Source organism: Lethenteron reissneri, chromosome 26 (assembly GCF_015708825.2).
Source record: "Lethenteron reissneri isolate LAM-NWPU_2019-01 chromosome 26, ASM1570882v1, whole genome shotgun sequence".
Taxonomy (NCBI): domain Eukaryota; kingdom Metazoa; phylum Chordata; class Hyperoartia; order Petromyzontiformes; family Petromyzontidae; genus Lethenteron; species Lethenteron reissneri.
The window spans coordinates 9,504,140-9,628,179 of NC_083804.1; the positions used below are offsets into that span (position 1 = coordinate 9,504,140).

General features: G+C 52.4%; 3 protein-coding genes across 10 annotated transcripts; all 3 read left to right on the top strand.

The window, feature by feature from the left end:
- Window positions 1-1,264: 1,264 nt before the first annotated feature.
- On the top strand, window positions 1,265-12,317 carry VPS37A (VPS37A subunit of ESCRT-I). Of its 4 annotated transcripts, none has more exons than XM_061560077.1 (12): window positions 1,265-1,366; window positions 2,213-2,338; window positions 3,804-3,878; window positions 5,043-5,157; window positions 5,902-5,978; window positions 6,488-6,626; window positions 7,166-7,212; window positions 7,490-7,617; window positions 8,224-8,282; window positions 9,440-9,508; window positions 9,834-9,977; window positions 10,526-12,316. In XM_061560077.1, exons 2-12 carry the CDS (start codon window positions 2,238-2,240, stop codon window positions 10,574-10,576), a joined length of 1,005 nt encoding a protein of 334 aa, XP_061416061.1. In that variant the 5' UTR covers window positions 1,265-1,366; window positions 2,213-2,237; the 3' UTR covers window positions 10,577-12,316. The 4 variants fall into 4 exon arrangements, with proteins under 4 accessions (XP_061416061.1, XP_061416060.1, XP_061416059.1 ...); XM_061560076.1 differs by having other exon boundaries at window positions 1,287-1,500; window positions 10,526-12,317; XM_061560075.1 differs by having other exon boundaries at window positions 1,287-1,510.
- An 864-nt stretch (window positions 12,318-13,181) lies between these two features.
- On the top strand, window positions 13,182-34,834 carry GEMIN5 (gem nuclear organelle associated protein 5). Of its 2 annotated transcripts, none has more exons than XM_061560078.1 (27): window positions 13,182-13,466; window positions 14,143-14,297; window positions 15,430-15,719; window positions 16,221-16,486; window positions 16,900-17,035; window positions 17,329-17,551; window positions 17,823-18,047; window positions 19,058-19,143; window positions 19,476-19,558; window positions 19,802-19,929; window positions 21,055-21,128; window positions 21,738-22,081; window positions 22,399-22,517; window positions 22,942-23,113; window positions 23,449-23,676; window positions 24,612-24,746; window positions 25,579-25,692; window positions 26,940-27,050; window positions 27,593-27,730; window positions 28,947-29,094; window positions 29,911-30,030; window positions 30,578-30,791; window positions 31,156-31,392; window positions 31,795-31,960; window positions 32,648-33,683; window positions 34,079-34,169; window positions 34,430-34,834. In XM_061560078.1, exons 1-27 carry the CDS (start codon window positions 13,325-13,327, stop codon window positions 34,622-34,624), a joined length of 5,376 nt encoding a protein of 1,791 aa, XP_061416062.1. In that variant the 5' UTR covers window positions 13,182-13,324; the 3' UTR covers window positions 34,625-34,834. The 2 variants fall into 2 exon arrangements, with proteins under 2 accessions (XP_061416062.1, XP_061416064.1); XM_061560080.1 differs by having other exon boundaries at window positions 24,615-24,746.
- A 15,962-nt stretch (window positions 34,835-50,796) lies between these two features.
- Window positions 50,797-113,223, top strand: LOC133347636 (protocadherin-16-like). Of its 4 annotated transcripts, none has more exons than XM_061560081.1 (36): window positions 50,797-50,941; window positions 51,275-51,564; window positions 52,292-52,540; window positions 53,303-53,414; window positions 53,978-54,498; window positions 54,996-55,312; window positions 67,787-68,005; window positions 76,625-76,862; window positions 79,046-79,373; window positions 79,630-79,800; window positions 80,188-80,993; window positions 81,546-81,722; window positions 82,364-82,539; window positions 82,872-82,971; window positions 83,639-83,793; window positions 84,290-84,701; window positions 86,074-86,755; window positions 87,440-87,588; window positions 88,064-88,299; window positions 88,795-88,951; window positions 89,738-89,866; window positions 92,520-92,846; window positions 93,071-93,652; window positions 93,976-94,290; window positions 94,844-95,062; window positions 95,450-95,563; window positions 96,113-96,249; window positions 97,202-97,351; window positions 98,150-98,301; window positions 98,714-98,844; window positions 98,986-99,332; window positions 100,002-100,161; window positions 101,127-103,670; window positions 104,438-104,647; window positions 106,287-106,876; window positions 107,247-113,223. In XM_061560081.1, the coding sequence occupies exons 1-36, from the start codon at window positions 50,934-50,936 to the stop codon at window positions 108,381-108,383; spliced, it is 12,747 nt and encodes a 4,248-aa protein (XP_061416065.1). In that variant the 5' UTR covers window positions 50,797-50,933; the 3' UTR covers window positions 108,384-113,223. The 4 variants fall into 4 exon arrangements, with proteins under 4 accessions (XP_061416065.1, XP_061416066.1, XP_061416067.1 ...); XM_061560082.1 differs by having other exon boundaries at window positions 104,438-104,641; XM_061560083.1 differs by having other exon boundaries at window positions 104,438-104,641; window positions 106,290-106,876.
- Window positions 113,224-124,040: the final 10,817 nt, after the last annotated feature.

Below are 124,040 nucleotides of genomic sequence, written 5' to 3' on the forward strand. Positions count from 1 at the left end.
CCTCTTGTACTACATCAGCCCACCTTGTCTCTAGCCTTTGCTGTCTCATTTACACCCCCTCGATCATTTGATTACCGTTCCTATACTTCACACTCATATCGTGTTTGTGTACTTGTAACTTCCTGACCCGCCCTTGCTGGACATCTGTGAAAAAAAGCTTAACAGCTCATCAGATTCCTCCAGTATTACTACAGATTCTGATGATTCTGATTCAAACAGACACTGCTTTGGCATGCGATGGCTCGGCATGCGGGCCATATGACCCAGTACAAAGCAGCCGTCGTCTGCGAAGTACTCAACTGATGAGACTGTGTCCAGATCGTTCAAATATTTGAAGCCTCTTCAGACAGCCCATCCTGGATGAACCCAGGGTGTATATATATATAATAGGTTAGTTTGACATTTCTAAAGGGGTCGATACTTTTGCAGGGATTGTCTCCAGTGGATGTCCTCTGCGCTCCTTCCTTGGGCTGGTACACATTCTTTAGTCTTTACACAAACTTGGCTTGCTGCAATATATTTTTTCCCACGATACAATACGATATTCATTTTCATGACACTATCGCGATGATCAGCTTCCCATAATTGTATCGCTCGCCTTTTATTGCAGTTGTTGCGCACTGCTAACCTCCCCTTACGAATATGATTACTTGTACACTTCACTCAGCATAAGCCTGCCATAATCAGTCGTCTCATCATTGAAACGTTGCAATCTATAAGGCAAATGCTGTCTATTACACTCGAAATTATTATTGAATTCCGCAAAGGATGACGTCATAATTGACATTCCGTCAATTAATCGGAAACACATTTTGCAAAGCATTAATTAGAAAAAAAAGAGTGTTCGTTTAGACCTTTAATTAAGGAGTTTGTTATTTTAGATGTGTTTCGGGAAATTCAATATGAAATAAAATGAAAAGATCAACGATAATCAGTATATTACGATATCTCGCAAGAACAGATGGTGCGATCGTCCGTCTTGATTCGTGCGATTATCGTGGATTTTATGTCCACGATAAGCTTATCGTGGATCCCATATCGTACAATCCGATTATCGTGGGTCTTGCATCGTACGATATGAGCATCGTGGATTTCACACCGTTCATCGCGGCTCTTATATCACCAATTATCGTGGATATCGTGGATATCGTCGATATCGTCGTATCGTCGTATCGCGACGGGCCCTCACGCGCGCGCACGTGCTCCCCCCACGCCGCGTCACGTGACACGAAACGGGATGGCGCCATTATTTATTTATTTAGTATGGCGCGGGCTGCATCACGTGACGCGGCCACGACCCGGAAGAGACCGTGGATGATACCTTTGGAGGCCGAGGGGCTTTACCCGCGTTACCGGCGTTACCCGGGTAACGTTACCCAGTTTCCACCACCGCGTTACCGGGGTTACCCGGGTAACGTTACCCAGTTCCCACCACCACGTTACCGGGGTGACCGCCGCCAGGGACCACGGTACCCGCGTCTCGCGAACAAAGTTGCCTGCGTGAGGCGGGGTAACGTCATCTTTTACACCACACAACCGGCGTGTTACCCGGTTACCCCATCCTGGTACCCACCCCTGTCGCCATGGTTACCCCGCTGATTATCCGGCCGAGTTACCCGGTGACGGCGGTTACCCAGTTAATCAATTGTTACTCGCCTCGTATCCATTTGCGCTCACGGCTACTCACTGTGCGACTTAATTTTGTCTAATCCGCAGTGTTGCACAGTTAACCCACAGATTACCCTCTCTGTTACTCGGCCACTCTGAGTTATCCGACTTTACCCGGTTATCCGCAGCGTAATCCGGCTACCCACGTTTACCCAGTTACCCTCAATTACCCGCATCGATCACCATTTACCTTTGAGGTTAATCTCCCAGTTACCAGGTTTCATCGGTGGGTTATCCAGTTACCCTTTTGTGCTACCAAGTTGCCCTATTACTAAGTTAGCCATTGTGTCACCAGGTTACTCGATGCCTTACCAGGACACCATCTGTGTAACCAAGTTACCGGATTAACATGTAACATTGTTGCCAGCTGTGTTATCAAGTTATAGTGTTATCAGTTTACCCGATGTGTAATTATGTTGTCAGACGTGTCACCAAGTCATTTGGGTTACCAGCTGTGTAACAAAGATACCCGTATTGCTATCACGTTAGCTTGTGTGTTACCAGATTATCAGCCGTGTTACTAACTTACCCGTGCTGTCACTAGGTTACCCTCTGGGTTACCCAGCGTCATGAGCTGGTGGGCACGACGCCAGGAGCCTCCGGCGGCGCCTTCTGTTCTCCAGTCGCACCGACAGTTGCAGATCCAGTCGCTGCAGGCAGCCATCCCGGGGTGCGGCGACACGGGCACAAAGGGGGAGACACATGGGAGACACCGGGGTTGGCACGGGGGAATGGGGAGACAGAGACTCGGAGGCCTCTGGCAACAGGCAAAGGGTGGGGGGTGGCACGAGTGGACAAGGGGAGGCAAAGAGAGACAAGACGAAGGCGATGGGGTCGGGGGCATCGAGACGAAAGAGATGCACGGGGTCATGTGGGGACAGGAGGAAATGCATACAGAGATGCACTGGGAAGCGGAGAGAGTGATAAGGGTGTTATACACAGGTTTTATTGGGGTGCAGAGAGACATTGGGAGACACGGTGATGGGGAGAATGGGACACACGGCGAGACACGGCGACGGGGTGAACATGAGATAGCGACCCTGGTAGGCAGAGGAACACATGGGCAGTTCGAAAAGGGGGAAAGGGGGACACAGAGGATATGAGATAAAGAGGGAAAGGGAGACTCAAGGAGACGGAGACACCAATGGACAGAAACATGTTATACACACGTGGTCATGGTGTGACGAGACGTCTGACCACAGGGTGGTTAGCGGTGTTGATGTGGATTTTGTGGTTTTTAGTGGTGGTGTTTATGGTGAAGGTGTTGTTGGTGATCATAATGAAGGTGGTGATACTGTTACATTGCTAATTAAGGTCGATAATGTGCACCATGGAACTAAAGTGTGTATCCATAATACAGGTTTTTGGGTTGGATCACGTAAAAATATAAATGTGTTGTTAAACCCACCACCACCCAACACAGCCATTTAGTATAGTTTGTCACGTAAACAGAACATGCCAATTCGTTAACTAGTACAGCTCACCGGTGTGTTGGAGAGCAAAGCCACAACATTTACAATCTGAGTACGACGTTTCGCCAGTAATTACAACTAGCTTCATCAGGCGACAACCATATTTGTGGAGAAATCCTCTGTTTCGTTCCGTAAATAGAGGGGAAGATGTGATGGCATCACTTGTGAGCACTTCTTGAGCGATTTGGGGGGTGATTAATGAATGCGTATAAATGACAATGGGTATCCATTGACGGTTGGGTTATTTATATGGTAATCAACGTACATTATGCATGCACATTATGCAAGTCCATTTCTCTTTATGCAAGCCAATTGTTGAAATAAAACGTTTTGAAATATTCTCTTGGAGAAACTTGGGGGTTTTTTCTTTCACCCTTTTAACAATTTTTTAAATTTTAAGACAGTATTTGTATAGTAGTTTGAAGTAACATTGCGGTTAAAAAGTAAGGCTCAAGTTTATGCATTCCCCATAAGTTAGCGTTAAAGATCGTAGAGTATTTTGCAATATTATTGATTTCTTGAGGGTAATTTTCACTTACCTCTTAAAAATACATTTTATTTAGTGTCAATAACGAATGGTAAATTACATCTGGTGTGCTGGTTGCACAGTGGAGGTCTGGATGTTGCAGTGATGGCTGTTTTGGTTGTTCGGTTGTTGTGTAGGACGGTGGAGGTGCAGAAGGACATTGTGTATAACGTGCCAGCAGTCATCGACAACCAGACACTCACCATCAACGTGTACGTGTGTGACATGCGCGTGTGTATACACCTGGACACATCACATGTATGCACCTGTGAGTCACCACAAAAGTATGCATTCATTAGCCATGTAATGATTTGCGTCCCTTGCAATTCGATTAATTGTCTTATTTCGGGGTCACTGATTGGGGTCACAATTCCATTCAAGATGCAATTGATTTTTTTTACTATTAAAAACACATTTTGCTAGTTTTCTCCTGGTTGTGCTGTTGGGTATCACATAATGAGATGCATAGTCCACTCGGATCTGTCGCAGCCCAGTGCAACCCGTTATGATTAGAGAATTGTACATGAAGCGAATATCGCAGGACGACTTCCAAGATCCCTCATAAGTGACCTCTGGTCCAAACATTAGGGAGCAGCACTTCACCACCTGACCTGCTTTAGAGAGTCATTAATGTGCATGGCATTACAGTCAAACTCAAACATTTAACCCCCAGGGCTGGGATTTAGTCAAATGATGTGCAATGCCAAATTTAATTCGATGTTTTTTTTGTGTGCGGCCATTGGTCTTCTTCGTCTTGTGTATGGCGATTCAAAGCAAAGGTTGATTACAGTTATGTGATGAGGTGATGTAGCCAGTTGATGGCTATCACAGTCATTGGTGACGGGGCCAATATCATCAAATTATTACACTTGAGAACCGGTTTCACCACTGGCAGTTGCCTGAATTCAAACCTAAGGCCTGATTCATGTCGGTGTTCTGACTTGGTGTATTTACATTGTGGTGTGTTGCTGTGCCTCTGGTGGCTGGAGGGGTCATGTGAACTAATTACGCAAAATAACATACAAATTCAAAATAATATATTCTCACATGCACAATTGTATTAATCTATCGTGATGATCTCGTGTTTATTGTAGATGTATGTTGATATGTGTATGCAATTATAGTGTCGTGGGGAGTGGTGGCGCAGTGGTTAATGAACTGCACTCCCAACTCAGTGACCTGAGTTTGCTTTCTAGCCACATCTAACATTAATGGCAATTGATATCAGAACCGGTCCTGGGCCCCCCTCGGTCAACTGGCCACACCACCTCCTTGTGCATTATCCTGGCCTAACAAGGTGCTCACTAATAGTACTTGCCTGAGCAGTCTGTAATGCTATAGAGGGGATCTTTGTGTACATGTGTGTGTGCCATCAGGTTTCTCCCACCACAGTTTCCCCAGGATCGCCCGGTCGTGCACGTTATGCCGTATGTTCGTCACCCTTGGCTCAACGAGAAATGCCAGGTCATCGGCTCCCCTGCCATCAATGGGGTGCGTGTGTGTGGATACATGTGGGGACACCTGGGGAAAGGCAGGGGCATGCTGGGATATATGCGGAGACGCAGGAACACCAGGGGCATGCAGGAATGCGTGGAGACACATGGAGTTGGAGGGTGACTCAGGGATACATGCTGAGATGTGCGGTGATGTGCGGTGACATGGGGACATGCGGGGGCACGCGTGTACACACCTCGAGACACTTGGCGACAGAAGCATCTGCAGGCACACGGAGATGTTGGGAAACACACACAAGTACGTGGGAGAACATGACAGGGACACAAGGCCACAGCAACATGTAGAGACATGAGAACATGGAGATACATGGTGATATAGGGAGATGTGAGGACATGGACACACAAGGACACAAGGACACAGACAGGGACATGGAGGAGACACATGAGAGAAAAATGGGGAGATGTGTAAGGATATGCAGTCGATACATGGGGAACCACCTAGGTGCATGAAGAGACATGTAGTGACATGATGCATGCACACCGATTAGTGAACCTCCAATTAGTACGGTTGGCTACATATGGCATGAAAGAAGTTCACCATACAAACATGCATGAGGACATGAAGAAAGTACAGACGAACATGGGTATGCACTGTGGACCAACACAGATGCGCATACAGGGACAAGCATCTTGACATCCAGGGACACGGAGCCTCGAACGGGGAGACACACGACTATTGTATGTGTACATCGTCTGCACGTGTGTGTGTGTGTGCGTGCAGTTTGTCATACAGTCTGACCTGGGAAAAGCGGTGGTCAGCGTCTTGGAGGAATTCAGGACAAACCCTCCTTGTTTTGGGTGTGAATTCCATCTCATGACACTCATTGGAACACTCGCAACACTCAACACCCTCGCACTTACACTCGCACACAGGCGTACACACATGCACACCGATAACAGCTTATGTTGGCAGGTCTTAATTATTACAGTTGTATTGTTTTGAATGCTAACCTTTAATTATTGATATGGCAGTATTGTTACGGTAATATCACTGTAATTAAAGTTACTGTTATTATTGCCCACTCTTCTCCATTGTATGCACACACACACGCACACACACACGCACACGCACACACGCACACACGCACACACACACACACTTACGAACGCTAACACTCAAATGCACATACATTAAAATGTACACACATGCACACACTTACATGCATACTATATCTTCATGCATGCACACACACTCATTTTCATGTACACGCATGCATGCTCATACATGCATACAAACATTTGCACTTGCCTACACTCATGTACGTGAATGCTTACATACATCTGCATGCACGGACACACACACACAGAGCCTCTCGTGCTCCCTATTCCACTCAGCCAATAGGCTTTGCTCCGCCTGCCGTGACCTCTCACCCTGCCGTGACCTCTCACCCTACCGTCACCTCGCACTCTGACACGACCCCCTTGGGCAAGGACACGAGAACACAGGTGAGCATGCGTGCACAAGGGTATTTGCGCACATGTGCACACACAGGCGCTTACAAACCTGCACACATATAGTCACAAGTGAACAAGTACAGATGTGTGCTCTCATATGCACATACAAAGGCAAAGAACATCCTTTAACTTACATAGATTGTTGGGGAAAGTTCTTAGTGAGCATCTAAGAACACCAGCATGCCCTATGAGGGGGTGGTGTGGCGAACACTATGCCATGTCTCCCCACTGCTGATGTGAAAGACTGCATCAGCGACTCATTTACAGCTGAATGCACCAAGGTGAAGCCCAGGACCAGTGCAATTAAGACTTTGGAATTGAATCCAGGTTTCTGGCTTCATATAGCAGTTCACTAACCACTACGCCATTGACACCCACATGTGTGCATATGGACATACAGGCACATGCCCATCACATGACAGCACAGTCCATCTACACACTCATACTAATATGTAATATTAATAGTTGCGTGTCTGTGTTTGCATCTGTGTGTGCTGTGCATGCATCTATGCAATGCTTTCTCTTTCTAGAAGGGCGTTGAAAGTTCAGACATTTTTGCACAAGTGGCGGAGATGAGGTGAGTGGATGGTTGGATCAGTGAGTGGTTTATGTTAGCCTGCGTGTCGGTGTGAGTGAATGTGTGGGTTTATGCCATTGTGTGTTTGCTGGTGGTAAGTTCAAGTGAGCGTGAAAGTGTGTATTGATTAGTGTGTGATTGAGTGGGTGAGTTCATGTGGTGTGTGCGTGTGGATTTTGTGGTGTGCATGTCCGTAGCGTGGCTTGTATGTGAAGAGCTCGAGGTATTAGCGTCCAGTGTCGCTTGTGTGAGTTGCGTGTTGTTCGCATGTGTTTAGCGTGTCGGAGCTGCGAGCACTCTCGGACTCTGATGAGCGACTCGGGGCGCTCGTGCTCACTCACTCGGCCGTCGCGACGTTTTGGGAGGAGACGGTGGTACAAGCGACGAGAAACGAGGCGCTGGCACGTGGGGCGTCACGCACGCACCGCACTGCACCACGTACACCGCTCTTACCGTATGCACTATACCATGTGTACCCCACCATATGCACCACACTGTACCAGCCTCACCCCACCATATGCACACCATGTTGCAAGCCCTGCACCAAATGTTCCACACCACACTCAATGCAGGCACACACTTTATGCACTTCATCCAAGGGCATCCCATTGCCTGCAGGTATCACAATATATGCACTGCACCCAACATACCACATGCGCTCCCAGTACTACACTGGTAAAGGTTGTTGTGACATGATGGTGATGATGTTAATATGTATAATATATAGCGTGGAGTGTTTAGTGTGACTGGGCTATGAACCTGGCCACCTGGGTTCGATTCTCGGCCACGGCTAACATCAGCGGCAAGTAATATCTGAATTCTCCCTGGGCCTTCCATTTCAGCAACCTGCACTACCGTGTTGAAATATGGACAAACAACCCCCATGACTGATATGGGATGAGGAGGCCTTCGCCTAGAAGTAGATTGACAAAGGGATAAATATATTGTAGGTGATATTAGTGATGGGGTGATGGTGGTTGTAATGCTTGATGGTGGGGGTGTCTATTCCAGATGAAAACTTGTCCATGAAACCTCAGCTGGATTGCAGACGCAATGAGTTTCTGCAAAAGGTGAGTGTGGCATGTGCATGCACTTTTGCACACATACAGAAGCACAGCAAACACAGCTGTTGGAGCAAGCACTGTTAGTGAGCGCTTTTGAATGCTGGCATTAGGGAGCAGCTTGACCGGCCTTAGGCCCAGCTACCTTTGTCTTTTCAGTGTTGATGTTTACACACTGCACCAGGTACTGATTAATTCTCAATCGAAAAAGAGGAGGCCCAGAATCTGTTCAGATATCGCCAATGTTATCGGTGACCAGGATATCTTGCTTGGATGGCCAAGTTCATAGTGTAGTGTGCTACCCACTGCCACCACACTACCACTTAACATACACACATGCACACAATGCATACCTACATGCATGTACTGTGTGAAATTTGAGCATTGATGTGTGGTGATGTGATCATGTGATATAATAAGTTGTTACTCTATATGAGTGGTCACGTGTCAGGGTGGACCGGACCACAGCTTGGGTCCAGGTCCACATGTTGGAGACTCTGCAGGATGTAGAACGTAGAACGTAGGTTTCTTCAGGATGAACAACAGCGCCGGTCCCTCTGGGGGAACCGGCTTATATCCTCTGTGGCGTGGCCGGCTCCGCCCTTGGCCACGACCACCTTCCAGAAGCCTCGAGCAGGATCTCGACCCTGACACGTGACCACCCCTAGCCCCCACTTGGGGCCCCTGTGTAGACTTAACCGGTCACGTGTCCTCTCGGGTCAACCAGAGTGCCACGGCCTTTAGTAGTCGGCACTCCCACACCCTATCCTGTAGGGGCCGGCACTGCACGCCAAGCGTGGTGCGATCCAGCGCTATCGATCAGTGCTCACCAAGCCCCTCTTAGGCCGGTACTGCAACCACATCCTAGTGGTATGTGCGATGTCAATACACCGCACGCCGTGCCTCTCTCGGGCCAGCATCACAGTCACATACCGCGATGTCACTACATATGTAGCCAACTGTGCTAATCGGAGGTGCCGGACCCAGATGAGGTCTCTTTAGGATCCCTTTGGCCCTTTATGTTGCCCCCCGGGTAAAATGGGACCCCATGGCTCTGGACACTGGATTCAATTCTGTGATGACATTGATGGGCGATGACTTGTGATGTTGGCCAATGACGAGTGATGGAATGTGAAAGGTGAGTGACTGAGTGATCTCTCCGACAGTGTGAGGAGTTGAATCGCTTCAAGTCGGCGTTTGACAAGAAGGTTGAAAAACAGCATGAGATGAATGAGGTGAGGTGGGGGCACCTCACAACACACACCCCTTGCTGCCTCTGTGTTTCCCACTTGGAGGCATGTGTCCCCATGCTTCTGTGTTCCCTTGTCCTTGTGTCTGTGTGTTATAATGTCCCTGCGTCTCAGCTCCAAGGAATGAGTCTACTGGAGGCTCCTCTCAATGCAAATGTCTCGTCTGTGTCTCTGTATCCTAGGAATGAGTATACTAGAAGTTCATGTCGATGTGAATGTCTCTGTGTCTCTGTATCTCAACTTCTAGGAGTGAGCGTACACTGGAGGCTCGCATCGATGTGATGAATGTCTCTATGCCTCTGCATCTCAGCTCCTAGGAGTGAGTGTACTGGAGGCTCGTCTCAAAGTGGCCGCCCTCCAGGCGGAGGAAGAGTCCGAGGCGTCTGCCGAGCGCTTCCTGGATGGGAGTTGCAGTCTTGAAGACTTCCTGCCCGCGTTCATGGAGTCACGAACGGTGCGGTGATGTCCTTGTATATCCTGTGTCTCCCCTGTGTGCCGCCTGCTTTCCGAGTTCCTGATCATCCGCTCACAATTGTTAGGAACTTGACCATGTACAGTTGTTTTGCATTGTTTTGGTCATGTTTTGTTGTTGCTGGAACCAAGTTTCTATGGTGCAGAGGTCGCAAACGGGTTTTGATTCCTTACCCGTACCCGGCCGCACCAGGGTCGCAAACGGGTACCCGTACCCGATACCCGGCCGGGTACAGGTAGCCGGGTATTGGGTAGGGTACGGGTATCGGGTACCCGATTGCGACCTCTGCTATGGTGTAACCAGGTCCCCATCGAAAATTTTTATTTATTGCCCAATGGGTTTTGCCTGTGCCAAAAATAAACCTTAACCATTACGATGGTGGGCAAGCTCAGGTAAAGCTGTATGACTTGGAGTTTGAGAAACCTTTCATGGTTGGTATAGCGTCCACGCTGATGTGCTTCTATGGCTCTGCTTGAGTTCACGAGTATGTGTTTCATTATATTTGTATGTGCGCATGTGTGTGAATGCAGCTCTACCACATGAGGAAAGCAAAGGAGGAGAAACTTCTTCAGCTACTGTGAAGACCGCCCTCCCTCGGCATCCCAGACCTCACAAACTGGACTCTCTCAACCGTGGGGGGGGGGGGGGGGGGGGGGCGGGAGCGACCGACACCTACGGGCCCCCATCAGCCACAATCGGATAAAAGTGCGCGATGGAGGGGTGTGGCCCTCGTCATAGAAACGTGGAATTGTCACCAATGGCTCGGAGCGGCCAGCGGACATGAGTGCTGCCTCATGCCTCACTTGAGCACGGAGACACTTTGCCTTGTATGTTTAAAAAAAATCAAAATAAAATGTGCTGCCTTGGCAGATTGCGGGTTGTATATAAACAGAAGGCGTCTGTTAAATCGTATTTGTGAAATCGGAATCGATATTCTCAAGTCGTGAGCCTGTAACGAAATTACCTAGAATGCACTAAACTCATCAGGTCTTGAGGGTTAGGCAGGTTTGACCATGCATAGTGCTTGGATGGGTGACCACCATGCATGACGCAGGTGTGATGGGCTGCTGCAGAGGCATGTGGTTAATGAACAGCAATGGAAATAGATTTTTGTGCTGCGCTTCCATACTCCCCTCCTTAAACCCATGCTGCGGAGTGTTGAGGTATGGCCAAGTAAGCCCCATGATCCGCAAGACATTCAGCAGTAGATTGACACGAGGCCTGCACATGTGCATTCACATTTTATAGTGGCGTTAGATTTTACTGGTTCCTCATCGGCAGTGTGGCCTCTCAAATTCAAGGCTATGGATCGAGCAGTTGCAGAGAAAAAAATAAACCGATCATCTGAGGTGTGACGTCATTGCTTTATCATGAGATGGCATCCCCCAGTGGGAAAGAGCTTATCCTGTTAAATTGACAATTAGTGGCGTCATCGGATGGGATGTTATACAGTCCTGCTTTAGTGACGTCACTTTGAGGTGAGGCAGACAATCTTATTCTTATGTGATTCCAGACCTGCTGTTGTGCGATGATGTCATTCTATTCGTATTCACAGCGAGTTGTGCTTTAATGCTGTCATTTTATAAGCCACTTGTGTGGAAGCTTTAAATGTTGCGTGACGTCATCGTAAGAGGGTCCGATGATCATTGTGACGTCATGCATCATGTTACGTCATCGTCTCAACTGAACGTTAACGCCCTTTCTGCATAAGCACCATTGCCTAAAAGGCCGCTTTTACATATTTTTATTTAACGATATTTTCCCTTATCGTTTATTTTCATAACGATTGGGATCTGACCCCGCTCCTCCCGGTGAGCTACGTACATGCCATTCCTTACCGACGTCGAGCAGATGACGTCATCTTGGCTTGCGGCGTCAGTGGCGTCAACCGACCCACACGACGTCACCCGGATCGAGATTACTCACCGTCACGTCGCCTCCGTTGAGACGCGTTGAGTGACGTCATCGCATTTTGATTTATGGCAAATGGGACTGATGACGTAATATGCGCGGGGGAGGGGGTGCGAGGGTTTCTGTTGGTGACGTCGCACCCGTTGTGAGTGACGTCATCGCATTTTTCCGGGGAACCCCCCCCCCCCGAGCAACACGCGCGGGCTTTGCCGTAAAGCTAATAAAAACCTGTTTTTACGACGGCGGCGTAAAGCGATTCACCTGTCAATCTTTTTGCAACCGCGTCGTAAAGCGAGTACCCCCACCCACAATTTCTCTGCAGTGGGACCCCATCACAAATAAGCTGCCCCCCCCAAAAACAAATAAAACATGCTTCAAGTCGCTTTAACTATTGTCATTGTAATGCGTATTTAAAGTGGCGCTGCACTCTGATATTGTAGGAGAAAACATTTATTAAAAAGTCTATTGAATTAAGTAGAACGTGCTGTGTATATTTATTTAAAGTTGCGCATTTTGATGTGACGTCACATTTCTCACCCCCCCCCCTCGTCACAAATGTCTGACCCCCCCCCCTAGGTGCGTGACGTCATTTATGGCCGGCCCCATATGGATTCTTTTTTTTTTAATGGAATCCAAATCTCATTTTCACTTCATTCTAATCCGCTCCACTAAATACAATTATCTTTGCACCCCCCCCCCCCTTTGCTCAATTTAATACTCCACCTTTCTCTATACAATTCTCATTGTAACGTTATTTTCGTGTAGCCGACGTCTCGAGCAATGGCCCTTCGTCATGGCACACACATACTGACGGTAAATAATAGCATTACTCAAGGGCCATTGGCCGAAACGTTGCTTTAGTTTACGACGGTGTTATTGACGAGTGTGTTGTGGTTTTGTTGTTGTTAAATATTAAAAACTCAATACATTTATCATTCTTATTGGTTCGCCAAAATTATATTAGTGTCTACTATACACGCACTCTTATGCAAGCTATAGAATCCAATCTTTATTCCTGCTCCGCTCTTATACGCTTTATGAAATCCAATTAATATTCTCCAAATCTCTCTTATCCACGCTAACAAATACAACCAACCCCTCTCTTATCCGCTCTACACATTTTAACAGCACACCCCTTATCCGCTCTACAGATTTCAACCACCTCCCTATCCGCGCTACAGATTTCAACGCTCTATTCCCATCCGCGCTACAGATTTCAGCTGCGACCTCCTAACCGCTCTACAAATTCCAATCCGCCGCTCCTATCCGCTCTACGCTATCGCGGGCCACGTGCGTCAGCTCCGGCGCGGGAGTTGAAGCCGGCCCCGTTCCACCTCCCCCAGCGACTCCTCCACTGCGCTCTTCGTGGTGGTGGCTGTTGTTGCTGCTGCTGTTGTTTATTTCAGGCTGAGTGGACCATGGAGAGCGCCATGCCGCCCTCGCCGAACTGGTTCTGCAGCGGCGCCGTGAGCGCGGGGCCCGCGGGAGGCGTAGTGGGCTTCGCGGCGCGCAGCGCGGTGGTGTTGGTGGAGGCCGGCAGCCAGGGGCCCGTGGTCAGGGGTGGGTGGACACGTGCCCTGCACCTCGTACACACCTCGAGTTGCTTCGCCTGTGGTGGGGGGGTCTGGCCTCGGGAGAGCGGTTGGTGAAGTTCTCCCTGTCACCTCCCCCACTGAAGATCTCCCTGTCACCTCCCCACTGCATCTCCCTTAAAGTTCTAGATGTGAATGGGGTATCTCGCGGACTCTAAACCTGTGCGATCAGGTCAGGCATCTCGACTGCATCTGAATGGCCTGTCCCTGTGCAGCGTCTGGTCTGGGGTAGTGCTTGTACAGGATTACGGGCGGGAATACATCTCAACGACAGCTCTCCAACACCCATACAACATGTCAGATTCGAAATCTCAATTTATACGAGCAGGAATCCGATGAGCTGTAAAGCTCTTTGATTGTACAGGTGTCCAGTAGGGGCGGGGTCACAACGTTACAACAAAGATGTCATGGGCATCTCACGGACACTTGCAGTTCCTCACTCGTGTCGTGTCTGGTATGGAGTGGTGCTCGAGCAGGTGACGGGTGGGTGTCATCGCTTCGTGATCCCGTATGAGTCGTCCCCTCACCCTCCAGCCCGCCAACATGTTCCCTTCTCCACATGTCCCCCTTATTAATGCGTGTCCACCTTTACTCCTCCCGTGTCTCCTCTCCCCCTCCGCGTCTCCCCCCCCCCCACATCTCAGACCTGCTGGAGGGCCACACGGAGCGAGTGACCGGCGTCGCGTTTTCGCCGCACGTGGCGCACGCGTGCGCCAGCTGCTCTGACGACCGCACGGTGCGGCTGTGGGACACGCGCGGCGGCGCGCGCTGCACGCACGTGCTGCAAGGCGCGCACGCCGTGAGTGAACCGCACACGGAGAGATCATCACCACCTCCTCCTCCACCACCCCCCATTCCCACCTCCTCCACCACCCCCCATTCCCCTCTTAAACAGGCTGTTGGGGCAAGCGATGTTAGCGAGCACGCGCACACGTTCACGGACGCACACGTGCCCGCTCGGGTCAGCCCACCAACTGTCTCGGTTTTTCGCAGAATTTTATCCGCGATCATGTGTCCACGCGTAGGGATGCAAATCACTTTACCGCACCCCCCCCCCCCCCCGTAGAAAGATCTCCCATATAGCCGTGAACATGTTGACTGTTGGGACAAGTGCTCTTCGAGAGAACCTATTAAGACCGGTGTATGGTACACGACGAGGCGGTGGGGTGGATAAGCACCACGCCCGACCACCTTTGTCTCCTTGGTGCTGATGTTTACACACCACACCAGCTGAGTCAACCTAGGGGAGGCCGAGGACTGGTTCAGGTATTCGTCACTGATTTTGGCTGTTAGTGGGAATAAAATTCCTCTCGCTGGGCTCGTAGTGCAGTGCGTGATCCACTACACTACCACTTCCCACTATGTGTACACCACAAGTGCACACAACTCACTACACCGCGTGTAGCATACATACCACACGCATCTACACGTACTCCACACCATGGGTTCGACACCAGTGTATCGGGCAAATTATTTCCACTTGAAGACGAAAGTCACTCGTTTTGGGAAACGTAAGTGACTGCATGTAAATCACGTATTCATGATATAATATTACGTCGTCTTCCAAGATGTTTGGCCAGCATGGAAGAGTAGGCCAAATACCCTCTAGAGAAGCTATTTAGAGTGTCTTCTCGTAAAGGCCCTTTCGCCGGTGGTGATTTCAAGTAATTGCAGGGCTTCACCTCTGTCTTATATTGAATGCATATAAAATTTTAATCGAATCACAAATTATTATATTTCTGCGTGTCTCTATGTGTTTCCTTGTCCAAATGTGCCCCAGCGTGTCTCCGCGTGTCCCCGTGTACCTTCTCATGTGTCTGCGTGCCTCCGCATGTCCCTGTGTCTCTTGTGTGTCTCCAAATGTCTCCGTGAGTCTTCTCATGTCCCCAAGTGTCAACGCGTGTCTCCCCGTGTCTCGGGCGTGCGAGCAGGCGGGCGTGACGTGCGTGCAATTCTCCCCGCACGAGCGGGACCTTCTGGTGTCCGCCGACGAACGTGGCGCCGTCTGCTGCTGGCGCCTCCCCACGGCGGCGCCCTCTCCGCCGGTGGGGGATGCGGGGGACCCAGTGTCAAGGGGGGTGACGGGGGTGGAGGAGGAGGTGGCGGCAGAGGAGGTGGCGCCCCCGGTGACCGTGGGAGATGCGCGCACGCACATGCCGGCGCCGCGCCACGTCACCTGCCTGGCGCTGTCTCCGCACCACGCACACCTGCTCGCGCTGGGGTGGGGGCTGCCGCATGCGCACACGTGCACACGTGCACACGCACACACGTGCACACGTGCACACGCACGTACACACGTGCACACGCATGTACACACAGACGCAGAAACATGTACAGACACGTATACAATCAAATATCACGAGCGTACACGCACGCACGTCGTACAGGCACGTGTCGTAATCGCACTCGCTCGTGTACCCACCCCTGCACAAACGCGCACACGTATACACGCGTGTGCACACGCTCGAGCGAATGTCCGCACGCACATGTACGCACGCCCACTAATGGTCACGTACACATCCAGGCAGCACACGGTGGCACGCACACAGTCGCACTACATATGTAGACAAAGCTGACACAAAGAGATAATACGTGCATATCTCTTTCCCCCCCCCACCTCCCCACTTATACCTCCATCTCTAACTCCATCTCCCTTCTCTCTCCACCTCCGCCACCCCGCCACCATCTCCCTTCCTCTGCTCGCCACTCCCCTGTCCCCCAGCTATAAGGATGGGCTGATTCTCGTCGTGGACCTGCGGCGCCGCTTGGAGCCGCTGCTGCGCCTGCGTGGCCACGAGGATGAGGTCCACGCACTCGGCTGGTGCCCCGACTCCGCGTACGACCCCAGCGGGACCCCCAAGGACCACCCGACCCCCGGCACCGGCGATGACCTGACGGCCGCCACCATCGCCGGTTCCCTTTGGGGGGCCCTGGCATCCGGCAGCAAAGACCGAACCGTGCGAGTGTGGAGCCTCGCCCGGGCCAAGTGTAATGCTCGCACACATGCGCACACACAACAACAACAACAGCCGCCATTTGCCACTAAAGTGGCGGTGATGTCACCACGGAGCTTGTGCCAGGCCAGGTACAGTCCGAGGCCACGTGAAGTGTTAAAGGCTCGCTGACAGGAGGGCATGGGACAGACCCAGGAGCCATGGGTAAACTGACAGATGACTGGTAGATGCAGCAGCAGCTGTGTCCTTTACTCTGCGAACATACACACGTGCACGTATACACGAAGACAAAGATCCTGCTTATAGCCTTAACTCACCACTACACTACCGCTGCTCCCCTCACCTATTTAACATATACACTCAGCACTCGCACTGTCCCCATGAATTCTCACACAGACCTCACTGTCTGTCGCTCTCCACCCTGTGTCCCCCCTGCTTCTCCCCCAGGCTCCCTGACCCTGCGTCTCCCCCCTCCAAAGCGGCGTGGGGGAGAGATGGACACGGCGGCCCCCCGTGAGCGACTCTGGGTAACGGTGTGCTGGAGCCACAGCCGCCCCCTCCACCTCATCTCTAGCGCCTACGGGTACGACTTCCAGCTCATCTTCCACCCAGCTCTTCCTTCTCTTCGCTGAGGTCTTCCTTACCCTCCTTTCCCTCATCAGGACCTTCTCTCACTTCAGTCTTCCTCGAGATTCTCCTCTCTCAACTCTCACATGGGTCGATCTCCAGGTCCTCGTCACTTACCCAGGTCTCCTTCCACTTCCTCACCTCGAATCCTCACCTCCCCATCCTCCATCCCCTCATCTATCACCCTTAGCTTCGACGCTCCTCGCCTCCTCGCCCCTCACCTCTCACATTACCGCCCCTCCTCTGCAGTGGGGAGCTCCTGCTGTGGGATGTGGGCGCTGGAGTGAGGAGCGGCGGTCGCATTAAGGGAACCCCGCTTGGCGCGGGGTCCGACTCCCCCGGCCATTCCCGCGTCGTCTTCAACATCGTCGCGTTCACAGCTCGTCGGGATGGGAGCGTTGCTCCTAATGAGGAGGAGGACGAGGGAGAGGAAGATGAAGAATTCTTCATTTCCTCGTCCATGGACCGTGATGTGAGTTTCACACGTGGGGACAGCGGGTATGAGCGTGCGAAAGCGTAAATGTGTGTGCGAGAGCGGGAGTGTGCAGTAAGTAAATGTCAGCATTTGGTGAGACAAAGCCGACCGGGCGTGTTTTTCCAGCCACCGACCCCTTATTGTGTTATGCCAACCTTAATCGATGCTCGCTAAGAGCACACGACCCAGCATTGCTCTAAAGGCCACACGGGGGATCCCTGTCTTCGTCCCCACGCGTCCCCCCTGCCCATGCCCCCCCAACCTCCAGGTTTGCTGCTGGCATGCGCGGGACCTGACTTTGTGCTGGCGCCTGCCAACGCTGGGCGGTTTCGCCTACTGCCTCGCGTTCCCCCCCGTGGAGTCGGGCTCTGACCCCGGGGCGCTGGCGGTGGGCGGGGGCGATGGCGTGCTGCGCGTGTGGCGCACGCTCTCGCCGCGTGCCGCGTACGACGTCTCGTCGTACTGGCAGGGCGTGCACGCCAAGCTCACCGCCGTGAGTGGCCCCCACCGCTGCCGCCAACACGGCCGCTCACCACGTGCCACCATCGCCGCGTACACAACGGCACACACCGCCACTGCGCACGAAACACAGTGCTACCACACACCGCCACTACAGCGATACACACACCGCCACTACACCGAAACACACACCACACTGTATGGCACTAAACACTGCTACCATACACCGCACATGCTGCACAACTACACCACATCGCACAGACTGCACTGCACACTGATAAATATGATACACCACGTTGTACACTGCACCACCATACAGGCACTGCACTTTTACACACCACACAACCACGCTGTACACCATATCACCATACATGACACAGCGTATACTGTCCCGCTACCACTGCCATACACCGCAGTGCTACACGTCACAACGCTATGTGCTACACCACACTTCACATCGCTCGACCGCACTACACCACACACATTACTACACCACACACTACGACACCACCCACTACTACTCCACAATACACAGCATCACTACACACTTACACCACTGCACTGCACCCTGCGCTATGTGAATCATTGTGTTGGTGGCGGTGGTCATGTTGATGCTGGTAATATTGGTTGTGGTACTGATGGTGATTATGTTTATGGTAGTGTAGCAGTTAGTGCGCTGTGCTACGAACCCTGGTGACCCGAGTTAAATTCCCGCTGACGGCCAACACCAGTGACGATTATCTGAATCGGTCCTGGGCGTCCCCTAGGTCAACTCGGTCTCAAATGAGTACCTAATGCAGTGTGTAAACATCGCCACTGGGGAGACAAAGGCGGCCAGGTGTGGTGCTGGCCACCCACCCTCTTGTCTTCCGTGCCAGCCTTCATAGGTGCTCGCTAACAGCACTTGTATGTATGTTAAACCTCTTTTGCACTTTACGTAGCCAACCGTGCTAATTGGAGGTGCCCCAACATTCTATTACAGGCTATACGGGGGATCTTTGATGTTGATGGTGGTGATATTGATGTTGGGGGTGATGTCCACAGCTGGCGTGGCACCCCAGCAGGGAAGGTCGCCTGGCGTTTGGCACCGACGAGGGGAAAGTTGGGATCTACGATCTCTACAACAACAAGTGGGGTCCTCATCACACCGCACCCCCCTCCAGACCTCGTAACCACTTCCCGTCACAACACTCCTCACCCCTCAACATGTCACTACTGCTCACAGCACCTCATGGACTGCTACTCATCACACCTCATCACTCCACACTTCTTTAAAATACTCCTCATCATACCTTGGCATGGTGTGTAAACAGCACTGGGGAGACAAAGGTGGCTGCCTATAGTTCTGGATACCCACCCCCTCGTGTACCGGGTTGGCCTTCGTTGGTGCTTACAAACAGCACTTGCCCCAACAATCTATTAAAGGCTATACGAGGGATCTTTGGTGTGTGTGTGTGTACAGGCCACCACAAATCTCCAGCTCATACCACAAGAAGACAGTCTACTCGTTGTCATGGGGACCACCTGTACCACCCTCACCAGAAGGTAAGACTGTGTGTGTGTGATTGTATACCTTGGTACGTTGTGTAATCATCAACACCGGGGAGGTGGGCGGGCGTGGTGTTGGCCACCCACCCCTCGTTTGTCATGCCGGCCTTCGTACGTTCTCGCTAACAGCACTTGCCCCACCAATCTTTGTGGCTATATGGGAGAGAGACACACTTGGTTAGATGTGCACCCACCTGTATATGTGTGTGTGTGTGTATACACGCGTGTCTGTGTGTGTAGGTCAGGCTAGCGGCTACGCGCTGTACAGCTGTGGGGGCGAGGGCTCTGTGCTGCAGCACAACCCCAGGAAACTTTCGGACGACGCAGTCGACATCAACACCCTCATCCACGCGGCCAACCTCACCCAGGTGCCTCCTCACTCACGCTCATACGCACAGCAACAGTAGAACCTCGCCCAGGTGCCTCCTCACTCACGCTCATACGCACAGCAAGAGTAGAATCTCGCCCAGGTGCCTCCTCACTCACGCTCATACGCACAGCAAGAGTAGAATCTCGCCCAGGTGCCTCCTCACTCACGCTCATACGCACAGCAACAGTAAAACCTCGCCCAGGTGCCTCCTCACTCACGCTCATACGCACAGCAACAGTAGAACCTCGCCCAGGTGCCTCCTCACTCACGCTCATACGCACAGCAAGAGTAGAACCTCGCCCAGGTGCCTCCTCACTCACGCTCATACGCACAGCAAGAGTAGAATCTCGCCCAGGTGCCTCCTCACTCACGCTCATACGCACAGCAAGAGTAGAATCTCGCCCAGGTGCCTCCTCACTCACGCTCATACGCACAGCAACAGCAGAACCTCGCCCAGGTGCCTCCTCACTCACGCTCATACGCACAGCAACAGTAGAACCTCGCCCAGGTGCCTCTTCACTCACGCTCATACGCACAGCAACAGTAGAACCTCGCCCAGGTGCCTCCTCACTCACGCTCATACGCACAGCAAGAGTAGAACCTCGCATAGGTGCCCCCACGCGCACGGCAACAACAGCCGCCATTCAGGGTTGGCGCAGAAGTGGTAACACCTGTGCGTCGCAGCAAGAAGGACCTCCGTGCTGAAACATTACCTTCATAGATTACTCGGTTGGGATTAAACATGGCAACGTCGCCCCCTACTCCGAAAAACCTCGGCAGTACCCTCCTGAAAAACAAGCGTATTAATAAGTGGCGGTGACAACACCACAGTGCTTGTACCAGGCTAAGTGCACTTTGAGGCCGGCTCGCTGCTGGCAGGAGGTCACGGGAGAGACCCAGGTGTTAAGGGTTGACTGACTTGAGATGAATGACAGATGCACCACCTGTGCCTCACTGTGTCAACTTGCTGCCCTTTAGTATACAGGCACACATACCTATGCAAAGACTGTTTGGGCAATTGCTGTTAGTGAGCACCTATGAAGGCCGGCACGGCACACGAGAGGTTAGGTGGCCAACGCTGCGCCGACATCCACACTTACGTATGTGTGTTCCCTTATTTTAGCACAAGTTCCCTGCAAGGAGTGAGTTGTCGTGGAGGTGCGATGGCTCCCTGCTGGCTCTGGGAAATGATGACGGGTACGGAGACGCACAGGGACACTTGGGAACAGGTGGAGATGTACAGAGACACGGGGACACACCGGGATATATTGGGACACAGATATACAAAGAGATATATGCGGAGACACACACGGACTAATGAGCACAAGCAGGGATACACATATATACACGGGGAGACTCGGAGACACTTGAGATATATGGAGGCACACGGGGACACAAGGCGGCCCATACAAATGCACAGCGATATACTGTGTCACAACGTAGACACATGGGGAGACTCGGACATGTGGACAAAACGAAACGTAGAAGGACAGATTTGGGTTAAGGTTATGGTGGTGATATTTTTGGTCGTGATTCCATGGACATGATTTTGTTGATGATGTTGGCGTTAATGTTGATGATGCTGCTGGTGACACTGAGCGATGACGCTGCCAGTAATGTCGTTGGTAAATGGTGCTAATAGTGATGATGTTATTGATGACACTGCTGGTGGTTTGTGATGGTGCTGCTAGTGATGCTCATGACAGTGTTCAGCTCATTGCTGGTGGTGGTTCTACTCTTGACACTGACACTAGTGCCTGTGCTTGCGTGCATGTGCTTGCGTGCATGTGTGCGTGTGCCCATCAGGTCGATGGAAATCTACTCTTCCCCACTCCTGCATCACGTGTGCACCCTCAATTCACACCACAAGACCGTGAACTGCCTGCGCTGGCTGCCCCCCTACCACAACCAATCACATGTCCCCAGTGCTGCCGTTGGCCAATCGGAGGCGGTCGTTTCGAATGGTCAGACAGCGGTGGGGATGGTGGAGGTGGCGGGCAGCCAATCGGGCGCTCTGACTGGGGAATTGGGCCCTTCCCCTAACCAACCGGGAAGGCTGGAGCCGAGCAACCAATCGGCGCTGGGTTTGCTGCTGGCGTCCGGGTCCAACAATGCACCCATCTTTGTGCACGACCTGCAAGGAGTCCAGGGTGGGCAAACGCAGGGATACGGGGACACGGTGACATGTGACAGAGATACAGGGAAAGGAACACGGAGACACCTGGAGACAGAGTCGTGGGGACATGACGACAGAGACAAGGGGACAGGGACGCAGGAACAAGCAAATGGAGACATAAATGGGGAAATAGGAACAGGGGGAACATGAGGACATGGAGACACAGCATCTGTGTGCCCGGTGTGTACTTCCTAGCACGGTTGGCTACGTACGGTGCAAAAGACGTTCAGCATACATACATACATGTGTGTACCCATGCATTTACCCGTGTGTCATCGTGCTTGCACGCAGATGGCGGGGCGGTGCACACACGCACACTGGCCGGACACACGGCGCGCGTGACGGCGCTGGACTGGAGCCCGCACCGCCCGGGGCTCCTCGTGTCCGCCTCGTATGACGGCACCGTGCAGGTGGTGCCCAGCGCTCGCCCCCACGTACACACGCACACACGCGCGCGCACACGTGTACTCACGCGTACATGTAGACATGTGCTCACAAACATGTTTACGAATACACCGACTCCCTCTTGCACACATCTGGAAACATATCACGACGCAATACCTGATCCAAAAATACGATGGAGATATCACAGTGATACGCTCCGCTGCTGCTGACGCGGTTATCTGGCTTGACCACCTGATTGTGAAATTGTCGTTGTTGCTCTGCATCGACATCAGCTGCCATAAGAAGACATCTGGAAACATGGACGGTCAATGTAATGTCTCCCACTGCCTCCCCAATTCTCCCTGTGTCTGCCACTGTTTTCCAATGTCTCCTGTTGTCCCACAATCCCCTGTTGTCTCCCCGCACCTCCCCGCCCCCCAACTCTGGCAGGTGTGGCGCGCCGACACGGGGGAGCCGCTGAGTAACTATCGTGGCCACGGGGGCCGCGCGCTCAGCGTGGCGTGGTGCCCCAGCGACGCCGACGTCGTGTGGTCGGGTGGGGATGACTCGAGCGTCCACAAGTGGAGGCCGTCGCAGCAGCCTCAAAAGCAGCCGCCTCGCGGTGAGCCAAGCGTGTTTGTGGACACACACTCGGGATGAGTTACGTGACTGAAACATTTCTGATTTAAAAAATCGTGATATATTGTAAGAAAATGCAAGCCCAATACAGCACGCCGCGCGGCACGCACAACCGGGTGTCAATTCACGGAGGACAGTCCCGACGCAACTACCATATAAAGGAGGGTAGGTAAAAGGTGGGGAAAGGGGCCCACTCCCTCAACCAAGTTAGGGGAAGGGCCCACGTTGGGAAGAAGATGGAAATTTCAATGAGGAGGGAGTAACCTTTTGGATTGTAAAGAAAATGCATCTGTCCCCACCTCCCCACCCACCAACCAGGCAAGAAGAGCGTGGAGCTGGAGCGGAAGCGTCTTTCGCAATCAAAGGGCAAAGCCAAGAAATCCAAGAAGGCGGCTGACGAGCCAACCCAGAATGCAACGCGACCCGTGGAGGCGAGCTCTTGGAGGTCACGTGACCAGGCCTCGGCGCGGGATTCGCCGCCGATCGGCCAACCGCGCACAGAGGTGGCGACCACCGGCGAGATTCCGAACGCTGCGCAAAACAAAGGTGAGACAAATAAGATGGGGTGGCGGTTGCGATCCACACAATCGGGTGCTTATGTATGTTGAACTTCTTTCGCACCGTACATAGCCAACTGTGCTAATCGGAGGTATGGGGGAAGGACAACAAACTAAACACAAAAAGCGGCTTCGCTGACTGATTGCTAGGTTCTTGCCTATACACCATCTACAGTTGCAGGGCCAAGCGGGAGGACTTTTGCTGCTTCTTGTTGCAGAGGTTTTCTGTTCAAGCTCCATGGCCACCCTGGGTAATAATGTGAGTGTAGGGACCATAAAAAAATACCCGCCATATACTTTACAGTGGACGATAAAGATCCATTGATGTTGTTCAAATTGAGTTGGTCATTGTGTGCCGGCATCATGATCCAAATTTTGATCATTTAAAAAATAACGCTGCAAATTACTCAATTTGGAGACGCATAGCAAATCGACCCCAACTGCAAAACTTAGCAGGAGACCTCCAGATAAAAGACGAGGCTTTCCTTGGTAAATAAATACATTCAAAATGTTTATGCTGGAAAGCCTCACTGAGACTTCAGGCACTTTTTCAAGAGGGTCCTGCATTGAGATATTTGGATAATTCAATACATGAGTTTATGGCTTTATGTTCAAATAAACTAGTGAATCGGGGAGAAAACCACACCAAGGATATGAGGGGACAATACTCAACAATGCATTTCTGTTACTGCCACATCCCGGCTACCTCGCAGCCCAAGACTACAACACCTCGTATTCGCAGGCAGTCTCCCACCAAGTACCAACCAAGGTTTAGCTCTGCTTAAGCTTCCAAGATCGGATGAGATGGGCGCATTCAGGGTGATTTGGTTGTCGGAAAAATGTGATCCCGGGGTGGTGAGGGTGGAGCCTGCGGTGAGAGTGGTGGCGTGAGCCTGCTCCCACGCTCATCCGTGTAATCCCCAGCAGCGCGAACCATGGCCGTCGCAGCACCGGGAGCTGCCTCTGAGCTTGGGGAGGAGCGAGTGACACAACTGCAGGTGGCGCAACCACACGCGGCGCAGGACACGGACCGACCGGAGAAACGGAAGCTGGAGCTGGGTAGGAGAAGTTGTGCGAACGCACGGTGCCGTGCGTACATCTCTGTGTGTGTGTGAGCATGGGGAGCTGTAGTGTAGCGGTTAGCGCGCTGCGCTACGAACCCGGCGACCCCGAGTTTGATTTCCGTGGCCAACACCGGTGACGATTATCTGAACCGGTCTTGGGCCTCTCCTGGGTCGACTTAACCTCAGATGAGTACCTTGTACGGTGTGTGAACATTGTCCCTAGGGAGACAAAGGCGGTCTGGTGTGGTGCTGGCCACCCACCCCCTTGTGTACTGTGCCGGCGAATAGGTTTTCGCGAACAGCACTTGCCCCAAAAGTATGTTAAGGCTATACGGGGGATCTTTGTCCTTATAGCATTGATCATCAAGCCTTCGACACTTCATGTGGCCTCAGTGTGCGCCTAACCTAACACGTCACCGCTACGAATAGCGGTGGTTGTTATTATCGCTGTTGTGTGGCATTAGTTGCCATCACTTGCTACCAACAGCCTAAAGGCTAAACAAGTGATCTTTAAGTGTTAGTGTGAGTCCGTGTATACATGTATATGTGTAAACTGTATATGCAAATGTTACGTAGAAGAGGACGATGGGCATGAGTGGTCTAGACTAACGACGTAGAGGCAGCCAAAGGAGGGAACGCCTCCGAGAGGTCACACATTGTGGAGATGGAGCCATGAGATCAGCTCGTGTGCAGAAACTAGATGGATTGTTGCATTACAAGTCCGTGAGAGGTTGGCGATGGCCTGGTGAGACCTGGATCCAGCAGTGGATGGTTGATGGCTGATGATGACGATGATGATGATGATGATGTCGACGATGTGTGTGCAGATGCGCGGCGTCGCAGGAAGGCTCGCTCCCTCTTCCCCCTTTCCGTCTCGCGCGACCACCGACCTCGCGAGGATCTGCAAAACGACTGCCTCTTACTGGCGGCGCGCCTGCATGGTACAGCACAAACGTACACACGCGTACAAGACAAAGATCCCCCGTATAGCCTTAACAGACTGTTGGGGCAAGTGATGTTAGTGAGCACCTATGAAGGCCGAAACGGCACACGAAGGGGTGGGTGGCCAATACTACGCTGGGCCGCCTTTGTCTCCCGAGTGGCGATGTTTACACATTGTACTAGACACTCATTTGAGGCTGAGTCGACCTAGGGGGAGGCCCAAGAGCGGTTCAGATTATCGTCACTGGTGTTGCCGTGAGCGGGAATTGAACTTGGGTTGCTGGATTCGTAGCGCAGTGCGCTAACCACTACATATGCATGTACTCCGTGCCTTCGATGAGCACGGTTGGCTATGTACAGTGCGACAATAGATGCATACTCGCACACACACTCATCTGTCTTCTTGGTTCTTTCGGTAAAGTCACGTAGAAGGGAAGTAATAAAATAATAAAAATAAAACATAATAAAACAATTCTCACGACGTTTCGGCCACAACGCAAGCAGCCGTCCTCAGGTGAAAACCAGGTCCGTCGAGGCGACAGAGTCTGAATGAAACAGCACACGAGCTTGGAGCATATATATAAGCTGGGCGCATTGACAAAGGAATTTGCATATCAAAAGGAATTTAGCATATTTATGGGAAATGCAGGAATGTGATTAGTACTGCATATGCATGTGCATTATGCAGGATTAACAGCATCAAAGGGAGCTGCAGTTACTGCTGCTGCAGCAGTTGCTGCTGCTGCTGCTGCAGTTTCTGCTGCTGCTGCAGTTGCTGCAGTTGCAGCAGCAGCAGAAACTGCAGCAGCAGCAGCAGCAACTGCTGCAGCAGCAGTAACTGCAGCTCCCTTTGATGCTGTTAATCCTGCATAATGCACATGCATATGCAGTACTAATCACATTCCTGCATTTCCATAAATATGCTAAATTCCTTTTGATATGCAAATTCCTTTGTCAATGCGCCCAGCTTATATATATGCTCCAAGCTCGTGTGCTGTTTCATTCAGACTCTGTCGCCTCGACGGACCTGGTTTTCACCTGAGGACGGCTGCTTGCGTTGTGGCCGAAACGTCGTGAGAATTGTTTTATTATGTTTTATTTTTATTATTTTATTACTTCCCTTCTACGTGACTTTACCGAAAGAACCAAGAAGATGAATCCCTGCAGTCACGAAAGCTTTAAATCGAAACACACTCATCTGCTTCCATGTCTATTCTCCCCTCCCCTCCCCCAACTTCCTGGACAGACCCTGTCGGACAGGGCGCCCCCCAATCCGTGAGTCAACACGATGACGAGCAGCTTCACCTGGGGCTCTACCTGGGCCGCGAAGAGGCGACGCGGTGGCTGGAGGAGGAGGGTCGGTCTCCCGCGCTGACCTCACGACCCATGACCCCTGATTCCAGACCCACAACTTCTGACACTTAATCTTGACCCTTGTTACACCGAACCTCTGACAATTGCATCACGTCATCTCAAACCTGCTATAATCTCGTGTACGAGTGAGCACGTGCATGCGGTGATGCGTGCTTGCGCGTGTGTGCGTTCAAGATCTCATGTATCTGTTTCACGAGGTGTCAAGATCATTTACAGGCACGTGCACATGTGCACGTGCCTGTGTTTACATGCGTGCCCGCGTGGGTGTCAGTGCGTGCACACATACACACGTACATACTACCCAATGGCACCGATGTGTACATGTGTGTGCACGTTTTCCCTTGAGTGAATGTGCTTGTGTATACACGATTGTAAATATGTATGTACGCATGATAAGGCACCATCATGTACACATACACGCCTGTGTGCATATACACGTCGTTGGGCTTCAGCTTGTACACGTGCGTGTGTGTGTGCTCGCGGTGTGTGTGTGCGCGTGTGTGTGTGTGTGTGCGCCTGTTGCAGAGCGCCAGCAGCTGTCCACCGGTCACGCTGAGAGTGCGTTCCAGCTGCTGCTGTGGCGCGGAGAGGTGGCGACCGCGCTGCTAAATGCGGCGCGCACCGGCGAGATGACGGAGAGCCTGCTGGCCCTCGCGCCCATGGGTACGGGGACACGGAAGGGGGCACACACTGCGGAAACACAGGGGAGACACGGGACACTGAAACACGCAGACCATATGATGGATGAGTGGAACACGTCATGAAGGAAATGGAGACACAGCGGAGATACACATGGAGACAAGGCACACTGAAAGACGCAGGCAATATGGCAGATCGGTGGAATGTGGACCACGGGGGCAATGGATGCATGTGGGGTGGACACACAGGAGACACGAGAGGATACACCAAGAGATGCAGACATGAGTTCAAGGTTCAAGTTTATTTTCTTTTAACCAGGTGACAACTCAAGAGACCAGGATGGTCGACAAGAGTGATCTGGGGCATTAGTCTGCCATTCGGGGACAATGATTGCTGCCGTGTGTATAATCCCAATTGAGTAATTTGCGGTGACATTTTCAATTTCTTTACAAATTTGGACCCAGACGCTTGCACAAAATGGCCTGCTCTTGCGAATGACCTCAGAGGGATCTCAAACGTCCACTTTGAGTGAAGCAGACAGCACGTAGTATCATAACGGTTATTACACCCGCAGTATTAATCAGGGCGACTGCTGGATTCGAACAGTAAACCTCTGCAACAAGCGGCTAGCGCTCTAGCACTGGACTGCGTCACTGCCCATCGACACATGAGAGCCCAGTGGCACACATCACAGCAGGGGCACAGGGAAGACATGGGGCAGGGGGTGGCTACATTGGAGACACAGGAATCACTGGGGGGGGGGGGGGACACGGGGGATATGGGTGACACTGAGAGATACGGAGGATATGAGAGATTGGTGGAACACAGGGAATACGGCGGCACGGAGAGCCGTGTGAGGACACCAGGGCACACGGGTAGAGACCAGATGCAGATACTAAAGAGATGTGGGAAACAAGAGGTACTGGAGACCTACACGTCATCCTGCTTGTAGCCGCGTGTTTGACTACACGACCCCTTGTAACACCCCACCCTGTGAACCACTGACCCTCGCGTAACTTCTGTGACCTCGCTTGAAACTTCGCTGTTGACGCCATCACCAATTGCATGACCTTGTGACCCTCGTTTAACTCCGCGACCTCGGGTGTGATTTTATGCGTGACCCTCTTGGCCTGCTGTGTAAAACCATGAACTCTTGTGCGACTTCGCCGTGGATCTCCGTAACCTATTGCGTGACCCTATGACCCCTCATACTACCCCGTGACCCTTCATGTGATCCCAGCGGGCATACGCGTGTGGACGGCGTGCATCGAGTCGTATGTGCAGCAACTTCTGCGGGCGGAGCAGCCCGTGCGGGCGGCGACGTTCCTGCTGGCGCTACACCGCACGGGTGACGCGCTCGCCCTGCTGCGCACGCACGGCCTCTACCGGTATGGATGTACACACACACACGTACACATGTACACACACACGTACACACACACGTACACACACAAGTATGCAACATTAAGAAACGCTGTTTTACACTAAATGCCGTTGATGTCACCACGGCGCTTGTGCCAAGCTAGGTGCACCTTGAGGCCACGTGAATTGTCGAAGGCTCGCTGATAGGAGGTCACCGGACTGCCCGAGGTGCCTTGGGTTGACTGACTGAGATGACTGGCAGATGCACCAGCTGTGCTACCTTCTGTGCCAACTTGCTCCATTTTAGCTGCCCGGCACTCCACTCATTGTTGCGAGTATTGCTCCTCTGCGCTCCGTTGTTGCTGGAGGCGACTGCCTCCAACTCCCTAGTAGCGTCCTTCACGAGCCTCCTCCACAGAATCCGATCTTGACGCCGCTGGTACCAGTCATTGGCAAGTCTAATCAGCTCCACATCCTTCTGTACTGCATCGGTCCGTCTGATCTAAAAAAAAAACATCTCCCCTGTTAGTGAGCACCTCTGAAGGGCCGACACGGCGTACAATGCAGTGGGTCGCCAGCATCACACCCGGCCGCCATTGTCTTCCCAGTGCTGATGTTTACACATGACACCATTTTAGGCTGAGTCGACGTAGGGGAGGCCCAAGACCAGTTCAGATTTTAATTACCGATGTTGGCCATGAGCAGGAATGGAACTCGTAGTGCAGTGCACTGACCACCCACCCCCTCATGGGTCGTGCCGGCCTTCCTAGGTCCTCCCTAATGGCGCTTGCCCCAGCAGTCTGTTAACGCTACACGGGGGATCTTGGCCCTTGTGTGTGCAGAGAGGCGGTGGCCCTGGCTAAGCTGCGCCTGCCGCCCTCTGACCCCATGCTGGGGGAGCTCTACCAAGAGTGGGCGGCTGTGCTCGAGGCGTCTGGCCACTACGCTGCTGCTGCCAAGTGGTACGTGTGCCCGCACATGTGTACGTGTGGGCACACGTACACACGTGTGCCCGCACATGTGTACGTGTGCTTGTGTGTGTTTGTATGTTTGCATGAGATTAGCTATACATGTGTATTTGGTAAAGTTATTCTATGTGTGTGCGTGTCGTGTGCGAGCCTCGAGATGTGTGTACATAAATGTGTGTGTACCTAGGTGTGTCTGTGATTATTTTGTCTGTTGGAATTTGTGTGTACATGTGAGTCTGGGTGTTGCCGTGTCCGTGATGACTTTGTGCCTCGTGACCTTGTGTGCCTTGTCTTGTGTGTCTCTATCCCTGCCGTCACATGTTTCCCATATCTCACATCTCCAAGTAATCATGCCCTTCTGGTGTCTCATTTCTCCACGTTTCTTTTCCTGTGTCCCGTGTCCCTGGATATCCGTTTCCCATGTCCTGCGTCCTTCCGTGTGATGTCTCCTGTCCCATAAACCCACGTCGTGTTCCCCGTGTCTCATCTCCCCTCCCCCGTGTGTCATGTCCCCGCGCGTCCCCGTGTTGTCTCGTCGCAGCCAGCTGGCGGCGGGCCGCGCGCGCGACGCCATCACGGCGCTGTCCCGGCGGGCTGACTTGTCGGCGTTGAGCGCGGCGCTGGCGGTGGCGGAGAGGGCTCGCCTCCCCCACGAGGACGCGGCGCCGCTCGCCCTGCGCCTCGCACGTGCCCTCGCTGGCGACACGCAGTGGGAACGCGCTCTCAGCACCGTCAAACCATACCCCAGCCTCCTGGTGAGTGGGTGATTGAAGGAGGAGTGAAAATTACTGGACATGTGAAAAAGAGCTTTGCAGCTCATCGGATTCCTCCAGTAAAAATAAAGATTCTGATTTTGAGTGGAATAGTGGGTGGGTGGGTGAAGGAGTGAGTGTATAAATGAAGGAATGGGTGGGTGGGTGAGTGGGTGAGTGAGCAAGAAAAGGAGTGAATGGGTGAGTTTGTGAGTAAAGGAGTGAGAGAGTGGGTAATGGAGGGACTTAGTAACTGAAGGAGTGACAGAGTGACCAGGTACATGTACGTATTTGTTTATGTGCCTGTGTACACGTAGTGTGTGCATGCTGCATGTGTTCGTGTTGTGTGTGTCTCCGTGCTCCACAGGGCCGCGCCCTCGTCTGCTGTGTCCAGCGCCGTGTGAGCGAGCGCTTGCGCGACCCCGTGACCTCCGCGCTAGCGCCCGCACTGCTCCGCGATTGGCAGACAGAGCTGGGGGTCGCGGCGATTTTGCCGGGGACGGAGGGGTCAGAAGATCAGCAGGCTCGGCTCGAAGAAGCTGAGCGACAGATCTCTGCTCTGCTCGGGGGGCCCACGGCCACGCCGCACACGGCACAGGATGAGGTGAGAGGGACCCGGGGAGGAGGGGGGGGGTGGTGGTGGGGCTGGGGGTGAGGGAACGGTGTAAAGGAGAGAGATGGAGAGACATGAACACATTGAAAGAGATACTACAGAAGTGTGAACGCTTGTTGTGTGTACGCGTATATACGTTGAGGCTCGTGGAGCACGTGGAACATTATTAAAATTAGACAACAGAAACGAATAATAAATCATGAGATGGACATTTTGAACTGGACAAAATATACGAAACTGATCATATGAATGAGCCGGAACATACAAGAGAGAGAGAGAGACGTTACAAATGAGACCGGGTGGCATCACGAGATTGTGGGGGGAAGGCCTGCACCCAGCATTGGATAGAACACGCCCGACGGTGCGTGTTTGTGTGTGCATGCGGGCATGTAGGTGGTGGAGGAGGCGTGCGTGCGTGTCACAGCCGCCCTGCTGGCGTGTCTCCGTGGTGATGGACTACGTTTCTCGGAGCGCTCCATTTCCGCCCTGGTGCACGCGCTCGGCTCCTCGCAGCACGCGATCGTGCTCACCACCTGCACTGCCCTGCTCCTGCCTGCCGGTGAGGGCAACAGCACCTGACACGGCCATTATGAAGCTGACAGTTGAGCCGGTTATGATGAACCTGCTGCCCGAGCCGGCCATTATGAACCCGAGACCCGACACGGCCATTATGAACCTGACACCTGACAGGGTCATTTTGATTCTGACATGCCCATGATGAACCTGACAGGTGAGCCTTAAATAATGAACCTGACCCAGCCACCATGAACCTGCCATCCAACCCAGCCATTGTGAACCTGACACCCGACCCATCCATAATGAACCTGACAGCCGACCTCGCTTGCCATCCTTCACAGTCCTCTTGTCAGTCCACCTGGTTGATGGGGGCCTCCCCACACCATACAGCAATGTGGGGGGAGTTATTTGACCATACTTCACCACACTGGTCAGTGCTGATTGGTAAAGGTGGAAAGCATAGATGTGGGAGCATGGAAGTACAATAAAACAATGGGTGTTTGCTGTCCACAACGCAGCCACAGTCGATAGCCTAACCAACCTGTGCTGCATGATGGTCGCCCATCCAAGCATTATTCAGTCACACACTTGCTGAGCTTCACAGATTTGACGAGACCTGCCACTTTTTGGACGAATCGCTCATAGGCGTGTTAATTGGTCGATGTTGATTGCTGTTCATTGCTGTACGTTAATCGCATCATGTTTATCGGTAACTCTTGTTTATTGCCAGATGTGCGGCCAGTTGCTGGGAGCGACGGTGACGTTGTTTGCTCGTTAGCGGCCTACCACAGCTACTACCGCCTGTACCAGGCGTGGTGGAAGCATGGCGGCGCAGTACAGGCGGACACGGCGGCACTGCACCCAGACACAAAGGCGCTACATGCGTCGACAGCAGAAGTACAGGCGGACGCAGCAGCAGTACACCCAGGCACACCGGCGCTACAGACAGATACAGCAGCAGTACAGGCAGATACAGCAGCACCACACTCGGACACAAACACGTTGCAGGGGGACACAGAAGAAGTACAAGAAGATGCAGCGACACTACATGCAGACGCACAAGCACTCCAGGCAGATGCAGCAGAAGTCCAGGTAGACACCGAAAAACTACAACCGGGCACAGAGGGAGTGATGTCGTCAGCAGTGACCGACGCAATGCCTGTCACGCCAGATCCAACTGCAACAGGTGACACAACAACGGCGATAATTGCGACGTCAATACCCGGACTGTCAACAGCCGAATCGGCAGGAGTAGCCTCAGAAGCAATAGCTGAAACAGCAACAATTGACGCTGCAACTACTACAACTACTACAACAACAACAATAGATACAGCGGGTACAACACACCCAACAGCAACGCCAGAAACAACTGTGATGGCCACGTCAACAGCAACGGCCAACTTGCCAACAGTTGCAGCAGCAGTAGCCACTGAAGCAGCAGCCACTGAAGCAGCAGCAGTTGATGATGATTCAACATCAGCAGCAGTGACATCAAACCTGATGGAAACAATAACAAAATCGACAGCTGCACCGGTAACAACCACGCCGACGGGCTCAGCAGCGGTGCTCGTATGCGAGGAGGAGGAGGAGGACGAGCAGGAGGAAGAGTGTGATTATGAGCGTGAGGAGGGTGGATTGTTGAGGCTGGCCGCACGTGCAGCACGTGCCTGTGTGAATGAGCAGCGAGCAGCCGTGCAGGATGCACAACGGAGACTGGTGGAGGTCAAGGAGGCGGTGGCGAAGCTCATCAGCGCACATACACGCGGGTGAGAGCACACGTGCACCCGCGCACATCGGTATAGGTGTGTAACGTGTACATGTGCCCGTGTATGTAGACGCACATGCATAACCGCGGTAATCATTGCGTTGGCAGTCATAACAGTTATGATGATAGCTATGCTTGTGTTGCTCATCGTGATGATATTGGTGGTGCTGTTGCTGCTGATGATGACAATGGTAATGGTGATGAAAGTGATGGTGGTTAGAATGTTGATAATGGTATAATGACGATTGTGGTGGTGATGATAATGTTAATGACTGATGATGAAATAATGAAGACAGTGGTAATGCTGCTAGTAGGTATGCTCACAGTCATAATGCTGGTGATGATGATGTCGATGGCTGTAACGATGATGATTGTGTTGTGTCTGTGTGCGCCCAGGGAGTTGGAGTCTGGCCCAGGTTTGCACGATCTCACAGCAGAGGCTGCCCGCATCACGGCTGCCTTTCCCACAGCTGCCCCGGGTGTGAAGGTGGGACGGGGTGATGGGTTCACGGGGTCATGTGGTCTGGGTTCATCGGGAACAGAGGGCAGCACTCGGGTTCACATGATAGGGGGCAGCAATTACAATTTGTCTTCCTGTTTCATCGTATCTCTCCCTCTACTTTCCCTCTGTCTCCCTCTTCCTCTGTCTCCCTATTGTCCCCCCCCCTTCACCCTCTGTCCCTATATCTCCCTCTTATGTTTCTCAATTACCTCTGTCTCTGCCCCCTCACCCCTACCCCACCCTAGGCCGCCCCGTTCCCGGACGTGTGCGAGTGCTGTCTGCTGCTGGTGAGCATGGACCACAACCTCGGCGTGAAGCTCCCTACCCGCAGCGTGGCCACCGTCGTCCGAATCCTTGACCGCTATGGACAGCAGCCGCCCTATGCCTCGGCCTGGAACCGCCTGAGGCCAGGCTTTCAGCGTTTCACCCTGGAGCAATGAGCCTAGCTCCACTGAGGGCAGCTCTATGCTGGGGCAGTGGGGGTAGTGAGGGCAGCTCCACAATGATGGTAGTGAGTAGTGCGTACACACACTGGTGTGCGTGTATACATGCACAATTGATGTGTACATGGACCCGTGCACAAATGTCCCGCATACCTCATCTTGCGAGCTCGGTTTTGAACGTGAAAATAAAGCAGTGCTTTGGCAATGCCCCTTTTGTCATCGTTTTCATGTGTGGTGGGAGCCAGTGAGCCTTAAGAGTGCCTTCATCTGGTTCCATGAGCCTCGGTTATTAATGGTGAACTCTTACGAGCACCTTCATGTGGTTCTATGAGCGTTGGACATTAACACGGCACCCCAAAGGAAGTTTTTAATGTCGCTCCGTAAGCCTCGGTCATTGAGCCCTTAGGTTACGACCAAGGATTTTGGTTCTTTGAGATGTAAGTCTGAAGGCTGACATAGTCTGGCTCTATGAACTTCAGGTGTTAACGGTCTATGTGTTGGAGCCTTTGATTGGCTCTGAGTTGGATGCCTTCAAAATGAAGCCTCATTCAGGAAGCCTTCATACGATCCTTTGAGTCTTGGTAATTAACAATGAACCTTAACATTTCTAGCTAGATTTTAACATTTCTATAGTCGCCTTGGTCTGTATGAGCGTCGGTCATCAACAGTGAACCATATCTTCAGGATGTCTGATTACTGTATGTATGTTGAACTTGTTTCGCACCGTACATAAAACCAACCATGCTAATCGGAGGTGTGGGGGTAGGATAACAACACTCTGAGCCTCGGGTGTTATTACTAAACCATAATGCTAAATTATTCTGGCCCTATGAGCCTTCATAATCACTGAACCCTAATACACACAGTACTGATGGAGCTTTAGCCTGGTTTTATGAGCCACGGGCATTCGCAACGGACCCGAAATAATCGTAAGCGATCCTAAGCCTGGATTAAGCTGTTCAGAAGTTCACCACGAGGTGGCGATCGAAACGCACGCCTCAAACTAAACGTTTATGAAACCGCGGCTTTGATAAAAAAAAAAGATATTATTGGTAATGATGCAACAATAACGATGACGTGAGATCAATAACGCGCCTCCCATGGCCGTGGTGTTTGTGTAAGAATATTTAGTGACCCAGCGCCTTGGGGGCAAGGGTTGATGGATCACGGCATTGATTGAGACCTCCCGAAACCCAGCTGGGCTGCCGCGAGGTGGCCATGCAAAGCAGGAACTCGCAACAAGCGGGTTCATGGACCCACCCTGTGCGGACCTTTCAGGAGTACAATCGCCTCGCGCTTCGTGGTGGGTTTTCTCGGGGTGCTCTGGTATTCCTGCCAAAAAAAGCAAAACTATAAATTGTAGAAGAAATTGACCAAACATCCCAATGTATAGCAGGACCCTCCTGAAACAAAAGTCGTAAGAGTCGGTGAGACTTTGCTGGTTGAATAATTTAACCTGATGGCGGGACCCCGGGGTCCCGAATAAACGAAAGTCAAAATCGTAATTAATTTCTTTATTTTTGGCGACTCCGTCCCACCGCGCACATTAACGCCGCGATCCACGTGGCGCGGATCATTCTGTTGTCATGTCGTCCAAGCACAGCAGCAGCGAGGACGAATGCGCAAGAAGAGCTGAACAGGCGAATGCACTCCATGCTCGGGTATGGGCAGGATCTTAAGTCTTATCCAAAGTTGCTCAAACTGCCTACACGACTTAAGTCCTTTATTTGTCATCACGGTATGCATAATACAGTGAAACTGCTCTATCTTCGTTATTTGTGACCTACCAATGTCTGCAGCCAGGATCAATCGATTTCAATCCTGCAGATATTTAACAGATGAGATGCATTGCACCGTTAATTCTTCCTGTTTGATAATACTTCTCTTGTCCGTATGCATCTGTGCAGATAGGTTTTTTTTGCAGTTAAGCCATAGTCCACACATACCGACCCACTACTCTGTAGAGTAACATTGATATTAACGTTTATTAAAATATGAACAGCGCATTGAAATATCTCAGAAAAATGCAGATATGTATCCACTTAGGCAGCTGGAACTAAACTGAACTGGTGGGCTTAAGGCCCCTGTATTTATATTACTATTTATATTACTGGAAAGTTCTGGAATGTTCTAGAAGTTACTCCAAGTTTACTCAGCACTGAATCTATCTGGAATGTTCTGGAAAATACGTAAATTTCAAAATATCATTGTCCTGATCACAATAGCAAAGTTTGTGGCGAATAATAGTCATTTATGTACTGTTGATGCATAAGCAATTAAGAAATAAGACTTACTAGCCAGGAACAAAAAAAATAGTTCCACAGAGTTATCTAACGTGTAAATGCAGTTTTTAAATGCATCTTTGTGCACAGCAGATGGCAGTGCAGCAAAGTCGTGCTCTCGGCTCCCACGTGCTCACGCACTTCACCTACTCACACAGACCAGCGTGAGTATGGACAAAAAACCTTCACGATCCTCACGGCGTGTGGAAGTCCTCATCCAGCAGTGGATTGTACATTCAATGTCCAGTGAGAACCGAATGACACAATTATACTCGGCAACTGGACCCAGATCTTTGTGTCCTGCTGTATTATTCTGGGTGAAGGATTATATCTACTGCGGTAAAGAGATATTGAAAGACAATGTCGGATGGGGACATTTGAGGGATAATGCAAGTTCGTGTGTGTTATCGTATTTTACGGAATATGAGATGCTTTAGAAAGTCAGACGCACCCCAAACGTGTGCCCAGTGTCAAAGGTATACAAAGACAAAGACCCCCCATATAGCCTTAACAGACTGTTCTGGCAAGTACTGTTAGCGAGCACCTATGAAGGCCGGAACGGCGCACAAGGTGGTGTGTTGCCAGCACCACGCCCAACCGCCTTTGTCTCCCCAGTGGTGATGTTTACACACCGCACAAGGTACTCATTTGAGGCTGAGTCGACCTAGGGGAGGCCCAGGACCGGTTCAAATGATCGTCACTGGGTGTTGGCCGTGAGCGGGAATCGAACTCGGATCGCCGGGTTCGTAGCGCACCGCGCTAATCACGACACGACTGTTCCCGACAAAGGTGGGGTGTCGAAGGTAGACGAAGATGGTCTCACGTGTGCACATACATATACCGCACCCCAGCTTTGCTTTTAAAAATAAATAAATAAATAAAATGCGTCTTATAATCCAAAGATTACATTTTCCGATTTCAAATTGTATTCATTACAGCGGGAATACGGTGATAGGCGCTTGCAAACAGCACTTGCAGCAATGTGTGTAGGCTACACGGTGACTCTTTGTCTATGGATGGAGCTGTGGAGCCGTGGAGTTTCTATTCCTGGCTGCGGCCCAACATCTGTAGCGAGTGATACCTGAACCGGTCCAAGGTCTCCCCTAGGTCGACTCAGCCTTAATTGAGTACCTGCTGTGATGTGTAAACATTAGCACTGGGGGAAACAAAGGGGGCTGGGCGTGGTAGCGGCTTTACCACCCCCACCTCATTGTGCCAAATCTGCCCTTTAATGTCGGTGCTCACTCAGGGCACTTGCCCCAGCAGTTTGTTAAGGCTATATGGGGGATCTTTGTCTTTGGTAACGCAGTGTATTACACTTCGGAGTGTGCGTGCGTGTGCACGTGTATGCACACGCATAGGCGCACACAACTTGGCCTCCTGGAAGGTTTAAATTGTTGCTGTGGAGGAGGGAGAGATGATGGAGGTTGGGAGAGTCGGAGGGGATGGAGAGGAGGAGGGGGGAGGGAGAGGAGGAGGAGGAGGGGGTGCAAGAAGGGAGGGAGAGTAGGGGAGGAGGAGGAGGGGATGAATGATGGGAGGGATGATGGGAGGGAGAATAGGAGAGGAGGGGGGATCGATGAAGGTAGAGGAGAGGATGGAGGGAGAGAAGGGGTTGAAAAGAGGGGATGGATGAAGGGAGAGGCGTGATAGAGGGCGGGATAGAGGGGTGTGTGAGAAGGATGGTGTGGGTTGTGTATGTGTGTATATCTACGTCTTCGCGTGTATGTGTGTCTGTGTATAGGTAGAGTGGTGGCGCAGTGGTTAGCGCACTGCTCTACAAAGTTTTGCAACGTGAATTCCATTCCCAGCCACGGCTATCACCAGTGGCAAGTGATATCTTTGGAACATGTCCTGACCCTCTAGGTCGGTTCGGCCTTAAATGAATTCCTGGTGCAGCGTATAAACATCGGCACCGGGGAGACAGTGTATGTGTATTCAGGGAGAGTGCGTGTGGAGTGTGCTAAATGTATGTTAATGTCCGCCTAAGTGTGTGTGTGTGTAGGAACGTGTGTGTTATAACGGTGGCGCAGTGTGCTGCGAACCCGGTATCCTGAGTTCGATTCCCGGCCACGGCGAACATCACTTGTGAGTGATCTCATCTCCTCTAGATCGACTCAGCCTTCAATGAGTACCTGGTACGGTGTGTAAACATCTACTTTTGGGGAGATAAAGGCGGTTGGGCGAGGTTCTGGCCACATCACCCCCTTGTGGGTATCAGTGTGTGTTAAAAAAACAACAACGTGTTTTGTTTTTAGAGTGTGTTTAAGTGTGTGTGTAAATAGTGTGTCACAGTGTATGTGTGCGTAAGGGAAATTATGTACGTGAATCAAGTCACCCACCCCCTCGTGTGCCGTTCCGGCCTTTCATAAGCGCTCGCTAATAGCACTTGGCCCAAAAGTCTGTTAAAATCTATACGGGGGGATAATTTGTCTTTGTGTTCAAAATAAAGTCGGTATGTGTCCATGTGTGTGTGAGAGAGTTTGTGTGTATGTGTCAGAGTGAGTGATAAAATATTATGTCAGAGAGTGTGTGTGTGTGTGTAAGTATTTATGTTTAAAAAAATGTGCCGGAGTGTATGTGAGTGTGTGTGTGTGTGAAAGAGAGTTGTGTGTGTGAAAGTCAGTATAAAAACTTCGTGTCAGAGAATTGTGTGTGTGAGAGAGAGAGTGATGGAGTGTGTGCGTGTGAGCGAAAGTTTTCGCACACGTGAAAGAGTGGGAGAAGAGAAAGTTCGTGTGAAAGTGTGTGTGTGTGTATGTGTGGGACCCGAGTTCGATTCCCACTCAAGGCCAACACCAGTGACGATTATCTGAACCGGCCCTGGACCTCCCCCCCAGGTCGATTCAGACTCAAATGAGTAACCTGGTGCGATGTGTAAACATCGCCACGAGGAAGACAAAGGCGGTCGGGCGTGAAGCTGGGCACACCCCCCACGTGCACATTCACGGGTTGCTCGATAACAGCACATGTCCCGAACGTCTGTTCAGGCCATACGGGTGATCTTTGTCTTGTATCAAAGTGTAAGAACGCGCGCGTGCGTGTGTATGATAGAGAGCGAGAGGAGAGCTTGTGTAAGAAAGTGTGTGCGAGAGAGAGAGCCAGAGAGCGAGAGTGACCGTGAATTTATGTCTGTGCATGCGTGTGTGTGTGTACGTTTTCTTTGTCTAGAGCTGTGTGCGAGTCACCGCGCGAGTGTGCGCGTGTGCGTGCAAGTGCAGCGCTACGAACTCCGGCCACCCGAGTTCGATTCCCGCTCACGGCCAACACCGGTGACGATTGTCTGAATTGATGCTGGGCCTCCCCTAGGTCGACTCAGCCCTAAACGAGTACCTGGTGCGGTGTGTAAAACATCGCCACCGGGGAGTCAAAGGCGGCCGGGCGTGGTACTGGCCACCCACTCCCTCGTGTGCCGTGCCGGCCTTCATAGGTGATCGCTAACAGCACTAGCCCCTAACGGTCTGTTAAGGCTATACGGGGGATCTTTGTCTTTGTGTGAGCGTGTGTGTGATTGGGAGTATGTGTATGTGTGCGTGTATGTGATTGGGAGTATTGTGAGCGTGTGTGTGATTGGGAGTGTGTGTGTAGTGTGTATGTGATTGGGAGTATGTTTGTGCGTGTGTGTGATTGGGAGTGTGTCGTGTGTGTGAGTGTGAGCGTGTGTGTGATTTGGAGTGTGTGTGAGCGTGTGTGTGATTGGGAGTGTGTCGTGTGTGTGAGCGTGAGCGCTTAACTAATGCCTGCACGCGTGTGTCGAGGAAGGAATGCATGAGCACACGTGTTCCGCCATGTACGTGCATGCACAATATGTTACTGCACATCCTTAGTCATGACTGCATAAACATGCGATTAATAACTCGCAGCCCTTCGTCAATCGACTGTTGGATGAAGGCTTCTCTACACCGTGTGGGTCACGGTCGTTGTGTATTGACCATACTTCACCACGCGCGTTCAGACATCACTCGGGAATCGAACCGGGGTGGCCGAGTTCATTGCGCAGTGCGCTGATCACTTCGCGACCGCTCCGCATGTAGATCTTTACGCCTGTACACGACATCAAGGAATGCAAATAGGCGACATTTCGAGCCCTGAAAGTGCGTGCTCACGCCCCTGCTGGCGGAAGGGCCTTCACGAGAGGAAGCTCGAGAAGAGAGGAGGTTATTTGGCCTACTCTTCCACGCTGTCGAGACGTCTTGGAAGAAATAGGTGGGAGGGAGCAGAGAGCGTGTTTGTTGGGAGGGTGGGGGGCAGCGTTGGCGACCTGGGTTCGATTCCTGGCCACGGCTCCCATCAGCGGCATCGATCTGAACCCGTCCTGGTCTTGCCCTTGATCGGCTCAGCCTTAAATGAGTACCTGGTGAGATAAATGCGGACGGGTTTTGACTCTCTCATGGTGTGCCGAGATCGCCTTAATAGGTGCTCGCTAACAGCACTTTGACTCAAAAGCCGAAAGAGTCTACAAGGATAGAGAGATGTGTTGTGGGTGTGTGTGTATATATATTTTGTGCACCAGTGCAATTATATATATTTACACATGTACGTACTGGGTCTTCCCGAGGTCGACTTAGCCTTCAATGAGCACCTCGTTGTGGTGCGTAAACATCAACACTGTGGTGGAGACAAAGGCGGTCAGGCGTGGCCTTTTGGCCAGACCATCCATCCCTTGCTGCGCCGTGCTTGCCTTAATAGGTGCTCGCAAACAGTACTCGCCCCCGCCACGCCACCACAATCCCCGGCACTCGCTATGGGATCATCTCTGTCTCCGTGTGTCACCGCATGTGTTGTGTTAAACACGCGCGTGTCTGCGTGTGTGCGCCTGCACGCGCGTGTGTGAGTGTGTGTGGGTGCCCCTTGTATTTGCATGGCGATTTGCATTTGTATGGTATTCAATGTTTCACGCGATTTGATATTCATTGCATGTGTATATATGTTTTTAAGATTTATTTGCACACGCTGCCGTGGTACGCGTGTGCATTCTATGTGTATATGGTATTCCGTACGCGTGTGTATGTTGCGGTTGTGTGTGTGTGTGTGTTATTCTGTCCGCTCTGCGATTTGGGATGTGGCGTTGAGACGGCGAGGGGGTGGAGGCGAGGCGGGGGGATAAAGGTGGTGGTGGTTGTGGTTATTGTTGTGGAGGGGGGGGGTGATGTGGGTGGGGTGGGTGGAGTGGGGGCGGCGGTGGGGGGGATCAGTAGGAGGGGGCAGAAGGAAGGGGGTGAAGGGTGAGGGGGGTAAGGGAGGTGGGGGGAGGTGGGGGGCAGGACAGACCCCCCCCCCCCCACAACCGTCACGTGACCGCCCTAGTTAGTGGCAGAGCGAGATGTGACGGAGGAGAGAGGCAGGGGAGGAGGGGGAGAGAGAAAAGGAGAGAGGCAGGGGAGGAGGGGGAGGGAGAAGAGAGAGAAAGGGGGAGAGAGGCAGGGGAGGAGGGGGGGGGGGAGAGAAGGGAGAGCGCCGTGCGATAGAGCATACAGCACACACGGACAGACACGCGCTTGCTTACTGAGAGACACAAGCAGTGTGCAGAGACATAGCCAGCGCGAGAGCTGTGTATAGACATCGCTACAGACACAGCGAGACAGAGAGACAGAGAGAGGTCAGCATTATGGGATGTGTTTTAGGGAGAGATTATGCATCAGGCATTGTGAATTAGAGACAGGGGAGAGGAGAGGGCAGCATTGTGCAGGAGAGAGAGGGAGAGAGAGACAACGGGGAGAGATTGCACAGGGAGAGATTAGTGGGGAGAGAGGTTCTACTGAAGGCTTAGAGAGAGAGAGAGACAGATGTAGGTAAGGGAGAGTGGGATTGTGCATGATGGAGGTGGTATAATAGTGTCTGTCTGTGCAAGCAGGACGGATAGGATCGTGCAGGAGGGAGTAAGGGGTAGGGAGAGGTGCAGAAGAGAGGGTGAGAGACGCAGAGATTGTGTAGGAGTGTCCTGAATGTCAAGTATCGAATCATCCACTGGTGAGTGAATGCATTTACATTCACCACGCCGCAATCACACGCACGAAGACAAAGATTCCTCTCCCCCGTATAGTCTTAACAGACTGATGAGCCAAGTGCTGTTAGCGAGCACCTATTAAGGCCGACACGGCCCACGACAGTGTGAGTGGCCAGCACCACGCCCGACCGCCTTTGTCTCCCCCAGCGCGGACATTTAAGGCTGAATCTACCTAGGGGATGCCCGGGACCGGATCAGATATTCGTCACCGATGTTGGCTATGAGCAGGGAATCGAACCGGGGATCCAGGGGTTTCGTGTCGCAGTGCCGCTAACCACTACACCACCGCTCCCCAGAGTCTGACACTGCCACACGCGCGCGCACGAATGTTCACTTAATCCGGGGATTTTATTTATTTTAAGCAAAAAAATAATAATTGCTCGGGGGGGAAAAAAAAGAACTGAAAAACACATTGGCACATTTTTAATGATCTCCGACGGTGGGTTGTGTACGTAAATAAATGTGTGAATCGTGTGTTTAATATCACGCATTAAGCGTTCTGTAAGCCAGCGGAGATGCGGGAAGATGTTGGGGTGGTCGTGTGGGTCTCCTCCTGGCCAGGTCGGTCGTTGCTGCGATTGAATGAAGAGGCACGACAATGACTTGCTGCTACTGCTGATGATGATGATGGCGGTGGTGATGGTGATGATGATGGTGGTGGTGATGGTGATGATGGTGGTAGAGTGGTTAAGCGATGGTAAAGGGTTTTGATAAATTTGTTAGTGATGGTGTCGGGCATATTGACGACGAAGATTATTCTTTTGGTGGCGATCGTAGGGGATGGTTTCAGTGAGTTTTGTGGCAATGATGGTGAGGATGATTGTGGTGGTGATGGTGGTAGTGATTATGCTGGTGGAGATTATGGTGGTAGTAATGATTATGATTGTGGTGTTTTGGTTATAATGATAGTATCGATCGTTTTGATCATGAAGGTAGTCGGAGTGGTGGTGATTTCTGGTGGTGGTGGTGGTGGTGAATTTGGCATCAGGAAGGTCCAGGGGGCGATGTTGCTTTCCGTGTAATCCCTATTGAGCCATGTTTGAGCATCGGGGTGGTGCGGCCAATACCAGTTTACATTGTTTTTTTTAGTAATTGGCTATAGGAGAAAACAGGAGAAGCCAATGCAGAACAGGGGGGAAACGATACAAACGCCACGCAGAAAGGCGAACTCGAACCCAGGTCCTTGCTGCCAGGCACAACGTTAATAAGTGCACGCCACCCTCGTGCCCAAGGATGTTGATGTTATTATGATGAGGGTGGTGGTGGTATAATGATGTTGGTGATGGTGGTAATAGTCTAGAGGTGATTTTGATGAAGGCGGTGGCCGTGGTCACGGTGGTAACGATGGCGATGGTTGTGATGATTGTGCCGGTTTAATGATGGTGAAGAAGGGGCTGGAGGTGATGATGGTATTGCGGTTAAATGGTGGTGATGGTAGCGAATATAATGGTGACGGTGATGTTGATAATATAATTCATTGAAATGATGGCGATGGTGGTCGTTAGTAATCGTGGAGGTGATCGAGATGGTAGTGATGAAGATGACGGCAATCGTTATTGGGGATGATTATACGTCATTTTAGTGATGGTGATGAAGTTGACTTGTGTTAATGGTTGTGATGATGCTACCAGTGATTATAGCGATGTTCATGATGATACTAGTGATGTTAGTGATGATTATGGTTATGAAGATAGTAGAGAGATGGTACATCTTGATATTAATGATGAAGGTGAATATAATGGTGAGTGATTATTATGGTAGTAGTGATAACGTTATTCGTACAGTACTATGACAATGATAGTGCCAGTGATTAATACTTTTAGTGATATGGATCATGATGGTTGTGACGATGTTGGTGATGAGGTTAGCGATAGCGACGATGTCAGTAACGTTGATGCTTTACGTTCGCGATCTCGTGATGATATTCTTGGTTGTGATGATGATGATGTCGGTGATTGTGATGTCAGCGACTACGATGGCAGTGATTGTGATGATGTTAGCGATGGTACTACTATTGATGGTAATGCGAAGCGTCACCTCGCAGTCCGATAAGGTGACCGCACATTTGGCATTGATGGGCTTGAATGATTGATTTCACGTGCGTGTCTGTGTGTGCGTGGGGAGCGGTGGTGCAGCGGTTAGCGCGCTGCGCAACGACCCCGCCGACACAAGTTAGAGTCCCGCTCACGGCCACCAACACCGTTGACGATTATCTGAACTTGGTCCCTGGGCCTCCCCTAGGTCGACTCGGCCTCCAATGAGTACCTTGGTGCGGTGTGTAAACAAAAAAACATCGCCACTTAGGGAGATAAAAGCAGCCCGGGCGTGGTGTTGGCCAGCCACCCTCTCGTGTGCCGTGCCGTCCTTATAGGTGCTCGCTAACAGCACTTGCCCCAACAGTCTGTTCAGGCTATACGGGGGATCTTTATCTTTGTGTGTGTGCGTTCGTACGAATGTGCCGGGGTGTGTGGGGAGCGGTGGCGCAGCGGTTAGCGCGCTGCGCCGCGACCCCGCCCACCCGAGTTCGATTCCCGCTCACGGCCAACACCGGTGACGATTATCTGAACCGGGTCCCTGGGCCTCCCCTAGGTCGACTCAGCCTCAAATGAGTACTTGGCTGCGGTGTTTTAAACACTCGTCAGCAGAGGGACAGAGGCGGCCGGGCGTGGTACTGGCCACCCACACTCCTCGTGTGTCGTTGGGGCTTTAATAGGTGCTCGCTAACAGCACTTTGCCCAAAGTTAGTCACGGCTATACGGGGGATCTTTGTCTGTCCCGTACGCATGCGATTTCACACGACAGTGCACGTATACTGTACATGTACACGTGTGTCGGTGGGTCGTTATCTTTGTACGTCTGTCCGTGTGCACGTGTGTGTGTGTACGTGTGTGTGTGCACGTGTGTACGTGTGTGTGTGTGTACGTCTGTGTGTCGTGAGACACCACCACCACCCAACATGTCCAAACGAATTCATTGTGAGCGTCCACAAGCGGGTTGAGATCAATTTCCATAATTGATATTGTAAATGTTTTGAACGACGAGGCCAGCCAATGTTGGGCCAAAGTTGGGCCAATGTTGGGCCAACGTTGGCACTAATGCCACTCCATTCGAAACGTAGGGCCAACGTCTGTATAACGTTGCGTGTATACAACTTGGCGGGATGCACTGCTCTTGCTATTCCAAGTGTCGAGTTGTTTTGCGAGTGCGGGTTAGGAACGTTGCATAAAGTGTCAACCTCCACGGAATGTCTCCACCTTCGCGTTATTTCCTGGGACACTCTTTGAGTGTAAAATTGTCCGTGTGACAACGGCAACAAACTACCCCCCCCCCCATCGCAATTTCCCCTCGCGAATAACAATGATAACATCAGTGGCGGGTTCTCTGGGGGCCTCCCTCTCTCGATAGCGACTCGGGCCTTCAATGACCACGAAGCACGTGTCCGTGACCCGCTCGTGTAGCCGTGCCGGCCCAAATAGATGCTCGCAAACAGCCCGTTAAGGCTACACAGGGATCCTCTTCACTATCAACGCGTTTGCCATTCTAACAGTGACTGCTGTGACTGTGTAAGGCTCTCTAGAGTGCACTTAACGCACACACACACGCACTCACTCCATATCCACCGCACAGCATATATTCATTACCACCAACGGCCACCTCCCTCGTGCATGGCAACTCATCATACTTCCCCCCCGATCGCCTCCCTCTCGCCTACACCTATAACGTCTCCCACACAGTGTAGACATCCACTGCTGTCTCCAATAACATCCAATCTACTATGGCATCTCCCCACTGTTCATTATGTGGCTATCTCCCGTAGCAGTTATCTCCAGCAGCCTATTATTTAACCATACACTCGTTTCTATTATTTTGCAGAATCTCACTCGGCTTTACATATAGCAAGACCCTTTTAATGTGCTGCCTGTAGCATACTGTACCTTTTATCTCAAAGCATGTTCTACACCATCTCTTGATCGCATCAATAAGCTGTCCCATCTTCTGCGTGCTATCTCATATGTCGCGCCACTTTTCTCCTTGAACGTGCATCTTCTTAGAATTCAGAATTTTGCTGACATTTCGAATTGGCCTATATTCTGGCGTAGTCAGACCAGCAGCCCGTGAAGGAAAAAAATCTCCTGGAGAACTTGGCACTTGGCCTTAAAAAAATGACAGGCGACTCGGGTTGACTGTAAACAAATATGGATATGCGGCGCCAGGGAGACGATTCGAGTCCGTACTCGAGTTTAGTGGCTCATGGAAATGTAGTAATTGTGTCTGTGTCTCTGTCTCTTGCCTCAGGCTGTGCTTCGAGTGGGAGAGACAAAGAAGGACTTGCGAGGGAGACCTCTCGATCAGAGTTTCTGTGTTCGTAGGTCCTGCCTCTCTCACGGCCCCTGAAGTTCTCTGTGCAGTGAAGGCCCAACTATAAGACTGCAAGGGCTCACTCCTCAGGCATCCACTCCAGGCTTCAATTGCTTCAAGGCCCAATTCTTCAACAACTCAAGGTATTAGTCTTCAAGCCTTCAAGACCCTGTTAAGTTCGACAAAATCTGAAGTGCTCACTCTTCAAGGCCTAAAGATCCAATTAAGGGTTCAAGGTCCCACTCCTTAAGGTGTGAAGGATCAACACTCCACAAGGACCCTCGGACCCAGGAGTCCCACAGACGACGCCTCAGTCAGTGGTCGATGACCGGGTTGGCCACTGTGGGGCAAAAATGGACGCAGCCCCAGGTACAAGGTCAAGCTGAAGGCCAAACATGACGAATTGACGGCCAGTGTTATTTGGCAGTATTAGTAATGATTCCATTTATTATAGTGTTATTGGGAGTAAGGAGTTTCTATACTCTGTTGTGTACGTGTTAATTGAGACTTTATATTGTGAATGAGACTTTGCACACTTAATTTTTTTTACAATTAAAAATTATTGGTACTGAATTAAAATATTTAGTACAGACGATTAGTAGGTCAAAATCCGAATCTCAATCCGGTTTGGGAAGAAAACCCTGAACTGGACCTTGAACTGTGTTGCCAACCGGATCCGGATCTAATCATTTGGATTTAGACTGAATTATCTCCAGTTGCAGATTGAGACCTCAATCAGTGCCATTAGATTTTCCAAATCAGCGGAAGCGATGAGCACAAGGAAGAACACTCCCAAACTATGAATGTGCGCTCGCAAACACGAGGCGCTCCAACAATTCGAGGTGGATCGAGCGAGCCAATGGCTGCAACGAAGACGATGACAACGCCACTCGGGTGGACGAGGAGGTGGTGCAGGAGGAGGAAGAGGGCGTCGACGGGGACGCGAGCGGTGCCGACGATCGGACAGAATCTCCTTCTGACACTCGCGCTCTCCTGCTTCCTCATTTTCTCTGGAACAACGGCATCCGGAACGGGAAACGTGACCGGATTGGACGCTGGCCCCACAAAAATGGAATCGTGGGCTGGGCTCGGCGGGATCGGAGCTGGAGCTGAGGACATTGAGCAGATCCTGAAGACACTCGCCATCGCCGCTGCCCGAGCCGGAACCGGTTTCGGAGCCGGAACCGGAACTGGATGGGGCGGCGCTGGCTGGAGAGGTGGGCGCGGCGCCGGCGGTTGGGGTGACCCCGACGAGAGCGAGGGGGCCCTTGGGGGTGGCTGGGGATCAAGCACTCTGACCTTGACCGTATGGGAGAACGAGCCAGCTGGGACCCTCATCGGTGATGTGAGCGCCGCCTTCCGAGCTCCTGCAGCAGGTGATTGCAGCGATGGCAGTGGTGGTAGTTCAGGTTGTGGTGGTGATGTGGCCTGTGCTAGAGTGGATGTGGTGGTTGCGATAGTAATGATTTTAGTGATGGTTGTGGAGGTAGTTTAGTTTGTAGTGGTTCAGGTTGTAGTGGAGATGTGGCCTGTGCTAGAGTGGATGTGGTGGTTGCGATAGTAATGATTTTAGTGATGGTTGTGGAGGTAGTTTAGCTCATTGTGGTTCAGGTTGATTTGAAGCTTTCGTGACTGCTGGAATCCATACTCTTTGATTCTTTCGGTAAAGTCACATAGGTAGAAATAAAATTAAATAAATCACGAAGTTTCGAACGCAACACAAGCGTTCGTCTTCAGGTGAAAATCGCGATAGCTGCGATGTCTGCTGCGAGCAACATAATGCCTGCTGCCTTGGTTCAGGTTGTGGTGGTAATGGGGACTGTGCTCGGGTGAGTGATGGTGATTTGCGGTGATGGTGGTGACCAAGGCGATGTAAATGATATAAGTGAAGGTTATAGTGGTAGTGGAGAAAGCGTATATTCGATTTGAGTAATTTGCAGGTAATTTTATCAAATATGTGGCCCACGACGTTGGCACACAATGGCCAACTCGAGTGATGGACATCATGAGAACTTTAAATTCCCCTGTGAAGCAGACGGCATGTGTTTTTTTTGGTTAATACACCCAACAGTAATAACCAGGGTGGCCGCTGGATTTGATCCATGAACCTCTGTAACAAGCAGTAAACGTGCTACAAATAGTCCATGTTACTGCCCATATCAGGAATGCTGTTTTTTTAGCTGTATTGATTGGCCAAAGGGTTTTTGAGTTTTTTTTATTTGAAAGCGCCCTGGGACGCTCCGCATGAAGAACGATAAATTCTTGCAATTTGGTTTCTACTGTATACCTAACATCATCATTCTCACCACATAATCACATCATTATAATAATAACCATCATCACCATGATCACTAAACCCTCTCGTCTCTACAGGCGCCGCCACCAACGGCGATGACGGGAAACCCTCGTCTCCATTTTCCGCTGATGGTGTCCATGCCCCATCATCATCGTCTTCATCGTCATCATCGTCATCAGATCCCGGCAAAGTCCCACTCGACCCGTTGGCACATGCGGATGGCACCGTGCGCTTCCTGGTGGTGCCGGCGGATGGTGGCGACGGTGGCGACGATGGCGGAGGAGACATCACGGTGGATGTATTCACGGGGGAGCTGCGCACGGCGCGCGTGCTCGACCGCGAGACGCGGGACCGCTACCACTTCGTCGTTCTGCCTATCGCACCGCTCCTCTTCACCGCCTCCTCGTCGTCGTTGCCACTCGACTCCCCCGTCCGCGTCACCGTGCGAGTCCTCGACGTCAACGATAACGAGCCGAGGTTTGGATCGCGGCATGCGGCACGCGGGGACGCCCGCCACGATCTCTACGATGTTGGTGACCCTGGAGGTGATGACGGCACCAAGGAGGATGAGAAGGTGGGTGGTGCACCGTGCGCTCGCGGAAATGTTGGTGCGATCGCAGTGTGGGCAGGTGATGGGGTTGAGGATGGTGATCAATGATGCTAATGATGAAGCTGATGTTGGTGTTTGAGATGAGTTTGACATCGAAAGAGTTGCTGCTGATGCTGTTGCTGCAACTGGTTAGGTGGCCGATGACATCAATGACAGGTGTGCAATTGTCAGATGAGGCCAACGATACAGACGACGTTGGTAACAGTGGTCACAAAGATACTAACCATCACCCAAAACCCCACTGCAGGTTCGTCTGGACATCTCTGAGGGGGTCCCGGTTGGGGCGCGTTTCTCCCTTACGCCGGCATGGGACCCCGACGAGGGGACACATGGTGTGCAGGGGTACACCCTCTCCGATGACGATGACGACGACGGCAGCGAGACCGACACCAAACCCATGGATGCCGGCTCCGTCCCGACCCAAGATGACCGACCCCGTGGCGAGCAGCGGCGTCGCCTGCCATTCTCGCTTGAGTGGGACGTCTTGGCCGAGCGGCTGGAGCTGGTGGTGGTGTTACCGCTGGACCGCGAAGCCCGCCCTGGCGGGTATCGGCTGCGGGCGCGGGCCCACGACGGCGGGGCGCCGGCACGCGTGTCGCGGCCCGGCCTCGCCGTGCGTGTTGTCCTGGGGGACGAGAACGACCAGGCGCCCGCATTCTCACGGCGCCGCTACGGCGCCAGCGTGCGTGAGGACGCGGCGCTTGGCACGAGCGTTGCGCGCGTGCGGGCAAGCGACGGAGACCAGGGCATGAATGCACGGGTGGGTGGAGGGGTCTGGGGATGGATTGTGCATCTGCATGTGTGTACATGTCTACACACGTGTGTAGAGAGATTCGTGCTTGATGCACTATGAACTTCACTTATATCGTCTCTATCACCTTGGCCCCCACCATCATTACAATCACTATCACCACAACCACCCTTCCCTGTGGTTCCTCAAGCTCTCCGACTCATCCTCTCACTCTGTTCAACCCTTCTGCATACTCCAATGTTCACCCTCCTCCCACACCTCTTCCTTACCCACCTCCCATCCATAACCCTTACTGCTCACTCTTCTTCCTCCTCCTCTCTCCCCCCCCTTGCCTCACCGCAGGTTCGCTATGAGCTGGACCGTCGTCTCGGTGACCCTGGCGGGTTTTTCTCGGTTGACCCGCGCTCCGGCGTCGTCCGCCTGCGCCGCCGCCTCGATTTCGAGTCCCAGCACCGGCACGAGCTGGTGGTGGTGGCACGCGATGGGGGGGCGCCCCCCCTCAGCGCCGCCGCCTTCCTCTCGGTGCGCGTCGTCGACGTCAATGAGCACCCCCCTCTCATCAGCGCCATCCTCTTCAGGTCGCCATGGTGATGATGGTGGTGGAGGAGCAGGGGAGGGTGATGGAGATGATGGTGAGATGATGGGCAGGATGACATTGGTGAACTGGGTCAGACCATGAACATGAGACTTGGGAACCCGATTTAAATACGGGTGGGTGGTAGGGACCCACATTTGAACCCAGGATCTCAGGAGTGCTGGCTCAGTATTTATGACCTATGATCCACCTGGGCATATCCTATGTCTTATTGTTGATGTCATCATTAGAAGCAGGAATTTCCATATCATCAACAGCATCAACATCATGTCATCACCATTCTCAGCAGAACCATCGTGAAAAGCATGATGATGATATTTCTGCGGCTGATGGTGATTATTATGCTAACGTTTTACTGGTTGCTTCTGATGTTTCAGCTGTTGATGCTGGTGATGATGACAGTGATTTTGGTAATTCCGATGCTGTTGCTGATGTTATGCTAATGGTGGTACATTTAACGTTATCGCGATGATAGTGATGCTGCTTTTCCTGCTGTCAATGTTAATAGCGTTGCTCCTGCTGATAGTTCTGATGATCATAGTAATGCAGCAGCTGATGACGTTGATGCAATGAAATGATGCTGCTCACCAAGTGACTGCTGCTGATAATGATGTCAATGATGCTGACAAAGTCGCTGCTGTTGCTGCTCATGTTGGCAGTGTTGCGACTTAATTACTTTAACGATGTTGACACAGCTGCTGGTGCCGTTAACGATGCTGCTGTTGCCAGGGACGATGCTAACGTAACTGTGTCGATGATCGCAGGTTCGTCTCCACGGGTCCTCGTCGGGGTCGTGAGCGAGGATGCACCTCTGGGCCTCATCGTCGCCCGTGTCTCCGTCCATGACGCCGACCTCCCCGACCCCACTGCCCTCCCCGGCCCCCCCTCTTCTCCCGACCTCGTCGCCTGGCCCGGACCCCCACGGAACGATGGTAATGACAATGACCACGAGGGAGAGAAGGAGGAAGAGGAGGAGGATGAAGAGAGTGACGAGGCCAGCCGAGGGAACGGAGGTAAGGAGTGTCGCCCACACTGTACACACTGAGCAAAATCACTCGGAATACGTACATGCAATCTCATTGTGTCTCAGAAGCGAAGCAGGTTTCAGCCTGCATTGTGCTCGGGTAGGTGGTGAGCAGCAGAGGACAGGGCAGCAAATTCCAGCGTGGTGAAGAATGGTCAGATAACCTCCACAACTGCGCGGCGTGGGTAGGCCATCATCCAGCAGTAGATTTTTAAAAAAGGGTCATACATGTACTTCACCACTATGTTTGTGCCTGATTAGGTCTGCTTTGAGGCCACGTGAATTGTGGATTGCTCGCTGGAAAGAGGTCATGTGACAGACCCAGGTGTAATGTATTAACTGGCTGAGATGAGTGGCAGAGAGCACCACCTGTTCTGCTCACTGTGGCACACATGCACACTTGCATATGCACTCCCATGGGTTTCTTATGGATATATTCACCCCTGCCATTTGAATTTCTATCACTGGCTCAGGATGGTGGCAGACACTGCCACATTGCTCCTCAGCAGAGAGATGCTGAATTTGCCTTGGACATGGAGACAGAGCCCCTGCTTATCATTGTAGACTAATAAGGCAAGTACTATTAGCGAGAACCTGTTTAGGCCAGCAAAAGGCACGAAAATATACATTTCCAAAGTAAAAAATTAAAACCCAAAACTGGAACCCAAATAATGGTTGTAGCAACAAAACATAAGCCGGGTAAGGTTATGGACTGACATTGTGACAACTTTCCTGGGTGACTGTTGCCCAGGAGATGCTCAGCCAGCATCACGCGACGACTCCCAAGATGGCGGCGACGACTCGCAAGATGGCGTCTGGGATCCAAGCGGAGGAAATGGCGGCGCCGGAGGTGGACGCCCAAGGTCGGTTCACCTTGCCAGTCGATTTCTTAATCCTAGGATCTGGCGCATGACAATATTTAACAAGGAAGAACAATCATGCATATGCATGGGTTCTGTAACACTCTGGGCGTGCGTTTGTCCTTGAGAGTATTTAATTAGAGATAACGTTACACGTCAAACCGCAAAAAGAGATGATGTCATCGGGAGGGGCAGGCGGAGAGGAGGCGAGCGTGTCTCGGCCATTATGGCACCAAGGTCAAGGGGAGATGAAAGCGGCCAGGCGTGGTGCTGGCTACCTTCCCTCTTTGAGCATAGTGCCAGCCTTAATAGGTGTTCACAAGCAGCACTTACCCCAACTGTTCAGGCTAAAGGGGATCTTTGTCTTTGTGTATACATGTTTGCATACAATTGTACGTACACGTGTGGCCGTGCATGTACACAGGAGAGTGCGTGCATACAGTAGGTTTGAGTGTACATATATGCATGTACACGTGATAGTGTTGTGTATACAGTCTATGGGCATGTACACTTAACAGAGTTTGCTCAATCGACCCCATTGGTCGCTCGCTCACGCTCGCTCACAGTCGCCCGCGCTCACCCAGGCTACCCACGACGCTCACGCTCTCGGGGGGCGAAGGCGTCTTCGAGCTCCTTCCCTCGGCCAGCGCCATCACCGCTTCCTCCTCCTCCATCTCCGACGCCGGCACCGCTCCATCGCCCGCCCCGCACAGCGGCACTGGCGCGGCGGGGGGCACCGGCGGCTCGGGGGGCGTCTACCTCCTGCGTGTGAGCGGCGCCCTGGACCGCGAGGCGCGCGGGCGCTACCGCCTGACACTGCGCGCGCGCGACGGCGCGTGGCCCCCGCTCGAGTCGACGGCCGTGCTGGACGTCCTGGTGGACGACGTCAACGACAACGACCCTGTCTTCGTCCCCTCGTCGTCGTCCTCGGACGCCTTGGCCGACGTGCCCGAGAACGCTGCCCTGGGGACGTGGGTGGCGCGGGTGTCGGCGTCGGACATGGACGCCGGAGAGAACGGGCGCGTGTGTTACGCCGTCGTAGGAGCGCGAGCGGCTGGAGGTGACGACGGCACTACCGCCGACGGAGGTGACCGCGCTGTGCTGTGGGGTTTCACGGGTAGGAAGAAGTACGGCAAGCAGAACCATCCGTGTAGTTTATGGGAGGCGATCTGTGTGGAGTTTCTGTCGGTGGCTCGGGGCTGCTGATAGAGATGAGAATCAGCCCACGTGGGACACCTTTGGCTCAGAGAGATGTTGAGTGGTCTGTGCAGTGGCAGTGAGGTAGCACGGTTGACATAGGTCCTGGCACAAATAATGAAATAAGCCTTCCCCTCTCCAATATCCGCCCTGATTGTAGCCCGGCACCTGAGTCGTTTTGACCCATGGGTCCAAGTGCAGTTACACCAGCTGCACACTCTATTCATATTATCAATCATAATGCAAAGCACTCAACTGTAAGGTGGACATTGAATTCGCTGTGGCATAATAATCGTAGTCAGTCATCGACAGCTGACCATAATGCACTGGTTTTCGTGACCCAAATCCCAAGTTTTAAATGTTTCCTCTTTGTTTTTTCTCTGGCAGACGGTCGAGCGTGGGAGTGTGCGCACACATCGATATCTTCATCATTGTCCGACGTGGGGGGCTGGTTCTCGGTGGACCCTGCCACGGGGGTGCTGAGTGTGGCCGGGGCCCTGGACCACGAGCGTGCTCCCCGCGGGGTGCTCGTTACCGTCGCAGCGAGCGACGGGGGCGCCCAGCCCCGCGTCACCAAAGCGACCCTGCTCATCAGCATCGCCGACAGCAACGAGTGCCGCCCCGAGTTCCGTTTCCCCGGCGACCGGGAGTTAAACCTGAGCGTGGCGAGGTCAGAGGCCATGGTCGGGAAGTGCCTCGGCAAGGTGAGCGCGCAGACTAATTGGCAGCCGGGCAGCAGCTTGGTCGCACTGGTGAATCCTAATTAGGAGGGCTTAATTTCTCACTCGGTATTTTCCAGAATGAAAATGTCACATATGTGACTTGATTTGATGTCACATACATTTGTGTGTCTCTATTAAAAGGAGTTTACCTTCAGGACAAGGACGTTAAATGCATGTACTGTCCTTAAGGGCATCTGTTTACCCGAAGTGCTGTTCATTCACGTTTTTTTGCACAACACCACTACATGGACTACTGGATACCCACCACCGTACACACACGCCACCGTACACACCCTGCAGAACACACACCGACGCGCTCACACCATCACACACACCACCGTGCACACACACACACTGCACACGCACACTGCCGCACACCACTGCACATGCACCAATGCACACACATCGCAGTATCATAAGGAAAAAAATTAAGCGAGATGGATGCGGCATGCCAAAATAATTCCAGACTGTTTTGGAATTGATTAGGACGAAACCGGTGTTAATGTGGTTGTCTGGTATCGAGTGTCAGGATTATATCCTCCCTGTCCAGCCATTGCCATGGTAATACCGAATTTCCACCAATGGCCCAGGGTCGCCAACGGAGGTATGATAAGTCACACTGATGATCTCTAATTCGGTCGAGACGAGCATTGAGCATTAATACAGCTGTCACCAGTGGTACTCCTCTGTCGATACATAGCCCTGCCATTAAAATTAGGAATTTAACATCTGCCAGTTGAGAAGAGTGCTGATCCATGCTTGGCTGAGTAATGGGACTCAATAGCTTGGCTTGTCTTGTGTAGGATAGGCATGATGATTTCTAATATTATGAGGCTCGTTTTGATGCAGTTGTCATGTACAATATACCAGCTCAGCGTTGATGATGCCCAATAATTAGGAAACTGGTATTAAATTCAGCTGTCAAAGAGAGACGTTGATGCTACATTAGTAGTGGTTATCTCTTATGTGGGTTAAGCCTGCATTGACGTAGTTGTCATGCATGATGTACCAGTGCCAACACGACATTGACTTTTATAATAAGTTCAAAGCTGTTAACGCAAATGGCATATTGCTTTCCCACCACTTCTCTTTAACCGTGCCCCCGTGGCAACATGAGGAACGCAAGGAATTGTGGGGGAATGTCTCCCATGATGCATAGCGAACACGAGCGTGAATCGTTTGGGGATTTTGTGAATTTATTTGGGAGAGCGGAAAAGTGTGAGTGTTTTTCTTCCAACCCGAACTTTTTTTTCATTGACGTAAAAAAAAAGTGTTTTCTCCCAACAAAGTCGCGGCTTTGTTGGAATTGGGAGAGAATTGCTGTTTCGCTGACTGTGTAATTTGTTAATGTCCATTCAAACATCCGACAAAACGTTCTAAGCGAACGTGTGTAAATGGTACAGCCGTACGTACATATGTGTATGTTCACCCGCCCACTCATATATATATATATATACGCGCAGACACACCCACCCACCCAGTCTTACATATATACACAGACAAACACACCCGCCCACACCCACTGACATGTATACACACTCACCCGCTCACTCGTATATACACCGAGTAGACGTTTACACACCCACTATTACATAAAAGAATATACAACATGCATAAGACTATACAGAGTGTACGTCTTTGACACATGCACAATACAAAGATCTCCCGTAGGACCTTTAACAGACTTTGGAACAAGTGCTGTTAGTGAGCACCTATTAAGGACCCCACGGCACGCAAGAGAGGTGGTGTGCCCAGCACCACGCTGATGATTACACACTGCGATAGGTACTAATTTGAGGCTGAATCGACCTAGGGGGGAAGCCCTGGACCATTTCAAATATTCGCCATTGTTATCGGTCGTGAGCGGGAATTGAACTCAGGTCACCGGGTTCGGAATGGAATGCGCTAACTACTGCGCCACCGCTTCCAAAAACACGCAGACACAGACGCGCACACACACATACACAAACGCCCTTCATGTTAAAGCAGATATTGTGTGTTCACAGAGGAGTGTACGCGCACACCTGCTGCACGCGTGAATGACTGATCAGCGGAAAGGTTTTGAGTGAGATATTTTATTTCACACCGGCATAAACCAACAAGAATGTGTCCCAGGTTGGGAAACGTCACCTCGAACTCAAACCCGGTCATTAATTCTCCATCCGACCTCAAGCCTGGGAGTAAAGGAGCCTTGTTGTCAATCTTTGAAGTCGGTTGCCTCCCTGAAAATGTTTTTTATTCCTCCGAGGTCTAAGGTCGACAATCAACGCCGGTGCTTTCAGGCCTTCCTAAGGTCGTTCCGCCTGCCCACACGGCACATGCGTCAGTGTCTGCTCATTCCTGTGCACGAGTGGAAGCATTCGCACGCGGGCACAAAGAAATCCCATTTTAGCCTCAGCAGACTGTTGGGGCGAGTGCTGTTAGCGAGCAAGCCGAGTTAGGCCGGTGCGTTACTTTAGGGGGATGCTGTGGCCAGCGGCAAGTCCGGCCCGCCTTTCTCTTACTGATGTCGACACATTGTAGCAGGTACTCATTTAAGACTGAGTCAACCTAGGGGAAAACCAGGACGGGTTCAGTTTATAAGGGAGAAATGAGGAGTGAGATCGAGAAAGAACAAGAGAAACGGAGAAACCCGGAATATTCTTCGTACAGAAGAAGAGAGAACGAAGGTCTAGGGAGAGTGCAGAGATGTGAGAGACAAAGGAAGGTGAGAGATGTAAAACATCGTAGCGAGAGAGAAGGAGAGACACGAAAGAGCGGAAATGAGAGACACGGAGGTTTCGGGAGAGTTGAGAGAGGCATGGGAGGAAAGGGGGAGAGGTGTGAGGAAAAGAGAGAGAGACGAGGGTGGGAAAGGGAAAGACAGATGGGGTTAGACAGAGGTGAGTCGTAGAGCAGACGGGAGAGAGAGATTGCGGGAGATGAAAGAGGGGAGATGAGAATCGGGGAGAGAGCGGAGTGTGAGTGGAGAGAGAGAGTGAGGTGACGAGGGTGTGAATTCAGAAGGAAGAGGCTGTGAGGGAGGGTTGCCACATTTTCCACAGACTATAAACCTGGACACGTTTCTCAGTCCACCTACGTCTATGATCAAAATGGTGCAGTTACAGAATACTTCTAGATTTGAAGTTTTCGTGACTGCAAGGATCCATACTCTTTGGTTCTTTCGGTAAAGTCACGTAGGTGAAAATCATAATAAAATAAAAAAGTGAAAAAACAACCAAATTTAATTTTGATTTAATTTGGTAGTTTTTTCACTTTTTTATTTTATTATTATTTTCACCTACGTGACATTACCGAAGTCACAGTATACTGTTATGTGAAATGTAATACAATACCGGTACCAGTTCTTGGTACAAATCAATGTCTGCGACCCTAACATAGATGCCAATTTCCGGACTATCCTGGCCAACCCAGACAGGTGGCAACCCTCTTGTGTGTTAGAGGGGATATTGTGAGGGGAGAGTTTAAGGAGAGAGTGGTATGAGGGGAAAGTGTTATGGGATCGGGTGATGGGATGCTGAGAGGAGAGAGAGATGGGAGAGTGTAAGGGGTGAGCGAGGGAAGAGAGTGGGTGAGTGGACAGTGATGGAAGGATTATTTTATTAATTGATTATTTTATTAATCCATGATGGATGGATTATTTATTTTATTTCTATTATTACTTTTAGTAATTTTTTATTAAATTTTTTACCTACGTGACTTTACCGAAAAAACCTAAGAGTAGTGATGGAAGGGTGTGAGGGGAGAGGGTGATGGGAGAGTGAATGAGGGAAGAGATGGTGATGGGTGAGAGTGTGGAGAGAGTGTGAGTGTGAGGAGTGTGAGAGGTTTATTAATATAAGAGTGGTGGCAGAGAGTGAGGGGAGAGTGAGGAGTGAGTGACGGTGTGAGGAAAGAGGATGATAGGATATTGATGGGAGAGTGTGAGGGGGGAGAGAGAGGGCATAGAGTGGGAGTGTGAGGAAATAGTGTGAGTTAGTGTGAGGGACAAGGGTGAGAAGATATTGGTGGGAGAGTGTGAGAGGGAGCTAGAGTGAGAGGAAAGGGAGAATGCAAGGGGAGAGAGTGTGGAGGAGAGAGTGTGTGAGTCTGTCTCGTCAGATAAACGCGCTCGCTGCGTGATCTGATCGCTGTGAATGCGAATGTGTCGCTGTGCGTCACTGACTGCACGCGTGTTTGTGTGTAACTGTGTGTGTAATTGTGGCACAAGCGTCGTGGTCAACGTCACCGCCACTTAGTGGCGAATGGCGGTTGTTGTTGTTGTTGTGTAATTGTGTTTGTGTCTGTGATTGTGTGTGTGATTGTGCATTCACGCATGTGCATCCATTGACTGACTGTGTGCAGGTTGAGAGTGCCCGCGGAGCTGTGTGTCATTGCACGTGTGCGTGTGTGTGTGTGATGTGTCCGTGTTGTGTGATGCTCGCTTTGTAGGGAGCGGTGGCGCAGCGGTTAGCACGCTGCGCTACGAACCCGGCCACCCGGGTTCGATACCCGCACACGGCCAACACCAGTGACGATTATCTGAACCGGTCCTGAGCCTCCCCTAGGTCGACTCAGCCTCAAATGAGTACCTGGTGCGCTATGTAAACATCGCCACTGGGGAGACAAAGGCGGTCGAGTGTGATGTTGGCCACCCGCCCACCTCGTTTTCCGTTCCGGGCTTCATAGGTGCTCGCGAACAGCACTTGCCCCAACAGTCTGTTAAGATTTAACACAAATCTGGCTGTCGCCTGATGAAGCTGGTTGTAATTACTGGCGAAACGTCGTGCTCAGATTGTAAATGTTGTGGCTTGGCTCTCCAAAACACCGGTGTGCTGTGCTAGTGACGAATTGGCCACGTTCTGTTTACGTGACAACCCTTACTAGTTGGCTGTGTCGAGTGGTGGTGGGTTTAACAACACATTTATATATTTATGTGATCTAACCCAAAAACCTCTTATGTTATGAAAGTCTGTTAAGTCTATACGGGGGATCTTTGTCTTTGTAAAGGTGCGCGTTTATGCAAACGTCAGTGTGCGTATATTTTTGAGTGTTTGTGTGCCGTTCCCTGACTATACAAGGAACATGTGTCTTGTGTTTGCAGGGGCTCATAACTGTGATGTTGATGACTATGATGGCAAGGATGATTATAAAGTAAGAATGCTGCTGCTGATGATGCCGCTGTTGCTGGTACTGACGGTGTTGGCCTTGCTGCTGCTGCTTCTGATGTTGCAGCTGCTGCTGATGCTACGACCGTGCTTAACACAAATCTCATTCCTGTTTCGGCATTCGTTTTCAGACAAAGAAGAATTCTTTTAACCCACCGAGGTTTTTTTTTGCGATATTTTTTTTTCAAAAGAAATTCGCTAAAAATTCCCAGCCTTTGCCGGAGTCAAGTTTCATAGTCAGACGAACAGAGAATTAATCATGTGCGCACACACACATGTACACACATATACATACGGTCATTACACACACACATATCTGTGCACAGACGTGCATACCTACACGTGAGCACACATACACACAGATGTACACATACATACGGTCACACACACATCTGAACACAAGACGTGTATACCTACACGTGGGCACATACACATGTACACAGTCACGACACACACATCTGTACACAGAAGAGCTTACATTCACGTGGGCATATACAAACACACATGTACACATACATAAGTCACTACACACACACATCTGAACACAATACGTGCATACCTACACGTGGGCACACACGCACACACATGTACACATACATAAGTCACTACGCACACACATCTGCACACAAGACGTGCATACCTACACGTGGGCACACACACGCACCATCATGTTGGTCACACCATCGCATCGCGCATCATGCTGACTTTTAATCGGCGCTCGCTAACGGCGCTTGCCCCGACGGCCCCCATAGGCTACGACGGGGAATCTTTACGCACGGACGTGCAGCAGCAGTAGCAGCGGCACACAACGATAGCGAGCGTGGTTAAGTGATTTACGCCCCTTAGCGTGGAGACGCGATCACGGATAACAACAAAAATCCCGTGAAAGCCAAGACAGGTGGGTGGATCCGAGCAGACACGCGCGTGTCCTATTCGTCTTGTGCGCGTGGGGGAGGGGGGAGCGGTAGTGTAGTGCGCAGCGCTACGAACCCAATTCCTGCTCACGGCCAACATCAGTGACGATCATCTGAGCCGGTCACTGCGCCTCCCCTAAAGACTTGCTCGGTCTTAAATGAGTAAGCTGCTGGTGCGGCGTGTGAACATCGCCACTGGGGAGACAAAGGCGGCTGGCCACTCAAACCCATCATCGTGTGCCTCGCCGGCTTTAGGAGATGATCAGCGCTTGCCCCAACAGTCTGCCGAAGGCTACACGTGGGGCATCTTTGTCTTGAATGTGTACAACGAAGATTATTCGGTGAAACAGAAGGAAAAAAATCGGCACGTTTGTCAGTCACACTGTGGCCTTAAAAGGGAAACAGAATATTTAACAGGTGACAATTCGTGCCGTGTCCGCGATCCATAAACACATAAAGAAGACACGTGCTATGAAGAGTGGACATTCTCTATTATATATTTTCTTCCTTTTAAGTCCACAGTGTTATTGACTAACGTGTTGAGTTTTTTGGTTTTGCCGTATGTACATAAGTGAGAGTTGTATGTTAGGACTGTTTGTATAATCGTGTGTGTGTGTTGGCATGTACACAATTATGTATGCATGTTAATGTCGATGTTATATTGTATATCCGTGTGCATTATGTGTGAGTGTATATATTGTGTGTGTGTGTACGTTACCATGTATATTTCTGCAGCAATGTTAGCGTGTCTATATGTTAGTACGATATACCTTGGTGAGTGTGTGCGTGTGTCAGTGGGGCCATATGGAATCGCTCTTCCCAAAAATGCGTCAAATCCTGCTGATGAGGCTGCCGCAGAGGCACGCGGGGTGGTTTGCACACCCCACTGTGTGCACACCCCACCGTGTGCACACCCAACCGTGTGCACACCCCACCGTGTGCACACCACACCGTGCGCACACCACACCGTGCGCACACCACACCGTGCGCACACCACACCGTGCGCACACCACACCGTGCGCACACCACACCGTGCGCACACCACACCGTGTGCACACCCCACCGTGTGAAGATGCACCAAACCGTGCACATACCACACCATACACACGCCGTGGACACCCCATATCGTGTATACACCTAGTAAACGTGAAGCAGTATACACCACACCGTGCACACACCGTGCACAGCGCACACACAACGCAATGTACCCCCTACCACCGTGTACAAACCACACCCTCTACATATAATCAAGTGTATATGGAACACACACCGTACACATAGCGTGTACACAAAGCTCTGCAGTGGACACACCACCCCGTGTACACACAAGGTACCCAACACACCGTGCATATTCCATGAACAGGCCACACCAACCAAGACGGTCTGTTCACAACACACTGTGTGTGTGAATACGTGAGTGTGCTGGTGCGCCTCGTGTGCGAGAGGGTGTACAATTGTCTGAACCGGTCCTGGGCGTCCCCTAGGTCGGCTCAGCCTCAAATGAGTACCTGGTGTGGTGTGTAAAACATCGCCACTGGGGAGACAAAGGCGGCCGGGCGTGGTGTTGGCCACCCACCCCCTCGTGAGCCGTACCGGCCTTCATAGGTGCTCGCTAACAGCACTTGCCCCAACAGTCTGTTACAGGCTATACGGGGGGTCTTTGTCTTTGTACGTGTAGCGTGTATGTAGCGTGTGTGTAGCGTGTGTGTAGCGTGTGTGTTCGTGTGGTGTGTAAAGCTGTAAGCGTTGTGGACACACGCCAGACCCCACCCGTTCTGGGTTTCTTAACCCAACTCCCCTCCTCCCACTCCCAAACCCCCGGTCTGCCAGTGGATGTGTGTGCGCTTGGAGTCGCGTCTGCCTGTAGGTGTGTGTCTGCCTATAGGTGTGTGTCCGCCTGTAGGGGTGTGTGTCTGCCTGTAGCTGTGTGTCTGCCTATAGGGGTGTGTCTGCCTATAGGGGTGTGTCTGCCTGTAGGGGTGTGTCTACCTGTAGGGGTGTGTCTACCTGTAGGGGTGTGTCTGCCTGTAGGGGTGTGTCTGCCTGTAGGTGTGCGTCTGTCTGTAGGTGTGCGTCTGCCTGTAGGTGTGCGTCTGTCTGTAGGTGTGCGTCTGCCTGTAGGTCTGTGTTTGCCTGTAGGTGTGTGTCTGCCTGTAGGTGTGTGTCTGCCTGTAGGTGTGTGTCTGACTGTAGGTGTGCGTCTGCCTGTAGGGGTGTGTCTGCCTGTAGGTGTGCGTCTGCCTGTAGGTCTGTGTTTGCCTGTAGGTGTGTGTCTGCCTGTAGGTGTGCGTCTGCCTGTAGGGGTGTGAACCTGCGTGTTGGTGCCGCGACCTGTCGGTTCGTCTGCCTGGAGGTGGTCCCTAATGGGGGTGTGCGCTAGTGGGGAGTGGTGGTGCAGCGGTTAGCACGCTGCGCTACGAACCCAGCGAGCCGAGTTCGATTCACGGCCAACGCCGGTGACGATTATCTGAACCGGTCCTGGGCCTCCCCTAGCTTGACTCAGCCACAAAATTAGTACCTGGCGCGGTGTATAAACATCGCCACTGGGGAGACAAAGGCGGCCAGGAGCTGTGTTGGCAACCCACCCCCTCGTGTGCCGTACTGCCCTTCATAGGTTCTCGCTAATAGCACTTGCCCCAACAGTCTGTTACAGGCTATACGGGGAATTTTTTACTTTGTATTTGTCTTTGTGCGCCAGAATGAGTGCCTACCTGGAGATGTTTGCCTGTCCTGATGCGTGTATATTTGTGGGATTGTGCATGCATGTGGATGTTTGTGAATGTATATTATTATGCGTTTCTGTGTGTGTGTGTGTCCGTTTCTATGTGTATGTATGTGTGCCCGTGGGTGTGAGCGTGTTTATGTCTGTGTTTCTGTGCCCGTAGGTGTTTGTGTCTGGCTGTGTGTGACCCCGTGCCTCGATGTATCCCATCATGCATGTCTCCCCGTGTCTCAGAATGTGTAGCCTTCGCGTGTCTCCCTTTGTTCCAGTATGTGTATCCCAATTTCTCAGTGTATTTCCCCACGTCTCCTCGTGCCTCGTCTCCAAATTTCTCAATGTGTCTCCCCGTGTCTCGGTATATCTCTCCATGTCTCCTAGTGCCTCCTGTATCTCTCTATTTCTCTACATTTCTCCATGTATCTCCCTGTGACTCTCTGTGACTCCGCGTGTGTCCACGTATGTTGTAGCGCATCTACCCATGATTACCCGTGACTCCCCGTGTGTGTCTGTGTCCGTCTAAAGATTCCTCCCTAAAACAATAAACTCTACATGGGACCTCATTTCACTCAGCTCTACGTGAGTGATCCTTCGCTCACGTTTGTGTGGGGGAGGGAGTGAAGGGGGGTGGGAGCAGGGGGGTGGTGGTGGTGGTGGTGGCATGAGGTGGGAGAGGAATGTGGATGTGTGGTGGTGGTGGTGGTGTGAGTTACGTAGATGTTTGGGAGTGAGTTGGTGGTGGTAGTGGCATGAGGTGAGAGGAATGTGGTGGTGATTGTGTGAGTTTCATAGATGTTTGATAGTGAGGTGGTAGTGGTGGCATGAGGTGGAAAGAATATGGGGGTGGTGGTGGTGTGAATTACATATATGCTTGGTAATAAGGTGGTAGTGGTGGTATGAGTTGAGAGGAATGTGGTGGTGTGAGTTGCATAGATGTTTGGTAGTGAGGTGGTGGTGGTGTGAGGTGAGACGCATGTGAGGTGGTGTGTGGTGTGGCGGTTCCTGGCGTGGTAGTGGTGTGAGATCTGTAGGGGTGTCGTGAGTTGGGTGTTGTGGTGGTGTGAGCAATGTAAATCTGGTGGTGGTGTGGGTGGGAGGAAGATGTAGTGGTGAGGGATATGTGTAGCAGTGAGGTGCTGTGTGGTCCTTTGAGAGATGTTGGTGTGCGGTGGTGTTCGTGGGGCGTGTGGTAGTGACGTCCTTTGTAAGACTCCCAAAGTGTGGGGTTTTGAGTTGATGGTGGGAGAGCAAGTGGGTTGTTGACCTATCTTGCAAAAATACTGGATATGGAAGGAATTGCCCAGACGTTCTTGAATATTTACAGAACTTTGAGTTTTACCAGCAGTATGTGTGGTGGGACTTCTTTGGGTGAGGTGTGGTATTGAGGAGTGAGTTGTGATGTTGATGTGTGAGTTTTAAGTGAGTTGTGATGTTAAAGGTTCAGTTTTTTAATGAGTTGTGATGTTGAGGGGTGAGTTTTGATTGAGCTGTGATGTTGAGGGGTGAGTTTTGAATGAAGTGTTGTGTTGAGGTGTTAGGTTAGGTGAAGCGTGAGTGGGTGGTGTTGATGTGTGAGGTTTGGATGAGGTGTGGTGTTGAAGTGTCAGTTTTGGTGAAGGGTCAGGTGTGTTGACGGGTGAGTTTTGAGTGAGGTTTGGTGCTTAGGGGTGAGTTTTGAGTGAGTTGTGGTGTTTAGGTGTGAACTTTGAGTTGGTTGTGGTGTTGAGATGTTAGATTAGGTGACGCGTGAGGCTGTGGTGTTGATGTGTGATGTTTGGGTGAGGTGTGGTGTTAAAGTTTCAGTTTTGGTGAAGGGTGAGGTGTGGGCGAGGAGGTGTAACGTTGATCGCATAAACCACTGCGCGAGCGTGGAGAGGTCAACTTTCACGTGAGGAGACGGGTGTTTGAGGCAGGAGTAATGTCCGTGTCGGTGCACCGGGTCAGGGGGCTGGACTCTATCAAAGCAACGAGAAAAGAAGCTTCTGGCCTTTGAGAAACAGGAGCATGTGGAGGATGCCAGGAATTTCATGCCAGGATAGGGTAAACGACTTAGGGGTTCTGAACAGAACGTGCATCGAAAGTGCTGCGGATGTAATCAGTAAGAGGAGCATGTGATGGGTGGAACACGTGTGCAAGATGGAGAAGGATAGGGTTAGAAACTTATAGGTTTGGAACAGAATGGGGATATTAGCCGCTCTATATATGTGATCAGGGAGAGGAGGTTGTGATGGGCGGGAGCACGTGTGCAGGGTGGAGGAGGGCAGGTTACCGAGACAGGCGTTGGAGTGGTACCCGGAGGTCAGCGATAATGGGACTGTAAGGGCGGTCCTTGGAGGGCCCCCCTGTCAACTTTGCCACAGTGAGAAGACCTAGAGCCAGATGGGCTTGGAGACTGGTCGTTGACTGCTCAGCTTCTGAGAAATCTGGCATAAGGAAGGGAGCGATGGAGAGTTGTGGCGGCATTGGTCGTGATGACCTCATGACCTACACCGTGCGGTATTGAGGTGTGAGCATAGAATGATGTGTGGGGGGATATGAGGTGTGTGAGTAGTTTACATGGTGATGTGTGTCATTTTTTGTGGAATTTCCATGCCAACACTGGATCGGAAATGAGCGCGCGTGTGTTGGTATGTGGCGAGTGTGCGTGTGTTTTACTGTATAATGTGTGTTAAGTGTGTAATGTATCTGTGTAAAGTGTGTAGTATATATATGTTAAGTGTATAGTGTATGTGTGAGTGCTTGGTGTATAGTGTGTGTTCAGTGTGTACGGTGTGTCAAGTGTGTATGTGGCTGTGTGATTAATGTAAGCGGAGTGGTGGTGCAGTGGTTTGAGCCACTGCGCTCCAAACCCGGCGACCCGAGTTTTGTTCCCAATAACTACGGTGAATATTTGAACCAGTCCTGGCCTCCCCTAGGTCAACTCAGCCTTAAAATGAGTACCTGGTACAGTGTGTAAATATCAGCACTGGGGAGACAAAGGTGGGCGGGCGTGGTGTTGGCGACCCTTGTACGCCGTGCCGGCCTTCATAGGTGCTCGTTAAACAGCACTTTCCCCAACAGTTTGTTGAAGGCTGTACGGAGGATATTTGTCTTTCATGTATAGTGTGTGTACATGTGTTTAGTGTATAATGTGTATATGAGTGCCAGAAATTGTGTGTGTGCCGTTTTTGAGAGTGTCCTGTGCGTATACAATGTATAATTTGTATACCGTGTGGAAATGCAACTGCGTCCCAAGAGGCTGTACAGGAAGAGCCGTCATGTATATTGTATCGGGAGAAATAGGCAACCAGTGATAGGCAGAGGAGAAAAAGGAAGTTCATGAGCCTGGACTGGAAGAGGGGCAAGGAGTCATCAGCATGGATTTCTCGTGGAAATGAGTTCCAGGCTCTAGGCACAGTAGAGGAGGATGAGTTGATGTCCATAGTAATTGTGATACTGCTGCTGCTACTGATGATGATATCGCTCATGATTGCGATGGTGCTAATGAAGATGCTGATCTTGATGATGATGCTGATCAAAAGCTTGCTTACCATGATGACGATGCTTAAACCAATGATGACAATAATCATTACGCCGAAACTGATTATGAAGATGCTGCTGCTGCTACAACTGCTGATGGTCATGATGCTGTTGCCGATGATGACGCTTGTCGCCGTTCCTTGCCTTGCCGGTGCAGGTGGTGGCACTGGATGGTGACGGCGGTGAGTTCGGAGAAGTCCGCTACTCGCTGGAGCCAGCCGGCGCCTCGGCCGTTGTCCCCCGTGTCGCCTCGTCGGATGCCCCCGCCGCGTCCCCCTGGCTCTCCGTGGGGACTCGGAGCGGAGCACTGTGCGTGAGCCGCTCGCTCGGAGCCGACGTCTCGACGGAGACGTTCACTGTCCGCGCCACCGACAAGGTGCGAGACTGGGTCACCCCTACATCATCGTCTCCGCGTGAAGTGATAACGATCACAAGGAACGTATACGCACGTGCTGGATGAGGGCCTGCCAAATTCCGTGCGGGTTATATGGCGGGGGTAGTGGTGGTTTGGTCGTGCTGGTTAGCGCAGATTGGGGTAGCCGGCTGTCTGTTCTCCACCACTTTGCCCCGCAGAGTCTGTCGGCTCTACCCTGCAACTTAGCTGGTTATGGTGAGAAATCTGATCAGATTAAGCTCATCTGGGAGATTTGATCGAGGTCTGTAATTATGATGAATACATTGTGCCATTTATGTAATGAGGAAAACCTTGCTGAGTCTCAGAACTGGTTTTCAGGAGGGTCCTGCATTGGGATGCTTGGTTGGTGCCACGAATGTGCGTTTGGCTTCGTGTGGGAGGAAACCAGAGTGTCCGGAGAAATACTCCACATATACGAGGGGGGGTAACACTCCTAGCTCTGCACGGATAGGTTCAACGATTCACCGTTCATATTTGTATTTCCTGGCTACCTCACAGCTCAAACCTACAACATCTGGCATTCCAGACAACTACTAACTGCCGTCCTGCCTAGCTTCCAAGATTTTGTGAGATTGCGTGCATTGTGGGTGACTCAACTCTAAGCACCACCGACTGGGTCTTGGACAAGGCCCCCTCACCTAGGGTTTGCCTCAGCACCAAATGAGTACTCACTGTCCAAACTACACTCAGGGTATGGGGAGTGGCAGCACTGGGCTCCCCTCGGTCAACTCTTGTCTAAAGTGAGTGTCTTTTGCATTGTGTAAAGCATCAGCGTTGGGGAGATGGAAGGTCGGCAAAGACGTAGTGCTAAGCCAAATCTCTCACCCCCTTGTGTGTTGTGCCGGCCTCCATAGGCGCTCGCTAACAGGTTTTGCCCCAGCATTCCATTCGGCTGCACGGGAGGATGTTTGTCTTTGTTTGCGAGTGTACAGTATGCGCCTAAGATCCTGTAGGGGAACCCTCGGGTCCTCATCCCCTCTTCCTCCCTGCGGGGATCGAACCGAGAATTTGCCGGAGTCTTGAGTGAAGTGCTTACGGGAAACTCTTGGCACCTGTTGAGTCTTTGAAGGGTTCCGCGCACGCATGTTTGTGTTTATGTGTGGCTGCACGTGACATCCACGCATATGTCTGCATTGTTTGCACATGTGCCCGTGTGTGTCTGTGTTTATCTGCCAGTAGTCTCAGTCAGTCACCCTTTAACGTGACCTCTTGGCTGCGCGCCTTCCACATTTCCCGTGGCCTCAAAGTCCACCTAGCCTGGCACAAGGGAATTTGACCACCACTTAGTGGCAAATGGCAGCTTTTGTGGTTGTTTTTTTGTTTATACGTATGTGAATGTATTTGTGTATTGTGTGTTGTTCGTGTGCAAATGCCTGCATTTGGGTTGCCTGTCTGTGTGTGTTTGCGCGCATGGGCATGCATGTTTGTGTGTTGTGTGCAAGCATGTGTGGGTGCATGTGGGTATAATCACTTGTGCGAGTGCATTTGTGTCTGGGTGTGCACATATATACGGCCATTGCAAGAATCTTTGGCGTTGTACATTTGTTGCTGTAGGTGTCCGTGTGGGTGTGTAATCTCTGTCTGTATTTATGTGCAGGGGTTAGTGCGCTGTGCAACGTACCCAGGGATCAGAGTTTGATTTTCGCTCACGGCCAACACCAATAACGATGATCTGAATTGGTTTTGAGCCTCCCCTAAGTCGACTCAGCCTCACATGAGTACCTGGTGTGATGTGTAAACATCGTCATTGGGGAGACAAAGGCGGACGGGCGTGGTGCTGGCCCCCCACCCGTTCATGTATCGTTCCAGTCTTCATAGGTGCTCGCTAACAGCACTTGCCCCTACAGTCTGTCAAGGTTATACGGGGGATCTTGTCTTTGTGTGTCCATTACCTGCATGTAGGCATACGCATGTGTGAGTCTTTGTTATGCATGTGATTGTGTAGGTGTTGTATCTCTTCCTGCATGCGGTCGTTTATATGTCAGTGTACGTGTGTATCTGTGAATACGTGTGTGCATGTTGCCGTGAATGTGTGAATTAGTGTGCGAGTGTGTGTTGTCCGTGCAGCTTGAGTGTCTGGGGAGCAGTGGCAACACGCTTAGTGCGCTACGCTACGAACCCAGTAGACCGAGTTCGATTCCCACTGACGGCCAACACCAGTGACAATTATCTGAACCGGTCCTGAGCCTCCCCTAGTTCAACTCAGCCTTAAATAGGTACCTGGTGTGGTGTGTAAACATCAGCAATGGGGAGACAAAGGTGCTCAGACATGATGCTTCCCACTCCACCCCCCTCGTGTGCCGTTCCGGCGTTCATAGGTGCTATTCGCGAACAGCACTTGGCCCAACAATCTATTAAAGGCTACACGGGGGATCTTTGTCTTTGTACGAGCACGTGTGGATGAATGTGCACTGGGATGTTTTGACTGAGAGCCAGTCCCTGCTTCATTTCACTTCTCTCTAGGGAGGCCACGGGGAGGCTGTGTGAACTCCCGGGGGGCAGTGTGTGGCACGCGCACACAACAAACAAATATTCATGCACACGCACACATATATACAAAGACAAAGATCCCCAGCATCACCTACATACGCTGCTGGGGCAAGTGCTGTCAGGCTGGCATTGCGCTCAGCTCAACACTTGACCGTATTTCTATCTCCAGTGATGATGTTAAACCGCACCAGGTACTTAATTAAGGCCGAGTCAACCTAGGGGAGGCCCAGGGCCAGTTTTAAATATGACCCATCACAGTTGTTAGCCGCGGCCAGGCGTCGAACTCTCACGGTTTTTATGGTGCAATGCGCTACCCACTGCGCCACCGCTCCCCTCCAAACGAATGTTGCCATTGCATGTTTGATGCATCGCTACAGCGGCGACGTAACTAATCTCACCAGGCTCGCGAGCCGGCTAAATAAAGGACATCAAATGAACACACACTTACACACGCTCATAATAACCTGTTTTCTCCCTTGACAATGCAGGATATTGATTCATGTATTAATTGGTGTTTGCTAAAAGCATTTGCCCCAACAGACCAGACCTAAGGAGAGATGTCTGTGCGAGTGTGGTCAAACGGTGGTTGTAGTGGTCAGCGCACTGCGCTACAAATCTGGCGACCTGCTTTTATTTTCCGGCCATGACTTACATTAGTGGCGCGTTATATCAGAATACGTTCCTGGGCCTCTTTTAATCCAACTCGGCCTCATGTAGCAGCTGCCTGGTGTATTGTGTAAACATCAACACCGGGGAGACAAAGGCAGCCGGGCATGGTGTTGGTCACAGCACCCCCTCGTGCGTCGTTACGGCCTTAATAGGTGCTCACTCAAAGCACCTGCCCCAACAGTCGACAAAGTCGATACGTAGAAAACCTCGTCTTGTGTCTGTGTGTATATTAATACATGTGTTTCAGCGCGTGTGACTGTCTGTTCTGGCTGTACGGGGGATCTTTGTCTTTGTGACTGCGGTAGTGCGAGCGGTTAGCGGGCTACTTTACGAATCCGGTGACCCGAGTTTGATTCCTGCTCTGCACGGGTTCTGGGCCTCCCTTAGGTCGACTCGGCCACAAATGAGTACCTGGTGCGGTGTGTAAACATCGCCGCGAGGGAGACAAAGGCGGTCGGGCATGTGATTGGCCACCCACCTTTTCGCGTGACGTACCAGCCTTCATAGGTGCTACTTGCGAACAGGACTTGCCCCACAAGTCGATGAAGGCTATAAGGGGGACCTTTGTCTTGTGACTGCGTGTCTGACGTGTGTAGCTGCGTGGCATCAATCCGTGTTTACTTTATGAAAGTGTATTTACTGTAAGTGCGCATCTGTAAGAATGCATGTGTACGTGTGTACATACATGTGTATGTACGAATTATTGTGTGTGTTTAAGTGTGTATTAGTTTGCATCTGTGTGTATGCGTGTACGTGGAAATGCCCGTGTGTGCGTGTGTATGAATGAATGTGCGTGTGTGACTCAACAGACAGCTGCTGTTTGACCTCGTTTTGAGATTTGACCTCTAACCCTGGGGTTCATTGAGCCCCAAGCCAGGCTGGCCTCGATAACGGATGTTAATTGCACGCGCGTGTACGTGCGTCTGTCGGTGCACATGTGCGTGGCAGTGCGTGGCTGTGAGTGCGTAAATGTATGCATTGTCCTTTTAATGTATTCCTCGCGCTCAACGGATGAACTCGATCAATTCTTTAATTGAGTTTCTTACTGATTGAATGATTGATTGGTTTGCTATCGATCTTCAACAGTTGCGCTTTGGCAAATTTATTCAATGCAAATTTGTTGCGTTGCGTTAACAATACCACTGCGGGAGACGCCGACGAGTTTGAATCCAGAATGGGGTCGATTTGGGCGACAGTGTCAGCCCTGTGCGCATGTGTTCTTTGTGTTGGATGGAAGCTGGGACATAGTGGGTTCCGCACGTGGCTACGAATCCGAACCCCCCGAGCTTGATTCGATTCATGGCCACAGCCAAATATCAGCATCGGGGAGACAAAGGCGGCCAGGCATGGTGCTAGCTACACTGCCCACCTGTGTGCCGTGCCGGCCTTCACAGGTGCTTGTTAACAGCACTTGCCGTGGCAGTCTTTAAGGCTATACGGGGGGTCTTTATCTTCGTGTGTGAGGGTTCTTTGAGTATTTACATGCCATATATAGTGTTCCTGCCTGAATAGGTGCCTGCTAACAACAGTCTGCATGGACAGCCAGGGGATCATTACCTCTACGCACGTGTAACATTGGTGGAGTAGTTGTTAGTATATCCCACTTCTGACTTGAGTGGGTGAGTTTTAGTTTGTCTACACCACCCGAGTGTGTGAGTGGTAGTGTAGCGATTGGGTCGCTGCGCTATGAATCGGGCGACCCGAGTTCGTATTCCCGCTCACGGCCAACACCAGTGATGATTATTTGAACCGGTCCTGGGCCTCCCCTCGGTCGACTCAGACTCAATTGAGTACCTGGTGCGCTGTGTAAGCATCGCCACTGGGGAGACAAAGACGGCCGGGCGTGGTGCTGGCCACCCACCCCTTCGTGTGCCGTACCGGCCTTTATAGGTGCTCGCTAACAGCACTTGCCCCAACAGTCTGTTAAGGCTATACGGCGGTCTTTGTATTTGTGAGTTTGAGTGAGTGTGTAAACGTACAAGTGTAAGTTTGTGTGTTTACACGTCAAGTGACCGCGTAAGTGGGTTGAGTGTGTGTTAGTGTTCAGTGTGTTTAATGAGTGTGTAACATGCGTGTGTGTATTTTGTGACGTGTGCGTGTTTTTGAGTGTCTTTGTCTTTAATTAGTGTATTTATGGGTGTGGAAGCATCAGTACCGACAATTGTGAGCGTGCGAGTGTGTTTCGTGAGCATTACGTGTGTGTGCATGCATGTATATGAGAGAGTGTATGTAAGAATTGTTTTTTAGTGAACATATAAGCATGTTTGCATATGAGTGCATGTGTGTGTGTGCAAGTTTAGTGAGCATGTACACGTGAGTGCATGACTGTGCGCTTACGCGAGTGTGAGTGCCGGCTCGGGTAAAGCCGTTGTGATCTGGTTTAATTTTGTGTCTCTTTGGGGATTCCACAAAAATCTCACACAATTACCATCTGCCAACACCACCGCTCACAGAGACGCGCGTCTCTGCCATCAGCCATCGCGTGCACGTGTGTGCGTGTGTGTGTGCGTGCGTGTGCGTGCGTGCGTGCGCGTGTGCGTGTGTATTGGCCACACCACCCTCTCATGTGCCATGACGGCCTAAAAAGGTGCTCGCTAACAGCACCTACCCCAATAGCATGTGTAGGCTACACGGGGGATCTTTGCCTTTGTTTACGTGTAAACGCTTGTAAGCGTACGCGGGTAGAGGTGGTGGTGGTGGTGGTGCAGTTATTCCCATTCTGCGCTATTATTCATTGTGTTCTGTTCCCAGCTACGGTTAACATCAGTGACGAGTGGTACCTGAACCTGTCTTGACCTTCCCCTATAATCCACTCTGCCCTCAATGAGTAGCTGGTGCGGTGGCTCAGCATCGGCAATGGGGATATAAAGGCGGCCAGGCGTGGCGGTTGACCACCCCACCCCCTTGTGCGCCGCACTGCCTTAATTGGTGATTGCTAGCGGCAAATGCCCCCACGGTCCATGAGGCTAAATGGGGATCTTTGTTCTTTGTGTCTCTGTTGTTTGTCATTGTGTGTATTTTGTATAGCTATGTGTGTGTATGTGCTGATACATGTGTGTTTGTATCTAAATTGAAAGCTTAATTTGTGTTTAACGTTTAAACAAACACGTCAAAAAAAACATCCCCTTCCTTTTGGATCTCGGATAATTGGAAATTCAGATGCCTCATCCAACATCATCCACCATGGTCTATCCACCACTGCTGGATGAAGGCTTTTACCAAGCTGCCACCATTACTCACAGTCCTGCAATGCGAGAAAATCCCATCTAGTTTCTGCGCACGAGCTAATTTCATCGCTCCATCTCCGTGGTTGTGGTGCTCCCAGGCATGCTCCCTCTTTCGACTGCCACTGTCAATTTCTCTGGCACCACCGGCCATCGTCGCTTCGAAAGATGCGGCCTTCCCAAACCCACTGACCTTGATTAACAGTCAATATGTTGTCTTTGACTTGGATATTATCTACAATAAGTGTTCCTCTTCTCATCTGTCGGGATAAATGCAGACATGCGCCTGTCCATGAGTTTTAGCGGAGAGACGTTGAGATTGACTTTTAATGATCAAACTGCTTTGGCTACTACTAATGACCACATATATGTACGTGTACAAATGCAGCATGTATTCTGCAATCCTTTTCAACATGTGTTAACCTTCAGAAGTATTCAATTTAGCGGTACAGAAGCTGATAAGTAGCCGTCGGGGCAAACATAAATTAGCATTTTTGCAAAGTCCTTTTTGTTCTGCTTCGTGTCTCCAATTAGAGTCCTGAGCAACCCTTTGATCAATTTGACTGGAATAGCAATGCAACTTTATACGACAGGATGGTTCATGTTGGGTTTACTTCACGAGCGTTATCATGCCCCTCCCCCTGTTACGGACAAAGCTAATGCATAGACAAAATAATAATTTGCTTTTTTGTGGAGAATATAAGTAATAACATGCCATACATACTTGTCTCTCCACGTAAAATGTAAGTATTTTTTTCATGCAACCCATCAGCCCAATGGCCTTCCGGGAGTGCATAATTTCAGCAGCATTGATTCAATTCGAGCTAATTCTGCTTAAATTATGCATGCCCAGAAGGCCGGGTGGGCGTGGGGGCGGATGGTTATGGAAGAAATAATTGTATTTTGTATCTGGAAAGACGAATATGTTAAGGAGATGTATTCTCTGCGTGTCTCATTTGGCAACGCGTAAAGTCTTCAGCCTTCATTGGAGAATGTCGAGTAAGCGCCGAGATCACAGGCGTGCGTCGCCGCTGCCACGCCTCATCATTGTGCGTGTATCCCTCAGGGGAAGTTTGCCACCAGCAAGAGTGGGCCATTTGACCCTTGGTCTCACAGCGGGGGGGGGGGGGGAGACTCGGGGGACCCCCGTACAGGGGGTCCTGTGTGAGCGAGCGAGTGACACCAGGCAGCGGGAGGAGGTCGTTGTCATGGCATCGCCGCTATCGCACGCCCTGCAGCCACGCCGACTTCGGGTTCGATTCCCATCTGTGGTGACCGTTCGACCGTAACCTATGTGATGCTCTGGCATAGGCTTCCTTATGAGTTGTCATGGGTTCCAGCAAAGGGAGGGAACAGGCCCGAGGGGACACGCAATGTATGTATGTTGAACTTCTTTTGCACCGTACGTAGCCAACCGTGCTTAACAAAATGCGGAGATGGAGCGATGAAATCAGCTCGCGTGCAATGGCAAGGCGGATTGGGTCATCGCTGACCAGTGTGAGATGGCATCGGCTTTGGGAGGCCTTCGTTCAGCAGGGCAGTGACCGTGGCTCATGTTGGTGATAACAATGATGGCGTCCATATTTTACAGGCAAGCCCAACTCCATTTTGAACATGGTTAGCTGAAATACTGAGTGGTGTTTGCCAGCGAGTGAATACAACTGCTTGGGTATATTCATGTTTACACGTATTGACTTCAATTAATCAGCGTTAATATTATTCCCATTGTTAATGGCATACCCTCTGTGTGTTTCCATTTGTCTTTTTGGGTCTCCCTCTCTTTTGTGTTGTGGTTTGTCTTTGTATGGGAGTTTCTGTGTATCTTTCTTTGTATGTCTTTGTATTTTTGCCCCTATTTCTCTATATATGTGCCAATTTGTGTGCTTATGTGTGAGAATATTTGTGCATGTGTGTCTCTGTATCTGTGTTTGCTTATGTCTCTGTGAAACTCTGTCTGCATTGTGTCTCTGTTGCTCTCTCTCCTCTGAATTCTTACTTCTGTCTGTGTTTGTCTGTTTATCTTTGTGTTTCTGTGTATCCATCTCTCTGTGTGCACACGCATCTGTCTGTATCTGTCCGTATGTTTCCGTTCATCTCTGTATTTGTCTCACCGTCTCTCTCCCTGCCCTCTTGTCTGTGTCCATACATCCCCCTTTACTCTTCCATAACCCCGCCTCTATGCTTCGCCATCTCTCAGGGAGGCCTCTTCTCGGAGACTCGCGTCCGCGTGTCTCTGCTGGGGGATGCGGCGGGGCCTTCCCGACCCCGCGGCGGCTCCCCCTCACCCGACGCTCCCCCTCGACGCGGCTCCCCGGGATCCCCGGCTCCGGGGCCCCGGGTCACCTTCCCGAGGCCGCGTCTCTCGTTCTCGGTGCGCGAGGACGCGCCCGTGGGGACGCCCCTCGGCACTGTCACCGGCACCAGTGCCCACGCAGGTACGCCAGCGACGCGGGGTGGTGCACTGCTCGCTGGGAGAGCGTCGGAGTGGAAGTTGTTCACCGTCGTGGTCTCGTGGGGCAACGCCGAGGGTGCGAATGGAAATGAAACCCCGCAGGAAAATATATCTAAAGTTTTTTTTTAATAAGAAATCATCCTAAGGCTGCCTTAGTCTGGCTCTGTATGAGCCTTAATAATAATCATAAAGGAGCTTTAGTTTGGCTTTATGTTGGTGAAGGTTGAACATTTGAAATAAAAACAAGTACGCACGCAGAAGCATGCATGCACACACAACTTCATCTTCACACGTTTGCACAAACATATAAGGACATGGACCCTACCTTTGAGCATTATAGACTGTTGGGGCCAGACACGCTGTCAGCGAATGTCTATTAAGGTCATCATAGCACACAAGGGTGTGGTGCAGCCAGAGCCGGCCCAGCCACTAAGCGACCCTTGCAATTGCAAAGGGCCCCGTGGCCAGCAGAGGGCCCCCTAGAGTCACTGCTAGCTAGTGGGTGAAAAAAATCATACATCAAAGGGGCCTCCAACCAAATTTTGCTAAGGGCCCCCAAAGGTCTAGGGCCGGTTCTGGGTGCAGCCAGTTCCACGCCCGGCTGCCTTTGTCTTACAAGTGCTGATGATTACGCATTATATACCAGGTACTCATTTACGGTTGAGTCGACCTAAGGGAGACCCAGAACCTGTTCACTTAATTACCACTGAAATTAGCCAAGGCTGTGAGCTGAACTCGGGCTACCAGGATTGGAGTCATACACTCTCACAGTCAAAGACAAAGATTCCCCATATAGACTTAACACATTTTTGGAGAAAGTGCTGTTTGTGAGCACCTATGACGGCCGGGTGTGGGTGACCAGCACTTAGCCTGGTGGCCTTTGTCTCCCTAGTGGTGATATTTACACACCGCACCAGGTGCTCATGTGAGGCTTAGTCGACCTAGGGGAGGCACAAGACCGGTTAAAATATTCACCACTGTTAATGGTCGTGAGCAGGAATCAAACTCGGGTTGCTGGGTTTCTAGTGCAGCACGCTAACCACTGTGCCACCCCCCCCCCCCCACACACACAACAGTTATACATGCAGAGTCTGACACGCAGAGTCACATGCGTACACAGTAAGTCACGCGCACTCACAAGTACAAGGATCCCCTATATCGAGTACATAGACTGTTGGGGTGAATACTGTTAGTGAGCGCTTATCAAGGTCAGCATGTATCATGAAGTGTTGTGACCAACACACACAAAAACAAAGATCCCCCGTATAATCTTAACAGACTGTTGGGCCAAGTGCTGTTAGCAAGCACCTATGAAGGCCGGCACGGCACACAAGAGGATGGGTGGCCACCACCACCCCCGACCGCCTTTGTCTCCCCAGTGGCGATGTTTTTGCACACACGCACATAGTCACACACACAAACAGATAGGAACAGACGGCACAGGGTGCTTGGCTGAGGTTAAGATGCGGACAGACGGTGTGAGGCGGTTGCCTCAGGTTAAGTCGTTCTTAAGGAGTGCGGTCCAGGCAAAGGATCATCCCAGTCGCTCGCTCACATGCGCGCACACACACACAGCGATATACATACCCAGATGAACATAAGTACTGTGCATACACATGCATACGTATACACACATATACTGTATTGTGTCTCGTTGTTTTCCTGTCTCATACAGTTTTGCTTGCTCCATTGGCCTTACTGTAGATTTAGCACATAATTTGCGAAAAACTGCATTAACCATAAATAAATATCCTCGCACGCCCGTTTAAACCTGTGCATTTTGAGTGTAAAAACATAACTTTAATACATTATTTGATGCATTATTGCACACCTACTGTGCACACACAGGAATTGTTACAAATACAACTTCTTCTGTGTCCTCATGTTTCTTCTGTGCCCGTGTATTGTATCCCGATGTCCCTTTGTCTCATGTCTCCACATCCCCTTTCTTTCTCTTTCCTCTCTGCCCCCCCTCTTCTTCCTAATTTCACCATCTCACTATGTCCCGTAACCTCCATTTGATCCCACCTGTTCTGTCATTTTCTCTTTCCCCCACCCGTTTCATCACCCTGTCCCCGAGTCGCTGTGTCCCCCTGTCGCATGTCCCCCTCTCTGCGTGTCCCACTGTCCCCCGGTCCCATCCGGTGTCCTGTCCCCGTGTTCTAGGCGTCATGTACTGGGGCGCTGGTCCATTCCTCTCCGTGCACCCGACCTCGGGGCTGCTCGTCACAGCCGCCCCCCTCGACCGGGAGTCGAACCCGCACATCTCCGCTCGCGTGCGTGCCTCCTTCCTCGGCCCCCGATCCCGACCTGGATCGGCTCGGCCTGCTGGTGAAGAGGGCGATAACGAGGACGACGATAATAACGAGGAGGAGGCGGTGGCGAGCGTAAGCGTCACAGTTCTCGACGTCAATGACAACGCCCCGCGCTTCCCGAGTGACCGCGTGGACGTGCGGCTCGAGTCGCCCACTTTCGATGTTCGAGGGGCGAGGAGGTGAGAGGAGCAAAAGGGTGCATGTGCGCCGCGAGAGTGATCGTGTTTATTAGTTTAATGTGGTCGTCTTGGCCGTGATCGTGCTGACTGTCCAGTGGTGGTGGTGGTTTGTCAGTGACGGCAATGCTCGTTGTGGTTGAACACTGCCTATCACTATTGCTGTGCTTGTGGTAGTGCTGGCGTAGGCGGTCATCCTGTTTACTAGTTGTCGTTACATTATGGTTATCGTGGCCGTACGATTGTGGTTGCTGCCCAGTGGTGGTGGTGGTTCAGCGGTGGTGGTGTTGGTGGCGGTGGCACACGATGAGGACGCGGGGAAGCATGGCTCCGTGTGGTACTCGCTGCGCGGTGCTGACGGTCGCTTCCTGGTGGAGCCGCGGTCCGGGGTCATCACCGTCGCCCCATCCGCCCTGGCTCCTGGTGCACGGTGAGGCTACCAGAGACCACCGTGTTCACGCCAACCGAAGTTTTGCCAGTTCTCCAAGTCATCGGCGTGTATCACATGGGGCAGCTTTTCTCATGTGACTCGCGCTCTCATGCGTTAATTGAAATATTGGCACCAAATCCAATCCTGGATCAATTTCAAGGTCACATCATTTCAACATCCTAGATGGATTTACCCCTGCCTATATCTCTACTCATCTCCTCCCCTCGTACCTATAATGTTTTAGCTAGCCGTGCTAATTGCACCTCCGATGAACAGTATCGTTGGCTACATTGGCTATAAATGTTACATACATAATGTGACATCATCTTCCTGGGCTGCACTAAATTCACTCCTTCGTGCGCTTGTCCCGTCTTGCTGTCCCCGCAGATTCGCATTCGAGGTTGTGGCTCAGGACGGGGGTTCCCCTGCGCTGTCGTCCTCGCTGCACGTCACCGTCTCGGTGGAACCGGCGCCGCCGGAGTCGGCTCCCATCCTCCCCTCGCTCTTCTTCCCGACCCCCGAGATACGTGCCTCCGTGCCGGAAGGCGCCATGCCCGGAACGCACGTGGTGACGCTCCGCGCGTTCACGCCTTTCCCACCGGCGCCCGCGACCGCGTCCGGAACCCAGACCACAACCGGGACTGGAATCGAGATCGGAACGGCGGGTGGAATTGGATCGGATGTCGCGACCGGATCTGTATCCAGATCTAACACAGGAACCAGATTTGAATCCGGGAGCAGAAGCGGAGCAGGTTTGCGGTTGGGCGCGGAAGCTCGGAGCTGGGGCGGCAACGGCACGAAGCGCGAGCAGTGGGAGGTGCACTATAGCCTCTCCCCCGACGATGCTGCTACCTCTTCCTCATCGTCGTCATCGCCATCGTCGTGGTCCTGCTTCCGGGTGGACGCTCGCACTGGACGCGTGACGACGCGGTGCAGGCTCGACCGCGAGCAGTCTCCCACGCTCACCCTCACGTTGGTGGCACGGCTCGTCCCACTCATCCCTGCATCCCCGACAGTGTGGCCGCTCCTCTCCTCCTCCCCGCATCGCCACCGACGGCGTCATCGCGCCGGCGCGGAACCGGACATCATGGCGACCGCCCGCATACTGGTGTCCATCACGGATGACAATAACCACTCGCCCGTACCCGCAAGGGACGACTATTTCTTCACTGTCCTTGAGAACGACTCAGGAGGTGAGTGTGCAGCCGGTGTCTGTGCCAGGGCGGCCGGATGTAGCCCCATGGAGGTTAGGGTTGGTGGATTGTCTGGAGATTATCCCGGCCTTTGGGTAAAGCAGTGGCCAGTAGTTGTCGAATTCAAAATGGAGTGGCTGACCTGTCTGTACAGACTTTAGAGTGTATGGTTCCTGTGATGGTATTGATGATAGTGCCATTGTTAGTACTTTTGTTGTTAACAGTGTTGAAGATGGTGATGATGGTGATCAGGATGATTATGGTTAAGAAGGTTGTGGTGGTGATGCTTGTATCGGTGAAATAGTGGTAGAGCTCATGGTGTTGCTGCCGGTGGTCTTCGTGAAGACGACGACGACGACGATGATGATGTGGGGTAATGATTGTAGGAATCAGAAGGATGTTGGTGATGTTTATGGTAACACTGGCGTCGCGGACCCGGGTGCTCACATGGTGGAGGGCGGTGAGCGCGAGTGACGATGCTGGTAATTGTGGTGGCGATGGTGGTGACAGTCATAATCATGGTAGTAATCACGTGCGCTGGTGACGTTAAAGGTGACAGCACCGCTGGGGGGGAGCCGGGCTCCCTGGTGGGCATGGTGAGCGCCAGCGACTCCGACTCCGGTCCCGGCGGCTGGGTCTCCTTCGCCGTCGAGCACGTCGAGTCCCCCGCAGCCTGTGGGCCGTCGCCAACCGGGGCCTACGTCTCCTTCCACGTCCACCCGACACGCGGTGAGACACAAACCCGACAGTGTGATCTGCGTACAGAGGCCTGGACGGGCAAGAGCGCAAGGGATCAGAAAACAGCTCTTGGTGTCCATCGTCATTAAATCATCATCATTACCCATGTTACATATACAGCTGGATGAAGGCTTGTCCATGTCAAGCCTAACCTTGACCTGCAGCCTGAAGCTTAAGACCTAATTGAATTGGCTCTACACTGTTGAGGTTTGTTTAAACCTGTGTGTTTGTCCCTTCCGAGCATCAATGCATGCATAGGTGAGGTGGAGAGTGGTAGTGTATTGGTTGGTGCACAGCATGATGAACTCGGCGACCCAAATTCAATTCCCGCTTAAGGTGAAAGTGAAGAATATTTTAACCGGTCTTGAGCCTCCCTTATGTCAGCACAGCCTTAAATGAGTACCTGGTGTAGTGTGTGAACTTAAACACTGGGGAGACGAGGGTGGTCGGCCAGCAATGGGTCTGGCCACACCACCTCCTCATGCACTGTGCAGTCCTTCATAGGCACATGTACAGTTATACGGCGGAAATTAGTCTTAATAGGAAAGGTGTGAGCCGTGGTTACACTTGACCCATTTGTCAACCCCATGCCTCACACCCTCATGTCCGTCTATGTGTGTGTGTCTGCGTAGGAGAGGTGCGTGCCGTAGGTTTGCTGGATCGCGAGGCATGCCCGTGGCACCGCGTGACGCTGCGGGTCTCTGACGCCGGCGCTCCGCCACGCTCCGCCCTGTGCCGCGTCCACGTCGCCGTCGCCGACGCCAACGACAACGCCCCCCGCTTTCTTCGTTCGCAATACCACGCGCAGGTGTGGGGCCCTCCACACCGAACTTGCGGCCACCGCGGGGCATGAGTTCGATCTCAGGGTTGCCCTGTCAATTGGCTGGGCTTTACGTCCCATGGATGTTGGGGTTGCAGTGGCAGTGGCAGCAATGGTGGTGATGATGGTTGTGATAACAGTGGTGATTGTGGTGCTGGAGCTGGTGGTGGTGATGATTGTGTTAGTGGGGTTGGTGGTGATTGTGGTGGTGGTGGCGTTTGGCCAGTTATGGGTAGAAATGTGGGAGAGGAATGAGCGGGAAAGGAATCCATTCGGAGACTTTTATCACGTACTCGTTTGTACGTGGGTGTGCACGGCAGGTGGAGACGGAAGTTCCCGTGGGCACCTTGGTGGCCACCCTCATGGCTGAGGACCCTGACGAAGGACCCAATGGCACAGTCGTCTACTCGCTGCCCGCCGGTGAGTGCCCAATGCCGCCAACGCCATTTTCCCGGTCGCCGTTTTCAAACGCGCCGTGGGTGAAAAACTTCCCTAGTGACTGCCGCCCCCTCTATGAAGATCAGTCATTACCCAAAATGCCCCTTGTACATTTTTTCCTCTATTCAAGCCCTCAGTCCTTCATCAGCCCGATTTGAACCCTTTCTTTCCCCATATGTGACAAAACTGTATCCAAAAGGCATTCGCGAACAAGATCACAAGAAATTAACTTGAGGATGTGTGTGCGTGTGTACCCATGCATTTATGTATACTCATTTGCACTCGTGTAAATTCCTTATGTGTCAACATACGTGTGGGTATGTGTGCACAAACCTCTGGGTGTGCACTTATTTGAGTGGGTGTGTATATTTGCATTGTGTATGTGTGTACTAGTGCGTGTGTACCTGATTATGTATACTCACCATTCTCGTGAATATATGTGCGTATACTCCTGCTCGTGGACGTGTGTGTTCCCATGCCTATCTGCGCCGTCTACCAATAGCTGTGTTCTATATGTACACCCATGCCTGTGTACCCATACCCGTGTATCTGTGGAGCTTTCCCTTCGTGTCTGTGTTCTGTATATATACCCATGCCTGTGGACTCATACTCATGTTCTGTACGTGTACCTGTGTACCTGTGCGTGCAGGCGGCTTGGGGCTGCTGCTGATGGAGCGCGACACGGGCCGGGTGCGCACGGCGCGCGCGCTCACGCGGAGCGACCCGCGCAGCGCGGTGCTGGCGGTGCGCGCCGGGGACCTGGGCAACCCCCCGCGGCACAGCGGGACGGTCCTGCACCTCACGGTACGATCCCGCACCTCAACGTACCCTGCCGCCGTGTAGCCTTGAACAGACTGTTGGGGCAACCGCCGTTAGCGAGCAGCTATTAAGACCGGCACGGCACACGAGGGTGCGGGGAGCCAGCGCCACGCCAGGACTGAAATTGTTTGCCCATTGCTGATGTTTGCATACCAATCCATATACTCATTTAATGCTGAGTCAACCTAAGGAAGGCCTAAGACCTAGCTACTATAATTAGCTGTGGCTGGGATTCTAACGCAGGTTCTTAGTGCGGTGCATTAACCACTGCGCGACAATACTCCAATTAGCAATCGAGACTCCAATTAGCACGGTTGTTTACGTACGGTGCGAAAGAAGTTCAACATACAACACTACCCCAACACTAATATACCCTTGTGGACAATACCGTCCTCAAAACTGCTAACATTTACAATGTTACACACTCTCCACACATCAGTGACCTCTCTTCCCCTACCACCTCCTTCACCTCTTCGTTAAGATCCTAGCGGTGGACGCCATCCCCAGGACCATTGGCGATGAAGGTGATGACATCGATGGCAGTGACGATGATAATGATGAGGAGGATGTTCCCTCATCCGTGATACGCCTCACCGTTCCCCCTGGCACCCGCCCGGGTGCCATCATCGGCCGAGTGCCACCCCCCTCGCCCAGCACCGTGGCCACCACCGTGTTCCGCATCATCAGTCCTCGACAACGACTTCACGGCGACGATGAGGAAGAAGAGGAGGGCGAGGAGGTGGAGGATGACTCCCCCTTCTACGTGGATGCCACCTCGGGCTCCGTGTTCCTGCGGCGTCCTGTCGCCCCCGACGATGCTGGGTCGGCTGCGCTCCCCTTCGCGCTTGATGTGGAAACCGTGACGATGGGAGACGGTCGCCACGGGGACCCCGGTAAGAACAAGGGGAGGTGGCATTGAGCCGCTGCTTGAGCCCCTCGTATTGTAAGTTTTCGCTTATGTTGTTTACATCATCATTATCATTGTTGTCCTTCTCATCAATCATTTTATTTTATGTAAATTATCCGTAAAAATACTTTCAGCTCTTGGTCAGTCCATTGCTGAATGAAGGCCACTCCATGTTGAGCCGACCACGGCGTTTGTTTGACCATACCGTACTTGACACAGGACCAGTTTTGTTATCACTCACAACTGATGTTCACCACCACTCCATTATATGAACATCTATTAAGACTAAATTTCTCATTTAAAGGGAGACCTGGCTGTAATTTTGTGTTGTTTAATGATCACCGTAATGATGAAAATGACTTATTATAACGAAAAAAAAAGATAAATTTGTAACAAACATTTGCTTTTAGTGTAAGACTAGCGGGAAGTACCCAGCGTTGCCCGGGCCAAAAACAGCAGTGCATACTGACTGTAGTGGTACCTGCTATGATTACAGCAGTGCATACTGACTGTGGTGGTACCTGCTATCACTACAGTAGTACATGTTGACTCTATAGCAGTATTTATCGACTCTATAGCACAAAGTACTCACCTGACAGAGTTGCTTGGTGAGGCCTAGTCCCGTGCAGAGCCTCCGGCCTCGCCTAGATTGTCCAGCCGGCCGAGGTGGCACCTTGGCAGGCTGGGGCTGGGCTGCTACCCCGGACCCCCCCCCCCCAGCCACGATCTCCCCGGCCGCTCTGCAGTAATATCTACGGCCTATAGTGGTAGCATCTACCGACTGTATGGTAGTAACTGCACGCATCGGGGTGGGGGGGACATCACACAGTGAAAAATTTACCTCAGCGTTTAGTGTATTTTTATAGCATTTTTAACAGAAAGAAAATGTCCCCCTCACTCCCACCGAAGGCGTGCGACTTGGCATGGGCCGTCCCCCCTACCAAAGGCGCGTGAGTTGGTATGGTCGTGCATGCGTCATAAATAAATAAAGAGAAAGCACACAAAAATCGCACTAAATCGCTAATTAAACTAATTTAAAGTTGACGGATGTGAAAAAGAATAGTGCTTGTTCACGGCGGGGCTTACGGCATGGTACCTTGCTATTTTTATTTTACGTAAACCCCACCGTTGGAGAGACAAATCTTTCGCAAGCTGGGGAACACACATAAACCCACAAACAATTTTTTACTTTTATATATGTCGAAGATTTTAATTTGTCTTTCTTTGTCTGTTGTCTGATCACATGACCAATTCCTCCTCCACCGCCGAACGACTCACTTTACCGACACTGGCGATGCTGCCTGACCCGTGGGACATCATGACGTGTGCCACTCTGTATGTGCACGTGGGTGCTGCAGTGGTGCGACGAGTCCTTGTGCTCCTCACCGTCAGTCCCAGCGCTGGTGAGCGCCGTTCACCATCGTCATCATCGCCTCCATCCCTACCCCCTCGCTTCCGAAGCACCGGCCCGGTGGGCTGGGTTTGGGAAGACGCCGCTCCAGGGACGCCCGTTCTAATTGCTGGACCCCCACTCAGCCGTGGCCTACGCTACAGCCTCGCCTATCAGGCCCCAGCGGCCGCCTCTCTTACCGACCTCGGATACCGGCGGCAGCGCCGGGGTTTGTCTGGCTCTGAAATACAAACGTTTGTCCGTAACGAAACGGAACAGCGAAGCAAAGAGGAGATGGGGCTGGGAATCTTGCAGAATGTGACCATCAGAGGCCGTGTAACCGCCATCCGACCCGTCAGGCAACGGCGTAGCTCCGGCCCAGTTTGGACACCAGCCGGTGGCAGTGGGAGTTCTGGCGGTGGGGGTGCTGGCACGGGCCCGTTCACAGTGGACGCCACCACGGGTGTGGTGCGCACGGCGGCTCCACTGGACCGCGAGGTGGCCGAGCGGTACCTGTTGGTCGTCACTGTCGTCCCGGACGGGGGCGTTGAGGCCATGGGGACGCCGGTCGCCGTGGCCAACGTGTACGTCGGAGACGTCAACGATGTCGCACCCATCTTCGTGTGGCCACCTCCTCAGGAGCCGCCCAGGTGAGGTTGCCATCAGACTTCTTCCAGGTGTAGGTGATCATTTATCTTACGTGAATGGTCGGCACCCATGGATCCGTTACTGAGTATTCTTATCACCAGCAATTGCTGCCGTGATGTAGAGAATCCAATGTTATTCAATCACATGCTGCTGTCTTATTTCAAAAGGTGGTGAAACTTAGTTGTTCGGCCCCCTTTATCAACCCCTTTTTCCAAGCCCAGGATTTGCAGCATTAAGTGGCAAAATATTTGTCAAAAAATGGCCATGCATTTGTCAAAAATTTCGGAGCAATTTTAACATGAATAGGCAATGTTTTGTGTTGTTGGAGTAGTTGATGAGGTTGTGTTAACTTGAGCTACAGTCATCAACTGAGATGAGATGGACTCATTGCTGAGTGATGAGACGTGATATTTTTTAAACTTGACAGTGATAATTTTTAAAGCCCTTTGCTAATCCACTTCTAGATGGGAATTTCTTGACCATACTTCACCACAGCATTCAGTAGCGGGTTGATGAAGGTGTGGGTCATCAACAGCTGAGATATCACTCGCCACTGACGTTAGTCGTGGCTAGATATGTAACTTGGGTCATGGAGTTCAACATAATCAAAGCAGAAATGTCCTCTCCCCATGTGAAGTGTTTGGTTTGGGTGGTGTCGTGAAAAGGCTCGTCTTTGCTGTGTGCAGTCACGTGATCGTGTGGGAGGGAGAGCGGCCGGGTCGTGACCTCGTCACACTCAGAGGTCGTGACCCCGATGGAGGCATGGGCGGCCGTCTCCAGTTTTCCATTGCCGGGGGCAACGAGGACGGAACTTTCTTCCTGCACCCAGAAACCGGCAAGTCTCCACCACGACGCTGCAGTACCAGCAACGAAGATGGCCACTCTCAACAACAACATCACCACCACAGCATCTAACATCAGCGCTATAATAAAACTGCTGACCATTAACCCCACAATGGTCTCCGTCAACATCAGCATCATCACAGCTCCTATTAGTTTTAACACGTACCATGAACTGTTGATTTTTACATTGATGAAGCAGAAACATATCATGAGTAATGACGACATTGATGATGGCAGTGATGGATGCATTAACCATGATGATGATAATGATGATGGTGGTGACAGGTGACGACGTTGACAGTAATGTGACATCAGTGAAATCAACATTTAAAGTGGTGGTGATGATCACTTATTTGATGAAGGTGACGATGATGACATTAATGATGATATAGCATCAACAATTACAATGACGTGCGGATAGTGCCTCGAATCCACGTCTCACTTTCGGGGGCTCGTCCGGGTTGCAGGTGTCCTGAGTCTGGCTCGCACCCCGGACCGTGAGACCCACGCCTCCTACCTCCTCCGTCTGACCATTTCCGACTTTGGGGATGGTCTCCACGGCGATGGCAGTTCTCGCGGCGATAGTTCCCGGGGCGACAGTTCCCGGGGTGACAGTCAGAGGAGGCTGGAGACGAGCACGACCCTCACTGTCACGGTGATGGACGTGAACGACCAGGCCCCGCGGTTTCTGCCCCAGCAGGAGGTACATGTCCGATCCCTGGCTCAATCGATCACAATCCCTGAGTTCTAATTTATCTTTTAAGAAAAATATGTTGCTACATGTCGAGTATCCAGGTTGTGTGTCCCAAGCTGTTTGAGAAAAATCCATTTTTTTTCACAGTGTACGGTCAATCGTGCGATTATGGCACTCTGGTGACTTCATTGTGACATTACTTTTATCCGGACAAAGCTTTATTGCAAGAAAAAAGTTACACGAGCTGTGCAGCGATGTGCCTGTCAAGAACCTCCTTTGAGTTGAATGCATTGTCATTCCAATGACATCACGAGAACGCTATTACGAACACCCTGCCATAACAATAAAGTATTATTTTATTATCAGAAACAAAGTAAAAAAATTGTGCCAGGCATCCAGGGGTGGGGGGACACTGTCAAGGTACACATATACAAGATACCGACTCCTTTAATCGTCCGATTGTGGTGGTAATCGCATGACCGGTCGATTTGTCGTGTTCACTAGCGGGCCCTCGGAGAGTCACGAGGGTCCCATCGCTCTGTGGATGATGGCGATGTTGGCGATGGTGATGGAGCGACGGTGACATACGAGTGCGCCGTGGAGGAGAATGCGCCCGCTGGGACCGCGTGTGTGCACGTGACGGCGGTGGACGGCGATGAAGGTAGTGTTTATGTGTATGTACACGTGCAATTGTGGGGAGTGTCAGTGCAGTGGTTAGCGCGCTGCGCTACAAGCCCAGCGACCCCTAATTATATCCTCACTCACGACCAATACTGGTGGTACATTTTTCAGCCGGTTGTGGGCCTCCCCTAGGTCGATGTAAATATCAGCACTGGAGAGACAAAAGGCGGTCTGGCGTTTTGTTGGCAACACCACCCCCTCAAAAGCGCGCCATGAGATCTTACGGCACGTGCCCCAACAGTCTATTAAAGGTTATACAGGAGATCTTTGTCTTTATATACGTACACATATAGCCATATAGCCAACTATCTACATATATATGTGGATTATTAGATGGTGAAGGCTCGGGTGAGGCCTTCGTTCAGCATTGGGTTAATCGTGGCTGATGATGGTGAAACACACACACACACACAGCTATCCACGTAGATTTGGGGGAACCATATCCTGAAACACCTGGCACACCGCAGAGGTTAAAACTTAAGCTGTGAAAAAAATGTCACGCCATCGTGGTGCAGTTATGGATTACAGGATCAGCCATGGATTACAGGAGCTGTCGTGAACTGCCAATAATCTACAAATTACAAAAGATTTGTGGGTTATTTGATCGTATAATTTGATCGTACATTATTGCATTTCTGCTGTGTGTACCTCGGGGGATTGATAGTGCAGTGGTTAGTGCTCAGAACCAAACAACCCGAGTTTGATTCCTGACCACAACTACACGCGCGTGTGTGTGTGTGTGCCCGCACGTGCATGTGTGCGGTAGGTGCCGGGGGAGAGGTGGTGTACACGTTGCTCGGCGGACTGGTGGACTTCAGCGTCAACGAGCGCACAGGACTCGTGTCCACACGGAGACCACTCGACCGCGAGAGCCAGCACGAGTACACGCTCACGGGTACGCAAGCACCATTGCAGTACCATGGGTACGCACGCACGGGTACACGGTCATGGTGTGCACAAGCATGGTAACGCACACACTGGAACACGCTCACGAGTACGCATGCACTGGTACACACCATGGACACACACGCATGAGTACACAGTTACAGGTGCACGCTGATATTATCAATGAAATGTGAAGTCAATATAAAACTGAGAGCGCAAATGAGAGCCCCCCCAGCAAAGCACGTGGATGGACGTGAAGTTAAAGAGAATGGGTTTTCCGAATTTAATACAACAGATAAGTTCTTTGTTTTAGAACTACTAGTACACATATGCTTGTCAGTTACATCGGTGAGGGATAGTGTCTTAATACTTAGGCTTGATAAGCACATATATAATGTCCTACCACGTGCAGCTTAATTTTATCATTCTGGTTAGAGATTTAGTGCGAGCCTGTTGGTTTATTTATTTATGCAATTTTCCCGGATTTCCCTGAATTCCAGCTCATTTGAGTCCAGCTTTATGAGGTTTCACTGTTTTGTCGAGACCAATGCGGCCGGGCGTGTCGTTGGCCACAACCACTCCCTCATGTGCCGTCCCGGCCTTCATAGGTGCTCGCTATCGGCACTTGCCCCTGAAGTCTGCTAAAGGCTCTCTTTGTTTTATATACGCGTGATGTGTACGTCCTTTGCACTTTGAGACCACTTTGTCTCAAAGTACATCTAGCCTGGTACAAGCACTGATTATGTCAGCATCCCAGAGTGGAGAATGGCAGTGGCTGCTGTTGTTGTTGTGGTGGGTGCCTGTATATATGTGTGTACGTGCGTGCATGTGTGTGCACGAGTGCTGTCAACACGCACATTCACATTCTCGCCGCTCTTCCCGTGCCGACACAAACAGCCGCCGTGACCTCGTCGCGGCCTTCCTGCCATTCACACGGCTTCCCTCACAACACGCGAGTACACAGAGACAAAGATCCCCCATATAGCCTCTTAACAGACTGTTGGGGCAAGTGCTGCAAGTGAGCACCAGCACGGCACACGAGGAGATGGGTGGCCAGCACCACGCCCGACCGCCTTTGTCTCCCCAGAGAAGATGTTTAGACAGCGCACCAGGTACTCCTTTGAGGCGGAGTCGGCCTAGGGGAGGCCCAGGACCGGTTTAAGATATTCATCACCGATGTTGGCCATGAACAGGTATCTAACTCAATTCACCGGGTTCGTAGTGCAGTGCACAATTCATCCACACACACTCACACGCTCGTACAAAGCCAAAGATCTCAAGCACTGTTAGCAAGCACCTATGAAGGATGGCACAGCACACAAGCGAGTGGGTGGCTGGCACCACACCCAGCCGCCTTTGTCTCCCCAGTGGCAATGTTTACACACCAGGTATTCATTCGCGGCTGAGTTTACCTACGTACACACGTGTACACTCAGATGCGTCCACATACACACAAACATCTACATATACACACATAGATTGTGCTTGATAGAATTCAATGTAGTCGGGTTCATTGGTGATCCAGCACTCACTGCTTCACTCCAGTCAATCGCTACGTTAGTCAGTCACCTGCTTATCGCTCTTCTATCGCTACTACCATGGTGGCCGTTTCCGTTAACTTCACTCATTGATTCCTCCACAAATGTTGAGGACTCGGTCTACCAGACTGACTGTTCTCATATACACTGTGTTGAGCTACCACATTGCAGATCACAACAGCACACTCACCAACCCACTCACTCACCCATTTAACCACCATACTCTGCATGCGACAGTTTGCCATACCGGCACTTTTCAAATCGGCTCCGATGCCCATACGACGAAGTTTCCACATTTACATTTTGACCACACATATGTGCATATACAAAATGACAAAGACATTCCTTGTAGGCTACATAGACTGTCGGGGCAAGTGCTGTTAATGAGCACCTGTTAAGGCTGGCATGGCTTGCAAGGGGGTGGCGTGGTTCAAGCCACTCCTGGTCTCCCCACTGTACCAAGTACTCATTTAAGGCTCACTTGGCCTTCGGGAGGCCCAGAATAATATTGTACAATTCCTTACTATTGTAATGTTAGGATATATCCGGGTTGCTGATGGATCACACCTCGTTACGATGATTGGCTCTACCGGTCCTGGCCCATAGCCAATGGGGGGAAGTCTAGGGGCGTGTCCCTGATGTAATGGGATGGTGACATCTGTAAGTAGAGGATTTGATCTGCTGGCTTTAGCCACAGCCAATGGGGGGACGAGTCAGGGGCGCGGTCCTGGGAACGTACGATGGAGTCTAGAAGATTCCATAGAGGTTAACCAGGATCGGTGGAAAGGTACCACGTGACCCGGGTATTAAAAGGGTTGGAGACGGACAACACGTAGTTAGATCTGTAACGAACGGAGGGTGAGGCCACGCTGGAGCGGGGTCCAGGCTGCCACGTGGCCGCGCGTGTCTCTCTCTCTCCCTCTCACGCTGTCTGTCAGCAGCGTGAAGGAGTAAGATAGGAGTGTTGTGAACGAAAGACAAATAAAGACCGGATTCCAGAAGTCGCTTCCACGACCTTTATTACACTATGATCCCTGCGATCCGACCCCGATATATTGACCCTAGTTTACTGACCCGGTTTTCCTGACCCATGCCCCCCGCCACCCCTCCTCTTTCCCACCGCAGTCCGCGCCAGCGACCGAGGGACGCCCCCGTGCTGGTCCCTCGCCTCCGTCGTCGTCCGTGTCCTCGACCGTAACGACAACGCGCCGCTCTTTGCCGCGCCGCCCCACCTCGTCGCGCAGGCTCACGGCCAGCGCCACCTTGACGATGTCGACGGCGATGATGCAGCTGCTGAGCATGATGAAGAAGAGGAGGATGATGTTGGTGGTGATGAGGCAGGGTGGCGGGCGCGCGTGAGCGAAGACAGCCCCATGGGAACACCTGTGATCACGATGGTAGCGACCGATGCAGATGCCGGAGAGAACGGGATGGTGCGGTACCATCTAGCGGGTACGGCACAGATCGGTGTCAGCGCGCGTGTGTGTGACTGTGTCTCTGTGTGTCAATGTGTTTTTGTGTGTCCTACTATCCCTGTGTCTCTGTGTGTCTCACCGTCTCATGTCCATGTCTCAGCATCTCAGTGCATTCGTGCACCGGTGTCTCAATATCTCCATGCCTCACCACCCCCCATCCCTATATCCTCTCTCTTCTTCTTGCCCTCATCCTGACCTTAGACGGATCCGGGTCCTCGCACTTCCACATCGACCCTGTCACGGGGTCGCTCACCACGGCCGCTCCCCTCGACCGCGAGACCAAGCCACGCTACCGCCTCGTGGTGGAGGCCGTCGACTGCGGCCCCGGGCCACCACCCCAATTTCTTGCCAGCGGCGGCGCCAGCAGCAGCAGCAGCCGCCTCCCGAATGACGGCTGTGCTGGACTGCGCTCCACAAGCATCGTGTTCGTTTCCGTCCTCGATGTCAACGACAACTCGCCAGTGTTCGTGTTTGGCGACACCGTCCCCTCTGCACCGGGGTCACCGGGACCGGAGTCAGTGGAGCGGCAGCGGACTAAGGGACCCGAGTACCGCGCCATTGTGCCTGAGGGCCTCGTCGCCGGCTCGCCGGTGCTGTGGGTCTCGGCCGCCGACGCAGACTCGGGGATACGAGGCCGGGTCCGGTACCGACTCGTGGGAGGCACGAGGGGCGTCGCCGGGGTCACCGTGCCCCCCTTCGCTATCGACCCCGAGTCGGGAATCGTGTCCGTGGCCGTGCCGCGGCTCCGCGCACCGCCGGAGAGGAGTGGCAGTGATGGCGGAGGTAAAAACGATGGTGGCGATGGTGAAGTGTGGTCAGGATAGGTGATGGTAGTTCTTGTAGTGGTAATGGCACAGTGGATCCAGTAGTGGTGGTTTTGGTAGTGGTGATGGTTGACGAGTCCGTTGCTGGTGTTGATGGTGGCGGTGGTGATAGTGTTCGTGTTGTTATTGATAGTTTTTGTGTTGGTGGTTGTAATAATGATGGTGGTGGTCATTGTTGACGATGAGGATAGTATCGTGAACAATGTCGCCATCCTTGACGCCAGAGTCGATCTTGCCAACGATGCCTACAACAGCCCCGTCGCTGTGCCTCTCCCTCCCCAGCGCCAGACGGTTCCGTCTCTTCCACTGACGTCCCTGAGCCTCACTACCGGCTGTGGGTGGAGGCGGTGGATGGGGGGCGCCCCCCCCAATCCTCCCGCGTCTCCGCCCTTGTGGCGCTAGTGCCGGGGAGCGGCCGCGCCCCGGAGTTCCGGCACGGGCCACTGGCGCCCACCCTGCCCGCCGGCCGCGCGGCCGTCAACGCCCTGGTGGCCACGGTGGTGGCACGGGACGAGGACGGCGGCGCCGGCGGAGCGCTGGCATACCGCCTGGAAGCCGGGGACCCCCACAAATTTTTCCGCATCGACGCCAACACAGGTGGCACAGCGTGGGCGGGGGGGGGGGGGGGGGTGCTCACACACACACATAGGCATACAAAGACAAAGAAACATCTTCTTTTAACCTACCTTTACCGAAAGACCCAAAGAATATGAATTCCTGCAGTCACGAAAGCTTTAAGTCAAGATTTAACAAAGAAACATCCTCCGTGTAGCCTTAACAGAATCTTGGGGCAAGTGCTGTTAGCAAGGCCGGCGCGGAAAACTAGGAGGTGGGCGGCCGGCACTAAGGCCTGGCCGCCTTGGTCTCCCCAGTGGCGATGTTTACACCACCAGGTGTTCATTTAAGGCTGACTCAACACAGACACACACAGACATGGACGTTCACACAAAGTAGGTGAGCGGACTGAGTTGCGGCCGTTACGTCCGCAAATTTGCGTGCGTTATAAATTGCATTATTATTATAGACACCCAATCCTGCATGCTTGCATAGCCGTTCGAGTATATGCGTTACTTTGCATGCGTGCGCATGTATCTGTGTGTGTGCCATCCTGTGTGTGTATGCATGCTTATGCGTGTGTGTGTGTGTACAGGAGAGCTGCTTGTGCGCCGCCCCCTCCAGGGTTTCGTCGGAGCGGATCTGGCGGTGGCCGCGTGGGACCACGGCTCGCCGCCTCGCGCCGCGCGCACCGTCGTGTCCGTGCGCGTGGGCCAAGGCCCCCCCGCTGGGAGGCGCGCTCCCCCGGGGCCCCCCCTGCTCTCGTTCGTCCCCACGGCGTACGAGGCCACGCTGCCCGAGCACTCGCCCAGAGGTGAGTGCCGGTGTGCGTTTGTGTGCGCGTGCGTGCAACTCGTTACACTGGTGGCGCATCTGTCAGTCGTCTTAGTCAGTCAAACCATGACACCTGGGTCTGTCCCGTGACCTCCTGCCAGCGGGGTCTTCGACACTTCACGTGGCCACGGAGTGCATCTGGCCTGGCACAAGCACCGTGGTAATGTTCCTGCCACTTCGTGGTGAATGTTGTTGTTGTGCGTGCAACCGTGTGTGTGGCCGCGTGTAATGTGTGTGTATTTGTATGTGTGTGTCTGTGCATATCTTCACGTAATAGCCTTAAAGTGCACCTAGCCTGGCACAAGCGCTGTGGTGAATGGTGGCTGTGTATTTACGCGTGTGAATGTGTGCGCGTACCCGTGCGCAGACACGCTGGTGTGCGTGGTGGAGGCCGCGTGGTCGGACGCGATCACGCGCTTGCTCACGTTCTCCATCCTCTACGGCAACGACGATGGCGCCTTCTCCCTCAACGCCAACACCGGTGCAGCATCCCCCTGCACGCATAAAAGACCCCACCCCCCCATCCCATATAGTCTGTAACAGACTGTTGGGCCAAGCGCTGTTAGCGAGCACAAATCCAGGCCATTGCGGTATACGAGGGGGGGGGGGGTAGCCAACACCGCACCCAGCCACCTTTGTCTTCTTATTGGCGATATTTACACAATCACCCCAGGTTCTCAATTAAGGCTGAGTCGACCTAGGGAGGCAGAGGAATGGCCTCCCTAGGTCACTGGTGTTGGTCATGAGTTGGTGCTTGTGCTGTTCGCGAACACCTATGAAAGCGGGCATGCCACACGAGGTGGCCAGCATGCCCGGAAACACACACACACTCTCACACGAACACGTGCACACACACACACTCTCACATGAACACTGAACACGTGCACACACACACCTGCTGCCTCATACACCAGCCCCCACACTCACCCCCCTCGCACGCACTCCCAGCCACCTGGCTCCCCCTCGGCGGTGCAGCCACCTTCCTTGGGATGACCTCCTCCCCATCTCCTCCGGCCCGGCTTCCCCGCAGGACGCCTGACCGTGCGGGACCCCGCGGCCCTCGACTTCGAGTCAATCCCTCGTCGAGTCGTCATTGTCACCGCCCGCGTCGTCCTCCCCAACGCCACCACTGCGGGCATCGCCAGTGATGCAGCCGCAGCTACAGAGGTCATTATTGTCATCATCATCGCCGCTATAATGAACTTCATCGTCGTCATGACACCATCGACTTATTGAAATGTGTTTGTATTCTTAAAACTCAGGAATAAAATGTAGATGCAAGCGTGAGCAGAAGGCCAAAACAAACAAATCCTCCACTGCAGAGTGCATGTTTGTCTTCTGAGAGAGCGTGGCCCGCCCTGGAGAGAGATGAAGATTTGAAAATGGAAACTAGGAGGACAGTTGTAATTTACGAATTGACAAAGAAAATACTGAAATCGAGCTGATGACAGATGGGAAAAATTAACAATGGAATCGAGGCCAATTGAAGTAGGAGAAAGTGAGGTAGGTGGAAAATGAGACGGGAAGGTGGTGGGGGAGGAAGAGATTAGAAGGGTTGGAGGAGTGCATGAGATGGGTGTGGAAAGAGATCACGAAGAGTGGAAGATATTGAGGGGAGGAGAATGGGCAAAAAACATTCAATGGAGACAACTAACAGCTCAGTGATCACCACCTCATTGCCATCTGCGAGTTGCAAAGCTGCAGAGGTACTGAGCAAATGGCAGAAAGTGCGCAGTGACGCGCATATTGGCAAGGTGACGAGAGCTAGTGGGGATTGCACGACTGTGCACATGGCAGCGATCGTGCGGGAACGGCCACGGCAGAAAGACGGCACGTTACCGTGAAAACGTTGTGCGGTTGGGAAACTTAACGAAGTGGCATCATCACTGACATAAGAAAATCCGTTTTGGAGTTAGTTTGGCCCCGTCAAACGGTCAGAAACTCCTCCATTAATGTAGGGTTCCAAGTGGATTCTGTTTCGCTATTTTAATACATTGCTATCGACATAAACCCCATTGCTCAAACTTCCAAATGCTATGAATGCACAAATCCTGAATTAATAAATGTAAATGAACACGTGATCGAACGAACGGATGAACTAATTGACGAACTTCCGCAGGGCAAGGAGGGCGACAAGATGGCCACTGTCGCTATTGCCGCAGTGACGGTGACGCTGCGCGACGTCAACGACAACGCTCCACGCTTCCCGTGGCAACGCCTGGCGGCGACGGTGCGGGAGAATGAGCCTGCGGGGACCGTCGTGACGCAGGTGAGCCCTGAGCTACGCCCACCCCCCACCCCCACTGCTCACTCCGTCTCTTCCTCCCACCTCCACGTACCCATGTGTACACGAGTGTACCTGTGTATATGCATGTGTATGTAAGGCATTGTAGTGTAGCAGTTAACACGCTACTCTACGAATCTGGCGACCCGGGTTCGATTCCCGCTCACGGCCAACACCAGTGACGATTATTTGAACCGGTCCTGGGCCTCCTCTAGGTCGACTGAGCCTCAAATGAGTACCTGGTACGATGTGTAAACATCACCACTAGGGCGACAAAGGCGGCCGGGCATGATGTTGGCCACCCACCCCCTCGTGTGCCATTCCGACCTTCATAGGTGCTCGCTAACAGCACTTGCCCCAACAGTCTGGTAAGGCTATAGGGGGGATCTTTGTCTTTGTATGTGTGAACAAGTGTACATTTGTGTCACCATGTATACCCATGTGAATCATGTGTCCCTGTGTTTTGGTGTATACCCATGTGTATGTGTGTGTTTCCCGCACACACGTGTGTCCATGTGTACCCCGAGTACATGTGTGTACATGTGAGTACTTACATGTTTGCTGTATACCAAAGTGTAGCATGTGCATCCGTGTGTACGCATGTATGTACCCATGTGCACATGTGTGTATCCAGGAACCCTTGTACCAACTTGTACGGTAACCATGTACACATGTGTAAGTATGTGTGCATATGTGAACCCTTTTGTCTGAATTTATATGCCCGTGTGTACGTACGTGTGTACCCATATGCGTATGTCCGTGTGTACCCACGTGCGCGTGCAGCTGGTGGCGTGGGATGTGGACGGAGGTGCGGGGGGGCAGCTGGAGTTCGCGCTCGCCCCAGGGTCTCTGAGCTCTGGCTTCCGGCTCGACTCCCTCACCGGGATCATCACCACAACTGCCTCCCTCGATCGCGAGGCCTCGCCCGTCCACCAGTGAGTGAGGGGTGATGGGGCGACAGGGGCAATGAGTGGACACTGGTGAATTAAATGCAACAAAAGTTGAAGAGTGCCTAATGAAGCAATGAGAGGTGCATGCTTTGCATTACCCTGAGAGACAGGAAGAGCAAAATGTACGTAAGTTTGAGGCATCACATTGATTGTTGAGAAAAATAAGTGGGCTTGGGCACGGCACGTCACTAGAAGGGACAATAGCCAGTGGGGGAGACTAATGACGAAGTGGCAGCAGAAGGGGACGTCAATTGCCGCAATGGAACAATTAAATCAGCTCGTGTGGAGGAACTAGATGGATTCTTGCAATGCGGGATGGTGAGGGATGGCGATGGCTTGGGGAGCCCTTGATCCCGCAGTGGATGAATCATGACTCGTGATGACGGTCTGAGTGTAGGCTGGAGGTGTGGGCCGTGGACCGTGGGAGGCCGCGCCTCACCGGCTCCACCCTGGTGCGTGTCACTGTGGAGGACGTCAATGACAACGCCCCCGTCGTCGCCGCCAGCCAGCACCTCGTCGTGTCTGAGAGTACGGCGTGCACGCTCACACACACACGCCACACGTGCGCGCGTGCTCGCGTCCCAGCGCAGTGGCACCGACTGCACTCTCGATAACTACGCCACCCTGAGCCTCACCCTCAACCTGCCTTCCAATCCGCCTCGGTCGCAGGTGTTCCAGTCGGCACTGAGATCGGTCACATCTTGGCATCGGACCCCGACCTTTACCCTCGCCTCGAGTTCTCCGTCGTGGAGCGCACGAGCGTCTCCTCCTCCTCTTCCGTCAACGACGAAACGGACGATGTCAACGACGCCACCGCCGTGGCTGCCTCCCTGCTCACGGTGGAGCGCCTGGGCGGGCGCATGACGCTCGCGCGCCCCCTTGACTTCGAGCAGCGGCGCGAGCTGGCGCTGCGCGTGCGCGTGTCTGACGGTGCCCACCGCTCCGATGCCACGATCCTCATCACGGTCGCCGACGACAACGACAACGCGCCCAGCTTCCTGCGGCCGCTCTACGAGGTGAGTGGGCATGAGCGGGCATGACCGTGGAGAGGAGAGGGGGAGAGGGACAAAGTTGGCGGGGGGGGGGGGGGGGCAGGTGTATACATCAGATCTCAGTGGGCTTCCAAGAAGGCGGAGGTTGACCACAAAGGGAGTCTCGTCTGAAAATGTTCCCTCAGGCATCCAAATGTCTGCACAGACAGGTTCACCAACACATCTGTGCCGCCATCTTATGGCCCCCACCCCACGTCACGGTGGGATATTGAACCTCACAGCAGCTCACAATGGATTGCTTGTTCCACCCAACGAACCTGACCCAACAGTGAGCAGCCTCTGCAATGAAACAACATTTCTCAAAGCAGGGAAGCAATAGGGTGCCACTTGCCTCTCTTGGTGGCTCTGAACCAGTGGTGGAAATTCCATATTCCCATGGTAGGGGCTGGCTACTGCACAGGACAACCATTGTTGACTCGCCGGAAATTGAGACTCATTTAATCAACCCCGGAATAGCGATGGTGATGATGAGCTGAGTGTGACAAGTGTTTGAATTCATGACCCTTCAAGTGTTCATCAAGAACTCTGGGTAAAATGCAATCACCTTCTAACTCCCTCCCTTCCCCAAAGCTCACCCTTCTCCCCCTGCTCACCCTTCTCCCACTCCTCCCGCCATCCTCCCACGTTTACCAGGTGAGCGTGGATGAGCGCACGCCTCCGCTCATTAGCCTCATCACGGTTGCTGCGAGTGACCGTGACGCAGGAGCCAATGGGAGGCTCTCGTACCAGCTCGTACCAGGCAGCAGAGACGGTGACGGCAGCAGAGGAGGATTCGGGATTCACGCAATGAATGGTACGGACAGGTGGGGGGTGGGGGGGGGACGTTCATGTGCCCCCGACGGCCAGGTTGTTGGAAGCAGGATAGAGCTATCGTGCCTTCAGTTTATTTGTTGTTTTCTGTTTTCAGAACCCGGTTTAATCACTCAGGTTTAATCACAGGTGACTGTCTGGATTTAAATCCAGGATCTCAGCATTGCTTGTTTGGTGTTCTTATCTGGGCCATCCACCTCTTTGAGTCGAGCTCTTGGATAGAATTAGGGCTATGGGTTATAGGTGTCACTGGTACTATGTTTAAATGGGGGTAACAAGAGAGAGGTTATAGGTAGGGGTAGGTATAAGGTTTGAATTATCTACAAGTAATAGATGCAGCGAGGCTTGTAGAAGGTTAACTCGTGCGGATCAGACAACTCACGCATGTAAAAGACATCAGATTGACTGGGATTTGACTGGACACATCTCTGGAAGAGAGGATGGTCGTTGCATGAGACGAATGATGGAAGGCCACCGAAGGAGGGAGCATACCCGAGAGGACGTCTGCTACAGAGATGGAGCGATGAAATCAGCTCATGTGCGGGAGCTAAATTGATTTTTGCTTGGCAAGACTGTGAGCGATGACTAAGACTTGTTGGGAGGCCTTCACCCAGCAGTGGATACATCATGGCTGCTGATGAAGATGATAAGGGCTGTAGTTAGGGCTAGTTTTATAGCTCTGCTGTGGTTGAAGCTACATTTAGTGCTGAAGCTCAGGCTCGGTCGAGGACTCTGATATTGGTGTTAACAGTTGAGGTGTTAGAGATAGGTAGGGCTACAGGCAACTAGCAGGGTCAGGGATAGAACTGGAGATGGGGTCATCAAGCCCCTCGCAGGCAGGGTTCACCCAGCAAGCCGTGCCACAGACTCCCGCCAGGCACCAAATGGCACATCCCCTGACTTTGCCGCCGTCCCTTTCCTCCCCATTGTGTGACCCCGCGACCCTAGGCTCGGTGTTCCTGACGCGGCCTCTCCGCGTGGGGGGCGGCCCCCGCTGCTCACACTACGTGGTTGAGGCTCGCGACGCCGGCTCCCCTCCGCGGTCAGCATCGGCCGCCCTCCTCGCGTGCGCGCGCGACGTGAACGCCCACGCGCCCGTCTTCTCGCGAGCCGCCTACGCCGCCTCCCTGCCCGCGGTGCCGGGGCCCCGCGTCCCTGTGCTCACCGTGACGGCCACGGACGCCGACGGGAGCCCCGGCGACGGCCGCGTGGACTTCACTCTGGAAGCCGGCGACCCCGATGGCCTCTTCCGGCTGGAGCCCGTCGCGTGCGAGACGTACGTCGCGGACGCGGCGACCGGCGCTGTGGCGCACCGCGGCACCGCGCGGCTCGTGCTGCTGGACGCGCCGGTGCTGTCGGGGGAGAGGGAGGAGAAGGCGGCGGCATCGCCGGAGAGGAGCTTCGAGCTCGTGGTGTCGGCCACGGACCGCGGAGACCCCCCGCTGAGCAGCACGGCCACCGTGGTGGTGACGGTGATGGGGTTGGAAGAGGGGAAGCAGCAGCCGGTGTCGAGTTTGGAATTCGTGGTGCCCGAGTACCGTGTAAGTCTGCCCGCCAGCGCCATTGCCGGCGCTGAGGTCGCTCGAGTTCTGGCCAAGTTCCAGCGCGATGACAGCTATGGTGACGACAGTTATAGCGGGGGTGGCTACAACGACAAAGGCGCGGCGGTCATAGGTTACCAGATCGTTGCCGGAAACCGGGACAATCTCTTCACCGTCGATCCCCGGACCGGTGCCATCACCTTGCGCGCGCCACGGCTCAATCGACCGCCGGGGTCGGAGGTCACGCTGGTGGTTGAAGCGGCGGCAGCACTAGGTGCTGTGGCCACACCGAGCCGGGCCCTTGTACCGGTGCACGTGGGGGTTTCTGGCAGCAAAGATGGAGCCGACGAGAGAGACCTGGCGGCGTTCTTCTCCTCGGTGGAGCTGCTCAACGCCAGCGTGTCGGAGAATGAGCCAGCCGGCACCCGCATCCTCAACTTTCCCCGATTTGGCATTCTTTCCTTCCTCTACTCCGAGTCTCATGCGAGCAGCGCCGGAGGTAATGGTGGCAAATCTACGGGATCCGGTTTGGCCGGACGAGATCGGGATATCCACGCGGTGTCACCAGCGCCACCGCGGCCACTGCCGCGACCGTCGTCATCGACGTTTGCGTCGTCATTTTGTGAAGGCGCCGGTAATTTTGTGGTGGAGCCGCACACGGGCACCGTTCGGACATCCCGGCCCCTCGACTACGAGGAGTGCCCGCGCTACCGCTTGTGCCTCACCGTAGCCCCGGTGGTGGCGGGTACCACCGCGGGGGCTGACGGTACCACTACTAGCATCTCACGCGGCACCTTGGTTGGTGGCAGTGGTGGTGTGGGGAGTCTCGTCTCTGGTGCCGATACCCCCGCGCGTGCCGTTGCGGCGGGTGCGGTCATGGCGCCAATGCGGTCAGTGGCGGTGCGCAGCTGGCCTGTGTGCGTGCACGTGCTGGTGCAAGGTGCCGACGAGTTTGCGCCGCACTTCGAGGGAGCGCCATACCGCTTTGCGGTGCCGCGGGGCGCAGCGGCGGGTGACACGGTGGGGCGGGTGAGCGCCAGCGATCGCGATGCGGGCCCCGACAGTACGGTGCGATACCGCCTCGCCCAGCGATCGCCGTACTTCACCGTCAATCGCTACACTGGTGACATCATGCTCAAGGTGGAGCCTCGGACCCAGCTCTCCTCGTCATCCTCGTCCACCTCGTCTTCCTCAGCTGCCATATCATCAGCATTAAGATCCTCATCATCGTCGTCGTTATCATCATCAGCCGCTCAGCCAGCGGCTCTGAAATTAAAATCTTCAGATGCCGCATTGCTGAAAGTGTCGCTTGCTCAACGGCCGTCCAGTTCCGCCGAACGGGTCTCATCAGCCTCTTCATCATCTTCGTCGTCATCACTGAGTGATCTGCACGGGGACGAGACTGCGCCCCCACCACGCTGGCTCACGCTGCACGTGGAGGCGCGGGGACCGCTCCGCGGGTCCCTCTCGGCCTCGACCGCGGTGCTCGTCGACGTTCGTCACACGGCATTCGCTCTGGTGTTGCATGGCGGCGGCGGCGGCGATGCCGACAGCGGCACGCACCCGCCTCCCGGCGCCACCCTGACGCTGGCGCTCGCAGCCTCGGCCGCGCTGGCCGCGCTGCTGCTGCTCGTGCTCGTCACGGCAGCCCTCGTCTGCTGCTCGCGGCGCAGGAGGCGGCGCCGGCGGCAGGCGGGGGTGGCCGTCGGGCAAGACGGGCCCGGCGCCGAGAAGAACCTGAAGAGTTCGGGCGGTGGGAGAGACGGAGGCAGAGGAGGGCCAGACGAGGGGATGAGGCTCAAGCCGACGCGGTTGGACGGGGAGGGGGGCGAGCGGTGCTCCGATCTCCCGGCCATCGCCAGAGATGCTGAGAAGTTCCTGCCGGAAGAGAAGATCCTCGCGTGCAGACGGGGGGATGGTGGCGGTGACAGCGACAGTGACACGGCTAGAGGTGGGGCTAGAGGTCATATAGTAAGGTCAAATGTCAGAGGACAACAATGTAAAGTTTAAACAATAAAAGGTAAAATTTAATGCCAAAGGTCGGACCCAAATTCGAAAATGTAAGTTAGCAAACAGAAAAAGGTTTTCTTAAATTTGTGTTCATAAACAGAAAACTTGCCAAGTCTGGGGACTCCTTTTTAGGAGATTTCTGCCTGGAATGTTTGACCAGTTCCATTCTTAATATTAGGTATGTAACGATGCATCGATTCAACAATTAAAACCAATTCTGATTGTCATTATACATGCATTGAGCATGCATTGTGAGAACCACTTATTTATGATGAACACAAATTATATGCATGTTATGATAATTTACATTTAGAACAATGGAGTAAACTGTACAAACAAGGTAGAAGATAAGAGAAACAGTGCGACCGAGACAGTAAACACAAAACAAAGCGATTGTTGAAATGAATCGCGAACCCGAATTGTGATGATTCATCGAGTCACTGCCTCGATGTTAATGTTTGGCACCCACATAATCCACATAACCACATTCTTCCCCAACACTTGCTGCCTCGCTGCAGACAATCCAAAGTCTTTCAGGCACTCCGCGGGGATCCTTGAGCGGCTATCCAAGTCGTAGAGTTTAGGACCCAACGGAGAGGCCCCTCTGCACCTAACCACGTGCAGGAGAATCTGTGTCAAGGAATGAAAAGTGAAACAAAATTACTTGAGGAGTGTTATTTGTTTTGTCCGTGTTTTTGTTCCCGGCAGACCGCGCGCGCCGTCCGTGCGTGTACTCGATCACAGCGCCGTACCCGGACGAGGAGCCTCCCTGCTACTCCCCCGGCACCCGCGGGCCACGCGAGGCCCACGCCGGCTCCGCTCCCACCCACTCCCCGTCCAGCGCCACCGCCACCACCATCACCGCCGCCGTGACATCCTGCTGCTGCTGTCGGCACGGAGGCTCCGACACAGGTGGGGGTGAGACAACCACCACCACTCGCGCATTCCTCCCTGTGTTTCTCTGTTGTTCCTTCCAATGCCTCCCTTGTGTCTCCCTGTACCCCTCCCTGTATTTCCACACATTCCCTTCTGCGATAAAATTTGCAAGCATAAAATGTCCGGGGTTAAATTTGTTCTGTTATTTATCCACTTATTTTTTGTATTTTAGCCACGCAATGGTCATATTGTCATTATATGAGGGTATATCCGTTGACAGCTCTCAGAGCGAGCAGTGCATCATCCCATGTTGGAGAATGGCATCTCCTTCTGCAAGCCACGGAACTACTCTGAGATCAATCCACACGAGGGGAAGTGCATTTTTCCAACCCGACGTGAGACATGTCGATGTTTGTCGCATGACAGGGAAACGAATATTTGTGATTCTCAGAGCTGGAATTTAGCCAAGTGCAAAACCAAATTTCGTGATGTTTTTTTGTACATTTATTTGTGACCATCAACTCGTGGCACTTGAGATTGCGGCTTAATCACAGGTGGCTGAAATCCGGATTCAATCCCAGGATCTTGGCAGCTACCGACTTAGTGCTCTGACACACTCTGAACCACCTGGCCACTGCTGCAGTTTAAATAAATCAATTGCAATGAATCCATGCATCCTGCGTAACCATCGGTACAAAAACATGCATCATCCGGTGACGTAATTTCCCCAGGAATTTTTGTAATCCACTGTAAATTGGATGTTAAGATTCTGTTGCATCATCATCATCATCGTTGTCGTCGTCATCACCATCATTTGTTCTAAAATTTACCCTAGGCAGTTTTGAAGAAACATTCTCATGAGCGTTTTACTCACAATTGACTGGCATTATTGTCATAGTTTAGCAATGCGTAATGAAATCCCACAGGCAGATTATCTCATCACTAAACAGGGAAATTTTTGGCAACGTATCTTTTTTGGCCCATTCTATGTTAAACACTGCAACTACATTGCTTGTGTTTTATGTTCAACTCAATTGTGGCCGATGTCTCTGTAAAATAAAGTGGAGCCCGGAAATCCCCACCTCCGCCCTTCTCACTAGCCTGGGCAACTTGGTCCAAGGAGCCCAGCAGGGGATCTAGGCGAGGAAAGCGGCTGGTCTTGCCTGGCCTGTAAATTAAATGAAGAATATGTTAGAAAAGTGATAATGTGAAAAAAAATAGACGACATTGTGTACATACTCAGCATAAGACAGTTTAATACATGTTCAACAATAGCTCCTGTCTCTGTCTTAAAAATAAACAAAAATCGGCCATGTTGGATAAAGTTGCCGGGTTGCCGTGACGACCACCTAGCCAATCAAGAGCATGTTGCTAGTGCACCAGCAAAATTTAAAATCTCATTTGGACAAAGTTTAACTGTGTTGCAGAGCAAAGTGCAACGCTTTGCAGCTTTACATCAACATTTGTTGATGTCTTGGCGTTGGTGTTAATTAAATATGGTTGTGATCATATATATAATGGTCATGGTAGTGGCGGTATTGTGTTAGTGGTGGTACCAATGATGATTATGGTAGCGATGGAGTTAATGACATTGTGGAGGTGGTGTCGGTGTTAATGATGTAGTTATTGGCTGCAGTCATTATGATCCCGTTTCTGATCGTCGTTTAAATCTTTGCTGAAGGAGGTGGGGGCGGCTGCCCCGATTCTCGTGCCGGTTCCGGCTCCGGTTCATGCTCCTGCTCCGGATCCGGCTCGGCCTCGGGTCGAGGCTCGGCCGAAACCGACTTCGGCGTGGACGCCGAGATCCGCATGATCAACGAGATCCTGCGTGCCTCCGGCTTCTCCGGGAAATCTGGTGGCCCCGACAGCTCCGGCAGCTGCTGCTGCGGTGCCGGCACAGGCGTTGGCGGCGGTGGCAGCGGCGTCGGTGGCGGTGGCTGCTGCCTCGCCCCCACCGGGTGCTGCGTCTCCGACTGCTGCCGCTGCCGAGGTGAAGCAGACGGTGACGTCGATCGCCCGGACGCCTCCCAGCAGCACCGCCACCACCATCACCACCATCACCACGGTGGTGGTGGTGGCAGCGGAAGCAATGCCGGTGGTCACCACCACCATGGGCACCACCACCACCATCATCAGCAGCAGCAGCAGCACGCGTGCCGGCGCCTACCGGACTCAGGCATCCTGCAGGACGAGGATCAGCTGTCGGATGTCTCCCGCACGTCGCGCGCCTCCCGCGACGGGAAATCCGTGACCTCTGCTGTCACCGTGGAGGTGCGGGTCTTGCAACAGACAGTCGGACGTGTGCTGGGGGGCAGTTAGACAGATGAAATTAGCTGTTGGGCAGAATTAGGGTCGATTTGTTATTTAAATTTATCTTGTTAAAATGTATCTTTCTTTCTCCCTCTACATCTGTCTGTTTTCTCTTCACTCGACTGTTTTCCTGTCTCTGTTCATCTCTCTGCCGTGTTCCCCTCTTTCCCTATCGTAACTCATCTGTCCATCTCATCCTCCATGTGCCGTCACATTCCTCGTCATCTTTACCTCCTCACCTTCACTTTGTCACTCTCCATCTGCATCTCCCCCCTTCACCCCCGCCCCCCTGCTCCCCCTCATCCCTCCTCGTTCTGTCGGCCCTGCGCAGGCCACGGCGTCAGACGCCGACATGGAGCCCCGGACCCCGTCAGCGTCCACGCTGACCCGAACGTCGCTGGCAGCGACCACCGCGGGAGGCTCCCACGCGCCGGGCAGAGAGGGCAGCGGCCCCGGCCTGGCGCTCGCGACCGATGGCGCTCGCCGCTTTAGCTCCTACTCGTCGGCGTCCACGCTGGCGGACGAGGCCGGCGGCACCGCCCCCCTCTCCCCCTCTTCGTCCTCCTCCTCGGCCACGGCGGCAGCGGCGGCGGGGTCGCCCCCGTCCACCGCATCCTCGCTCCGGTCGGCCTTCACCTCCGCCGCGCTCACGCCCGTGCGCAAATCCTCAGCCTTCTCCGAGATCGGGCACCAGCCCCACCGGACGGCGGCCGTGGTGAACGATGGCGTCGAGGATGATGCTCAGCAGCAGCAGCACCAGCAGCTGCACCTCCAGGGAGGGAAGCTCGGGCAGCTGCTGGACTTCGGCCCCCGGTTTGGCGCCATGGCGAGCGTCTTTGCCGAGATCGGGCGACTCCGCGACGAGAACGACCGCCCGTCCGAGGCACCGGCGGCTTTCGCCGTCGGCGGTGCCGGCGGCGTCGGCGCGGCTCGCCGGGCGGTCGCCGGGATGCCGAGCGAGCGGATAAGCCGCGATTGCGCCAAGATCCTGCCGCCCCCGCTCATCACGAGCGTGGCGGCATCCAGTGCCCGCTCGGTGCCACCGGCGCGCCCGCTGCCGTACCCGTACGCCCGCACGGCGCTGCTGCCCATGCCACCTCTAGTCACGCCACCCGCGCTTGCCGGTGCGGCCGATGAGGACGAAAACCCGTACGGTGGCGGTAGTTGCGGCGGCGGCCCTTACCCCGTGGCGACGCTGCTGCCGTCATCAGTTCCGTCGGGCGCCATGTCGCCGCTGCTTTCGCCGAGCCTCTCTCCGCTGGCGCCGCCCACGGGGGCGCCGGGCTCCGCGGCACTCGCTGGGGTCGTGCCCCCCTACCTCCTGCCGTGCTCAGCCGTCACGCCGCTCATGATCGTGACCGGTGGCAGCGGCAGCGGCGCCAGCGGCAGGGGGGCAGTCTCGACTCGAGGCTCTCTTGATGACGATGATGAAGATGATGGGGATGATGGAATGGAAATTCGAATTTGAGTGCTGGTGCAAAGAGGAGCAGATGACGATGGACGGGAGGAGGTGGCGTAGGAACCGGGGCATCGAGACAAAACGGACACTGAGACGAGGAGAGACTCCACCATTGAGCTGAGCCTGGTCGTCACCAGCGGCTGAGTTTGCCGGTTGATGCTGGGCAGATCGACGCCTCCACGCAGTGCGGGTGGGAGTCAAGACAGGGAGCACCTGGGTGTTTTTTTCTGTTTAAGTAGATCGGAACAGGCAATATCAGCTGTGAACTATTGCGTGTGATATCGACAAGAAGTAGCCTGACCCTGGCTAGGTCAGGTGGGCAAAGCGATAGTTGATGGTGGAGAGAGGGACGGAAGAGGGCAGGTAAGGAGATTACGGAGAGGCTGTTAGATGGAGATAAGTAGATGGAGAACAGTGACGAGCTTGAGAATCAGAGAGAGGAGATGCATTCTGGAGTGTATATCACGAGAGAGCCTAAGATATCAAGAGAACGAGTGTGAGATACAGAGATAATGATACAGAGAGATTATCTGCAATGTGTGTACAATTAAATATCTTGTTTTTTGTTCTTATATCGATGAATTCGCAAATAATTCCGCTCGGCTAAACCTCTGTTGCAACTCTGAGCCCGAGGAAATAAAAACACGGAGAGAGAGAGGGAGTGACACAGACACAGAATACAAAGCAGAGATCCCACCGCATGAGCCTGGATACTGTCACGGCAAAGGAGTCTCCTCTGTTTCTGTCAACCTGAGCGCTGGCACTGAACAAAATGTGTACAGTTGGGAACATCGCCATCACAATCTTCCCACTAATACACAGGGCCTGTCAATTTGAAGGTAGTCCACTCTAGTTTGAGAAAACACTGCATATTTATGGAACGAGTCAATGATTTGACACGAACAACAGCAAAAAAGTGAACGCACCGTTCGTCCAAGTGCATCCGCTTCACAAGCGGATGTTAAAGAGATCCCCTGACGGTATTCGAAAACGAGCCTGCAATTTTGCGTGCTGGCATCGCGGTCGAAGTGAGCGAAATTCGAAGAGAAAAAAATCCCACCGCGAATCACTCGTTCGGGATTACACTTTGGCCAATCATCGCTCCCTACTGGGAGACTAACGATCCCAAAGGGGCAGCTGACCGATGGATGGCGGTGGGGTGGGGGGCACCCTTTCAAATGTGTTTGAGAGATTAGATGTACACGTCGCCTGTCGCGTGTGAAGTGGGCCGACATCGGCGTAAGAAGCAGGGTCTCGGCTTTTTATCAAAAACGAATCATTTACCCTCACGTCTTTTACGGTACCTCGTCAATTGTGGAACTGCCTATGCCCTAAGCATTAGATGACCAATTAAATGTGCGTTGTTCATGGATAATGTCCTGTGAGAAAGGCACATTCCTCCTGAATCCCCTCTGCTGTAGACACTGCTGCACACACCGCGCCATCACTGTATACACGTGCCCCCCCCCCCTCACAATGTAGAGATGACCCCCCTCTCCCACCCACAACATTGTCTTCAGTGCCCCCTTCCCCCCACAATGTAGAGATGACCCCCTTCCCACCCACAACGTCATCTCCAGTGTCGCACGAGTGACACCCCCGCCCCCCCCCCCTTCTCGCTCCCACGTGCAAACTTCTTCTACGCGCGCACGTGCTCCTGCTGTGCGCCAATGGTGTAGTGGCGCGCGTGCCCGTGTGTGTGTGTGCGGGCACGTCGTGTTCACTCTCTCAAGCACTTCCCCGTTCCATTTTGGGCCGTGTTTGTGTCTCCCGAAGATACGGCCGTGTTTTTTGTTGTTAATGCTTTGTAAACTCCCTTCATCCCCACCACCCCCGACCGTGCTGTATAACTGTAGCGAGTTTGCTGTTCCAGATCCAATGTGTTTCGTGCCAAAAAGGGACAGAGAACGATCCCCTCCGTCCACCGCGGTCGTCCCTGTAAAACCCACAGCATCTCCTCTGTCCTGAAATCACCACTCCGCTTGACCTCAAGGTGCATCTAGCCTGGCTACGAGCACTGCGGTGGCATGAACCGCCACTCATTGGCTACTGCTGCTGCTGCTGTTCTCGTGAGAAGGCCCACACAGACTTGGGCCTGTGACTCCCAGGCCTCCTTGGTTAGGCCTCGCGAATCCATTCGGAGGCCGCGACTGTGGAAGGGCCACGCTTCGTGGCCGACGCTCCCTATAAGGTTGAAGAATTTACCTCGCGGTTTGGTTACCGTGAGTAAGATATACTTTCAGAGTCATTTTGATCAGTTCTCTACAATCTCTCCCGCTAACTCATGGGGGGGGGGGGGTTGCAGTAGCTTGAGCCTTAAATTTTAACTGCAATGTTACTTTAAACTACTGCACTGCATAGATAATTGGTACGACCGTGCAGAAAAACGTGGGTCTTACAAACCCGGGGGTTTCTTTCAAAATCGCGCTACACTATTTAGATTACAAAAGACATGGAAAAACAAGCGCTGCATTTTTGCGGTACTCGCTACCGAATGCCCACTCATGGACCTCGATGGTCACTTGACCACTCCTCTGCATGCGCATCAGCGAATTTCTGTCAGGCGGACTCAAGTCGTGCAGCAAACTATCAGTACGCGTTTAATTTCAGTGGCATGCATGGTTAATGGTTTTAAATACGCAAAACACTCGGTACACAGCTTATCTGGAGCACTAGTCCGTGCCCTCGGAGCACCAGATCCGCACACCCCCCACCACCACTCAAAGTCGCTAAGGACCCAGCTTGCGGGTCAGAGGTCAGAGTTTAGAGCCAAGCGCCCGAGTGTTAAACAGACGTGCCCCTTGGCCTACACGTTACTAAACGTCCATTTTGACTGGCGTGGTTTTAAGCGGCGGTAACAGCTTTCGAGTGTGCAGGCGATGCAACTGCACCGAGAGCCACGAGCCTTTGGGTTGACAGGCGCCGGTCTACGAAGAGTGGGAGAGGTGGGGGGTAAATTGAAAAGGGGGTCTCATTTCATTCCTTGCACACCACGCCACTGGGTAGGAATGATGAATGGCTGTGCAGAGGGAGAGCCCATTTAGTGCAGGTACAGTAGTGGTGGGGCAGTTGATGCTCATCGTGTGGATCTAGGCATGCTTCTTTGAAGGAGTTGGAGATGTTGATGTAAACAACAATATTGGCTGCACGAGAACACCTGTTGCGATGCTTTGTGTCACTGAGCACTGAACCCTCGGCCCTCTCTGTCAGCACTTCGGTGGTGGCGGAGAGGGCGGAGGAATCCCCAGATCTGGGCAGTGTGCAGATGGTCAGCTCCGGGTTTGGCAGCTGAGGGTTTCAGTTGAGCGGCATTATCATTTCATCGGCTGCGTAATGATGTGTAGAAGCTCCCTGGCCTCTCACTCGACAAGGTCCAGGCCATCTCAGAAACAATCGCGCCCTCTCTCTGCGTGTGAATGTGGACACCTTGACAGGAACACCCGCGATAGATTTATGCATTCATGCAGGCCTGCCTATGACCCATTCTGGGGTAATCCAGCCAGATTGGACTGTGTGAGGAGCTCATCGTTCCTTGAAATATCTGGACAGTCCCATCAGTGAGCTTCAAACAAAGATGCATTGGCTGGGTCATGTAGTTTCACTGCATGCCCCAGCAGCTTCTGCTTAACCAGATAGAGGGGACTAAGCAGTACGAGCTCGAGAAGAAGACGGGCCGATGTGGTACAGGAAGTAATACCCCGGTTTACGTTGGGGATGTGTTCCTAGAAGTGTGCGACGAATATCGAAACGATGTCAATCAAAGCAATTTCTCCACCACAGCTAAACAAAGACAACGGAGGCTATTGGCGAAGCTCTGCATCTTCATCCTAGACGTACCCAGAACGTTCCATTACATTACAAAACATATTGTATTCAACACTAGTGCACAGCAGTAAACTTTAACACAAATGATGCAGGGTACAATAAGTTACAGTCCGCTATAAAATCACCAAAATACTGCACGTAAATATATTGTTACTCTACAGCGCATTTCTTTATGCGCAATGCAAAGTAGTTGGTGTAGAGGGTTTATAGGTGGAGACGAACGCTGAGAGGCGACGGATACGAGAAAGGATGGATGACGCTGTCAGCGACGTAAGTGTGGGATGAGGCGACGGAAATCGGGTCGTGGCGTTAATAAAGCGACAGCGTATTTGCGAAACGACGTAAAATGGGGAGACGTAAATCGGGGTATTACTGCACCAGATTTCAATTGACAGTATCTGTGGAGTAGGCTAACGAAGGAAGTTACTGGGCACTTGGAGGCAGCCGGCCTCCAGCAACAACACAGCGGGCGGAAGAGGCTCGCAAAAATGAGCAGAATTGTATCATTGATGCCTTCTGAGTCTTGTCCCGTGTCCACCCATCAGGTGGCCTTCACAATTCCATCAGACGAGCAGAATCAGAATCTGTATAGTGGAGTAATCCGATGAGCTAGAAAGCTCTTTTTCACAGATGTCCAGTACGAGCGGGTCAGAAAGTTACAACGAACGATACAAAAACACGATTTCTTTTTTTTATTTTACCAGGTAAGGCCCACTAAGCTATTAGCTTATTTTTCAGAAGCGACCTGGCCACAAATGATAGCTCAACGGAGTGGCTTGTCGCGTGGAAATTGAGCCCTCTACACTCCACGTGGCCTCCGAATGAACCAAGCTTGGCACCGGCTCCCACGCTGATGTCACCGCGACCACCACCACCACCACCGAGGGGTGGCTGTTGCTGTTGTTATTCGTGCCCATGAGTCCAACATCATAATTCATACCGCCGTGTTTGCATCGAGTCTTGCTGGGCTGTGGTTTCACTTATTGTGTTGTTATAATTATTATGTTGGGAGGGGAGGGATTTGTTTGCCATTTTTTATATAAAAATTAATAATAAAAATAATCATTTTTCAAAAGTTTAATGATGTGGTGAATGTTGCCTGTTGTAGTGATCATGTACGTCCACATGCATGAGTTGAATTCTCGAAACTGTGGAATCCCTAGTGTTTATCAGAGGGCAAAGGACAGCACATGTGAAAGTAAGCCCGGGTTCTAGGCTGATTGGACCTAGGGGCAAACCCATTGCGGCGTGGAAGGCAAGAAATACATCCTTTTGTAGATGTAATTAGTAACCATTGAAGGCCTCCCCACGTCGTATTGCTCATGTGGGGTTGTTTGACCATACTTCACGCTGGTCGTTGCAGGCTGGTGATGGCAAGGGTGGGGGTCAGGACAGGGTTCAGACATCGCTCGCAAGTGATGTAACCCGTGGCCGACCCTTCTTTGCCAGCTTATTCTATTTATCTTTTAAGGCCGTGTTAATGATATATTATGTGGTTTTAGTGTTATTTGTTTTAGGCGCGTGAGTATGTGTGGACTAGAATAAGGAGATTACGCCTGACAGAACCTCCGCTCCGGAGATGGAGCGGTGAGATCAACAAATGTGCAGGAGTGAGATGGATTGTGGCATCGCAATGCTGTGAGAGACGGCGACGGCTTGGAGAGGCCTTTTGGCTCAGCAGTGGTTAGATCATGGTTGTTGATGTGGATTAAAACCGCGGACATTGACCAAGAATATAGAACAACGGCTGAAGAGTGTGCATGTAGTGATGCACACTGAGATTTAAACGAAGACGGCAGAAAGAGCACGCCAATCCCAGCACAAATGCCAGTGAGACATTTTGACAGAGGTAAGTGGGCTTGTACAGGGCACCGCTGGAAGGTATCGACAGCAAATACTGTGCTCGATACTCATAAGAGATCGACAGCCATAAGGTGAGGGACATGCCCAAGATGGTGACCACCACGGGGATGGAGCGATGATGAGATCAGGTCATGTGCGGGGAGTGAGATCGTGGCATCGCAGGACCACGAAGGATGACGAAGGGAGGCCATCATCCAGCAGTGGACTGACAATGTCCATGTTTACGTGTATGAGTGAAGAACCCCACGCAACTCTCAATATCCCCTGCACATATAAGCTGCAACAATCCTACTTGCCGCCCTGCCTCCTACAGGCAGGCACCACCTCGCTGCCCTGCGTCCCACAACGCCTCGCCATCATTCTCACCACCGACGCGATCATCATCATCACGGCTCCTCAAATCGGACGATATAGGACACCCATCCGTGCGTGATCCTCCAACCCCACCGCGCAGTCTCGGGGTGGAATAAGGGAGGAGTGCGTCACCTCTTACCGCGTAGAGTGTGTTAGTGCGAGGTGTGGCGTGGTGGGGTGAAATGTGGGCTCGAGTGTGAGGTGTGGTGAGAACAATTTGGGCTGTGGGGCGAAGTTTAAAAACAGTTTGCTGTGGTGTGCGGCGTGGTGTGTGATGTGGTGTGTGGTGTGGTGTGTGATGTGGTGTGTGGTGTGGTGTGTGGTGTGTGATGTGGTGTGTGATGTGGTGTGTGGTGTGGTGTTTGGTGTGTGATGTGGTGTGTGATGTGGTGTGTGATGTGTGTGATGTGGTGTGTGGTGTGGTGTGTGATGTGGTGTGGTGTGTGGTGTGTGATGTGGTGTGTGGTGTGTGTGTGGTGTGGTGTGTTCACGCTGTGTGTGGTGTGGTGTGTGGTGTGGTGTGTGATGTGGGGTGTGATGTGGTGTGTGATGTGTGTGATGTGGTGTGTGGTGTGGTGTGTGATGTGGTGTGGTGTGTGGTGTGTGATGTGGTGTGTGGTGTGTGTGTGGTGTGTTCACGCTGTGTGTGGTGTGTGATGTGTGATGTGGTGTGTGGTGTGTGATGTGGTGTGGTGTGTGGTGTGGTGTGGTGTGTGGTGTGTGATGTGTGGTGTGTGATGTGTGATGTGGTGTGTGGTGTGTGGTGTGGTGTGTGTGCGGTGTGGTGTGTGATGTGTGATGTGGTGTGTGATGTGGTGTGTGGTGTGGTGTGTGATGTGGTGTGTGGTGTGGTGTGTGATGTGGTGTGTGGTGTGTGATGTGTGGTGTGTGATGTGAGGTGTGTGATGTGGTGTGTGGTGTGGTGTGTGGTGTGATGTGTGATGTGGTGTGTGGTATGGTGTGTGGTGTGGTGTGTGGTGTGGTGTGTTCACGTTGTGTGTGGTGTGGTGTGTGGTGTGGTGTGTGGTGTGTGATGTGGTGTGTGGTGTGGTGTGTGATGTGGTGTGTGGCGTGGTGTGTGGTATGGTGTGTGATGTGGTGTGATGTGGTGTGTTCAAGTTGTGTGTGGTGTGGTGTGTGGTGTGGTGTGTGATGTGGTGTGTGGCGTGGTGTGTGGCGTGGTGTGTGGTGTGGTGTGTGGTGTGGTGTGTTCACGTTGTGTGTGATGCAGTGTGTTTTACGGCGTGGTGTGTTCACATTCTGTGTGGTGTGGTGTGTGGTGTGTGATGTGGTGTGTGGTATGTGGTGTTTGATGCGGTGTGTGGTGTGTGGTGTGGTGTGTTCACGTTGTGTGTGATGTGGGGTGTTTTACGGCGTGGTGTGTTCACATTGTGTGTGGTGTGTGGTGTGTGATGTGGTATGTGGTGTGTGATGTGTGATGCGGTGTGTGGTGTGTGGTGTGGTGTGTTCACGTTGTGTGTGATGTGGGGTGTTTTACGGCTTGGTGAGGGCTATTTTATTGCATTGCTGAGCGTGGTGTGCTGCTGTGTTATGCCATGGTGTGTGTCTGTTTGTGTTGTTTGTTTCGTGCTGTTGTGTCATTCATTGTTGGGTTTGTGCTGCGGGGTGTTTCTCGCCAGTGATGTGCCCCGTTTTTGTGCAGAGTGTGTGGTGTATGTGGGGTGTTGGTATGGAGGTTGTAGTGTGTCTGTGTGTGATGCGTGTGCAATGGCGTGTTGTATGCTATCGTATGCGGGATGGTGTTTCTATGGGATAGTTGTGTGATGTGTCTTGTGGGGTGGTATGCTGCCCTGGTGTGTCTTGTGGTGTGGTGTGTTGCCGTGGTGTGTCTTGTGGTGTGGTATGCTGCCCTGGTGTGTCTTATGGTGTGGTGTGTTGCCGTGGTGTGTCTTGTGGTGTGGTGTGCTGCCGTGGTGGTGTGTCTTGTGGTGTGTTGCCGTGGTGTGTCTTGTGATGTGGTATGCTGCCCTGGTGTGTCTTGTGGTGTGGTGTGTTGCCGTGGTGTGTCTTGTGGTGTGGTGTGCTGCCGTGGTGGTGTGTCTTGTGTTGCCGTGCTGTGCCTTGTGATGTGGTATGCTGCCCTGGTGTGTCTTGTGGTGTGTTGCCGTGGTGTGTCTCGTGGTGTGGTGTGTCTCGTGGTGTGGTGTGTCTCGTGGTGTGGTGTGATGTGGTGTGTCTCGTGGTGTGGTGTGTCTCGTGGTGTGGTGTGTCTTGTGGTGTGGTGTGTCTTGTGGTGTGGTGTGTCTTGTGGTGTGGTGTGTCTTGTGGTGTGGTGTGTCTTGTGGTATGGTGTGTCTCGTGGTGTGGTGTGTCTTGTGGTGTGGTGTGTCTTGTGGTGTGGTGTGTCTCGTGGTGTGGTGTGTCTCGTGGTGTGGTGTGTCTTGTGGTGTGTCTTGTGGTGTGGTGTGTCTCGTGGTGTGGTGTGTGTCGTGGTGTGGTGTGTCTTGTGGTGTGCTGCCGTGGTGGTGTGTCTCGTGGTGTGGTGTGTCTTGTGGTGTGGTGTGTCTCGTGGTGTGGTGTGTCTCGTGGTGTGGTGTGTCTCGTGGTGTGGTGTGTCTTGTGGTGTGCTGCCGTGGTGGTGTGTCTCGTGGTGTGGTGTGTCTTGTGGTGTGTCTTGTGGTGTGGTGTGTCTTGTGGTGTGCTGCCGTGGTGGTGTGTCTTGCGGTGTGGTGTGCTGTCGCGGCGTGCCATCGTCTCTGCTTGTTCATAAAAGCTGAGCTCGCACCGCGTGAACGCATTTTCCTGAAATACTTTTCCAGCAAAAAAATAAAAGAGAAAAATTACAAAAAAACTTCTCTCCAAACTCCCAGCCCAGGCCTAACGAGATCCAGATGTAAGGATTTCCTGCAGGGCTGGGACTGCTCGAGATGGGGTGTGCGCGCGCGTGTTTGTGTGTGTGTGTCTCTCTCTCGATGTGTGACTGTGTGTGTGTGTGCGTCTGGGTGTGTGTTTGTGTGTGTGTGCGTCTGGGTGTGCGAGTGTGTGTGTGCGTGTCTCTCTCTCTCTCGATGTGTGACTGTGTGTGTGTACGTCTGGGTGTGTGTTTGTGTGTGTGTGTGTCTGGGTGTGCGCGCGCGTGTTTGTGTGTGTGTGTGTCTCTTTCTCGATGTGAGTGCGTGTGTGTGCCTGCCATAGGTGTGTCTCTCTCGATGTGAGTGCACGTGTTTGTGTGTGTGTCTTGATGTGAGTGCGTGTGTGTGCCTGCCCGAGGTGTGTGTGTCTCTCTCTCTCGATGTGAGTGCACGTGTTATGTGAGGTTGAGTATCTGGGGTGTGTATTAAAAGAATGCGTGTATGTGTAAACATGGGCACGAGGAAGACAAAGGCGGTCGGGCGTGGTTCTGCCCCCCCCCCCACCCCGTGTGCCGTGCCGACCTTAATTGGTGCACACTAACAGCACGTGGCCCAACATTATGTTACAGGCAATACGGGGGGGGGGGATCTTTGTGGCGCATGTCTGTGTCCGCGTATGTAAGAGTGCGTGTCTGTATGTATGTGGCTGGGTGTGTGTGTGAGAAAAGGTCCTCCCTCTTGAGTGTGTGCGAGTGCTCGATTGTGTGTGGTTGTGTCTGTTTAAGTGTGCGAATGTGCTTCGGTGCGCGTGTGTGTGTCTGCTTGTGTTCTGGGTGTGCTTGTATAGATATGTAGCCGTGCTGCTGTCTGCCTGTCTCGGTGTGCGTGAGTGTGCGCGCGATTGTTTGTGTGCGTGCGTGTGTTGGGTGTGTATTAGTACATATTGTATGTGTAAGGGAGTGTGTGTCTGTATCTAAATGTGTGATTGTGTATGTCTTGCTAGGTGAAGTCTTCCAGTGTTTTTTTGTGTGTGTAGGGGTGTGCGTATGGGTTTGTGTGAGTTAATACGCGCGCGTGTGTGAGCACGTGTCACAGTGCGTCTGTGTGAATGGGGAGCGCTCACGAACAACACCGGTGACGATTACTTGAACCAGTCGCGGGCCTCCCCTAGGTCGACTCAGCCTTAAACTGAGCACCTATTGCGGTGTGTAAACATCGCCAATGGGGAGACAAAGGCGGTCGAGCGTGGTGCTGACCCCCCCCCCCCCGTGTAACGTTCCGGCATTCATAGGCGCTCGCTAGCAGCACTTGCCCCAACAGTCTGCTAAGCCTATACGGGGGATCTTTGTCTGGGTGCGAGACCGTGTGTAATTGTGTATGTCTCTGCGGTCTAAATGCGTGCGTGTGTCAGTACGGTTGTAAATTTAAGTACGTGTGCATCTTTTAATGATGTATACCAGGGTGCATGTGTGTGTGTGTAAGTGCACGTTGATTTGTGTACGTGTGTGTTTGAGAGAGGGAATGTGTGTGTGAGTGTGTGTGCACCCACCCCAGCAGTCTACCCAAGATAAAAAATGGGATCTTTGTGTCTGAGTGCGTGTATCTGTGTGTGTGTGTTTCTATGCATCTCAATGTGTGACCGTTGAGTGCGTGTGGGAACCGGTCTTAGACGTACCACATAGGTCGACTCAGCCTTAAACCGAGAACCTATTGCGGTGTGTAAACATCGCCACTAGGGAGACAAAGGCGGCCGGGCGTGGTTCTGGGGTCACCCACCCCATCGTGCGCCCTTCCGAAATGCATAGGTGCTCGCTTAAAGCACTTGCCCCAACAAGTTCGCTAAGGCTGTACGGGGGATCTTTATCTCTATACACGAAAAGCGCGTGTGCGTATGTGTGCGTTTGAGAATATATGTGTCTGAGCGGTGTTTATGTTTGAGTGTAAGTGTGTGTGTGTGTGCGCACATTCCTCTCTGAGTACCCACTTACACACTCAACTCACTTCAGAGTTGTGCAGTGCGCAAGTGCGGCCGGGGGAGCGCGTGAGACCAAACTCTTTCTCGCCAGACGGGGCTGCGTGCGTCTACCTGTGTGTGTGTCCACGTGTGTTTCTTTGTGTGTGTGTGTCCACGTGTGTTTCTTTGTGTGTGTGTGCGTGTGTGTTTATTTGTGCGCGTGTGCGTGTGTGTGTGCCTGGCACGGTGGTTGTTAGCGCCACGCGCAACAAACCCGGCGACCTGAGTTCAATTTCCCGCTCACGAGCAACAAAACGAGTGGCGAATAATAATTGGAACCGGTCGACTCAGCCTCAAATTAGTACCAGGTGCGGTGCGTAAACATCGCCACCAGGGAGACAAAGGCGGCCGGGCGTGGTGCTGGTCACCCACCCACCCCCGCACGCGTGCCGTGCCGGACTTCATAGGTGCTCGCTAACAGCACTTGCCCCAAAAGTCTGTTAAGGCTAGACGGGGGTTCTTTAGATTAACTTTGATGCACGGGTGTATGTAAGGTTTTGCACGTGTGCACCCGTGTATTGATCTGAGTGCCCGCCTTAATAGGTGCTCGCTCGCATCTATAACTAAACGAGGGACCTTGTGCAGTTACCACCGTGCATGTACCAAGCGTGTGCATGTATATGTCCGATGCTCACACATCGACCCATTGTTATTCGACCGGAGCTCTGGAGCCAGACGAAGGCACCGTTCTGATTCGTCGGGTTGCCTTGTCAATGTCAGAGGCTCATTTTGCGTGACGAAGGAATCGTTTGGATTCTTAGAGTTCGCTGCGAATGCCTGAGACTCGTCCGAGGAGCCAGACTCGAGACACCCCTGGGGATTCGCTGTCGGGTTCAGTGGTAACGACAGAGGCCACCCGGCTTGGGTTCGAGCTGATACCCGTGGTGGTATCGCCACCTGGCGAGTAGTGTGTGTACCTGTGCGCGTGTCGGCCTTGACATGCGGCGTGAGAGGGGGGAGCGGTAGCGTAGCGGTTAAACATCACTCCTGGGGTGACAGAGGCAGCCGATCGTGGTGCTAGCCACCTATGAAGGCGTGCAGGCCTTCATAGGTGCTCGCTAACAACGCTTACCCCCACAGTATGTTAAGGCTACACGGGGGATCTCTGTCAATGTGAGTACGCATAGGTTTCGATGTAAACCGTGCATGTGTGGGGGAGCTGAGTGGCGCAGTGGTTGACGTGCTACGCCAGAGTGGACACCCTTGTTAGGAATCCTGGCCACGGCTAACATCAGTGGCGAGTGATATCTGAATGGATCCTGGCACACTACCCCTCGTCCCATTCAACAGCTCTCGCATAATGTCCGTGATGCAGTTGTTTTTAGTTTGGTGATGGTCGGCGATGCGGCAATCGACTCAGCTCGACGAGCTGCACACGATGCACTATTCAAAGTTGAATTTTTCGATAACGGATTTTTATGCTGTTTGGTGTTTCAACGTCGCGGAGTGTAGCACTGATTTCGGATTGATTGGTACCCCAGTCGCGGAGTGAAGTACACCCCTGGAACAAATATTGTCCCAGAAATAAAATATTTAATTGCCTTGGACATTTTATATTATTTGGTACCCCGGGGTACCGCCATAAGGATCAACTAACCCTCGTGAGTGACTCGGCGTGGGGAGACCTTCATCCAGCAATGGATTGACAAACGGCAAGGACATTTATTTTAAAATTATTGTAAATGTGTTTGTGTGGATAGCACATGCCCCTGCATTGCATAGAACTCCACGGGACAGCTTTGTCTACAGGTGTGTATGTATGCGAGTATAATGCTTTTAATGGGACAAGTCACTAGAATGGATGGCCGGTGGTCGAGACTACCGACGGAGTAGCGGCCAACGGAGGGAGCACGCCCGAGAAGTGGTCCACCGCAGCGGAGATGGAGCGATGCAATCAGCTCGTGAGCTTGACGGATCGTCCCATCACAAGAGCGTGAGAGATGGCGCCTTCATCCAGCGGTGGATTGATCACGGCTCGCGATGGTGATGATTAAGTGGAAAGCGGGCTTGGCCTGCCTTCTGATGGCCTTCACGTCCCACTCTTCTGTCTCATTACTGTAGTACCCGGAACTCAAAAGTGATGGGCAACCTGATGGATGCCACATTTGGATGAAGAAACTTCATTCAGACCCCTTCCAGACATTCTCTTTTTTTCTGGCCTTCGTTCAAAAGGGGGAAAAAAGTTCAAAGATTTACTCCTCCACCCCAATTTCACCACCCCCTCAATTTCTGGGGGGCCGAAAATCTAAAAATCAGTGTTTTTGGAATTGCCTGTCATGGTGTGCATCCGTTTGCCGATGTATACGGCTGCGTTGTATATTGTGTGCCGGGAGGCGGAGCGGTTTGCGCACTGCGCTACGAACCTGGCAACCCGAGTTCAAATCCCACTCACGGACAATACCAGTGACGATTACCTGAACCAGTCATGAGCCTCCCCCTAGGTCAACTCAGCCTCAAATGAGTACCTGGGTGCGGTGTTTAAAAAAACTCGCCAATGGACAAATGCGGCCAGGCGTGGTGCTGGCCAACAACCCCATCGTGTACCGTGCCGGCCTTCATAGGTGCTCGCTAACTGCACTTGACCCAACAGTGTGGTTAAGTCTATACGGGGGATCTTTGTCTTCGTATGTGGTGACTTGGTCTCTCCCCGTGCCTCTTTGTGCACCTTCCAGCTTTCGCGTAATTCTCTTCGTCGACGATTCTGATCCGTAGGTCATAGCGGCTCATACACAATGATCGTTCTTCTGCAGGCAAGCAGGGCCGTATTATCCAAAAGGCACTGTGCCTAGGGCTTACGAAAATTAGATGACTAACGAAGACAAACGTTGTCCTGTGGCTGATCAGAGACAGTTTTCTTTTTAATTCAGCTTGAGCGAGTGACACCGGCGGTCGAAGTAACATTGGGCACCAGCAGTAGCACATGCAGAGAGTTAATACTGAAGGCTGACGAAACAGAAGTGCCTAGGGCCCACAAGAACATTAATCCGGCCCTGCAGGCAAATTGCTCTTTTGATTTCCATGACGAAAAAAGTACATATTCCCACCGCCTGCAATTACGACTGCACCAGGTGCAATTCTCTGCTGTTTCATGCTGTGTCCCTCCGGCAGACATCCTCGGATTAGCAATCTTGTCAACCATCTCAGATTTATGTTGAATCCGTCTCGCCATGACCACCCCAAAGATCCCCCTTGTAGCCTTCAGACTGTAGGGGCAAGTGCTGTTAGCGAGCACCTATGGAGGTCGGCACGGCACACCAGGGGGTGGGTGTCCAGAACCACGCCCGGCCGCCTTTGTCTCCCCAGTGGCAATGTTTACGACACACCGCACCAGGCACTCATTTGAGGCTGAGTCGACCTAGGGGAGGCCCAGGACGGGTTCAGATAATCGTCACTGGTGGTGTTGACCGCGAGCGGGAATGGAACTCGAGTCGCCGGGTTCGTGGCGCAGCGCGCTAACCACTACACCACCGCTCCACACCCCCCACACACAATCACTTCCCTCACACTCATTACCCCCCCACACACACACCTATAACTCCCTCTCACGTCAGCCCTCACCCATCATCCCACATGACCCCGTCACCCTCACTCACCTCCCTAAACAACCCTCCCCCCACAACATCAAAGACGGTGGTCACCGCATCGCGCGCTTTCAGGTGCGCTTCTGCGGACCGTCTGGAACGTTCTTCCTCCCGATATCGGGAAGCCACTGGAGCTATGCAATTTGACGTCGTCTAGATTTGACAAAGAATTTCTTTACAAATGTTTTTTGTTTCTTCCCTCGCACCTCCGAATAACCACGGCTGGCTTACGTACGGTGCGAAATAAGTTCAACATGCCGTACATACATCACCCCCCTATCACCCACCTCACCTAATCTCCCCTCCCCCTTAACCCACCTCATCACCCCCTCCCTCACGCCATCACCTCCTCTACCTAACTCCAGCACCCCCCCCCCACCCTCCTTACCTAACCTCACCCCCTCCCCCAACTCCCTTACCTAACCCCAACTTCACACCCCCCCCCCACCTCCCACGCCCACCTCTATCCACTGCTGGATGGTCTCCTAACGGTAACCTCCACCCCCCCTTTACTCCCTTGGCTCCCCTCCTCCCCCTCGTGCCCGGTGGTCGCGTGCGAGCAGCGCGCTTTGGGCGGTGCACGCCACCGCGCACGTGCGACTGATAAAAGCCGGGCGCGCGAGGCTCACGCGATCCGCGCAGAGACACCTGACGGCATCGCCAGCTCCCTCCCTCCCTCCCATCATCAACAACGACCACCGCGACCATGACCACCACAGCACACTCACACGTGCGTGTGCAGACAGCGCGTAAACATTCTCGCACGCATGCACGCACGCATGCACGCACGCGCATGCATACACACATTGCCGATGTTCACACTCGCGCAGGTGCTCTGCTCTCATTCACACATAGCGGAACAGGTGTAACGATTCACACGCGCACGCGGTCATAGAGGCGCATACAGAAGACAAAGATCCCCCGTATAGCCTGAACAGACTTTTAGGGAAAGTGCCGTGAGCGGCACGGCACACGAGGGTGTTGGGTGACCAGCACCAAGCCTGCTGCTTTTGTCTCGCCAGTGGCGATGTTTACGCACTGCACCAGGTACTCGTTTGAGGCTGAGTCGACCTCGGTGAGGCCCAAGACCGGTTCAGATAATCATTACTGGTGATGGTGGCCGTGAGCGGGAATATAACTCGGGTTGCGGAGTTCGTAGCGCAGCACGCTAACCACTGCGCCATCGCTCCCCACAAAGGAATACACACATAAAAAC

Excerpts from the sequence above, each read along its gene's own strand:
- LOC133347636 (XM_061560081.1), top strand. Across the intron at positions 79,801-80,187 it reads GCCCTGGCTCCTGGTGCACG|ATTCGCATTCGAGGTTGTGG; the intron begins GTGAGGCTACCA and ends CTGTCCCCGCAG. Across the intron at positions 95,063-95,449 it reads GCCCGAGCACTCGCCCAGAG|ACACGCTGGTGTGCGTGGTG; the intron begins GTGAGTGCCGGT and ends ACCCGTGCGCAG.
- GEMIN5 (XM_061560078.1), top strand. The coding sequence starts at position 13,325 with ATGGAGAGCGCCATGCCGCCCTCGCCGAACTGGTTCTGCAGCGGCGCC. Across the intron at positions 22,518-22,941 it reads CGTATGACGGCACCGTGCAG|GTGTGGCGCGCCGACACGGG; the intron begins GTGGTGCCCAGC and ends CAACTCTGGCAG. Across the intron at positions 30,792-31,155 it reads AACCATACCCCAGCCTCCTG|GGCCGCGCCCTCGTCTGCTG; the intron begins GTGAGTGGGTGA and ends CGTGCTCCACAG.
- VPS37A (XM_061560074.1), top strand. The coding sequence starts at position 1,315 with ATGATACCTTTGGAGGCCGAGGGGCTTTACCCGCGTTACCGGCGTTAC. Across the intron at positions 1,470-2,212 it reads GACCGCCGCCAGGGACCACG|GTTACCCTCTGGGTTACCCA; the intron begins GTACCCGCGTCT and ends TGCTGTCACTAG. Across the intron at positions 5,158-5,901 it reads GCTCCCCTGCCATCAATGGG|TTTGTCATACAGTCTGACCT; the intron begins GTGCGTGTGTGT and ends GTGTGCGTGCAG.